This window comes from Ranitomeya variabilis, chromosome 4 (genome assembly GCF_051348905.1).
Source record: "Ranitomeya variabilis isolate aRanVar5 chromosome 4, aRanVar5.hap1, whole genome shotgun sequence".
Taxonomy (NCBI): Eukaryota; Metazoa; Chordata; class Amphibia; order Anura; family Dendrobatidae; genus Ranitomeya; species Ranitomeya variabilis.
The window spans coordinates 156,422,459-156,566,637 of record NC_135235.1 but is presented as its reverse complement, the minus strand read 5'-3'; the positions used below and the strand labels follow the sequence as shown (position 1 = coordinate 156,566,637).

The 144,179-nt window shown below is 42.8% G+C and overlaps 2 protein-coding genes across 2 annotated transcripts; one reads left to right on the top strand and one right to left on the bottom strand.

The window, feature by feature from the left end:
* The first annotated feature begins 9,392 nt into the window (after positions 1 to 9,392).
* Positions 9,393 to 14,000, top strand: LOC143768549 (meteorin-like protein). The gene is made up of 4 exons (XM_077257199.1): positions 9,393 to 9,504; positions 10,772 to 11,166; positions 11,893 to 11,952; positions 13,687 to 14,000. The coding sequence occupies exons 1-4, from the start codon at positions 9,404 to 9,406 to the stop codon at positions 13,998 to 14,000; spliced, it is 870 nt and encodes a 289-aa protein (XP_077113314.1). The 5' UTR covers positions 9,393 to 9,403.
* A 13,224-nt stretch (positions 14,001 to 27,224) lies between these two features.
* Positions 27,225 to 105,371, bottom strand: LRIT1 (leucine rich repeat, Ig-like and transmembrane domains 1). Its single transcript, XM_077259350.1, has 5 exons — positions 105,135 to 105,371; positions 91,558 to 92,024; positions 76,529 to 76,834; positions 46,540 to 46,716; positions 27,225 to 28,652 (listed from the first exon to the last, which is right to left on the bottom strand). The coding sequence occupies exons 1-5, from the start codon at positions 105,254 to 105,256 to the stop codon at positions 27,883 to 27,885; spliced, it is 1,842 nt and encodes a 613-aa protein (XP_077115465.1). The 5' UTR covers positions 105,257 to 105,371; the 3' UTR covers positions 27,225 to 27,882.
* Positions 105,372 to 144,179: the final 38,808 nt, after the last annotated feature.

The window sequence follows — 144,179 nt, the reverse complement described above, 5'->3', positions numbered from 1 at the left end:
CTCACCCTTACCATTCTATTTACTACAGCCCTGTGTTCATGGTCAGGACAGCGCTACCCGGGCTCGCTACTCACATTCCGCATCCAGTGCAGCACACAATTACTGCACAAGCACGTTGTTGCTCTCGCAAGACTACTGCGCCTCCTGTCCTTGTGAGTACTATTGCATACATCCAGCACCTACCCGGCAAAATGACTCCAGCGCCAGCATGTCCCATATTCTCACCCTGACTATTTTGCCCATTGTAGCTCAATTATCAAAATCAGGACAACACTCCTTTGGCTTGCCGCAAACCCCTCCTGGATCATCCACTAAACGGGTACACACATATATATGTATATATAAGCATAATTCTTTCCCCTCTTAATTTTTTCTCCCCGCTTGTTCCCACCCCCGGTCACGTCACATTATACCATACAAGAGACGCACTACTACAAACTACATCAAGGTCACTGTTCTTAATGTTACACTTCGCCAGCAATTTCTAGGCTATCTTCTTAACTATTCTTCCCCCTCTCCTCTCACCTTTAGGAAGTATATCATCAACTTGAGATATCCCAATAAACGGTGCCAATAACCTTTCGGTGACCTTAAAGGGTATGCTCCATATCTTTTTACTCTGTATTTAATCATTTACGTTCTATACCCAGCGTCGTTTTTTGATATTGCCAGCCTAGTTGCATCTGCATATTTGCACCCTCATCAACCCGGATAGACTAGCTCTCCTATATTTTGTAAATATCTTGTATATTTGTATATGAAGCATTCTGATTGTATATATTGTTTTATATTTTTTCCAGCGACTATGTGATAAAGGCCGGAGTTCGGCCGAAACGTCAAAAATACTGTCGCTTCATCCACTACCGTAAATAAAGTTTATTCACTTGAAAGCATACTTTCTCTATTGAGTGCAGTGATTCTATATCTATTTTTGGACTTTACGGAATCTTTGGTTCCTTTTCACTTGCACCTTGTTCTACATGGTCGAGTGCTAACCATCTATACTAAAATTGGACTGTTTTCTTGGTTATCAGCACCGACCTAACTATCCATGTCGTCAGAAACCTACATGTATGATGATGCACTAGGCTCTACAATCTTATCCAGAATTAGATCTGGCACAGACTTCCTCCACATCCCTAGCAGAGATATCAAGACGAAAGACTGGGAAAAAGAGAGAAAGAGACTGATAGCATACGATTTGCATTGTGCGACATTAGGGGAGTACCATAGACAGGGCAAGATACCTCGTGGACTAAGGTGTAATCTACGACCAACTCTGTTTTCTGATAATAACAAATATTGTGCTACCTTTCAGAAAATTCTGAACAAGTGCTCGTTCGATATTATTCTACTTACAATCGAATATCTTCAAGAAGCTATCAAAGAGACTGAGGAGAAAATCTCTACAATCGAAACACAACTTACTTCAACCTTGAGCACTACGGACTTTAATACCCTGAAAAGTAAGATCGATTCAGCGCTTATAACACATCAGAAGACCTTAGAAGACAGAAAGAGGTCCAAATTTCAACGCGACACGGAAGATTACCTCAACAATAGAGTGTACCGATGGGAGGACACAGCCCAGAAACGTTATCGCCAGAGACCCCGTTACCAACAGGGAGGATATACAGCTTCAGGGGGCTCCTCTCCTGCCGGGGGTTCATCTCCAGGATCCGGGAGCGACACTGGCAGAGCTCCCCCCTCCAGAACGGCTTTTTTAGGCCAAAACACGCACCAACGAGGCGGTCGAGGAGGAGGAGACGAGAATCGACAGATGGTCCTTCGCTCGCAGGTAGGAGTCCAAACATAGTTGTGAACATTTCTGACTATTCACTTTCTCCCCTAGAGCTGAAAGTTCTTAATCTCGGTCTCTCCTTTTGTCCAACACCTAAATGGAATGCCTTCCAACTGGAGAAAGATCTCCAGCAATTCTATCGTAATATTAGATTAAAGGTACACTTTGAAAACACCTCACCACACGTACCCAACTCCCTAGGTTCCATCTCTGATAGTGAACCAAGTCCGCCCATCACAATTAGCTCCTTGGGTCTAAGGAGTCCAAGTAACTTTATGCCCCCCAGATCCAATCATGCCGTTGAGACATTTGTTGACCTGGTAGATAGGGACATCAAACAAATCATCCATACCCAACGGTTGGGCCTACTTCCCATCCGCCATAACTTATCGACACTAGAGACACAAACATTGAAGTCCCTACAGGACAATACCAACATCATTATTAAGGCAGCGGACAAGGGTGGAGCTCTAGTAGTCATGAACAAAAGCCAGTACGTGGGTGAAATAAGGAGACAACTAGCTGACACCAAAACCTATAGAAAAGTCCAATCCGACCCTACATTTGCCATACGTAGGAAAATTGACAATATCCTTAACAAACATCTAGAAAACAAGACGATTGATAACAAAACAAAAACTTTTCTAATTAACCAACACCCAGTCACCCCGGTGCTGTACACCCTACCCAAGATCCACAAAGACTTACATAACCCACCTGGTCGTCCCATTGTTGCCTCAACAGATTCCATTCTGAATCCACTATCAATATTTCTCGAAAAAATATTAACACCATACACTTACAATACCAAATCCTTCATTCTGGACACAGGCGATTTATTGAACAAAATCCGCACTCTTGACACAGTCCCACCAACCAGTATCCTCTGCACTCTCGACGTGAACAGTCTGTACACATCTATCGCTCATGAAAAGGGTATACAAGCAGTTCTACAAACTCTTGAGGAAGCAAACACTGACATAAGGTTACGAGAATTGTGTCTCGACCTTCTCAACATAGTACTGAGAGACAATTTCTTTCGTTTTGAGGACGATTTTTTTGTCCAGACGTGCGGGACCGCCATGGGCTCAAATGTTGCGCCCGCCTACGCTAATCTATATATGGACAGATTCGAGCGTGACCACATCTACACTAATCCACTATTCCAGCAGCATGCCATCATATGGCTCCGCTATATCGATGACATTTTTTGTATCTGGCTTGGAGACCCCAGTAGCCTATCTACCTTCTTCAATACCCTCAATAGCGTCAGGGAAGAACTCAAATTTACACTTTCTCATGATTTGGAGACGATTACCTTTTTGGACACAAGGGTACAGAAGAACCCCCAGGGCAAATTGACCACCGACATTTACACCAAGCCCACTGACTGTAATAATCTCCTTCGCTATGACAGCTGCCACCCCAAGTCCACAAGAGATAGTCTTCCACGGTCACAATTCAAAAGGGTTACGAGAATTGTATCCGACAGTGACACTAGAAAATCCAGATTACAGGAAATGTCAGACAAATTCAAATCTAGGAATTATCCATCTACACTACTAGCCACGGAAATGTCCAGGGCCCTCGATGACACGGGAACCAACTCTTCCACCACGAAACCACCTAGGTTACCCTTCGTTCATGACCATCACCCATCCATGAACAAAGTCCACAATTTGATTCATAAACATTGGCCTCTCCTCACGAAATCATATCCCAATATCACCATATTCAGAAATCCACCATTAATGTGTCTCAGAAGACCCCAAAACATTAAAGACAGAGTGGTCAGAGCTGACTTAGGACATACCAACAAAACATCCACACGGACCCTCACAGGACTTCGCAGAACTGGCACCTTTCCGTGTCTAAGCTGTATGAGTTGTTCAAACATCATTAAGGGCAATGAAGTCGTACACCCCCGAACTGGCAGATCATACCCTATTAAAGATTTTTTCACATGCAAAACAAACTTTGTGGTATACATAATAAAATGCCCATGTGGACTGCTTTACGTGGGGGAGACCACCCAGGCCATACGTGACCGTATTTCCGCACACAAGTCCACGATCCGATGTGGTAAGACATGGCTACCCCTACCAGCACATTTCAAAGAGGCAAAACACAACATATCTCAACTAAGATACCAGATTATTGAAAAAGTGCCAAGACCAAAGAGAGGTGGTAACCACATCCGCTTATTAAAACAAATGGAGACGTACTGGATATACACCTTGGATACCCTACACCCCAGAGGGTTAAATCGAGAAATAGATTGGCTAATCTGATACTTTTCTTTCCTTAGACCCATTGAAAAATCATTTGAAAAATCGTATGTCTCAATCTCTTCATCCTTCTTCTGGGGCGGTAAGACCAACCTACATCCCTCTTTTCCTTCCCCCCCCCCCCCCCCCTCCCTTTTTTTATTTTTATTTTTTTTTTTTTTTTTTTTCCTTTAACCTCCCCTTTTTTGTTCATTTTCTTTTACTTCCCAATTTTGTTTTGTTTGGACTCCTACAAATGCTAATTACCATTATTCTATATTTTATTGACCAATTTATTTACTTATCTACTCATTTTTTTGTTTATTGGTTTCATTGTCTATTGTCTATCGCATTATTATACGGACCGCCTATTGTACTATATATACCGTCGATTGCACTATGTATGATCACCATATATACATTACTAACATCCCCTTTAGAAGGCTATTCCACTCTGGTCTTCATCTACTATTACCTCCCTCCTTCTCACATATCACTATAGCAGCTCAGTCGCAGACGCAGGCATGCCCTGCTGGTACAGTCCAGCGCATGCGCTATCCCCTCCGCAACCTGCCATGACAGAGAGCGGTGTTACACCACACACGCAGGCACAGGTCTCCATAGATACCAGGCTAGGGTCCGACGCAGGCGCAGTGGCGCCGCATTCACTTCCGGTCACATGACCGGACGGCACCGCATGAAAAGGATTCCCTCTCTGTTACAGAGAACTCACACGCTGCACCAGCACGCCGTTGTGCCCGCAGGACCACTGCGCCACCAATCCTAGTAAGTACGTCTCTACCACCCTTTTAAACTCTAGCGGTATTATATGCCACATTCTCACCCTTACCATTCTATTTACTACAGCCCTGTGTTCATGGTCAGGACAGCGCTACCCGGGCTCGCTACTCACATTCCGCATCCAGTGCAGCACACAATTACTGCACAAGCACGTTGTTGCTCTCGCAAGACTACTGCGCCTCCTGTCCTTGTGAGTACTATTGCATACATCCAGCACCTACCCGGCAAAATGACTCCAGCGCCAGCATGTCCCATATTCTCACCCTGACTATTTTGCCCATTGTAGCTCAATTATCAAAATCAGGACAACACTCCTTTGGCTTGCCGCAAACCCCTCCTGGATCATCCACTAAACGGGTACACACATATATATGTATATATAAGCATAATTCTTTCCCCTCTTAATTTTTTCTCCCCGCTTGTTCCCACCCCCGGTCACGTCACATTATACCATACAAGAGACGCACTACTACAAACTACATCAAGGTCACTGTTCTTAATGTTACACTTCGCCAGCAATTTCTAGGCTATCTTCTTAACTATTCTTCCCCCTCTCCTCTCACCTTTAGGAAGTATATCATCAACTTGAGATATCCCAATAAACGGTGCCAATAACCTTTCGGTGACCTTAAAGGGTATGCTCCATATCTTTTTACTCTGTATTTAATCATTTACGTTCTATACCCAGCGTCGTTTTTTGATATTGCCAGCCTAGTTGCATCTGCATATTTGCACCCTCATCAACCCGGATAGACTAGCTCTCCTATATTTTGTAAATATCTTGTATATTTGTATATGAAGCATTCTGATTGTATATATTGTTTTATATTTTTTCCAGCGACTATGTGATAAAGGCCGGAGTTCGGCCGAAACGTCAAAAATACTGTCGCTTCATCCACTACCGTAAATAAAGTTTATTCACTTGAAAGCATACTTTCTCTATTGAGTGCAGTGATTCTATATCTATTTTTGGACTTTACGGAATCTTTGGTTCCTTTTCACTTGCACCTTGTTCTACATGGTCGAGTGCTAACCATCTATACTAAAACTAAACTATAATATGGTGCTTTTCCCTTCTGAGCTTTGCACTGTGCCTGAAAAGTGTTTCCCATTTACATGTAGAGTATTGGCACACTCAGGAGATATTTTTACAAGAAACAGGTCAATTTTTTCCTATTAGCCCTTTGAAAAATTAAAAACATGGGGCTAAAACAACATTTTACTGGTAAAATTGTAATTATTCTTTCTTCACCGCCCAATAGTATAAATTTTGTGAGGCACATATGATCACTGTACCCCTAAATTAATTCACTAGGGAGAGTAGTTTTTAAAATTAGGGGGTTTTCTTCTGTTTTGGCACTTCAGGGGCTCTTCCAATATGACATGGCACCCTCAAACCATTCCAGCAAATTATGAACTCCAACATGGTGCTTCTTCCCTTCCGAGCTTTGCACTCTGCATCAAAAGTAGTTTTTGAGCACATATGGGGTATCAGTGTACTCAGGACAAATTGCACAACCAATATAAAGGGTCCATTTTCTCCTGCTATCCTTGTGAAAATGAAAAAATTGGTGCTAAAACAATAGTTTAGTCGTAAAATTTTTATTTTTCATTTTCACAGATAAATGTTGTAAAATTCTGTGAAGCACCTCGGGGTTCAAGTTGCTCACTAAATATGTATATAAATATCTCAAGGGTTTAGTTTCCAAAATATGGTAACTTGTGGGGGTGTGCTACTGACTAGGCACACCAGGAGCTCTCCTGTTACCCATGTGAAAATAAAAAAATGGGGCTAAAATAACATTTTTTGGAGAGGAAAAAAATCAGAGTTTTCATTTTCACAGCTTAACATTATAAACTTCTGTGAAGCACTTGGGGGTTTAAGCTGCTTACCACACATCTAGATACATTCCTTGCAGGGTCTAGTTTTCAAAAGGGGGTGATTTGTGGGGGGTTTCCACTGTTTAGGCACATGAGGGGCTCTCCAAATTGTACATGGAGTCCACTAATGATTCCAGCAAATTTTGCATTCAAAAAGTCAAATGGTGCTCCTTCCTTTCCGAGCCCTGCCATGCACGCAAACAGTAGTTTTTACACAATATTGGGCATCGCCATACTCAGGAGAAATCGCACAACAAATGTTATGGTGCAATTTCTCCTGTTATACTTGTGAAAATAAAAAACATAAGGCTAAAATAACATTTTTGTAAATGTGATTTTTTATTTTCACAGGTTAACGTTACAAGCTTCTGTGAGCACCCTGGGGGTTCAAGATGCTCAGCATACATCTGATACATTCCTTGAGGGGTCCAATTTTCAAAATTGCACTATGTGGTGGGGCTTCCATTGTTTAGGCACATCAATGGCTCTCCACGTGAGACATGGTGTCCACTAATAATTTCAGCAAATTTTGCGTTCAAAAGGTCAAATGGTGCTCCTTCCCTTCCAAGTACTTTTCCCCCACATATGGGGTATTGATGCGATGCCAACTAGGGCTGTGAGGTACTCAGTCTGGGTCAGGCAGTTCTTCATGGGGTTGTCATGAAAGCAGTGACCCAGTCCATGGCCCTGGGCTCGCAATAAAATATGGAGGGAAAGCTTATAGGTGAATTAACGTGATGCCACCTTTGGTGTTCAGCAATGGATGCCAACGCTGCTTAAGGGGACCGCTGGGGCCGATGGTGACACAGCTGGGAAGGTTCTGCTCCCCACAGGTGGAGCAAGGCCCCAGGGCTACCGGTACTGTTGCAAGGGATCTTGGATGTTGGGGTGCAGGACTGAGGGTGCAAGAAATGACTGCAGGACACAGGGGCTGTAGTTTTCTTTACCTTTACTCGATGGCTGAAGGTGCACTCCGGGGTGTGGGTAATAGATGGTAATGGAGATCCAGGCAGCCTGGAAGCAATTTAGGATCCACCTAGCTAGGTGGGTTTAGAGGTCTTCACACTGTGCTGTCCTGTTAGGTCCTTGCTGCTTTAAGCTCTGTTCAAGTTCCTCTCACTGTCTGGCAGCTAAAATAAAACAGTACCTGCATGGTAGGCCGCTTGAGCCTATTACAGGTGTCGCTCCTTTGTGTAGTGTTTGTTCCGGGCTCTGGTATGCTGCTGTGCCACTGGGTGTTAGATAGGCCAGGAGACCTGCAGTCTCCTGCCCTCTAGATTTAGCTGCTGGGACTATTGTACCTGCGCAACTATGGACTCAGGTGTCTGGTTTCTAGTGCTCAGCTCTGTGGTGAGCTTGGTTACAACTCCACTCCCCAGGCTCTCCTCAACTTCTCTATTCTCCTCTCTCAAACTCACTAACTCCTGGGGTGCCAGATCGGCGCACTCAGAAGAAATTTTCCAACAATTTTTTAATCCATTTTTTACTGATAGCCTTGTGAAAATAAAAAAAAATTGGGACTAAAAGTGCATTTTTGTGGAAAATAATGGGATTTTTAATTTTCATGGCTCAATATTATAAATTTCTGTGAAGCACCAGGGGGTTAAAGGTGCTCACCACATATCTAGATTAGTTCCTTGAGGGGTCTAGTTCCAAAAATGGAGTCACTTTTGCGGGGCTTCTACTGTTTAGGTACATCGGGGGCTCTCCAAAATGGACATGACATCTGCTTTCATACCAGACAATTTTGCATTGAAAAAGTCAAATGGTGACGCTTCCCTTCCAGGCCCTGCCATGCGCCCAAACACTACTATTCTCCCACTTATAGGGTATTGGCATGCTCAGCAGAATTTGAACAGCAAGTTTTGTGGTCAATTTTCTCCTGTTTCCTTTGTGAAAATAATAAATTTGGGTCTAAAGTAAATTTTTTTGTGAAAAAAAGTTAAATGTTATTTTTTTTTATTTCCATATTCCACTAATTCCTGTGAAGCACATGAAGGGTTAATACATTTCTTCATGTGGTTTTGAGCACCTTGAGGGGTGCAGTTTTTTGAATGTTGTCACTTTTGAGTATTTTCTGTCATATAGACCCCCTCAAAGTCACTTGTAATGTGATGTGGGCCCTAAAAATGGTTTTGGAAATTTTATTGAAAAAAATTAGACAACAACAACAACATGACTTGCAAAAAAATACATATTGCTACATAGATATAAAAGAAAAGTTAGTTCTATGCCGCCTGAAGGGTGAGTTGAAAAATCTAAAAAATTTGTGTGGCCTTGAATACGAAGAGTGTCCTGGTCCTGAAGGGTAAAAAGTAAAAGGTATGGCAATCACTTCTGCATATGGGATATATTAACTTATAAGTAAAAATAGTCAATTCATGCAATAAAATAAATTGTTCTATACTAAATAGTTGGCACTCATGTTATGATAAAACATATTTTACAATGTATCTTAATGTAGACAGACAATGAATATAGGAGCAACATAAAAAAAGATCTACCATATAGTCTGTTTCAATTTTATTCGGCACAATGAATGGAGAATGGTTTCTAATGAGGGTACTTACAAGGCGGTCTGTCAGCAGACAGATGCATCCACATAGTTGTCTCAGTCTTGACTATTCAGCAGATAACACAGTGGGGAAACAACATGCAGAAGTCATGGAGACTGCTGGCCCTGCTCCTATCAGCCCAATTATCCAGCAGGGGAATGTGGTGCATGGCTGGGGACTTCTGTAGCTGGAAGGGAAGGTATGTACAATTTTTCATATACAAATACTTGACATTTTATTAATCCACTCATGAGAAGTCTGACAAGACAGAAAGTACTGTATGTATGAAATGCTTCTCTGCCCACTTAGTATACTGTATAGTATCTATTTATGAGCACATAAGCTATTTCATTATTTTTTCTACACTTTATTTTGCATTGTTTATAAATAAGCCTACAAGCAAATGTGTTAATTTATAATAATATTTTACTATGTGTGGTTTGGCAATTTATAGCTTTGGTTTTACAAATGAACACTTCTTACATGGGTGCATAGCCTATAGATCTAGAACTGGTCCGTGGATGTCAAATCTAGCAACAATTGATTATGTGATGTTTCCTGTCATTACATTGTGCAATTTGTACTGTATTCTGGTGATAAGAGATTACTTAGGCCAGGATAAGGATTCTGCTGAGCAGCAGGACGTTATCACTCTCAGGAAAGCTGACCCTAGCGTCATAGTGAATACGACTTAGTTATTTGCTCCTGTGTGTAGAATTGGTATTGTTCTAAAATTAACAAACTAGAATTATAGAATTGTAAAGCCAATTATGGGGCTAGCAACTGCTAAAATAAGTAGGCCTGAAGGTTCTGTTATTGGGGCCAATAAATGATCAGAAATGAGTGATGGATGTTATATGAGTTGATTGATGCTCTTTTACTTTCAGGTAGATGGAACAATGATTGAGTTGATGGTTTGCACAAACGAATGTCCCCCCTTATGCCATACACTTACATAATTGTTGGCAGCAGGTTCTCGATTTACAGGTGATCAGTCACCATTTTTAAGCTCACATAAAGGAGTAGATTATGTGGCCAATACGTATTTTGTCAGTTGCTGCATCTTTTACTTTGGGCCATTGGAAATCAGGAATGAGCAGTCGTACATACCTTTGGGTGATCATCACCCCATGTAACGGCCCATTGGGCTGGTCATACTCTAGGGAATTTTCATCATACCTAGCAAAACTCCAACTATATTGATCAATAAGTGCACACGTACCACAAATGACCATATACACAATATATTTAGAGAATCTGTGGAAGTAACTCATAATATTTTGGAAAATCACTTCAATTGATGGTGCTTTCGGATAGAAATTATCATTGCAAGTGACTGTATGCTGTCGACTGTGAATATTGGAAGGAAATCAATTAAATTAAGCGGAATCAAGTAACTAATCACCTTTATATTATAATTAATGGATGTATTTTCAATCATTTAATATATTTAATTCATTTTGTAGTGGTCTTAGTTGGGAATCACGAGCTGTGGAACAAGTTCACCTGCGCTGTACAGAGGGTTCATTGGAATGGATGTACCCAGTTCGGGCCTTGAGCATCATTCTTGAACCCAACATTATCAACAGCAAGCATAACACTGTCTGCATAAAGCCTCGTTCACTATTCCAAGGCGCTAACCTTTATGTTGAGAGGAGACGAGAGCTACACCTGCTAGTTAGTGAGATAGATGGATCACGGAAGGTGCATTGCTTTGGCATGGACAGTTCTCATAGAGTAGCTCTATTCTTACAGGCCAGTCCACATGAGGATCTGAACAGGAGGACTGCAGGATTTCAGTATGAGCTTCTCAACAGCCAATCTTCAGGACCTATATTTCAAAAGTTTGCGTTAGTGGAAGGTAAGATTCTAGCTTTATGTTATCACATAGAATTTAGACTAAAAAAAAAAATTGCAAACGTGTGTAGGTGATTAGATGGGGCATGTGTTTGTAATTTATTTTAGCATCCTCATTACTGTGTATGCGCTAGTTTGTTATTGCAGAATGCATTTTTCCTTTCACCTAAACTAATCGCTTTTATGTAAAAGAGAGGTGCATTTGTATTTTGTGTATTTTTCGTTATTATTACTCATTTGTATTGAGGTAACATATTATTAAACTGATCTTTATTATAGGGGAACAGTGGTTTGTTTTGGTCACAGTTGAGTGACTTGTTTTAATAGTGACAGATGAGAATTTTATTGTAAAAAATGGGAGAAAAGTGCTAAGTGCTACCTGGTCATTTGATTTTGTTGATCCAATATAAGTGTTGAGCTATACTCTGGGCCGATTCTCTACTTTTTTTCCCATTTTTTACTTTTTTTTTTTTTTTAAATATATTCCTATGAGATGGCTAATCCATGTGCATGGGAACAGCAGCAGCTGGGATTGGAACGACAAAGCCTTAAAGTTTGTAGTAGCACATATCTTCTAGAAGAGCATACTACCATAAGAACTGCACTGTGAAGCACCCCAAGTTTTTTTTCTGTTCTTCTCTAGCTGAGGATTGAGAAATTGATATACTACTCCAGATTCACTGTGCTGGGATATTTGGTCAGACGTGGTTTCATTTCATTTTCTGTCTAGATGCTTGTCGACCTTGTGATGATGGCGACCTTCTCATGGCTGTTTGCACAAGTGACTTTGGTAAGCGTCCTAGCCTTCTAAGCACCATAATTCTCAAATTCTACTTACATTTCATTCCCCACAATGTATATATGAATGTAGTGCTGATCACTTTGCAAGTGGGGAAATTAGAAATGTCCTTCGACTGAAATTATACTGATATTACATCACGATTGTAGTTTTTTCTTACAGTTAATTATTAAAGTCACATTGTGATTATAATTTACCCATGCATCCGAAAGTGAAGTCATTATTTAGGTAGTTAATGTATTGTATTTTGTGATTATTTTCAATTAATCTGTGAGAAAACTTCTAGGACCCTAAAATATCTGGAAAAGAATGAACTGCTCAGCTCAGCCCCTTTTTCCTTGATTGGGTAAGAGCTGCAGGATCAGGCATTGTCCCACATCTTTGCATGGCACTGTGTCCTGACAAATAATCAAGGAGCTGAAGTGAACCCCACTGACCATACAATGAAGGCATAAAATTAGAAGAGTCAGTCAATTGCTAACCACGTGCACGAACTTCCTAAAATGCAGAACAAATGTACAATTTGGAAGGAATAATATACATTTTTATTGACTGCTAACTGCGGAAGGGGAACAATGCAGACAATTTGCATCTTTCAGAACAATTCCGACAAGAGTATTACTTTCCTTATGAGAAATCCTTAAACACAAAATGCTGGTGTTGCTGCTCTTGATTTAATATACTTAGTACATCATTTATCCAAATCACATAAATGTCCAGAAACTAAATTAGCCTCCAGAAGCCCCGCAGTGTTTAAAATAACCTCTTTGTTAAGAAATGAAGATGTAGTCAACGGGAGAAATTAGTTTTAGTTTCACTTAATCCAACCAATTTCATAACATATCAGAAAATGGAGAAACATTTTCTGCTTCTAAAACAGGAACATTATGAAAAAGAAAATGTGCAAGGTTAGATTCCAAAATCACATGAAGTTAGAAAATATTCTCTGGTACTGTTTGTATGAAAAAAAATAAGCCTGAGAGAAGAACGTGACAGTATAGAGCTATTCCATCAGAGAATATTAGGGTTAAGGTATGTGCGCACGTTCATGTTTTGCAGCAGAAAATTCTGCTATAAATCCTAATGTGATGGCAGGATAAACAATGTGTAAAATATGCACGTTTTTGCTGCATTTTTGACATGCATTTTTGCTGCGTATTTTTCCCCACTCATTAATATCAGTGAAATATGCTGCAAAAAACGCTGCAAGAATTAACATGCTGCAGATTTAAATCTGCCGCAAATCTTCAAGAAAAAAATAAGCAAAGTGTACATGAGATTTAAGAAATTTCATTCTGTTTGCTGACATTGTAAATTGCTGAGTATTTTCTATGCCAAACTCATACAGAAGAAAACGTGCCAAAAAATGCAACATTTGTACAAAACCTTAAAAATGCTACATTTTTTTCTCCATTTTGTCCATGTATGTGTTTCTAGGGCAGCATTACTCAGGGGGTATGTTGTGCATGGCATCTAGGTGTCACAAGGGTAGTTTCCCTTGGTTAGTATGTGTAAATTAAGATATAAGGAATTTTCCCCACGTGAAGGAAAGCCTAGATGTATCTGATGTAGGGTAGAGCTGTGCCCCTGGGGACGCGGAAGCTAAAACTTCTAATTCTGTAATAAGAAATGGAAAAATAAGCATCTAAAAGCATCTTAATTAGTATTAAATCTATTACAACTTTATGTTCTTATTGATATTATATTTTTGTTTTAATCCGTCAGTGGTAAGAGGCTCAATAATAAGTGTTACCCATGACCGGGAAACCCAGATTTCGCAAGTGGACATCGTTGCTTTAAAAGTCTATAGACAAAGAAACAGTGTTTTCCAGCTGGATGATCGCTCTGGTACATGGACTGGATTCCTTCGAACTTTGTTGCAATGCAGAGTCAAAAAAGGAGCTGGTGATTTTCTTTTCACTGGCAGTGAACATTTTGAGAATGCCTGGCTTGGATGTGCCCCTCGATATAAGGATTTTGTAGAAATTTACCTGAAAGCCAAAAGTCTGAGAAGTAACCCTTGTGATTTCCAGATATGAGCCTGACACTGTGAATTGACTATTGGTGCGATATGTTGGTATTTAATGTTTATTATTCATTGCTTATATTGATCATATAGTTATACTTGAAAGCCAGAACTGTTTACAATACTATCAGTACGTTCTCATGAGCCAGGCAATGCCACGGGCTAAGGTCTTCACCCTGGCACACAAAATCCCTGTGGTTCCCTAGTACCAAACCTTTCGGTGCCCAGACAGATTTTGGAAACAGTCATAATTTTGTATTCACTGGAGCTTGCCACAATTATAACAAAGGAGAAAAGCCATAGAGAAGGAGAAGAGGCATAGAGAAGTACAAAAGACACTATCTACTTGTGTGTACACTGTATTATACAGTTGTGGCCAAAAGTATTGACACCCCTGCAATTCTGTCAGATAATACTCAGTTTCTTCCTGAAAATGATTGCAATCACAAATTCTTTGGTATTATTATCTTCATTTAATTTGTCTTAAATGAAAAAACACAAAAGAGAATGAAGCAAAAAGCAAAACATTGATCATTTCACACAAAACTCCAAAAATGGGCCAGACAAAAGTATTGCCACCCTCAGCCTAATACTTAGTTGCACAACCTTTAGCCAAAATAACTGCGACCAACCGCTTCCGGTAACCATCAATGAGTTTGTTACAATGCTCTGCTGGAATTTTAGACCATTCTTCTTTGGCAAACTGCTCCAGGTCCATGATATTTGAAGGGTGCCTTCTCCAAACTGCCATTTTTAGATCTCTCCACAGGTGTTCTATGGGATTCAGGTCTGGACTCATTGCTGGCCACCTTAGAAGTCTCCAGCGCTTTCTCTCAAACCATTTTCTAGTGCTTTTTGAAGTGTGTTTTGGGTCATTGTCCTGCTGGAAGACCCATGACCTCTGAGGGAGACACAGCTTTCTCACACTGGGTCCTACATTATGCTGCAAAATTTGTTGGTAGTCTTCAGACTTCATAATGCCATGCACACTGTCAAGCAGTCCAGTGCCAGAGGCAGCAAAGCAACCCCAAAACATCAGGGAACCTCAGCCATGTTTGACTGTAGGGACCGTGTTCTTTTCTTTGAATGCCTCTTGATGACACTGCGCACAGTAGACACAGGAACATTCAGGTCTTTGGAGATGGACTTGTAGCCTTGAGATTGCTCATGCTTCCTTACAATTTGGTTTCTCAAGTCCTCAGACAGTTCTTTGGTCTTCTTTCTTTTCTCCATGCTCAATGTGGTACACACAAGGACACAGGACAGAGGTTGAGTCAACTTTAATCCATGTCAACTGGCTGCAAGTGTGATTTACTTATTGCCAACACCTGTTAGGTGCCACAGGTATGTTACAGGTGCTGTTAATTACACAAATTAGAGAAGCATCACATGATTTTTCGAACAGTGCCAATACTTTTGTCCACCCCCTTTTTTATGTTTGGTGTGGAATTATATCCAATTTGGCTTTAGGACAATTGTTTTTGTGTTTTTTTCATTTAAGACAAATTAAATGAAGATAATAATAACAAAGAATTTGTGTTTGCAATCATTTTCAGGAAGAAACTGAGTATTATCTGACAGAATTGCAGCTTTGTCAATACCTTTGGCCACAACTGTACCTGCTTAGATATGGAAATTTTACATATGACCCTGTGCTTAACTCTTACCATTCTTCAAAGTTGTGATTTTATTTAAATATCTCTTTCTGTGATTAAAATAAAAAGGTGCTGGGTGTATAGGCTGGGTGTATAGTACCCAGTATGATGAAATTTACAGAAATCCACATTTTCATAGTATGAATGTTGCATTAGGATCGTGAATTTCCAAAACATTTTCTTTCTTTCCCATTATATTTGTTATGACAAATATATAAATAATGACATAGTTGATTGCACTAGCAATGGAGGAAAAATAGTAAAATGCAATGAATTTATATATCACAGCAAGCCCATTCTATATTTTCTATTTTGTAGTTTGGTCACATTTTAGAAACGACTATAAGCCTTATAAGAATAATATGTAGAATTAAGCAAAAAGATTTTGTCTGTCTTGATCCGGCATTCAGTCAAGTTCTCCAGGGATGCTGAACTAGGGCAGGCTTCACTTCTGTAGCTGTCGTCCTCAGATCGGCATCCTGTGCATCTCTGGTGTTTACTAGGCCTTGTGACATCATGACATTGCGGGACCTAGTAAACACCAGAGGCGACCATGATACTGGGCTGGCGATGCCAGGCACAGAAGTGAAGACTGCCTTTATTTGGCTGGCGCAAAGGACGGGACTGGTCACCGAGACAGGGCAGAGTAAATCTTGTTCCTGGCCTCTAATAATATGCAATAGAAATTTAAGGGTCAGTTCACATGTTGCAGATTTGGTGTGGATTTTTCAACACATGCCTTCAGAATAATCTGTGCATGTTACGGGTGTTTTTTGTATTAGATTATGTTGTAGATTTGACCAACAGATTTCCCTATTTCCATTGGAAAGGGTGAGATCCATGCTAAATTCCACACAAAGAACTGTCATCCTACACATTTTAAAATCAGCACCTAATGTCAATTGCAACAAAAAAAATTCCACAACATGCTGATGAGATTTGTTGTAATTTCATCTACTGTACTTAGCTGATACTTTGCAGATATTCTGCATACCCGTGCAGGTATAGTTGCATATTTGCTGCAGATTACCCACACGAACATGTGGAAAATCTAAAGTGTAATTACCAGCTCTGTGAATGAGAAGTCAGCAAATGTGAACAGAGACTGACATGCAGTGAGGTTAAAATCTGCAGTATGTCAATTCATTGCAAAACAAAGAGTAACATCAGTGACAAATCTGACGTGCAATCTGAATGTTGCGTGTGTGGATTCTGCTGCAGAGAACTTGTGGAAAAATCCACCGCAAATACTTACAAATATACTCTTAAAATGATATGTTACTGCCATAGCACACGTCTCATGTCTAAGAAATCTAATGATGCCAACAAGATCTCCTGCCATGTCTTCTGCGTTACTTTTAAATCGCTGATCAAAGACATCACCATCAGCACAGCTGGAAGCATTTATAAGGCTAGGGCTACACATCAACTTTGGCTGCAATACCTGTTGGGAGAACAGTACAAGCAATTCACAAAAAAGTCCAACCACATGAGATTCTGTTTTCAACTTGCTTGTTGCAATTGCAATGCCCTCAGGCTCCTAGTGTTACTCCGCTCACTTATAATGTGCTGCGATGTAGCGGCGACACATAGAGAAGTTTGGCAAAAGTCACAAAGCAACCATAGCCTAAAGCCAATGCTGCCCTTTCCCTGAGATTTGTAACATGCCTTTATGCAAATTGTCTCTTCAGAGAGGAAGAAAACTAGAACTCTAGTGCCACCTATAGGAAGTAGCAATCCTAACAGTCAATGTCAACCCTTTAACGAGCCTTGTCACATGCCTTGGGATAAAAGCCAAAATCAGAATCTCAATTTGCAGACACTGTGTTTCGGGGCACTGCCCCTCATTATGTGACAAGGCTCCTTAAAGGGTCGACATTGACTTTTAGAATTGATACTTCCTATAGGTGGCACTAGAGTTCTAGTTTTCTTCCTCTCTGAAGAGACAATTTGCATATTTCCCAGAGGAGCATTGCGGCTTTAAGTCTCCTCATCTCGGCATGCTTAATATGTCACTCTCTCCAAGGAAAACCGTTACCCTTTGGATACCGGTCAGATGCCTCTCACACTGCCAAACCAGATCTCACTCTTTGCACTGATGAAGGGTAGTACCCTGAGACACAGTGTCTGCAAATTGAGATTCTGGTTTTGGCTTTTATGCTAAGTCATGTGGAAAGGATCTTTAAAGGGTCGACATTGACTTTTAGGATTGCTACTTCCAATAGGTGGCACAAGAGTTCTAGTTTTCTTCCTCTCTGAAGAGACAATTTGCATATTTCCCAGAGGAACATTGCAGCTTTAAGTCTCCTCATATCGGCATGCTTAAAATGTCACTCTCTGCAAGGAGAAATGTTACCCCTTGGATGGCATGTAAAATTCTGAGACATGCTTCCTTGGTTCTGCTCATAGCAATAGCAAATCTTCTGTACCCTGTGCATTCATCAATCAAATTCTCATGATGGTGTCCAGAAGGGCCTATCTTTGCACATTTTAGGAAAACACAGGGAGCATATACTAAAGATACAACATTATAAAGAAAAATTTAACCTTCTCTACTTGGATTCACTCTTCATAATAGTTAAAACTGAGAGCCAAAGAGAACACCAATGAAGCAGCAGACATTATAGTCTGTCCTGATATAGAATTCCGATATCTTATATACAGGGAAATTACCAAAGATAAACTTTAGACTTTTGTAGTAAAACAAGATCCGGAATCTGAGTAATACGTAAGTTATTTTCAATGTGTGCTTACATTTTAAAACTTTCAAAAAGTAGGAATTTCATGTTTTCAGCTTTCTAGTAAAATAATCTTAGACTGCAATATTATTTTATCCTAATCTGTGAAACTAGACAGATAGATAGATTGATTGATAGATGACAGATAGATATTGATAATCATTGTGGATTGATCGATATCGGTAGATGTAGGAATTCAGGATCACATGTCTGTTAAGTCTGGAAGGTCTTAATAAGACAATGCAATGTCTGGGCCTGTTAATACCTAAGGATATTGATGGTGGACAGCAGTGTGGCAGGACCATTAGAATGCAATAAAAGAGTAAAAATTACCATATCTCAATGGCTTTGTGTTGTGCTAGCTTGTGCAATTCACCGAAAGGATAATTGATATTCATGGCTAATTAGGCATGCATTCGCTGCTATTGTAACATAAGGAGGAAGACAAATGGCTCATGGGGTGTTGGAGTTTCTAGTGCCAGTTACTTTCTCAGTCTCATTCCCTTTTCATTTTGGATACCTTGCACTAGCAATAGAGTGAAACTGATATCCTGAGAGTAATTGTGTCCTCCTACCTCTGAATGGTATCTGTCACCTTAACACTCCCTCCATCTGCTGCCACCATATCTTGATAATAGTCTTTATTCTAAAGATTTCATTAGCAGAAAGGTTTCAACTTCATTCATCTTACAAAAAATGAGTTTTAAAAGACTGACTCATTTGAAAGTCATAGACCAAAAGATCTCCTCCTGCAGACTGAGGCTGTTGAAAACTATGATTTCTAAAATACTGTTACAGAAAACTACGATTTCACCCAGGAAGAAGCTTAAAACATAGAGCACTTGTTGCAGATTTTATAATTTCCTACCTTCCTGTCCAGCTCAATGTTTCTTAAAACTGAAAATGGGATTCTGCAAATCCAATAGATTGTAGATTTTAGACTGATGAGAAACTTGTCATTTATGGACTCATTTGAGAGGGTTATTTCTAAGAGGACAATGTCATGAGTTAAAAAGGCAAATTACCAATTATTCTGTCATAATCTGTGGCCTAGTGTTGGTAGCCATTGATTGGATACAGATCTGAGAATCAACATGAATTACTTTTCATCGACAGCTTTTAATAATGAGCAATAATATTTTACAGATCCACTTTTCAGTGGATTTCGTGATCACTTTACAATATTCCAAAATCATTATTGTTTTACCTGCTTAAATTATTTTAACTTTACCTTTAAATGATTTTTATTTTAGTGCAGAATCTGTACTGAAAATTATCAATAAGGTGACCAGAGATGAGCTAATCTGGCAAAATTCAATTTCAACAAATTATGCTGATTTTATCTGGAAAATAGTTTTACGGCTGGCACTGACACATTCAGTGCAGGAAGCTCTGAGCAGCAGCGCGGATGCCGGGGGACATGACAGACATCAGAGGGTGAGTATGTACTGGTTTTTTTTTTACTTTTACAAGTAAACCTGATATTTACCCTGGTTACCATTGTAAAACATTGCTGGCATCGTTGCTTTTGCTGTCAAACACAACGATACACGCCGATCTGACGACCAAATAAAGTTCTGGACTTCTAGCTCTGAACAACGATATCACAGCAGCATCCAGATCGCTGCTGCGTGTCAAACACAACGATATCGCTATCCAGGACGCTGCAACGTCACGGATCGCTATCGTTATCGTTGGAAAGTTGGTCAGTGTGAAGGTACCTTTAGTCTTTTAAGTTAAAGTCACATTGCGTCATGATATGGCTTTACCTCTTAGTAACCAAGCTAATTTTGACATTAGTGATCAGGCAAATTTTTAAAAATCTAACCAGTGTCACTTTACGTGGAATTAAAAAAAACAAACATTTAAGTTGTACCTCTAAACTGTTGCATTAGCCCCAATTTTTTCACATTTACAAGATGTAACACCAAAAAGTGAACTCCATAGTGATGATCGAATAGTGAAATATTCGGATTCGGGAAAATCGGCACTGATAATTTCTAATATCCTTGTATCCGTGGATTCGTATTCTAATAACGAATCCAATGCAAGTCAATGGGAAAGCCTCATATTTTTCTGCTGGACCCAACATACAGGTTTGGGGCATGAGAAAAAAACTGAAATGGATGGGAAAGAGCTAAAACTAAATGGTAACAGCATGGGGAAGATGCCTGCATGCCTTTCTTAATCACATATGTTATCTGGGAATAATGTTGTCAGACTATTGCGCCGTTTTATGGATTTCTAAAAAGACCTACCAAACCTAACTAAAAATATTTTTAAAAGGGAAAAATGCTAAGAAACATTTTTTTTCCATCATAGTTACATGTTTATAACGCAATTTTTTATTAAAAAAAAATTATACTTCCCCTTTAGCATATGTTCACACAGAGCATTTTGGCTTTAGTTTTAAAATGCTACAGGCTGCGTCCTATGCTGGTCGCCGCATCGTCGAAACGACGCATGCAGCAGCATCCGCATACAGCCGCACGACCTGCGTACCTAATGTTAAAGATAGGTACGGAGGCCGCATGCGGGCCGCATGCAGAAGTAGGCGGAGCTAGCGGCGGAGGTGCGGCCGAGGGCGGGGCTTCACGGAGGAAGTCCGCAGCCTGCCGCAGATCAGGTAAACGCTAGTGTGAACCTAGCCTAAGACATGCTTAAAATGTATAGAAACTGACCAATACCCTACCACTTTTTTTTGTAAGGAGCCAAATTTAGGGAAGCAACAGTTTAATGAAGAGACAGAAGTCTCATTTAGGATCCTGGAAAAGTCAGCAATGGTCTTTGTCCAGCACTGGACAATGTTCATTTCTAAAGAATATGTATGCTGTTTTTAACTAACAATTTGTGAACAGACATACTGAATATGAAGGGACAACTGAACGCTGCCCTGGGACAACGAACTGGACGTGGTTGCTGACTGTTGAGTTTGTGCAACTGCAGGTTCTGGACAGGAAGCAGCAGTGCCTCCTTCCTGGATAGCTGATTGTGAAGAGCATAACACAGGGGAAGGGCCAATGGTTTTACTGTCAGACACATATTTTGTACCCAGCCGTTTTGGGGTGCTGCTACTATATGGTGTATACTAACAGAGGTGTTATGTCGAATTTCCCTTTATAAAGGGATGTATGAGTAAGATTTTCTAACTAGCAGCATATTTTTAGAGCATTTTTCATTACTCATATTATTTTGTGTAAGGTTTAAACCTGAAGAAAGTGTGGCGGATATTAATGTATTCATGTTCCAAAAATTCCAAGTGCAGAGCCAAAAATCAACACCAGGCTACCAGATACACACTTAAAGAGACCGTAAGAAAGGCAACACAATAAAAAAATATAATAATGGAATATATCAAAATTGAGAATACAAATTTGACCTTTGCACAATGTACAAAGGTTACCAAAAATTACTCCAAGGGGTCTGTATCATACACACTGAAAGAGGCCATGATGGAGACCTCATAATACATTAAGCAGTTGTTAGAAGAGGTAGAGATAGGGATTACAAGTTTCACCATTGCACAATGTCCAAAGGTTTCCAAAAATTATCCCAAGGGTTCTGTATCATACACGCTGAAAGAGGCTGTGATGGGGACATCACAATACACTTCGCAGTTATTACTAGAGGCAGAGATAGGGAGTACAAGTTTGGCGATTGCACAACGTGCAAAGGTTTCAAAAAGCACAAAACATTCCCCACATGGGGTAAACATAAATTAACACCAAGTACTTGTTGCAGAAGCAGGAGGAGGAGGGGGAGGAGGAATTGATTTCCTGAACAAAATGGGTTTGAATGGTAAGGGATGGACATTAAGACAATTTCCAAAAAAACAAAACATTTGGGCTGCATTTACATTACGTTGCTTTCATCCGTAGGGCTTACAAAGTCGGAGGAAATTCACCCCTTGTTCAATTTTAGAAGAGGTAGCCAGTCCGCATTTTCCATTGACAAACGTGTGTGTGCAGTGCCCCACAGTCCTGGTCGTTGCAGTAATGTCATTCTTCCACCAGGGGGAGTGATATTACGTCTGATGGCAATAAAGGAGTTCTTCTGTCCAGGTATCACAACCACACACAACACACTTCACACTCCAGTCCACCAGGGGGAGCAAAGGTTCTATCTACTAGGCCACTCCTCACAGTTAGGTAAAACTGGTGGGTTGGTTAGAAAGTGAGGGAGAAGAGAGCTGGATTCCATCCAGTGAGCATCAGACAGAAGCTGACTGGGCTTCGCACAGACAGTCAGATCCCGACAGAGTTTGGCTGAAGCTGGCTGGAGTGGGTTCCAGCCAGATCCACACTGCGGTCTGAGGAGGACGAGGGTCCACGGAACTGCACCTGCCCCACGTGCGGCAGCATCCAAAGAAAGGGACATTGAAAGGAAGTGTATTGCAGTGAGTGGGAAATGAAGGCATAGCAACAAGTGGATACCAGAGAGGATAGTGACCGAAGAGAAACGGCATCCTTCTCGTGCATGATCCGGTAGCCAGAATACCGAGGGAGTAAAGTGCTCTACGCCTTGCTTCAGAGACTGGAAGGACAGTCAATTCCAAGTTGGCTGCCCGACCTTAACACCTAAGAAGACACGGTGGCAACTTGTGGGGGTCGGGGCATCTCTAGGGTCCCTATAAACAAGCCTCAGACCATCAGTCATACGGGTTTTGTTCTATCCGACCACGGGGAACAGTGAGAAGAGTAATAACAGTGAGGACCTCATTAGAGCTTATACAAGTGGAAACCTACTGTGTTACTGTGCGCATAGGAAGGCTATTGCATTCCACCTGGACAAGGAGACTCTGGATTTGCCTTCAGACCGGCCGGACTCTGCTTACCCTGTGATCCGGTGCCCTGGACTGCGGACACTGAAGCCTTCAGTAAAGGTAAAGAGACTGCAACCTTGTGTCCTCGTTATTCATGGCGCCTCACACCATCTACACTCTGGGAAGCCCTGGGGATACACTCCACCTGTGGGGAGGTATACCATCTAGCTGCCATAACATCACCCCAGCGAACCCCTAAGCAGCATCAGTCACCCTGACCGAATACGAAAGGTGGCATCATGAACATTCTCCCTTTAAAGACCATTTAAAGTGGACGCCCCCAGGGCCACGGACCGGGTCAGCCACCGTGACATCCCTGCTGAGAACCAAAGAGGCCCGGCTCCGAGTACCCCACTGCCCTGCTGGGGGCACTGCATGTGCTTATCTGTAATGATTGCACTGGCCGAACTATAAACCTGCTAAGACAACACACTTGCGTCAGGGCATGGCAGCACCTTCAATGCATACAAGGAGAGGTCGGGCCAAGTGTGCAGCTTGGACAACCCATAGTTAAAGGGGACTGAAGAATCAAGAAGGACACTGGTATGATCACTTAAGTAGTCCTTTACAATCTTGGTTAATTCCTCCCTCCTCGTCATAGTTACACCCACAGATAGCCCTTGCTGATATGACGGTCTCATGAAAATGGCCCAGTTGGTTGGTGGACATTTCCGCCCCCCTGAGTTGGACCAGGTGTGCGCTGGCCTCCCTTGTAATTATTGTGGGTGAAAAAAGCCGGTACCTTTGCCAGCAGCATTCCCTGAGGGTAATCTTTTTAGCAAGTCTTCCACAACAGCCCTCTGTCATGTATCCACTGAAAATGGCACGTCTGCCTTCGACAAGAGAGAATCTCCCTTGTACTGTGGGTCAAGAAAGGTGCACAGCCGGTATTTCACTTTGGACAAAATGTGTTTTATGTGACGGTCTTGGGAAAGGCATCTGGACATGAACTCTGCCATGTGTGGCAGGCTACAGAGAGTCAAACGTTCTGTGTCCTCACAAGGAATAAAACTGACCATCCTCTCCACCTCACAATGCATAGCCTCCTCCTCCTCCTCTAGAAGCCATCCATGCTGGACAGGCATGAAGCTGGGATTGGGAGTCCGCTCTGTAGTGCAGACCAAAAACTGCTGTTCTTCCTCCTCTTCCTCCTCCTGCTTTTCATCATCATCACTAGTGTTGAGCGATACCGTCCGATACTTGAAAGTATCGGTATCGGAAAGTATCGGCCGATACCGGCAAAGTATCGGATCTGATCCGATACCGATACCCGATACCAATACAAGTCAATGGGACTCAAGTATCAGAAGGTAATTCTAGGAATTTAGGACCTGAGAATTACGTCACGGCTTGTGATTGGTCGCGTGGCGGTCACATGGGCGGCCGCGACCAATCACAAGCTGTGACGTCATCTAAGGCCCTGAACGCGCTCATTCTTAGGAAGGAAGGCTGCCGGAAAGAAGCCGAGGGTGAGTATATTCCTATTAGGTATATACTCACCCTCGGACGCGCCCTGCTTCTTACCGGCAGCCTTCCTTCTTAAGAATGAGCGCGTTCAGGGCCTTAGATGACGTCACGGCATGTGATTGGTCGCGGCCGCCCATGTGACCGCTCACGCGACCAATCACAAGCCGTGACGTCATCCCTCAGGTCCTAAATTCCTAGAAGGGAATTTAGGACCTGAGGGATGACGTCGCGGCTTGTGATTGGTCGCGTGGCGGTCACATGAGCGGCACACGACCAATCAGGAGCCGTGACGTCATGGAAGGTGTTGAACGCGCTCATTTTAAACAAAGAAGGCTGCCGGCTACCAGCGGTGATGTCCAGGGGCCTCCGGAGAGGTGAGTATATCAATATTTTTTATTTTAATTCTTAATTTTACACATTAATATGGATCCCAGGGCATGAAGGAGAGTTTCCTCTCCTTCAGACCCTGGGAACCATACACTGGAAACTTCCGATTCCGATTCCCGATACCACAAAAGTATCGGATCTCGGTATCGGAATTCCGATACCGCAAGTATCGGCCGATACCCGATACTTGCGGTATCGGAATGCTCAACACTAATCATCACCCAATGTGGCATGAGAATATTGTGTGAGGCTGGGCTGGGTGGTATCAGCCACTATAAAATCTTGCTCCATAGCCACCTGCTCAGCATTCAAAGCTTCCTCTTTGAGATTCTGCAGTGAACATTTTAATAGACAGAGCAGAGGAATGGTTATGCTGATAATGGCATCATTAGCACTCACCATCTTGGTGTAGTTCTCAAAGGTTTGCAGAACCTCACATATGTCAGCGATCCACACCCAGTCGGCAGTTGTTATGTGTGGGAGCTGCGTGTTAATCTGAGGGGCATTGAGAAGCTGGAAATAAGACACTGACCTCTGCTGCACACTAAGCCTTGCCAACATATGAAAGGTCCTATTCCAGTGTGTGGGCAGGTCACAAATCAGTTGGTGTCGAGACAAATTAAAGGGAACCTGTCACCCCCAAAATTGATGATGAGGTAAGCCCACCGTTACCAGGGGCTTATCTACAGTATTCTGTAATGCTGTAGATTAGCCCCCGATGTAACCTGAAAGAGGAGAAAAAGAGGTTAGATTATACTCACCCAGGGGCGGTCCCACTGCGGTCCAGTCCGATGGGTGTCTCAGGTCCGCTCCGGCACCTCCTATCTTCATTCTATGACATCCTCTTCTGGTCTGCATGCCACGGCTCTGGCACAGGCATACTTTGTCTGCCCTGTTGAGGGCAGAGCAAAGTACTGTAGTGCGCAGGCTCCGGGCCTCTCTGACCTTTCTGGCGCTTGCGCACTGCAGTACTTTGCTCTGCCCTCAACAGGGCAGACAAAGTATGCCTGCGCCGCGGCGTGAAGACCAGAAGAGGACGTCATGGAATGAAGATGGGAGGCGCTGGAGCGGACCTGAGACGCCCATTGGAGCGGGACCGCCCCTGGGTGAGTATAATCTAATGTCTTTTTCTCCTCTTTCAGGTAACATCGGCGGCTTATCTACAGCATTACAGAATACTGTAGCAAAGCCCCTAATGACGGTGAGCTTACCTCACCATCGATTTTGGGGGTGACAGATGTTATAAAGTATTCTAATTTACTGAGATAATGACTTTTGGGTTTTTATTGGCTGTAAGCCATAATCATCAACATTAACAGAAATAAACACTAGAAATAGATCGCTCTGTTTGTAATGACTCTATACAGTATATGAGTTTTACTTTTTGTAGTGAAGAAGTGAAATAAATTAACTTTTTGATGATATTCTAATTTCTATAAAATAGTTTCTATTGTGAAAAAGCGGCAAAACGTAAAAAAAAATATAACTGTGGCATCACTCTAATCGTACTGACCCTACGAATAAAGCTGCCTTATTAATTTTACTACACACGGAACGTCATACAAAAAAAAAACAATTCCTGTATTCCTGGTGTTTGATCTTTCTGTCTTCCAAAAATCAGAATAGAAAGCGATCAAAAAATGTCATGTGCTCGAAAATGGTACCAATAAAAACGTCAGCTCGACCCACAAAAAACAAGCCATGACATGACTCTGTTGGACGAAATATGGAAAAATTATAGATCTCAAAATATAGTGATGCAAAAACTTATTGTAATATAAAGTGTCTTTTAGTGTGTAACAGCAGCCAAACATAAAAACCGATATAACTCTGTTATTTTTTCCATCTGAAAATAGTTTCCTTTATACTACCCCTACACTACACTAACCAATACCCTGCCCTTGTTTCAATCCACTACTGGAGAATTGCATGTGCAGATTCTATCCAAAAACATGTATTTAATTTTGGTTTCTATTTTTCATTTTTTTTTCTTTTTAGCTAATTTCCAGAATTTGGATGTTTACATGCCTAGAATTTATGTAGTGCATTATGACATATTAAATAAGAAGGTAAGCAAATAATGAACATATTTACCATAGTTTAGGAACAATATACACAATATAATATTGATATCAAAATTTATTGATACTTGTAAAACACCAAAAATTATTAGATTGTGTACACAACACAAAAAAATGAAGATAAACACAAAGAAACTGAAGCAGTCCATTTTCCCTAAAAGCATGACTGTATTTTAACAGTGCTAGTAGTGGTCAGCTTATTATACAGTACCTGTTCAGATTATTAAGAAAATGTTATGACCATGCTCCATTATAGGAAACCAGGTTACTTATTTTATACCCAGTCATTGCAGCAATGTGTAGTATGTAAATGACCTGGCATAGCACAAAAGTCTGCAGACCTGTCAATCACACATTGCTGACGCTCAAAAATTCCAGGTACTATAAACCTTAATAATAAAAAATCACTTTTAGATCAGAAACAGTGAGAATCTCAGAGGGCAACAGACAATGCAAGGGATCATTTTTTATATTTTCCCATTACTTTCTGAAGAGTTTTCTAATTTGTTGATCACTGTACCTACAATTTTCTTTGCATTCTTTAGCTGCTAATACCAAATGCAATGCAATCTCGTATTTTGTCTCTTCACTCAAGCTACTTTCATTAGTTCATTGATGCAGAGTTATGGCCCACATAATTTATAGAAATTATTTTCTTCATGCTTCCGGCACATGGTGGATATACTCTTCTGCATGTGAAAACATTTCATATATGTAAGTGGCAATGAATGTTAGTCATTTCATATCAGCAAAAAAACTCATTGGGCTGGCTTTCTGGCTTTGGAATTGCTTCAGAATCCACACTGGACCGTGCAGACAGCAACCTATTTGATTCATCTAGATTATGTCGAGTCAAATATTCTCCTTCCGTGCCCTTTGCTTTGGAATTGGGTGCAAGGCTTTCAAATGTCACATAGGAGTCTTGTATGTCTTTAGATTTCCGACCAAGCCCCTTTTTGAATCTTCTTTTCAAAGCTCCACAGCAGACCGTCAGGGTTAAAGGGACAGCAATGACACAGGCTACACTGATCACCACAACATTAATCAGTTTCTGCGTGCCACCAGCACTGACAGCTTCATCAGTGGAAAAAATGATGCATTGCTCTTTTTTAGGTACAAGACCTTTCACACAAACGCATGCAATATATTTTGTTTTGGGCATTAGACCATCTATGGTAATTTTGGTTTTTCCAGGCTCTACATTGATCCTTCGCATTTCTGGCTCTCCAAAGATTGCATAGAGAACACTGAATACTGTTACATTTTTGGCAAGAGGAGCTTTCCAAGCAAGAGATGCACTGTGGTCGGTGTCACCTATAACTTTAACCCCTCTAACCATCCTTTCTGTCACCGGTTCTTTTGTTGGAGAACTGAGCATGATATTGCCTGGATCCTTGATGTCTGGTTTCATAACAGAATTAGGATTTATATTCTGTAGCTCGCTTTCCTGCAGTCTATTACCATCGACTTTAAATTTTTGCATTCCAATGTTCTCTTCTGTAGACTGATATTTTCCTGAAAAAAGCAGATAATCATGGGAAATATCAATACAAATAACAAAGCAGAAGTATTTAAACATGTTCACCACCAAAATATAGATTTAAAAAAAATATGACTATCATCAAAGAATGAGATTGCTTACATCCTAACTGGACTTCCTTGCCTTCTCCAAGTTGATGCCAATCTTTCAGCTGGCTGCTAAAAAGACCCTCTGGTTCAGGGAGAAACTATATGTGATGGGCTCTAACATAGATTGTGACAACACATGTCCCCCCTGTGTTGTCACAATATAGACATGGCACTTCATATACATGATGGACACTGTGGTCAAAAATTCTGAAGCATCTTCTGATCTCAGTTTGCCGTGCAGCTGCTCACTATTGAGATCCACTGCAGAGGTGCATGAAATGTCACCTGGTAAAATGACTCCCTACATTATATTTTGTTCCTACAGCATAAAGCTACGATGCTTTTTAACATAGGAAAAAAATAGAAACCTATTGTTTAATGGCTTATTTCAGGTATCACTAATGAGTTCAACTCCATACTCTTGCCAAAGGGAAATGAACTTTAAAGGGTTTCAATATGGGTGGATCAGCAGTTTCCAACTGAAGCCGTTAGGCCGGCATCACACTAGGTGTATGAAAATACGGTCCGTTTTTTACGGCCGTAATACGCAGAAATGTTCCCAAAATAGTGATCCGTATGTCATCCGTAGGCAGGGTGTGGCAGCGTATTTTGCACATGTCATCCTCCGTATGTAATCCGTATGGCATCCGTACTGCGATATTTTCTCGCAGGCTTGCAAAACCGACATACAATGGATCCATGGGCTCAAATATTCGTTAAAACATATATACAGTCTACATATATATATATACACTCACCGGCCACTTTATTAGGTACACCTGTCCAACTTCTTGTTAACACTTAATTTCTAATCAGCCAATCACATGGCGGCAACTCAGTGCATTTAGGCATGTAGACATGGTCAAGACAATCTCCTGCAGTTCAAACCGAGCATCAGTATGGGGAAGAAAGGTGATTTGAGTGCCTTTGAACGTGGCATGGTTGTTGGTGCCAGAAGGGCTGGTCTGAGTATTTCAGAAACTGCTGATCTACTGGGATTTTCACGCACAACCATCTCTAGGGTTTACAGAGAATGGTCCGAAAAAGAAAAAAAATCCAGTGAGCGGCAGTTCTGTGGGCGGAAATGCCTTGTTGATGCCAGAGGTCAGAGGAGAATGGGCAGACTGGTTCGAGCTGATAGAAAGGCAACAGTGACTCAAATCGCCACCCGTTACAACCAAGGTAGGCCTAAGAGCATCTCTGAACGCACAGTGCGTCGAACTTTGAGGCAGATGGGCTACAGCAGCAGAAGACCACACCGGGTACCACTCCTTTCAGCTAAGAACAGGAAACTGAGGCTACAATTTGTACAAGCTCATCGAAATTGGACAGTAGAAGATTGGAAAAACGTTGCTTGGTCTGATGAGTCTCGATTTCTGCTGCGACATTCGGATGGTAGGGTCAGAATTTGGCGTAAACAACATGAAAGCATGGATCCATCCTGCCTTGTATGGAGCATCTTTGGGATGTGCAGCCGACAAATCTGCGGCAACTGTGTGATGCCATCATGTCAATATGGACCAAAATCTCTGAGGAATGCTTCCAGCACCTTGTTGAATCTATGCCACGAAGAATTGAGGCAGTTCTGAAGGCAAAAGGGGGTCCAACCCGTTACTAGCATGGTGTACCTAATAAAGTGGCCGGTGAGTGTATATCTCTATATATAGATATATATATATATGTCAGTGAGTATATATATATATATATATATATATATATATATATATATACTGTATTTATATTTAATTCAGCGCTAGGTAGCAGAAAAGCCGGTAATTCAGTTGCCGGCCTTTCCTCTCTCCTTCACAAACCCGACAGGATATGAGACATGGTTTACATACAGTAAACCATCTCATATCCCTTCTTTTATTACATATTCCTCTTTACTAATGTAAGAATTGTCTTGGTGTCAAATTTGGGGGCTCTAGCTATTAAATTAAAGGGTTAAATCGCGGAAAAAACTGGCGTGGGCTCCCGCGCAATTTTCTCCACCAGAGTGGGAAAGCCAGTGACTGAGGGCAGATATTAATAGCCTAGAGAGGGACCATGGTTATAGGAGCCCACCCCAGCTAAAAAACATATGCCCCAAGCCACCCCAGAAAAGTCACATCTGTAAGATGCGCCTATTCTGGCACTTAGCCTCTCTCTTCCCACTCCCGTGTAGTGGTGGGATATGGGGTAATGAAGGGTTAATGTCACCTTGCTATTGTAAGGTGACATTAAGCCAGGTTAATAATGGAGAGGCGTCAATTATGACACCTATCCATTATTAATCCAATAGTACGAAATGGTTATTAAAACACACACACATTATTAAAAAATTACAGCTTTATTGACATATATTTAAACAAACAATACATAAATATTAAAATAGTGCCTCCAAACCGCATAGATGCTATATATGCTAAATAATATATATATTATTTGTAGACTGTTATGACTGAAATTTTCCCTGGATTTATGTAGTTTTTACTCTTACCTATGATTATAGCATCTCTGCGGTTTAGAGACATTATTAAAAAGTATTTTAATGAAATAAAGACACATGTTGTTTTAATATTTTATTATACTCTTAATCCACCTGAAGACCCTTGTCACCTGAAATAAAGTTAAACAAAACAAACAACAATATTCCATACCTTCCATCGTTCAGTCTTGTCCCACGCTGTAAATCCATCTGAAGGGGTTAAATCATTTTACACCCAGGAGCTCTGCTAATGCAGCTGTGCTCCTGTCTGTAAAACTTGGTGAATGAATGGAATGCAGGGGAATGTACTGTTACTGTGTTACCTCAAGTCGCGGTGATGCTCCCTCTGCTGGATGAACTCATATGAACTAGAGCCTGGGAAAATATTCTGAAAAGTTCCCAAGCTCGAGTTCATATGAGTTCATCCAGCAGAGGGCGCATCACCGCGACTCAAGGTAACTACAGTACACTCCCCTGCACTCCATTCATTCACCAAGTTTTACAGACAGGAGCACAGCTGCATTAGCAGAGCTCCTGGGTGTAAAATGATTTAACCCCTTCAGATGGATTTACAGCGTGGGACAAGACTGAACGATGGAAGGTATGGAATATTGTTGTTTGTTTTGTTTAACTTTATTTCAGGTGACAAGGGTCTTCAGGTGGATTAAGAGTATAATAAAATATTAAAACAACATGTGTCTTTATTTCATTAAAATACTTTTTAATAATGTGTGTGTGTTTTATTAACCATTTCGTACTATTGGATTAATAATGGATAGGTGTCATAATTGACGCCTCTCCATTATTAACCTGGCTTAATGTCACCTTACAATAGCAAGGTGACATTAACCCTTCATTACCCCATATCCCACTGCTACACAGGAGTGGGAAGAGAGAGGCTAAGTGCCAGAATAGGTGCATTTTACAGATGTGTCTTTTCTGGGGTGGCTGGGGGCAGATGTTTTTAGCCAGGGGGGGTCCTATAACCATGGTCCCTCTCTAGGCTATTAATATCTGCCCTCAGACACTGGCTTTCCCACTCTGGCGGAGAAAATTGCGCGGGAGCCCACGCCAATTTTTTCCGGGATTTAACCCTTTAATTTAATAGCTAGAGCCCCCAAATTTTACACAGAGACACTTCTTACATTAGTAAAGAGGAATATGTAATAAAAGAAGGGATATGAGATGGTTTACTGTATGTAAACCATGTCTCATATCCTGTCGGGTTTGTGAAGGAGAGAGGAAAAGCCGGCAATTGAACTATTGGCTTTTCTGCTATCTAGCGCTGAATTAAATATATATATATATATATATATATGTGTGTCTCACTGACATATATATATATATATATATATATATATATATATATATATATATACCTATTCTATGTGTACACATTTATTCTACCTATTCTATTCTATTCTGTCAGTGTGATTTTACTGTACACCGCACTGAATTGCCGGCTTTTCTAGAGAACACCGGTGCGTATTTCTCGCAAGTCACACGCATGGTCCGTGTGTAATCCGTATTTTTCTCGCCCCATAGACTTTCATTGGCGTATGTTTTGCACAATACGCTGATAAACGCAGCATGCTGCAATTTTCTACAGCCGCAAAAGACCTTATAATACGGATCCGTAAAATACGGCAGATAGGAGCTGGGCCATAGAGAATCATTGTACCGTATGCAATCTGTATTTTCTGCACCTCTCATACGTCCGTATCATACGGCCTTATCCAGTTGACAGAGCTGTGTAATTCCGCTCTCCAGCTGACATCCAGTGACCGACAGCACCAAGAACAACTGACGGTGAGGGTGTCAGGTGTAGCACCCCGACCAATCTGATATTGATGACTTATCCTAAGGATAGGCCAACAACAAAAAGTACCGGAAAACCCCTTCAGATATTTGGATTGGCCTTGTCTTTCATCATCTTGCCACATGCACAGCTGAACAGTTTGTCAAAAGTAAGAAACTTGTGACATGAGGAAGCAGAACACCAAGCGAACATTGCAGCCATATGATCGAAGCCAGAGATTTCCAGTTTTGACTCTACTGTCTATAGAACATTACATTATCCATATAAACAACATTATAATAACAGGTTATAAAAGTGGATACACCTGGGTGGGCCATGTATATGGATACACCTAAATATAATGGGAATGGTTGGTGATATCAACTTCCTATTTGTGGCACATTAGTATATGGGAGGGGGAAAACTTTTCAAGATGGGTGGTGACCATGGCGGCCATTTTGAAGTCAGCCATTTTTTAATGCAACTTTATCAATGGCCCACCCAGGTGTACCCATATAAATGGCCCACCCTGTACTTTTATAGGAACCTGTCATGCTGTCCAGTCCTATCTGCAGACCTCATGGCATTAATCAAGAGGAGATAAGGAAATGATTGATATATACAGTAGGTCTGTGGGAAAGATTTTTTGTAAGTTGAGTAATAATTAGCAGTTGACAGCTATCTTTCAGTGCACATATATAAAAGCACATTATCAATGACTAACTAGGACTGCTCACTTGCCTCCTAACCACAAAAAAAGCAAAATTTATACTGCAAAACTATTAAATGATCTGTTCAGCCCTTTTTGCTGTATAACATTCTGCCTCCAGTTCAGACACTTTAGGCTCAATTCATCAAGACCAGAATTGTTCACTCTGGTCTTGGTGAGACATGCTGAAGTCAGACGCTCCTGATTCATGAACAGGTATACGCCTCTTCATAAATCGGGAACATTGGATGAGTAGCATACACCTCTGTGTACACTTCCCCTTAAATCCTACTCTAGTCCCTGCTAGATGAAGTGAAAAAACCCACCCAGAGAGATAAAACGGGAAATGGATCCGATAAGTGCAGATAAAACAAAAGTTACGTGCAAAAAATACTTTATATTAAAAACACTATGTATTATGACTGCATAAAGCCTTCTTTAGGTGCACATATGCATGCATGTAAAAATAAAGATAAAAATGCATGTAAAAAAGTACTCAAAAAACTTAATGAAAATAGCGCACATAGCTTTAATAGGTACAGAAAATTTTCAACATCAATAACTCACCAAAAGTTCATTGTGAGAAAGTAACCTAATAGTATAGATTAGATTAAATAAATGTGTCACATATTAAAACTGTCTAGTCTAAGTTTGCACTGTCTAAAATATATTCCAATAATTGTTGTTTAATGAAGTTTAAGATATTACTTTATAACAGTCTTCAAACTGTTATTCAAACTTTTTGGTGACTACTTTCATTGTTTACAATAATCTAACTACCATATTTTTTGGATTATAAGGCTATGTGCACACGTAGGAAATGTGGTGCAGAATTTTCTGCACTAAATCTGCATCTGCAGATTTGATGCAGTTTCTGTGCAGTTTCTATGCAGTTTCTGCGCAGATTCTATGCAGTTTCTGTGCAGTTTCTATGCAGATTCTATGCAGTTTCTGTGCAGTTTCTGTGCAGTTTCTGTGCAGTTTCTGTGCAGTACAATGTAAATCAATGGGGAAAAAAAAAAGCTGTGCACATGGTGCAGAAAAATCTGCAGCAGAAACGCTGCAGAACTGCACAAAAGAAGCGACGTGCACTTCTTTGAAATCTGCAGCGTTTCTGCGCAGATTTTTCTGCACCATGTGCACAGCTTTTTTTTTTTCCCATTGATTTACATTGTACTGTAAATCACAGTGCAGTTCTGCAGCGTTTCTGCAGCAGAAAAATCTGCTGCAGTTCTGCACCAATTCTGCACTAAATCTGCATCGTGTGCACATAACCTAAGACACACTTCCCCCCCAAAAAAAATTTTGGGTGAAAATGGGGGTGCGTCTTACAATACAAATATAGCTTACTGTGGGGCGGCTGCGTGGAGCGGAGACCGAAGAGGCAGGGTCTCTACTGCAGGAAGCTCCAATCTGTGCTACGCCGCCTTTGGTGACTACTTTCCCAAAATCCAGTGAAATTGATGGGAAATGAGGGGACTCCGCCCCTCAGTATTTTCTGAAAGCCCGAAGCCCGCCTCAGCCTCACACTACCGAGCACCCCATCCTTCCAGCCTGGGGCCCACAGCATCGCCCCACTACTGCCACCACCACCTGCTCCATGCAGCAAAGACCCTGCCTTCTAGGACCCAACTCCACCCCAGTCACCACCCTCTGGTAAGCGAACTATTAGGCTGGGGTCACACATGGCGTAAGACAATACGCCACGTATTATACGTCCGTACTACGGCCGTAATACGGAGAAATGTTCCCAAAATAGTGATCCGTAGGCAGGGTGTGTCAGCGTATTTTGCGCATGGCATCCTCCGTATGTAATCCGTATGGCATCCGTACTGCGAGATTTTCGCGCAGGCTTGCAAAACCGACATCTAATGGATTTATGTGCTCAAATGTTCGGGAAAACATATATACAGTATATATATATATATATATGTCATTGTGACACATATATATATATTCTGTATTTAGATTTCAATCAGCGCGATATCTGTGAACAGCCGGTAATTCAATTGCCGGCTTTTCATTTCTCCTGCACAAACCCGACAGGATATGAGACATGGTTTACATACAGTAAACCATCTCATATCCCCCTTTTTTTTGCATATTCCACACTACTAATGTTAGTAGTGTGTATGTGCAAAATTTCTGCGCTGTAGCTGCTAAAATAAAGGGTTAAATGGCGGAAAAAATTGGCGTGGGCTCCCGCGCAATTTTCTCCGCCAGAGCGGTAAAGCCAGTGACTGAGGGCAGATATTAATAGCCAGGAGAGGGTCCATGGTTATTGGCCCCCCCGTGGCTAAAACCATCTGCCCCCAGCCACCCCAGAAAAGGCACATCTGGAAGATGCGCCTATTCTGGCACTTGGCCACTCTCTTCCCACTCCCTGTAGCGGTGGGATATGGGGTAATGAAGGGTTAATGCCACCTTGCTATTGAAAGGTGACATTAAGCCAGATTAATAATGGAGAGGCGTCAATTATGACACCTCTCCATTATTAATCCAATTGTAGGAAAGGGTTAAAAAACACACACACATGATTGAAAAGTATTTTAATGAAATAAACACAGCGGTTGTTGTAATAATTTATTGTTCTCTCAAATCCATTTGCAGTCCCTCGCTTGGCAACATAATAAACGCACAAGATACATACCTTCTGATGTACTGTCAGGTCCAACGATGTAATCCATCTGAAGGGGTTAACTAATATTACAGGCAGGAGCCCTGCTAATGCAGCTGTGCTCCGTGCCTGTAATCCCCGGCGAATGAATGAAATGTAGGTCATTGACCTACATTTCATTCATTCGCGGTGAGGCGCCCTCTGGTGGATGTTCTCATGAACTGCAGCCTGGGAACTTTTTCCCACGCTCCAGGTCATATGAGGACATCCACCAGGGGGCGCATCACCGCGAATGAATGAAATGTAGGTCAATGACCTACATTTCATTCATTCGCCGGGGATTACAGGCACGGAGCACAGCTGCATTAGCAGGGCTCCTGCCTGTAATATTAGTTAACCCCTTCAGATGGATTACATCGTTGGACCTGACAGTACATCAGAAGGTATGTATCTTGTGCGTTTATTATGTTGCCAAGCGAGGGACTGCAAATGGATTTGAGAGAACAATAAATTATTACAACAACCGCTGTGTTTATTTCATTAAAATACTTTTCAATCATGTGTGTGTGTGTTTTTTAACCCTTTCCTACAATTGGATTAATAATGGATAGGTGTCATAATTGACGCCTCTCCATCATTAATCTGGCTTAATGTCACCTTCCAATAGCAAGGTGGCATTAACCCTTCATTACCCCATATCCCACCGCTACAGGGAGTGGGAAGAGAGTGGCCAAGTGCCAGAATAGGCGCATCTTCCAGATGTGCCTTTTCTGGGGTGGCTGGGGGCAGATGTTTTTAGCCACGGGGGGGCCAATAACCATGGACCCTCTCCTGGCAATTAATATCTGCCCTCAGTCACTGGCTTTACCACTCTGGCGGAGAAAATTGCGCGGGAGCCCACGCCAATTTTTTCCGCCATTTAACCCTTTATTTCAGCAGCTACATCTCTGAAATTTTGCACATACACACTACTAACATTAGTAGTGTGGAATATGCAAAAAAAAAGGGGATATGAGATGGTTTACTATATGTAAACCACGTCTCATATCCTGTCGGGTTTGTGCAGGAGAAATGAAAAGCCGGCAATTGAATTACCGACTTTTCACTAACAGCGCTGCGTATTTCTCGCAAGTCACACTGCTGGTCCGTGTGGAATCCGTATTTTTCTCGCCCCCATAGACTTTCATTGGCGTATTATTTGCGCAATACGCTGACAAACGCAGCATGCTGCGATTTTGTACGGCCGTAGAACGCCGTATAATACTGAACCGTAATATACGGCTAATAGGAGCAGCCCCATTGAGAAGCATTGTGCCGTATGTAATGCGAGTTTTACGTACGTAGTTTTTGCGCTCTTACGTACGTAAAACACGCATGTGTGACCCCAGCCTTAGACGCATGACTAGTGTTGAGCATTCCGATACCGCAAGTATCGGGTATCGGCCGATACTTGCGGGTATCGGAATTCCAATACCGAGATCCGATACTTTTGTGGTATCGGGTATCGGTATCGAAACAATATTAATGTGTAAAAGAAAGAATTAAAATAAAAAATATTGCTATACTGACCTCTCCGACGCAGCCTGGACCTCACCGAGGGAACCGGCAGCGCTGTTTGCTTAAAATGCGCGCTTTTCCTTCCTTCCGTGACGTCACGGCTTCTGATTGGTCGCTTGCCGCCCATGTGGCCGCGACGCGACCAATCACAGCAAGCCGTGACGTAATTTTCAGGTCCTTCTAGGCATTCAGTATTTTAAAATTACGTTCCGGCTTTGTGATTGGTCGCGTCGCGGTCACATGGGCGACGCGACCAATCACAAGCCGTGACGTCACGGGAGGCAGGAGACGCGCGCATTTTAAAATGCGCGCGTGTCCAGCCTCCCGTGACGTCACGGCTTGTGATTGGTCGCGTCGCCCATGTGACCGCGACGCGACCAATCACAAGCCAGAACGTAATTTTAAAATCCTGAAGGACCTGAAATTACGTCACGGCTTGCTGTGATTGGTTGCGTCGCGGCCACATGGGCGACGCGACCAATCACAAGCCGTGACGTCACGGGAGGCTGGACACGCGCGCATTTTAAAATGCGCGTGTCTCCTGCCTCCCGTGACGTCACGGCTTGTGATTGGTCGCGTCGCCCATGTGACCGCGACGCGACCAATCACAAAGCCGGAACGTAATTTTAAAATACTGAATGCCTAGAAGGACCTGAAAATTACGTCACGGCTTGCTGTGATTGGTCGCGTCGCGGCCACATGGGCGGCAAGCGACCAATCAGAAGCCGTGACGTCACGGAAGGAAGGAAAAGCGCGCATTTTAAGCAAACAGCGCTGCCGGTTCCCTCGGTGAGGTGAGTATAGCAATATTTTTTATTTTAATTCTTTATTTTACACATTAATATGGTTCCCAGGGCCTGAAGGAGAGTTTCCTCTCCTTCAGACCCTGGGAACCATCAGGAATACCGTCCGATACTTGAGTCCCATTGACTTATATTGGTATCGGGTATCGGTATCGGATTGGATCCGATACTTTGCCGGTATCGGCCGATACTTTCCGATACCGATACTTTCAAGTATCGGACGGTATCGCTCAACACTACGCATGACGCATGACCATTTTAGTAAAAAAAAATCCTATTTTCCTAACCAAAATTTGTGGTCCATCTTAATGTCTGGTGCGTCTTGTAATCTACAAAATACTGTATTTATCTGTAGTAGTATTCATGCAATTGTGCTGTTTGTGTGTCTTTGTCCATTTATAGTGACAAATATGCATTAAATGGGCTGCCTACTCCATTGTTATCAAAAAACTGTATAGCTCAAGTGTGATATAAAAAAAAATAGAAAAGTTCCTTGCCATTTCCAAAAGAAAAGAGAGCAAAGTAGGACGAGGCCAGCAGGACAGAGAAGTTGGGGAGAGAGTGTTTATTATAAGAAATGGGTAGAAAATCTCTAAGTACTTCCTAACATATGATGTACTAGTAAGTTATATAAAATAAAGAATAAAAATAATTTATAGATACTCTGCAGTAAGAAATAAGGAGCAAAATTATGTCTAAAAAAATAGGGTACCATATTTTTCAGATTATAATACACACTTTTTTCCCCAAAAATTTTGGGGGAAAATAGGGGTGCATCTTATAATGTGGATATACCTTATCGGCGCACCGCTGCTGGTGTCCAGTGTTGCTTCTACGGGTATCTGATGCTGCTGCGCTGTGTCCCGTACTGCTGCTGCGCTGTGTCTGACATTTTGTGAAAGGCCAAAGCCCCCGCAGTTCCATGGCTTCCTGTGTGGTGGACTATGGAAAAATGGCAGCTGGGGGCGGCGCATGTGCAGATGGAGCCTGCAGCATCAACCCACTCCCGCCTCCGCCAGCAGCGACCCTGGGACCCTGCTTCACCACAGCCACCACCCTCGGTAAGCAATAAGACACAAGGATTTTAACCCCTTCACCCCCAAGTGTGGTTTGCACGTTAATGACCAGGCCAATTTTTACAATTCTGACCACTGTCCCTTTATGAGGTTATAACTCTTGAACTCTTCAACGGATCATGGCGATTCTGACATTGTTTTCTCGTGACATATTTTACTTCATGTTAGTCATAAAATTTATTCGATATAACTTGTGTTTATTTGTGAAAAAAACGGAAATTTGGCGAAAATTTAGAAAATTTTGCAATTTTCAAACTTTGAATTTTTATGCCCTTAAATCACAGAGATATGTCACGTAAAATACTTAATAAGTAACATTCCCCACATGTCTACTTTACATCAGCACAATTTTGGAACCAAAATTTTTTTTTGTTAGGGAGTTATAAGGGTTAAATTTTGACCAGAAATTTCTCATTTTTACAACACCATTTTTTTTTAGGGACCACATCTCATTTGAAGTCATTTTGAGGGGTCTATATGATAGAAAATAACCAAGTGTGACACCATTCTAAAAACTGCACCCCTCAAGGTGCTCAAAACAACATTCAATAAATTTATTAACCCTTTACGTGCTTCACAGGAATTTTTGGAATGTTTAAATAAAAATGAACATTTAACTTTTTTTCACACAAAATTTATTTCAGCTCCAATTTGTTTTATTTTACCAAGGGTAACAGGAGAAAATGGACGCCAAAATTTGTTTTACAATTTGTCCTGAGTACGCCGATACCCCATATGTGGGGGTAAACCACTGTTTGGGCGCATGGCAGAGCTCAGAAGGAAAGGAGCGCCATTTTACTTTTCAATGCAAAATTGACTGGAATTGAGATGGGACGCCATGTTGCATTTGGAGAGCCCCTGATGTGCCTAAACATTGAAACCCCCGACAAGTGACATCATTTTGGAAAGTAGACCCCCGAAGGCACTTATCTAGATGTGTGGTGAGCACTTTGACCCACCAAGTGCTTCACAGAAGTTTATAATGCAGAGCCGTAAAAATAAAAAATCATATTTTTTCACAAAAATGATTTTTTCGCCCCCAATTTTTTTTTTTGACAAGGGTAACAGGATAAATTGGACCCTAAAAGTTGTTGTCCAATTTGTCCTGAGTACGCTGATACCCCAAATGTGGGTGTAAACCATTGTTTGGGCGCATGGCAGAGCTCGGAAGGGAAGGAGCGCCATTTGACTTTTCAATGCAAATTGACTGGAATTGAGATGGGACGCCATGTTGGGTTTGGAGAGCCCCTGTTGTGCCTAAACATTGAAACCCCTCACAAGTGACACCATTTTGGAAAGTAGAACCCTTAAGGAACTTATCTAGATGTGTGGTGAGCACTTTGACCCAACAAGTGCTTCACAGAAGTTTATAATGCAGAGCCGTAAAAATAAAAAATCATATTTTTTCACAAAAGTGATCTTTTTGCCCCCAATTTTTTATTTTCCCAAGGGTAAGAGAAGAAATTAGACCACAAAAGTTGTTGTGCAATTTGTCCTGAGTACGACGATACCCCATATGTGGGGGCAAACCACTGTTTGGGCGCATAGCAGAGCTTGGAAGGGAAGGAGCGCCATTTTACTTTTCAATGCAAAATTGACTGGAATTAAGATGGGACGCCATGTTGCGTTTGGAGAGCCCCTGATGTGCCTATACATTGAAACCCCCCACAAGTGACACCATTTTGGAAAGTAGACCCCCTAAGGAACTTATCTAGATGTGTTTTGAGAGCTTTGAACCCCAAAGTGTTTCACTACAGTTCATAACGCAGAGCCGTGAAAATAAAAATTCTTTTTTTTTTTCACAAAAATTATTTTTTAGCCCCCAGTTTTGTATTTTCACAAGGGTAACAGGATAAATTGGACCCTAAAAGTTGTTGTCCAATTTGTCCTGAGTACGCTGATACCCCATATGTGGGGGGGAACCACTGTTTGGGCGCCTGGCAGAGCTCGGAAAGGAAGCAGCGCCATTTGGAATGCAGACTTAGATGGATTGGTCTGCAGGCGTCACGTTGCATTTGCAGAGCCCCTGATGTACCCAAACAGTACAAACCCCCACAAGTGACCCCATATTGGAAAGTAGACCTCCCAAGGAACTTATCTAGATGTGTTTTGAGAGCTTTCAACCCCCAAGTGTTTCACTACAGTTTATAACGCAGAGCCGTGAAAATAAAAATTCTTTTTTTTTTTCACAAAAATTATTTTTTAGCCCCCAGTTTTGTATTTTCACAAGGGTAACAGGATAAATTGGACACCAAAAGTTGTTGTCCAATTTGTCCTGAGTACGCTGATACCCCATATGTGAGGGGGAACCACTGTTTGGGCGCATGGCAGAGCTCGGAAGGGAAGGAGCGCCATTTGGAATGCAGACTTAGATGGATTGGTCTGCAGGCGTCACGTTGCATTTGCAGAGCCCCTGATGTACCCAAACAGTACAAACCCCCCACAAGTGACCCCATATTGGAAACTAGACCTCTCAAGGAACTTATCTAGATGTGTTGTGAGAACTTTGAACCCCCAAGTGTTTCACTACAGTTTACAGCGCAGAGCCATGAAAATAAAAAATCTTTTTTTCCCACAAAAATGATTTTTAGCCCCCCAAATTTTTATTTTCCCAAGGATAACAAGAGAACTTGACCCCAAAAGTTGTTGTCCAATTTGTCCCGAGTACTCTGATACCCCATATGTTGGGGTAAACCCGTTTGGGCGCACAGGAGAGCTCGGAAGGGAAGGAGCACTGTTTTACTTTTTCAACGCAGAATTGGCTGGAATTGAGATCGGACGCCATGTCGCGTTTGGAGAGCCCCTGATGTGCCTAAACAGTGGAAACCCCCAATTCTACCTGAAACCCTAATCCAAACACACCCCTAACCCAAATCCCAACGGTAACCCCTAACCCTGACACACCCCTAACTCTAATCCCAACCCTAATCCCAACAGTAAATGTAATCCAAACCCTAACCCTAACTTTAGCCCCAACCCTAACCCTAACTTTAGCCCCAACCCTAGCCCCAACCCTAGCCCCAACCCTAGCCCTAACCCTAGCCCTAACCCTAGCCCTAACTCTAGCTCTAACCCTAACCCTAGCTCTAACCCTAACCCTAGCCCTAACTCTAGCTCTAACCCTAGCCCTAACTCTAGCTCTAACCCTAGCTCTAACCCTAACCCTAGCCCTAACCCTAACCCTAGCCCTAACCCTAACCCTAGCCCTAACCCCAACCCTAGCCCTAATGGGAAAATGGAAATAATTACTTTTTTTTTTTTTTCCCCGCTAACTAAGGGGGTGATGAAGGGGGGTTTGATTTACTTTTATAGCGTTTTTTTAGCGGATTTTTATGATTGGCAGCCGTCACACAATGAAAGACGCTTTTTATTGCAAAAAATATTTTTTGCGTTACCACATTTTGAGACCTATAATTTTTCCATATTTTGGTCCACAGAGTCATGTGAGGTCTTGTGTTTTGCGGGACGAGTTAACTTTTTATTGGCAACATTTTCGGACACGTGACAGTTTTTGATCACTTTTTATTTCTATTTTTGTGAGGCAGAATGACGAAAAACCAGCTATTCATGAAATTCTTTTGGGGGAGGCGTTTATACCGTTCCACGTTTGGTAAAATTGATAAAGCAGTTTTATTCTTCGGGTCAGTACGATTACAGCGATATCTCATTTATATCATTTTTTTATGTTTTGGCTCTTTTATACGATAAAAGCTATTTTATAGAAAAAATAATTATTTTGGCATCGCTTTATTCTGAGGACTATAACTTTTTTATTTTTTTGCTTATGATGCTGTATGGTGGCTCGTTTTTTGCAGGCAAGATGACGTTTTCAGCGGTACCATGGTTATTTATATCCGTCTTTTTGATCGCGTGTTATTCCACTTTTTGTTCGGCGGTATGATAATAAAGCGTTGTTTTTTGGCTCGTTTTTTTTTTTTTCTTACGGTGTTCACTGAAGGGGTTAACTAGTGGGACAGTTTTATAGGTTGGGTCATTACGGACGCGGCAATACTAAATATGTGTACTTTTATTTTTTTTATTTTTTTTTTTAGATAAAGAAATGTATTTATGGGAATAATATATATTTTTTTCTTTATTTTGGAATTATTTATTTATTTATTTATTTTTTTACACTTGTGGAAATTTTTTTTTTAACTTTTTTACTTTGTCCCAGGGGGGGACATCACAGATCGCCCATCTGACAGTTTGCACAGCACTCTGTCAGATGGGCGATCTTACTTTTATCGGAGCAGGCTGCTCTGCAGCCTGCTCCGGACCCTGACCCGGAAGTACTCCCTGCAGGACCCGGATGCAGCCCCGCGGCCATTTTGGATCCGGGGCCTGCAGGGAGAAGACGCTCGGTACAAGGTGAGTACATCACCTTGTACCGATCGTCTCAGGGAAGCCCGCAGGGAGCCCCCTCCCTGCGCGATGCTTCCCTGTACCGCCGGTACACCGCGATCATGTTTGATCGCGGTGTGCCGGGGGTTAATGTGCTGGGGGCTGTCCGTGACCACTCCTGGCACATAGTGCCGGATGTCAGCTGCGATAGGCAGCTGACACCCGGCCGCGATTGGCCGCGCTCCCCCCGTGAGCGCGGCCGATCGCATATGACGTACTATCCCGTCGGTGGTCATACGGGCCCACACCACCTCGACGGGATAGTACGTCAGATGTCAGAAAGGGGTTAAGAAGCAACACTAGTTTATAAAAAAAAATGTCCTATTTTTCTCCTCAAAATTTGGGGTGCGCCTTATAATCCGGAGTGCCTTATAATCCGAAAAATACAGTACTTAACTAATACTGTTTTCACAAAAAAAAGTAAAAGTCATCCAACCACGACAAGGTGCACCCAAGCAGGATTGCTCCTAATAGAGATGGGCGGACACCTAGATGTTAAAGTCCAGCTGAAAAGTTACAAAATTTTCGGGTTCGGGTACCAGAACAGTATCCAGACCTGAACCCAGACCCCATTCACTTGAATGGTGGGCCTTAACATCCAGTGTATGCCATGCTGTCATGTGCATGACAGTGCGGCAAACACCGCTTCTGCAGTGAAATCCTCCACGCCGGTCAGACAGCTGCGGTTTCCACACTGTCAAAAGACAGCGTGAGTGCGCATCTATTATCGGAAGTATAAAGTTTACCTCTGGTCACTGGTGTCAGCTGATGGGACTACCGCTCCCATCAGTGAACAACTGCTGCCGCTAATAACAGTGAGAGCAGGAGCGGTTGATGGGAGTATTCATCAGCCAGCTCCTGTGCTGTAAATAAATAACTAAAAAAAAAAAACTGTGTGGGTTCCCCTGTACTTTTGATAACCAGACAGACAAAACTCACAGATGGGGGCTGCAACCCTCAGCTGTCAGATTCAGCAAGTCTGGTCATCAAGAATAGAGGTGTCCCCACACTGTATTTTTTAATTATTTCAATAAATAATTTTAAAAGATGACGTGGGGTCCCATAAAGACACAGCCAGAATAAAGTCTTTAATTTGAAATAAAACAAAACACACTTTTACTTTTGTATTTTAAAATAGAAACACAGTTATACTCACGTAACACCTATTTCCACTGAATCCTTAGTCTCCTGTGATAAAACAAAAATAAAAAACAACAATATCCCTCACCTGCCCATCATTCTGTCCCACACAGTAATCCATGTCTGGGGGATTAGCAGTTTTTAACCTGGACGGTGCCAAGATGAGACTGTCCAGGCTGAGAACTGCTTGTGACTGAATTGCTGTGAGCGCAGCGTCAGTGACTGCTGGTGATGTCATCAAGGTTACCGCAGGTCACTAAGGCTGTGTTCCCAGCTGGGTTGAACTTCAGTGACCTCGGTGAGATCCCTGCTAGTCTCACCGGGATAGGAGACAATAAATGTTACTATATAATTCAATATTGTGGTATTTCGGTATGTAATATGTGATTTCATGATCACAGGTTCAAATCCCATAAGTAGACTCCAAAAATAAAGTAGAAAAAAAGTTTATAAAAAAACATAGAACTGAAAAAAGTATAGAAATTCACATCACCCTACCTTTTCCCGATTCAAAAAGGAAGAAAAATATATATAAATAAACATGTGGCGTTGCTGCCTCTGTAAAAGGTCAGTCTATGCAAATCTATAAAATCTATAAAATGAAATAACCTGATCAGTAAACGCAAATCATATCTACCCCAATTTATGTCAATAAAAACATCAGCTCACTTCAAAAAAAACTCTCCTACAGTTCCATTGACGGAAAAGTAAAAATGCTTTGGCTTTCTGAAAATGGTGACAGAAGTGAATTTTTTTTTATTTTACAAATTTCCATTTTTTTCACCATTTGAATAAAAAAACTATGAAAGGTTGTCATCCCTGCAATCATACTGATGTGAAAAATCATAATGCCAGGTCATTTTTAGAGCAAAATGAATTATGTACAAACGAAACTCAAAAACTGCTCAATTGCATTTTTTGCAAAATGTCACTGTACTTGGAAATTTTGCTTAATTTTCCAGCATGATAAAAGGCAAAATGAAAGAAATTTTTCAATATTACAACTTGTGATGCAAATAAGCAAGCTCTCATTCAACTATGTGGGATGAAAAATTAAAAAGTTATAGCTTTTGAGAAAAAGGGAGGAAAAAAATAAAGGGCAAAAAAAAAAAAGAAAATCACCTGGTCGGTAAGGGGTTAAATTGGGAAATTTTGAATTAGATAGAAAATGCTATAGCAACACATTACTTACATTGGCTACTTACCACTGTCATTTGGCTCATCAGTTGTTTTGGAGTCAGTGACTAAAACTGAAATGAAGGCTTCAGCCATTCCCATGTTATTTCTGGCTTTACAGATATATTCCCCAGAATCTTTGTAGGTAACAGTAGGTAAGTTAAGCATGGACCAACTCATACCGTCACTTGAAATTTCTTGATGCACTGAAAAACAAAAGAAAACAAGAGCGTTATATATCAATTTCAAATTATTATTAAGGATGTTGAGAGGGAAATAGGAATGTGAATTGTTATGTAAATGTGCTTTCGCTATCTGTAATTCCCATCAACAATGAATGGGGAAGGCGGTGGTTGAGATGGTTCAGAGGAAACAAATGTATTTTTTGAAAAGTGATCGGTGAAACGCATTATGAATCTTAAAAATTGGTGGCAGAACAAGGGCATCTATCTATCTATCTATCTATCTATCTATCTATCTATCTATCTATCTATCTATCTATCCAATATTCATGTACAAAAATAAACAGCAAACCTATTTAATTGTTATATATATTTTATGTAAACACATAATTAATAAACTGCACAGCCTTACAAGCTACACATCTTCTAGCAGCCCACTGTGATTTACAGTGCTAGACAGTAATGATGCTGGGAAACGTACTTTCTTGAGGATTCTCAAAAATGAAACAGCTCAGAAAATAGGGTTCCTTTTGGGATAATCTTGGTGCCAAGCCATTGCTTCATCACCCCATGAAAACAGCTGGATTGTTCTTCCTAAATAAAGGAATAATTTTTCGACTGCTTGATAAATATAATATGATGTTGCTTAATAATTATGCGAATATCAAACCTGTTGTGCATCCCAAAAGGTATATCTTTTTCAATCCTATTTGAGAAAGCATTCCTTCTTCACATTCAAAATAGTACAAGAGATAATTTTCCCATCCATATACACCTTGCTACATTAGAAGCTTAGGTCACTTGGACAGTAAAAAGACTGTAGTTGCATTACAGAGCTCAAAGAAGTGGTGGTAAAGATTTTTCAGAGGAAGCAATTTATTTTTTGAGAAGTGATTTGTGAAACACATGAATCTTAAGGGTATGTGCACACGTCCGGATTTCTTGCAGAAATTTCCTGAAGAAAACCGGACATTTTCTGCAAGAAATCCGCATTTTTTTTGCGTTTTTTTCCCATATTTTTTCGCTTTTTTTAGCATTCTGCAAGCGTAATAAGCTTGCAGAATGCTAAAGTTTTCCAAGCGATCTGTAGCATCGCTTGGAAAACTGACAAACTGACTGACAAGTTGGTCACACTTGTCAAACATACTGTTTGACAAGTGTGACCAACTTGTTACTATAGATGCTGCTTATGCAGCATCTATAGTAAAAGATAGAATGTTTAAAAATAATAAAAAAATAAAAAATGGTTATACTCACCCAGACGATCTCCTCAGCGGCGTCCGTTCCTATAGATGCCGGTGTGGTTCAGGACCTGTGATGACGTCGCGGCTTGTGATTGGTTGCGTGAGTCACATGAGCGGTCACGCGACCAATCACAAGACAGTGACGTCATCACAGGTCCTGAACCACACCATCTATAGGAACCGAAGAGAGAGCATGCACCGGAGAGGCGGGAAGACTCCGGAGGCCATCGAAGGTGAGTATATCACTATTTTTTATTTTAATTCTTTTTGACCAATTATATGGTGCCCAGTCCGTGGAGGAGAGTCTCCTCTCCTCCACCCTGGGTACCAACCGCACATAATCTGCTTACTTCCCGCATGGTGTGCACAGCCCTGTGCGGGAAGTAAGCAGATCGATGCACTCCTAGGTGTGCGGAATCCCCGCAATTCCGAATTTTTAATGAACATGTTGCTTTTTTTCCGCGATGCGATTTTTTCGCGGAAAAAATCGCAACATTTGCACAAAAAATGCGGAATACCCTGTAAATAATAGGAGGCATATGTAAGCATTTTTTTCGCGTTTTTATCATGTTTTTATAGCGAAAAAACGCGACAAAAACGCGTAAAATCCTGAACGTGTGCACATGGCCTAAAAGTGGGTGGCAGAGCAAGGCGAAGCATTACAAGATTAACGACGGCAACTATTTCATAGGGGCCGATGAACCTGAGTCTCAGTTTCAAAGAAGGAACCTTTTATTTAATAGTCTTTGAGGAAAACCACACCAAATCACCAACACACAGGTCCCGGCCCACCAAATGTCTCCAATTACCCATACTCTTATATTTGGACCCCATCTTTCTCAAAATATTAAGAACCCCTTGCCACACTGATGTAATGGACGAAGTAAAGTTTAATCCTCAGGTGCTCCTGAAGAACGATTCCTATTGAAGAAGCAGAATTGAGATTGAAAACCGTATGGCTCAAAGAACGTGGACTTGCCAGTAGATTCATGACAATGGTTATTCACAGTGAACTCAACTAGAGGTAAATAAGAAACTCAATCCGCCTTATTCTCAGACACAAAGCACCAAAGAGGTGGAAGAAAATGAAAGATGAATCACTAAGCAAGCACAAAACACTTTCCAAAATTTGGAAATAAATTGAACCCCCCGATTAGAAAAAATATCATATAGAATCACATGTAATTTCACAATTATTTAAATACAAATTTGCACCAAAGTTTTAGCCTTTTTAAAAGGCAGGTAGAGCTATAAAATGAGCCATTGTCACGAATTCATTTTTGGATTCGAGAAAGGTCTGGTTCTGCTATAATTTTAATGTTGTTTTTTCCTTTTGGGCCAGCAAGGGTTAATGTCAGTTTCCTTGCTGGCAGCTATTTTGTTGCTGGTCAGCTGATGTGGGTGGTGACTACTTCCACCATCCTTTAAATAACCACAAGATGCATCAGCTGACTGTTGGTAATAGAGTTATTTTATGAAGATCAGCCTGGAGATTGGTGCTCTCTGGTGCCAGCTGTGTATATGCTGCTTCTGTGGAGTTCGGGTTCCTTGGGCTGTATCCTCTGCTGTTTCGAGCTTTGCAGCAGAGGCAGTAGCTAAGTATCGTTTCCCTTTCCTTGTCTTTTGTGTTTGTCACTTCTCCTGTATTGATATCATCTGCAGTGGTGAGGATAGCCCCCTTGCCGGCCAGTGCACTAGCCAGGGAATAGTGAGGTGACAATGAGGGACTAGGCACGTGATGGCTATGGAGGGATTGACCCGCATAGGGCGTTAGGAAAGCTTAGGGATAGGCACAGGTTGGAGTCAGGATATGCCCCATCCCTCACATTCTACTGTTAGGGTCTTCCTCTCCTTATTCAATCCCATTGTTTGTGCATGTTGTGCCGTCTGCCGTACTTATCTGCACCGAGCATGACAGCCATCTTGCTGACTCTATTCACCACCACCAATTTTACAATGTTCCCTTCTGTTACAGGTAGATCAGTGATGAAATCTACAGACAAATGAGCCCATGGTATACAGGGAATCGCCAAAAGTTGAAGAGCCTGAGAAGGACGAGTATGTGGGGTCTTAGAATGCGCACAAGTGCTGCAGTCAGCTACATATTTCCAAACATAAAGAAAATACTCCTAATCAACGTCATGATGGTTTATGCATACAGTATTTATGCAACAAATTCCCATATGATATGTCTTCATAGCAACTCAATCAAATATCAAATATAAGGAGAACAATGAGTCACGCTATATCGTGATAAAACAATTTACATTTTATTAGAAAAAATGCTAAAAACAGATTATACATTCACAAGTACGTTGACAAAATATGAGCAAAAAAGTAACATAAGTGAGACCAGTGACATTAGAACCAAAGTGGATAATGCAAGCAGTGCTACGCATGCAAGTAGCCCTGGGTCAATGTCCACATAGTAATCAAAGTCCACGTGGCGTATTCCTTCAGGATTTGCTGCAGATTCGACGCTGCGTACAGCTGCAGCATCCAATCTGCAGCGTTCAGATGTTACAGCATAGTGGAGGGGATTTTATGAAATCCTGTCTCGACTATCCAGCGGCCCTGCATTTATGCACATGCGGCGCGTCTTTCTAGACCACAGCATGTCTATTTATCTTGCGGAGACGCTCCGTGTCCACAAGATAAATAACCCACTCTACGCATAGGATGCGGTGATTCCGCATGTGCTCAATGAACTCAGGTGGAATCACCGTGTGTACAAAGGGGGGCGGCGCTTTGGGCGGAGCAGGGTATCCTCTGCGCCCAAAGCGCTATGTTTCCTGACTGTGGAAACATACCCTCATAGTCAAGGTGACAATGCCCAAAGTAATAATGTTTGTACATATGTCATCTAAGTGAGGCAATCAAAGTGGACAGCAGCAATATATCGTATCAAGATAAAAGTAAATTCAAAGTATTGCTGCATATCCACATGAGAGTCTATACTAAGACAGACAGAGCAAGGTCAGCCGTGACATGTAATTACAGCACTGGACAGTCTAGTGGACTGGCAAAGACTTGTCTAGGTAAAACAAATAAGGTGGTCATTACCCATGTACAAAAATAGGCTAGCACTCCTGTGCTTTGCCTCTGATGCCCATTTTGCTAGGGCTAGGCAGTAGCTTCCACAGGGGGATGTATATCCAAACATCCTGGTGCACCCTAGATCACCAAAAACGAGTGGATGTCCAGCCAGGACTGAATCATGATGTTCACTTAGCATTTTAAAATGGAGGTTCACAGGGACGAACAGTTTATCTGAAGGACAGGCAGCAAGGGCATCCCCCTGAGCTTCTATGACCTCCTTATCCAGATCAGAACATATAGTAACAATACACCATTTGGTAATATAGGAACTGGCTCGCAATTACTACCTCCCCTGAAAAACAACAAAATAAAGCACCAGCCTTAATGTTCTTATTCCAAGTCACAAAAAGCTAAATCTTGTAAAGAACAATGACCATCTTACCTATCTAGGTGTCATACGTTTGGCAGATTACAAATATAAAAGATTTTTACGATTGGTGATTACCATGAGCGGATGAACTGCCCCATCCACTCTTCAAAGGCCTACTTTATTGCCAAAAGCTCCCATGTTACCAATGTCATAGTTTCTCTTGGAGGATGACGGATTCTTGGAGAAGTATGCAGACTGAAGCCAATATCTTTTAGACGAACCCTTAAACAATACAGCCCCAACACCCCACTTCTGATGTGTCAACCTCTACAATAAATGGCTGAGTGATGTCAGGCTGTATAAGGATTGGCGTAAAAGCAAAACATCTCTTTAAAGTAATAAATGCCTAACTGGTCGGACTGGACCATTTAGAAAAGTCCTTTCTCTTTTTGGTCAAATCCGTCAGTGGATTGGCCACTACTGAAAAGTTCTTGATGAATGTAACGTAAAAATTGGTGAACCCTAAAAACCTTTGTAAAGCTTTTAAGTGTCCAAGGCAATCCCAATCCAGTACTGCCTGGGCTTTTGCCGGATGCATGTGAAAACCGGTGGACAATAAGAAATATCCCATAGAAGGGATCTGCTGAACCGAAAACATACATTTCTCTTGCTTGATATATAATTTATTGTCACTGAGTGTTTGCAAGACCTACCTAATATGTACCTGATGTGACTCAGGGCCGAAGAATAAATAAATATGTCGACCCGATAGACTACCACAAATCTACTTGCCAGACAACAAAAAATGTGATTTTCAATGTTCTGAAAAACAGCCTAAGCATTAGTCAACCTAAATGGCATAACAAGGTTTTTGTAGTGTCCCTCTGGTGTATTAAAAGCAGTCTTCCACTCATACCCCTCCTTTATACCGAAGAGATTATATGCTCCCGGAGTTCCAGTTTAGAAAACCACTTAGCCCTGACAATCTGGTTAAAGTGGTCCGGAATGAGAGTGAAAGGATAAGGATTCCAAACAATAAACAGATTTAGTTAACGGAAATCTAGGCAGCGGCGTAAACCCCATCGTAAACACAAAAAAACCCTTCTGCAACGGGAGACGACAAAGGTATGATATGTCCCTTAGCCAGAGTTTCTGAGATAAAGTGCTTCATGCTCTGCCTTTCCAAACCTGAAATATTATATAGCCTGCTCTTGGGCAATTTGGCCTCAGATATTAAATTAATGGTGTAATCATAAGGATGATAAGGAGCAAGTTCTTGACACCCCTGTTCGGAGAACAATCCTCAAAATCAGACAGGTATTCCAGCAGGGACCAGGTGTCAACTCTGGCTAACTCGCTGCCCAAGCAGTGACTTTGACAATACTCACTCCACTTTGCTACGTCCTGAGTCTGCTAGTCCACGACGGCATTGTGCAACATCAGCCAAGGTAGTCCAAAAGCCACAGGAGAGGGCAAGCTCTCTAGCACATACAAATCGATTGATTCCAAGTGCATGACCCCCATCTGCAGACGTATCCCTTGAATGACCTAAGTGAAATACCCCCAGTGTAAGGGTGCAAAATCAATAGCGATTATTGATGTAGAGCTAGACAATTTGTGAGGATCAAGACCCTAGTCCTGGATGAACCGAGCATCAATCAGATTAAACCCCACCCCACTGTCCAAAAAGACTGAAATAAAAACCTTCCTTTGCCAAAATGGTCCTCTGCCATAAAAAGAATTGTAACTTACCAACAGAGGAAATGTGTACACACGGGTTGTTAACATCCCCTCAACCTGGGTCTCTTAGTTTTCTGATGGCCGTTTGTGGTTACTTGTAGATGGACAGTATCAACAATATTACCCTTCTTACCACAGAGTAAAAACACTCCCTTTGTGCCAAACTGCAGGAGGACTGGAAAAAGTCATCCCCCTAACTGAAGGGGTTACTCAATACAGTCAGCCCTAAGTTCCATTGATCCCTGATCCCCCCAAAAATAGAGCTGTCTCTTATGTAGATGGCGGTCCACTTGGATAGCTGGAAACAAGGCTGTCTCCAAGGAAACAGTTTTCACATAGAGCACTTCTCAGAAAGCCCCTGACAGAACTGACTATCAAGCATGGGTTCATTCCAGCTAGTATCCATAGACCACCTACGGAACTCAGGCTGGTCTCTTGCTGCAGCTGACATAGTTTGGGTTCAGCTAGCGAAACACTGTTGGGGTCATCATTGATAAGACCCAGAGTGATAAATAATTTCTTCGACGATTATGGACCTCACCAATTGCTCGTCAGTACCCGAGAAATGAGAATGTAATTTAAAATAAAGTTTGCAGGCCTCCCTGATAACCAAACACTTAGCCTGACCCCCAGAGATCCTATCTGGCAAAGTGATATTGGGCTCCACCAGGGGTTGCCCAGGAGCTGTGGGTCCTAGGCCTGGAGTTGATGGGTGCTGTAAAGCCACAGCTTTGCCACATCCAGGCAGAGTTGTGGTGGCTGCCCTGCCACAGCAGCCACAGAATTCATATTGGACCCAAAAAGGTTGGGCCAGTGATAATGTCATGTAATGACAAGGGACTTTGGGCACCTACCCGATCCCTTGAACTAGGTGCGCCACAGTCTATCCCTGTCCCCGGATTACTCCTGATGTTGGAGAAGCCGGGTTCTCATATCTATCTATGCTCCTAACTTACCCTTATCTGATCCCTCTCCCACCCAGGGAGGTGAGGGGCTGAGGTATGTAGGAAAATACTAACCAGACAGACAGGGTTAACTGACGATAAAAAAACTACAATCATACAAATATACTCACCAAAACAACAGAGTGGGAAACAGAGGAGGTATAGGTGATGGAAACCAAATGTGAGAGGATAAGTAAAAAAAAACAACTCCATGAAGTAATCGCGAGAAAAACTCTCCAAATGCCTACTCCAAACACTGAACTTTCTCCTTCGCCACCAAATTAAGAAGTAGAACTATCACTGGCAACTCCCAAGTAGGAATGACAAGCATATATATACCATATGGAGAGCTTCAGGAGATCAACTGAGCTGATTAACCCTTGACATGACAGCAAGGAAACCTTCTCTGTTTAATAGGACAGTGAAGGAGTTCATATAACCAGATGCTGTGATCCTCTGTCCCTTTTTGTCCCGGTATCCCCGTTACACCTATTTTTGGGGCACTGAGAGACTTTTCAGCACTGTAATCAAATTTTGGTAAAATTGGGAAATTTTAATTTCAAATATTCCGCTCATCTGTACTGCCTGATATTTTTATATAACAGCAGTAAAGGAGTTTGACAAAGAGAGAGGACTTTATATTAAAAACCAGACAATAAATCATATTCCATCAAAAATGTTACAAACATAAAACCTACATCTACAAGAGAATAAAAGCATTTTAGGTCTCAGTTTATAGAGACACAAAATAGAACAGTCTCAGGAATCAGATGCGTAATCATCATAAAACTGATTTTTTTTTCATGAAACATACTTTTATTTATCAAGATTCTAAAAAAAACCCTCAACAAATAATGTATACAATGTATAGTATGTTATTCATATTGAACAGCCAATGGTGAAAAAAAAATTAAAAAATGCCAAAGTCTTGATCAGAAAAGTTGCACTGGAAACAGTGCCACCCCTGACCATGGTATTTGTGTGATATTGCAGCTCAGCTCCATTTATTTCAATGGGACTGAGTTACAATACTAGACAAAACCCAATGTCAGGTGTAGCCCTGTTTCTGGAAGTAAGCACCATGTTTTTCTAATATTTTTCTAATTTTGGATAACCACTTTAACAGATTAACAATTCGCTGCATGAAACCATGACATGCTTTCTTCCTCTTAGGCCGGGGTCACACTAGCGCAGAATACGGACAAGTGCTATGCGAGAAAACATCACATTGCACTCGGACCATTGTTAATCTAAGGGGCAGCTCACATTACCGCATTTTTTCTCATGCGTATGTAAGGCAGGCAGGGTGGTAGTTGTGGCAACGGGCTGTACGGTTCCCACACCCTGGTGCCCCACAGATGAAATGTAAAGTCCTTTGTGCTGCATATGCAGCAACACACTCATGGTTATTGTCAGAGGTATCTCGGCTGCTGTCATGTCGGCTCCGCATTCATAAGCTCTGCAAATCACGTCTGAGACGTGGTTTTTTTCCATCAGCTTAACATATTCATCACATAGGCAGCACAGTTCAAACACAGAGACATCTTCTCATCTGCATTCTTCACACAGGAAGCACAAGTCAAACACAGAGACATCTTCTTATCTTTCCCTGCCTTCCGGGCAGTTCTTCCTGTCAACTCTGTCTATATCCTTGCAGCCTCTGCCTATATCCTTGCCGCCCATGTCTATATCCTTGCAGCCTCTGTCTCACTCTTGGTCAATCTCTGACCCACTATTGGACAATCCCTGTCTCTCTTCTGGACAATCTCTGTCCCACTTGTGATCCAGGCCCACCAGCTTCTTACCAATCCCAGGTCCGTCTCCAATTGGGAAACATGCTAGGATCAGCTAGGATGCTTGCGACAAATATGCACACATTTTCATAATTTCAGCCCATAGAGCCATTAAATTCAGTGGTGAAAATCAGTGAAAAATGTAAAGCCATGCGCATGTCATACGGATGTCATAGGGATACATAGGTGCGAGAAAATCGCATAATCGCATTGCAAACACATTACACACAGAGAACACTTGTGAGACTCTCAGCAGGGAGACTCGGACCGATTTTTCATACGTTAAGTGTGACCCTGGCCTAAAACAAAATGTCTGCGGTGCCGTTTCCCTCTTGCTTTTCCTTGACCAGCTTCCCTGCCCAGCTTAGCTTGGCTGACAGTTTACTCCCTATGTGCCAAGTAGACACTTTGTCAGGGAAGACAGTGAGATTCAAATTACTTATAAATGATCACCGCCTTACCTTTGTGCCAGTGATAAGAGGGATTCATAGGACCACCAGGGCTGTGTGCCCACGATCAGGAACTGCTGCGGGTTTGATGGTGCATACTTATGTGATAGCATAGTGGATGGGATATCTATGAACACTATGCCTGCATATAAATCACCCACGGACACTGACATGCGGCACGTGAGACGATAGTCTCCGCAACAGAAATGACATCAATAGAAATGTATAGAATGCAGTAAATCCGCATGGTTCTGTGAACTCATGCAGATTTACCTGCGTTCAATAGACGGCAGCAATTTGGACGCAGTGAACATACACTGCATTCAAAGGGCTGCTAGTTCCGTATCATGGGCACATAGCCTAACATGACAAATTCTGACAATGTTCTATATATCATTTTAAATATTATAGCTAAACTTTAAAAAAAATTCCTAATTTAGAGAAATGATGCTTTATTGTATGGTGGTTAACGTTTTTTACAAATTTTTGGGATACATTTTAGTTTATTTAACCACTTTTGTGTAGAATAGCCATGTATTTTATCTTCCTTAAACTTGCTTTAATAGATTTTACTTATTTAGGAAATGCATGCAATTTTCTTTGAAGTTATATGACTTAAAGGGGATGAGAATAAAAAAAGTAAAAGTTAGTAGTAAAGATGAATAAATATTTTGAATTTTAACTTCGCCAGCTCTATCAAACTTTTCCCGGAAATTCAATTTGAACTGCAATGCTGCAAAGCCTCCAATTGCCACAATTAACACATGTATAACATTCTGAGGTCTCCTACAACTGTATTGAAACCTTTTCAAGCTCTTTAATGCAAACACAGCTTTATTTTCCATGGCCTCAACATACATTATATTACGGTGTATTTCTGCTGACTAGACTGGCAATCAAAGTACCGAGTAGTTATTACAGTTTAGTAAGCAATAACTGTAACTGGTCCCTGTACTGCCCCCTAGGACTCAAAAAGACCAGCTGCAGGCAAGAGGATAAAAAATTTCATGAAGGAGTGTTTCTTTGATAATATTTTTTGATAATCAGATTATTTTTATTTTCCTCTTATAGATGAGACACACATCGGGTGATGGCATCTGCTTCAACTTAGGGTACCGTCTCACAGTGGCACTTTGGTCGCTACGACGGCACGATCCGTGACGTTCCAGCGATATACATACGATCTCGCTGTGTCTGACACGCTACTGCGATCAGGGACCCCGCTGAGAATCGTACGTCGTAGCAGATCGTTTGAAACTTTATTTCGTCGCTGGATCTCCCGCTGTCATCGTTGGATCGGTGTGTGTGACACCGATCCAGCGATGTGTTCGCTTGTAACCAGGGTAAACATTGGGTTACTAAGCGCAGGGCCGCGCCCCGATGTTTACCCTGGTTACCATTGTAAATGTAAAAAAACCCAAAACACTACATACTCACCTTCTGATGTCTGTCACGTCCCTCGCCGTCAGCTTCCCGCACTGACTGTGAGCGCCGGCCGTAAAGTAAAAGCAGAGCACAGCGGTGACGTCACCGCTGTGCTGTGCTTTACGGCCGGCGGGAAGCTGACGGCGAGGGACGTGACAGTCACCGGAATGTGAGTATGTAGTGTTTTTGTTTTTTTTACATTTACAATGGTAACCAGGGTAAACATCGGGTTACTAAGCGCGGCCGTGCGCTTAGTAACCCGATGTTTGCCCTGGTTACCCGGGGACTTTGGCATCGTTGGTCGCTGGAGAGCTGTCTGTGTGACAGCTCCCTAGCGACCACACAACGACTTACCAACAATCACGGCCAGGTCGTATCGCTGGTCGTGATCATTGGTAAATCGTTTAGTGTAACGGTACCCTTACACTAACCTTGGGTAATACATACAGGTGCTTCTCACAAAATTAGAATATCATCAAAAAGTTAATTTATTTCAGTTCTTCAATACAAAAAGTGATACCCATCTATATATATAATTGGCTAAGGGTCACTTCCGTCTGTCTGCCTGTCTGCCAGTTCTGTAACAGAAATCCCGCGTCGCTGATTGGTCGTGACCAGCAGGCTGCGACCAATCAGCGACAGGCTTAGTCCGGTCGCGAATTTGCCCCTCTCTATTCTCCTCAAGTCAGTGCCCTCTCCCTACTCTCCTCCAGTCAGCGCCAGTGTGTCGCCCCATCCTTGACCATCTTATTACTATTGATGCTGCCTATGCAGCATCAATAGTAAAAAGATATAATTAAAAATAATAATACAAAATAAAAATGTGCTATTCTCATCTTCCGACATCCACCGATGCGCGCGATGCGGCCGCCAGCTTCAGTTCCCAGAGACGCATTGCGGAATTACTCAGATGACTTAGCGGTCTCGCGAGACCTCTAAGTCATTTGGGTAATTTCGCAATGCATCTCTGGGAATGGAAGCTGGAGGCCGCATCGCGCGTGTCGGGACAGCTTCGGTAGACGACGGAGGGTGAATATATAACTATTTTTCATTTTAATTCTTTTTTTTGACAGGGATATGGTGCACACACTGCTATATACTACATTGGCTGTGTTATATACTGTGTGGGCTGTGTTATATAGTACGTGGGCTGTGTTATATACTACGTGGACTGTGTTATATACTGCATGGGCTGTGTTATATTCTACATGGGCTGTGTTATATACTATGTGGGCTGTGTTATATACTGCATGGGCTGTGTTATATACTACGTGGGCTGTGCTATATACTGCCTGGCTGCTATGTACTATGTGGGCAGTGTTATATACTGTGTGGGCTGTGTTATATACTGTGTGACCTGTGTTATATACTGTGTGGCCTGTGCTATATACTATGTGGGCTGTGCTATATATTACATGGGCTGTGTTATATACTGCCTGGCTGCTATATACTGTACTATGTGGGCAGTGTTATATACTGTGTGGCCTGTGTTATATACTACGTGGGCTGTGTTATATACTGCCTGGTTGCTATATACTGCATGGGCTGTGTTATATACTGCATGGCCTGTGTTATTTACTGCATTGGCTGTGCTATATATTACGTGGGCTGTGCTATATACTATGTGGCTGCTATATACTACATGGCTGTGCTATATACTATGTGGCTGCTATATACTATGTGGCTGTTATATATTATGTGACTGCTATATACTATGTAGCTGCTATATGCTATGTGGCTGCTATATACTATGTGGCTGCTATATACTACATGGATGTGCTATATACTACGTGGCTGTGCTATATACTACGTGGTTGTGCTATACATTAAGTGGCTGTGTTATATACTACGTGGCTGTGCTATATACTACGTGGCTGTGCTAAGCCGCGACGTACATACATACATATTCTATAATACCCGATGTGTGTTATATACTACGTGGGCTGTGTTACATACTGCCTGGCTGCTATATACTACGTGGGAATCACAAAATAGAGCTAGTGGCCTAGGTATATGACACTTCCATTAAATTAACATGTTTCAAAAAGAGGAAGAGGACGGAAGCAAATGTCATCTGATATTCAAATCTCAAACTTTATTAAATATAAAAAACCGAAACAGAAACAATTCTGAATATTTAAAAGTACATAAAAAATGGAGACCACATGCAAAAAGACCGCACAAAAACAGCAATGCAGCTAATTAAGTATACACAAATTTGTCTATATGTGCATGGGGTACCTATTACACTGATTAGCTTCTCTATAACTGTTAAGGTGTGTAGTATCAAATGTAGTATACATTCCCCCGGACGAAGCTAGACGCGCAACGCGCGTTGGGGCTCAGGACCGCACAATCAGGTTATGTAGCACTGTCACTTTATATTTATTTGTGTTTAAATCTGTCTAACTTCTGTATATGCACTGTTGTGAAATTGGATTTTGGGCTCCCCCGGTGGCCACTGGTGGAATTGAACTTGTGTGCATCATCCCCTCTGTTCACCTGTTCCCATCAGGATGTGGGAGTCGCTATTTAACCTTGCTCCTCTGTCACTTCCATGCCGGTCAACATTGTAATCAGAAGCCTTTCTGTGCATGTTCCTGCTACCAGACAACTTCCAGCTAAGTCGGACTTTTGTCCTTGTTTGTTTTTTGCATTTTGTTCCAGTTCACAGCTGCAGTTTCGTTTCTGTGTCTGGAAAGCTCTTGTGATCTGAAATTGCCACTCTGATGTTATGAGTTAATACTAGAGTCTTAAAGTAATTTCAGGATGGTGTATTGATAGGGTTTTCAGCTGACCATGAAAGTACCCTTTCTGTCTTCCTGCTATCTAGTAAGCGGACCTCGATTTTGCTAAACCTATTTTCATACTACGTTTGTCATTTTCATCTTAAATCACCGCCAATATATGTGGGGGCCTCTGTCTGCCTTTCGGGGAAATTTCTCTAGAGGTGAGCCAGGACTATATTTTCCTCTGCCAGGATTAGTTAGTCCTCCGGCCGGCGCTGGGCGTCTAGGGATAAAACGCAGGCTACGCTACCCGGCTACTGTTAGTTGTGCGGCAGGTTTAGTTCATGGTCAGTTTAAGTTTCCATCCTTCCAAGAGCTAGTTCCTATGTATGCTGGGCTATGTTCTCTTGCCATTGAGAACCATAACAGTTTGACCGGCCACAAAGGGTTAAATTAATTGGCAGAGAAAGGAGAGAAAAAAGAAGTCTGCTGAAAAATTTTTATTTTTATTTTTTCCTTCAGTTCTGAGTGTGCTTTCAATTGAATCACTTGCAAGTCTGCCTATATTGCAGCCTTCCTCTCTCTCTCTCCTTCTAATCCTGGAATGGCTCTGTGTTCACCTGTTTAAAATGGATATTCAGAGTTTAGCTGCAGGTTTGAATAATCTCACCACGAAAGTTCAAAATTTACAAGATTTTGTTGTTCATGTTCCTATATCTGAACCTAGAATTCCTTTGCCTGAATTTTTCTCGGGGAATAGATCTTGCTTTCAAAATTTCAAAAATAATTGCAAGTTGTTTTTGTCCCTGAAATCTCGCTCTGCTGGAGATCCTGCTCAGCAGGTCAGGATTGTGATTTCCTTGCTCCGGGGCGACCCTCAAGATTGGGCTTTTGCATTGGCTCCAGGGGATCCTGCGTTGCTCAATGTGGATGCGTTTTTTCTGGCCTTGGGGTTGCTTTATGAGGAACCTCATTTAGAGCTTCAGGCGGAAAAAGCCTTGATGTCCCTATCTCAGGGGCAAGATGAAGTTGAAATATACTGCCAAAAATTCCGTAAATGGTCTGTGCTTACTCAGTGGAATGAGTGCGCCCTGGCGGCGAATTTCAGAGAGGGTCTCTCTGATGCCGTTAAGGATGTTATGGTGGGGTTCCCTGTGCCTGCGGGTCTGAATGAGTCCATGACAATGGCTATCCAGATCAATAGACGTCTGCGGGAGCGCAAACCTGTGCACCATTTGGCGGTGTCTACTGAGAAGACGCCAGAGAATATGCAATGTGATAGAATTCTGTCCAGAAGCGAACGGCAGAATTTTAGACGAAAAAATGGGTTGTGCTTTTATTGTGGTGATTCAACTCATGTTATATCAGCATGCTCTAAGCGTACTAAGAAGCTTGATAAGTCAGTTTCAATTGGCACTTTTCAGTCTAAGTTTATTCTATCTGTGACCCTGATTTGTTCTTTATCATCTATTACCGCGGATGCCTATGTCGACTCTGGCGCCGCTTTGAGTCTTATGGATTGGTCCTTTGCCAAACGCTGTGGGTATGATTTAGAGCCTCTTGAAACTCCTATACCTCTGAAGGGGATTGACTCCACCCCATTGGCTAGTAATAAACCACAATACTGGACACAAGTAACTATGCGAATTAATCCGGATCATCAGGAGATTATTCGCTTTCTTGTGCTGTATAATCTACATGATGTGTTGGTGCTTGGATTGCCATGGCTGCAATCTCATAACCCAGTCCTCGACTGGAACGCTATGTCTGTGTTAAGCTGGGGATGTAAGGGGATGCATGGGGACGTACCTTTGGTTTCCATTTCGTCATCTATTCCCTCTGAGATTCCTGAATTCTTGTCTGACTATCGTGACGTTTTTGAAGAACCTAAGCTTGGTTCATTACCTCCGCACCGGGAGTGCGATTGTGCCATAGATTTGATTCCGGGTAGTAAATACCCTAAGGGTCGTTTATTTAATCTGTCTGTGCCTGAACATGCTGCTATGCGAGAATATATAAAGGAGTCCTTGGAAAAGGGACATATTCGTCCTTCGTCATCTCCCTTAGGAGCCGGTTTTTTCTTTGTGTCTAAGAAAGATGGCTCTTTGAGGCCGTGTATTGATTATCGGCTTTTGAATAAAATCACGGTTAAATATCAATATCCGTTGCCACTGCTGACTGATTTGTTTGCTCGCATAAAGGGGGCCAAGTGGTTCTCTAAGATAGATCTCCGTGGGGCGTATAATTTGGTGCGAATTAAGCAGGGGGATGAGTGGAAAACCGCATTTAATACGCCCGAGGGCCACTTTGAGTATTTGGTGATGCCTTTTGGCCTTTCAAATGCCCCTTCAGTCTTTCAGTCCTTTATGCATGACATTTTCCGTGATTATTTGGATAAATTTATGATCGTGTATCTGGATGATATTCTGATTTTTTCGGATGACTGGGACTCTCATGTCCAGCAGGTCAGGAGGGTTTTTCAGGTTTTGCGGTCTAATTCCTTGTGTGTGAAGGGTTCTAAGTGCGTTTTTGGGGTTCAAAAGATTTCCTTCTTGGGATACATTTTTTCCCCCTCTTCCATCGAGATGGATCCTGTCAAGGTTCGGGCTATTTGTGATTGGACGCAACCCTCTTCTCTTAAGAGTCTTCAGAAATTTTTGGGCTTTGCTAACTTTTATCGTCGATTTATTGCTGGTTTTTCTGATGTTGTTAAACCATTGACTGATTTGACTAAGAAGGGTGCTGATGTTGCTGATTGGTCCCCTGCTGCTGTGGAGGCCTTTCGGGAGCTTAAGCGCCGCTTTTCTTCCGCCCCTGTGTTGCGTCAGCCTGATGTTGCTCTTCCTTTTCAGGTTGAGGTCGACGCTTCTGAAATCGGAGCTGGGGCGGTTTTGTCGCAAAGAAGTTCCGACTGCTCCGTGATGAAACCTTGTGCTTTTTTTTCTCGTAAATTTTCGCCCGCCGAGCGGAATTATGATATTGGGAATCGGGAGCTTTTGGCCATGAAGTGGGCTTTTGAGTAGTGGCGTCATTGGCTTGAGGGGGCTAGACATCAGGTGGTGGTATTGACCGACCACAAAAATTTAATTTATCTTGAGTCCGCCAGACGCCTGAATCCTAGACAGGCGCGCTGGTCGTTGTTTTTCTCTCGGTTTAATTTTGTGGTGTCATACCTACCGGGTTCTAAGAATGTTAAGGCGGATGCCCTTTCTAGGAGTTTTGAGCCTGACTCCCCTGGTAATTCTGAACCTACAGGTATCCTTAAGGATGGAGTGATATTGTATGCCGTTTCTCCAGACCTGCGGCGGGCCTTGCAGGATTTTCAGGCGGATAGACCTGATCGTTGCCCACCTGGTAGACTGTTTGTTCCTGATGATTGGACCAGTAAAGTCATTTCTGAGGTTCATTCTTCTGCGTTGGCAGGTCATCCTGGAATCTTTGGTACCAGGGATTTGGTGGCAAGGTCCTTCTGGTGGCCTTCCCTGTCATGAGATGTACGAGGCTTTGTGCAGTCTTGTGACGTTTGTGCTCGGGCCAAGCCTTGTTGTTCTCGGGCTAGTGGATTGTTGTTGCCCTTGCCTATCCCGAAGAGGCCTTGGACGCACATCTCGATGGATTTTATTTCGGATCTTCCTGTTTCTCAGAAGATGTCTGTCATCTGGGTGGTGTGTGACCGTTTCTCTAAGATGGTCCATTTGGTTCCCCTGCCTAAGTTGCCTTCTTCTTCCGAGTTGGTTCCTCTGTTTTTTCAAAATGTGGTTCGTTTGCATGGTATTCCGGAGAATATCGTTTCTGACAGAGGAACCCAATTCGTGTCTAGATTTTGGCGGGCATTCTGTGCTAGGATGGGCATAGATTTGTCTTTCTCGTCTGCTTTCCATCCTCAGACTAATGGCCAGACCGAGCGGACGAATCAGACTTTGGAGACATATTTGAGGTGTTTTGTGTCTGCAGATCAGGATGATTGGGTTGCTTTTTTGCCTTTAGCGGAGTTTGCCCTCAATAATCGGGCCAGCTCTGCCACCTTGGTGTCTCCTTTTTTCTGTAATTCGGGGTTTCATCCTCGATTTTCCTCCGGTCAGGTGGAATCTTCGGATTGTCCTGGAGTGGATGCTGTGGTGGAGAGGTTGCATCAGATTTGGGGGCAGGTGGTGGACAATTTGAAGTTGTCCCAGGAGAAGACTCAGCTTTTTGCCAACCGCCGGCGTCGGGTTGGTCCTCGGCTTTGTGTCGGGGACTTGGTGTGGTTGTCTTCTCGTTTTGTCCCTATGAGGGTTTCTTCTCCTAAGTTTAAGCCTCGGTTCATCGGCCCGTACAAGATATTGGAGATTCTTAACCCTGTGTCCTTCCGTTTGGACCTCCCTGCATCTTTTTCTATTCATAATGTTTTTCATCGGTCATTGTTGCGCAGGTATGAGGTACCGGTTGTGCCTTCCGTTGAGCCTCCTGCTCCGGTGTTGGTTGAGGGTGAGTTGGAGTACGTTGTGGAAAAAATCTTGGACTCCCGTGTTTCCAGACGGAAACTCCAGTATCTGGTCAAATGGAAGGGATACGGTCAGGAGGATAATTCTTGGGTGACTGCCTCTGATGTTCATGCCTCCGATCTGGTCCGTGCCTTTCATAGGGCTCATCCTGATCGCCCTGGTGGTTCTGGTGAGGGTTCGGTGCCCCCTCCTTGAGGGGGGGGTACTGTTGTGAAATTGGATTTTGGGCTCCCCCGGTGGCCACTGGTGGAATTGAACTTGTGTGCATCATCCCCTCTGTTCACCTGTTCCCATCAGGATGTGGGAGTCGCTATTTAACCTTGCTCCTCTGTCACTTCCATGCCGGTCAACATTGTAATCAGAAGCCTTTCTGTGCATGTTCCTGCTACCAGACAACTTCCAGCTAAGTCGGACTTTTGTCCTTGTTTGTTTTTTGCATTTTGTTCCAGTTCACAGCTGCAGTTTCGTTTCTGTGTCTGGAAAGCTCTTGTGATCTGAAATTGCCACTCTGATGTTATGAGTTAATACTAGAGTCTTAAAGTAATTTCAGGATGGTGTATTGATAGGGTTTTCAGCTGACCATGAAAGTACCCTTTCTGTCTTCCTGCTATCTAGTAAGTGGACCTCGATTTTGCTAAACCTATTTTCATACTACGTTTGTCATTTTCATCTTAAATCACCGCCAATATATGTGGGGGCCTCTGTCTGCCTTTCGGGGAAATTTCTCTAGAGGTGAGCCAGGACTATATTTTCCTCTGCCAGGATTAGTTAGTCCTCCGGCCGGCGCTGGGCGTCTAGGGATAAAACGCAGGCTACGCTACCCGGCTACTGTTAGTTGTGCGGCAGGTTTAGTTCATGGTCAGTTTAAGTTTCCATCCTTCCAAGAGCTAGTTCCTATGTATGCTGGGCTATGTTCTCTTGCCATTGAGAACCATAACAATGCACTCAGAGTATATGGGGCCTAGGGACTGCTGACTAGGTGGATGCTCCATCAATTGCAGATGCACTTTTAACAGCTTGGTGGCTATATGGTAGCAAATAGCTAGATATATTGCACTATGCACTTTATCTCTTTATACTTAACCTTTATGCCTCCAAAGTAGTGGTGCAGCGCTGCTAAAATGCTGGGATAGCTTTATAATATTGATACTACACACCTTAACAGTTATAGAGAAGCTAATCAGTGTAATAGGTACCCCATGCACATATAGACAAATTTGTGTATACTTAATTAGCTGCATTGCTGTTTTTGTGCGGTCTTTTTGCATGTGGTCTCCATTTTTTATGTACTTTTAAATATTCAGAATTGTTTCTGTTTCGGTTTTTTATATTTAATAAAGTTTGAGATTTGAATATCAGATGACATTTGCTTCCATCCTCTTCCTCTTTTTGAAACATATATACTACGTGGGCAGTGTTATATACTGCGTGGGCTGTATTATATACTATGTGGCCTGTGTTATATACTGCGTGGGCTGTGCTATATATTACGTGGGCTGTGCTATATACTATGTGGCTGCTATATACTATGTGGCTGCTATATACTACGTGGCTGTGCTATATACTATGTGGCTGTGCTATACACTACGTGGCTGTGCTATATACTATGTGGCTGTGGTATATACTACGTGGCTGTCTGTGTTATATACTACGTGACTGTGCTATACACTACGTGGCTGTGCTAAGTGCAACATACATACATACATACATATTCTAAAATACCTGATGTGTTAGAGTCAGGCCACCATCTAGTATATTATATAGAGTCATTACAAACAGAGTAATGTATTTAAAGTGTTTATTTCTGTTAATGTTGATGATTATGGCTTACAGCCAATGAAAACCCCAAAGACATTATCTCAGTAAATTAGAATACTTTGTATTCTAATACTCTGATACTTCACACTAGTCCTTGGAAATCAAGGTCCCAGAGTCTGGAGGAAGAGTGGAGAGGCCACAATTCAAGCTGTCTGAGATCTAGTGTGAAGTTTCCACAATCAGTGATGGTTTGGAGCCATGTCATCTGCTGGTGTAGGTCCACTGTGTTTTATCAAGACCAAAGTCAGCACAGCCGTCTACCAGGAAGTTTTAGAGCACTTCATTCTTCTCTCTGCCGACAAGCTTATTGGAGATGGAAATTTCATTCTCCAGCAGGACTTGGCACCTGTCCACACTGCCAAAAGTACCAATACCTGGTTGAAACATTATAGTATCACTGTGCTTGACTGTCCTTATCCCCATAGAGAATTGTCAAGAGGAAGATGAGAGACATCAGACCCCACACTGCAGATGAGCTGAAGGCTGCTATCAAAGCAACCTGGGCTTCCATAACACCTCAGCAGTGCCACAGACTGATCGCCTCCATGTCATGCTGCATTGATGCAGTAATTGATACAAAAGGAGCCCCGACCAAGTATTGAGTGCATTTACTTTACATACATTTCAGTAGGCCAACATTTAGGATTTCAAAATCATTTTTCAAGCTGGCGCCGGGAACGCTAATAATGAAGGAAAAGGAGGCGGTGCCCGGCGCTCAGAGGCCATGAGTGACGGCTGTGAGGCATCTGGATTAGGGGGGAAAGACCTGCCCCCCTGGCGATTTCACGGTATGAGGGACAAATTTCAAAAACGATTATTTCAGCAGTGGCAGGAACAAGAACTAAAAGAGCCACCTTGTCAGAATGCAGCATTACTGCTGCACAAGTGGCTCTTTTAGTTACAAACGCCTGAGGGGTGACAGGTTCCCTTTAAGGAGGATGTGGAAAAGTTGTGGGTGAAGGTGGATGATCACCACCTGTTGGAAGAAGCATAGCTAATGCCTAACTGTGAAAGTTTGAACACCACAGTTTGCCATGAAAGACATACAGTATACTTCCCCTGTACTTAGTTGCTGCTCCAGTGTAATTTTGAACTTGATTTAGAATGGTCCATGTTCTCCTGCTTGTGTGATCTTACAAAAGGAGAGAAATTATGGTGTCTGTGTATCTTCCTAAATATTTAGAATTGAGAGTCCTCAGTGGTTGATACCTTTTAATGGCTAACTGAAAAGAAGGTAACAAATTGCAAGCTTTCCAGACTACTCAGGCTAACACGGTACAAAGATATATATATCTTTCCTGTATGTGTATCTTCCAGTAAGGCTAAGCACATGCCATAATTTCTCAAAAGTCAGAGAAGTTTACTAAGTGATTCAGCAGCGACTGCATCACCAGTAACTTGACTAGATACGGATTGCGTTGGCACACAGGCAGATAATTGGGAATATCATCTTATTTTATACAATCAGAGATAGATATTTGCTTTTCTAACAGAGTATAACAAATAGTAATTGTGGATTATGATGTAACTGACCAGGTGTATACTTAAGGATATGGCCTGATTGCCACAAATGCAAACAAAAGGAGAAGGGGCAGGATGACAACTTGAGCCTTGCTCATATTGCTGGCCTCGTTCCACACTCGTTCTTTGATAACAGAACCTTCTTGGCACCCTTATCTGTTTAACATGCCCTGTCCACCACATGCAGTGGCATGTAAAAGTTTGGCCACCCCTGGTCAAAATGATTGCTATTCTATATAGTTAAACAAGTTGAAAATGAAATGATCCTAAAAAGGCCTTAAGTTAAAGATAAAACACATCCTTTGTATTTGAGCCCAAACAATCCTTCAATATTATTTCAAAACACTCTTCTTCGGTCATTACTTTGTATCTCCGTTCATACTGCACCCACACACAAATTATGCACCATTTGAAAGGTAAACTTGCCCCCTTCAGAAAGAAAATAGCCAAACAAACCACACATCCACGATGTTATCACAAAACACATTTTAAACATTAATTTTCATAAAACTGCAATAAGGAAAAATGACCCGCAGGTGGCACCACACTACCCCAAAGCACAATACCACAAAGCTAAAACCAATCATTTGCCTTGGGAGCTTTCCAGCTTGCCAATCTCCTTGCCCAGCCAATTTCAGGCTGGTACATACAATATATTTGCTACATATGTGGAAGTAGAATCAAAGTAAAACTTTACCTGTTAAAGACTTCAGCTTTAAATCTGAAGATATCAATGAATGCAGCCTAAAAGGGACCGGACAGGTTCTGAGCCATCAGATTTTCCGTATTATTGGACAGTCATTGAAAAGTCTATCTTCCTTCTAAGGTTGCAGCTTATTGGTGACCTGGAGTCACCTCTGGTTCCAAGTAAAAAAAACTGCAGTGCTGACATAACTCAGACTGTACATTGCTTCCCGATGGGAGAGATTGGTGGAAACAACCTTGCAAAAATTGAAAAAAAAAAATCCAACCGTAGGGAAAAAAAAGGTAAAATAATCTGCAGATATTCCTTTTTTTTAAAGGGATATTCCCAGTTATTATACAATGGTGTAAATATGCTCAGTTATGGGGTCAATTCTCCTTCATCATTTTTACTGTCAAAGTGGCATTGCTGTACAGGGAGCTGCTCCGATCACATACATAGGGCTGTGTTGCACTTCCCTACACTGCAGATGGATGGCAGTGCTGCTGTGGAGGGGAAAAAGTGCTGCTGCCCTTGTTCTTTTGCAAGGTCCTGACAATCAGTAAGTAAAATACCATTATGTTTAATGTTGGGGGATCTCCTTTAGGCTGGAGTCACACACAACGTATAAAAAATTGGTCCTTTTACACGGACGAGAATCGCAGAAATGTTCCCTGAACACTGATCCGGATATCAGCCGTGCGCAGTGCGAGTATGCGATTTTCTCGCATGTAAGCATCCGTGTGACATCCGTATGGTGAGATTTTCTCGCCAGCTTGCCAAATGGACATATAATGGATCCATGGGCTCAAATATTCAGGAAAACACACACACACACACACATATATATATATATATATGTATGTGAGGAAATGTGACGAAAAAGGTGAACCCTCTGGACCGTGACGACGAACCTCTCACGGACGAGCTGACCAGATGGACCGCCCCCTATACAGGGAGTGTTAGGTGCAGGCCCGCGAGGGACTATCGCCACGGAAGCTGGAGGATCAAGACGGAAAATAACGAACTGGCGATGACGGCAGGAACACAGGATAGATGGGAACAGAAGAGACTAAGAATGGAAGGATATGACGAAGACAGAGGCCTGGTGGGAACAATACGGAGACACTGAGACTGACGGGAGCAAGGCAGGGGCACGGGAGCATAGAGGAGAACCGCAGAGAAACAGGAACTGATGGTAACACGGCAGGTACACAGGAAACAGACACGGCACTGTAAAGAAAAGCAGAGACCCAATGTCAGAGGACAAGGAACGCACAGAGACCACGGGCGGCCAGAAGCACTTGAAAACACAAATGATCATCAGGCACAGGGGGCAGGCGGAAGCAGTTTACATACCAGCGCGGCGCAGCACTTCCGGTTGAAGGTCCTCCAAGATGATAGAGAGGATGGGAAGAAGCGCAGACAAGAAGATTAGAAGTGCCCACTCGCAGTGCTGAACCTGGCGTGCGCACGCGCCCGACGACCAGCAGAGGGCGGAAGCGCACGCTGAGAAGAAGACGCTGCAGGAGGAGAGACGCGCTGGGACGCCGAGAACAGGTGTTTGACAGGGCGCAGGGAGCGGCGGCATGACATTACCCCCATCTTTAGACCCCTTCTTTTTAAGACTGGAAAGAAACCTAGACAAAATACGAGGAGCTAGAATATTCTCTCGAGGCTCCCAGGACCTCTACTCAGGGCCAAAACCCTTCCAGTCAACCAAAAACAAAGTTCTCCCTCTAAGTTTTTTCATGGCTAAAATGTCCTTAACTTCAAAGACATCATCCTCGGAAATAGGTGAAGGAGAACTAAGGGTAGAAGCATGGAACTGATTGAAAATTACCGGCTTGAGGAGAGACAAATGAAAAGAATTAGGTATACGAAGGGAGGCAGGTAAATTAAGTTTATAGGAAACATCATTAATTCGAGACAAAACCTCGAAAGGACCGATACAGCGAGGACCCAGCTTATGTGAAGGAATTTTGAGGCAAATAAATTTGGAGGAAACCCAAACCTTGTCCTCGGGATGGAATAAAGGAGAATCGAGACGCCTTTTATCCGCATGTCTCTTCATCCTAACTTGAGCCAACTCAAGGGTGGACTTGGTCTCCTGCCAGACCCTGGAGAACTCCCTAGACAGAAGATCAGCCGCTGGTACAGTAGAGACAGGAGGAACCGGTAGAGGAAGACCAGGATACAGAACGTAGACGAAAAATGGAGACTTGTTGGTAGCTTCGCTGGGATGGTTATTGTAGGAAAACTCAGCCCACGGTAGTAAGTCTGACCAATCATTCTGATGGGCATTGGAGAAATGGCGAAGATAGGATACCAAAGTCTGATTAGTATGTTCTACTTGGCCGTTGGACTGTGGATGGTAGGCCAAAGAAAAATCAAGCGAGATATCTATAGATTTACAGAGAGATCTCCAGAAGCGGGCGGTGAAGATGCAAAATACGATGAGCAAAGATCTTTGCCAATTCGGGAGCAGAAGGTAAACCTGGTAGTGCAATGAAATGAGCCATCTTGGAGAAACGATCCATGACCACGAAGATGATGGTACAACCAGATGAACGAGGCAGGACAGTGATGAAGTCCATTGATAAATGTTGCCACGGAGTGGAGGGTACCGGTAAAGGATGCAAAAGCCCAGAAGGTAGTTGCCTGGGAATCTTATTCTTGGCACAGGAAGGACAAGAGGCGACAAAACTTTGGACATCCTTAGACAACGTTGGCCACCAGTAATAGCGAGAGATCAAACGAAGGGTCTTTTTGAGACCAACATGTCCAGCCAATTTGGAGGCATGACCCCAAAGTAAGACGCGTTCTCTGATCCCATCAGCAACTAAGGTCTTACCTGGAGGCAAAGAGGAAAGAGAGACTGGAGCGACCGTGATGACTCTGGCAGGATCGATGATATGTACAGGCTCCTCCTCCAAATCCACTGCCTGGAACGACCTAGACAGGGCGACGGCTCTGGAGTTTTTATTTCCAGGTAGGAAGCGAAGTTCAAAGTCGAACCTGGCGAAAAACAAGGCCCACCTAGCCTGTCGAGGATTAAGTCTATGTGCAGAACGAATATACGCCAGATTCTTGTGATCCGTGTAGATTACAAAACGATGTAAAGCTCCCTCTAAGAGATACCGCCACTCTTCTAATGCCAACCTGATTGCCAAAAGCTCCTTATCCCCGATGGCATAATTCTTTTCTGAGGAGGAGAAAATCTTGGAAAAAAAACCACAGGGCACAAGATGACCAGAAGAGGATTTTTGAGAGAGCACTGCTCCAGCTCCAATAGCAGAAGCATCCACTTCAAGGATGAAGGGTTTATTGGCCACAGGATGGTGAAGTATAGGAGCGGAGGCAAAGGCTTGTTTGATGGATCGGAAAGCCTCTTCGGCCTCAGCCGGCCACTGACAAGGGTTGGCACCCTTCCGAATCATGGAGGAGATTGGAGCTGATAGAGAGGAAAAATGAGGGATAAACTGCCGATAGTAGTTAGCAAATCCAAGAAATCGCTGAATTGCTTTCACTCCCAGTGGAAGTTGCCAGTTGAGCACGGCTGAAACCTTTTCCGGATCCATAAGCAAACCAGCATCGGAAATGATGAAACCCAAGAAGGGTAGAGATGACTGTTCGAAGACATATTTTTTCAAGTTTTGCGTACAGCCGATTCTCTCTCAAACGCAGTAGTACTTGCCGTACATCTCTTCTGTGGGTAGACAGATCTGGAGAGAACACAAGGATATCGTCCAAGTACACCACTACACAGATGTAAAGTAGATCCCGAAAGGCATCATTTACGAACTCCTGGAAGACTGCTGGCGCATTGCATAATCTGAAGGGCATAACCAAGTATTCATAATGGCCGTCCCTGGTATTAAACGCTGTCTTCCACTCGTCACCGGACCGAATACGAACCAAATTATAAGCTCCTCTGAGACCCAATTTGGTGAAGATCCGTGCTCCACGTAGACGATCAAAAAGTTCCGGAATGAGGGGAAGTGGGCACTTGTTTTTGATCGTGATAGTATTGAGACCCCGGTAATCAATACACGGACGAAGAGAACCAACCTTCTTCTTAACGAAGAAAAATCCAGCTCCTGCAGGTGAGGAAGACTTTCAAATAAAGCCTCTGGCCAGATTCTCTTGAACATATTCGGACATGGCTTGAGTCTCGGTAGGAGACAGAGGGTAGATACGACCTCTAGGTGGAGTAGAGCCAGGAACAAGATCAATCGGGCAGTCATAAGAGCGGTGCGGTGGCAAGACCTCCGCCTCCTTCTTGTTAAAAACGTCCGAGAAAGCGCAATAGGCTGGAGGAATTCCGACGGATTCCGGAGCAGGCTGAGAGGAAGTTGCCAGTTTGACGGGAAGCAGGCACCTATTCAGACAAGACTGTCCCCACCGTAAAATGTCTCCAGTACGCCAGTCCAGAATGGGTTCGTGATTTCTTAACCAGGGAAGACCCAAAAGGAAAGAATGAGACAAAGAAGGTAAAACATGAAAAGCCAGTTTCTCTCGATGTAGAGCTCCAATCTGAAGTTCGACTTCCTCCGTAACCAAGTTGACGGTCTCCCGCAAAGGCTGACCATCGACAGAAGCTATTTGTCTAGGAGTCTCTAAGGGTATAACAGGTATTCAAAGCCTGTTAACAACCTCGAGTTGAACAAAGTTCCCAGCAGCTCCAGAATCAACATAAGCCTCCAGAGAAAAGTGACGGGAACCTAAATGTAGAATAACAGACAAAACTAGAGGCGGAGAGGAATCATAACCACCTAGGAAGGCCTGAGGACAGAAGTGTAAGAGATGCGAGGCGCTGCCACAATAAAAGCATAGACCTTGTGCGAGTCTTTCCTTGCGGTGTTGCTCAGAGGACTTGAGGCGATCGACCTGCATGGGTTCGGGAGAGGATGCAGAGGCAACCGATGCTGCTTGGGAAGCAGAAGAAGTCCCTAGTGTGGCAGAAGTCTGGTGAAGAGGTCTCCTCTCTCTGATGAGCTCACGAGAGCGCTCCTGAAAGCGCAAATCGATGCGTATAGCCAAGGAGATAAGATCATCCAAAGAGGTGGGAGTGTCCCGTCCTGCCAGCTCATCCTTAATCCGTGAAGACAAACCACGCCAAAACGCCCCAACCAAAGCCTCATTGTTCCAACCTAATCTGAGGATAAAGTCCGGAAACGGATGGCGCACTGGGCTACAGAGAGAGTACCCTGGTGAAGGTTGAAAAGGGATTCAGTAGTAGAGACCAGACGACCAGGTTCATCAAATACCTTACGAAAGGTATCTAGGAACAGATTGAGTTGGGAGACCAAAGGATCATCCCATTCCCAGAGGGGATTAACCCATGCCAAAGCCTCACCCTCCAAATGGGAAACTACAAAAGCCACCTTAGCTCAGTCGGTAGGGTAAAGTAGCGGGGATAATTCAAAATGCAGCTGACACTGATTAAGAAAGCCGCGGCATGATTTAGGATCCCCTCCATACCGAGGAGGTCTAGCAAGTCGGGGAGAAGGTTGTGGCGCAGAGGCTGGAGTAGGAACGGAGGCAACATTCTGGAGGGAGAGAAGCTGATCATTTACGGAGGCCATAAAATTCAAAATATGGGCCTGAGTGTCCCGTTGTTGGCCAAGCTCCTGCTGAAGGGTGGCCAACTGCGGGGCAATACCAGGATCTGCAGACTGTAGGGACGCTAGGTGAGACTCCATATTTTTTAGAAACGACATAATCCTAGTCTGGTTTCCTGCAAAAAAGTAACTCCTTTTGAGTGGGGGAGACACCAGCGGGGTCCATGACCTGATGATACTGTGAGGACTCATGACAAAAAATGAAAAAGGTGAACCCTCTGGACCGTGACGACGAACCCCTCACGGAGGAGCTGACCAGATGGACCGCCCCCTATACAGGGAGTGTTAGGGGCAGGCCCGCGAGTGACTATCGCCACGGAAGCTGGAGGATCAAGACGGAAAATAACGAACTGGCGATGACGGCAGGAACACAGGATAGATGGGAACAGAAGAGACTCAGCACTTCCGGGTGAAGGTCCTCCAAGATGATAGAGAGGATGGGAAGAAGTGCAGACAAGAAGATTAGAAGTGTGCACGCGCAGTGCTGAACCTGGCGTGCGCACGCGCCCGACGACCAGCAGAGGGCGGAAGCGCGCACTGAGAAAAAGACGCTGCAGGAGCAGAGACGCGCTGGGACGCCGAGAACAGGTAAGTATGACAGGGCGCAGGGAGCGGCGGCATGACAATGTATATGTCAGTGAGACACATACCTCTCTGTGTTCATCATCTCATTAAATACATTTACATTTGACCAGCTTGATTCTCCTGAAATTGCCTGCGCCCCCGACAACCAATGTGCAACAATTTTGCATGGGCCAACTAGTATATATTGTATTGTTTAACATTTTAAAAATGACAAACAGCAAAATAGACCAATGCAAACTTTTGGACACCCTTGGAGATTTGTGTGATCAGATAAGTTTGACTAAGATTTCAGACCTTAATTAGCCTGTTAGGGTTATGGCTTGTTCACTATCAATGATAGGAAAGACCAAGTGATACAAATTTCCCAGCTTTATAAAAACCCAAACTACTCTAAGCTTGTGAGAAAAAACAGCAGCCATAGGTTCTTTTAAGCAGCTGCCTAGCACTCTGAAAATGAAAATGGTGAAGGTTCACAAAGCAGGTGAAGGCCATAAGAAGATAGCAAAGGGTTTTCAAGTTGTTCTTTCCTCTGTTTGAAATGGAATCAAAGACGTAATAATAAATGTGTATGGATGATATCCGCACTGCTGTGGCAAAACAAATGCAGATATAGTTGTAATACACTCCGGTGGTTTATTCAGCGTATTTCAAAGCTTATGGCTTCTGCTTCAGGAAATTACCACAGAACTGTCCAAGAAATAATAGGTGAAAATCCCTCAAACAAGAACTGAAAGACTCTTGGATTGCTACAAAAAGCATATACAAGCTGTGGTACTTTCAAAAGTGCGTGCCACTTTGCACTAACCATACAGGGTGCCCAAACTTTTGCATTGGCCATTTTAATTTTTGTAATTTTTAAAATGTAAAAGATACAAAAATGTATATATATTTTGCCTGAAAAGACAAAGGAAATGTGTCATCTTTAACTTTAGGCCTTTTAGAGATCATTTCATCTTTGACTTGATTATTTATTTTGATCAGGGTACCCAAACGTTTACATGCCACTATAATCATTATTATTGTCATCATCACCATTCCTCACCCAGCTGAAAGTTGACTCAGTGTGGGAAATGTCCCGAGGTCCGTCCATCTTTTCTGACTCGCAATTCTAAATTTGTCCGGCCACAGAATGCCACTAACTCCTCGGCTACCACCACAACTAACAGAGCGTGCAACACGGCTAGGTAATTGACTTATCTTTTATCTAGGCATTGGATTTTCTGAGATTTATTAAGGGGCTTTATCATTTTACTAATAGTGTATTCACTTTTAATTGATCATTTAGATCAATGCAGATGTAGAAGTATTTTGAAATAATATTTATGATGAGTCTATTGGAAGTCATGAGCATCATAAAAAGAAGACAAGGTGGTTGGTAAACATTCGTACCTGTTCCATTAATTTGATTCCCATCAGCTCTTCTCCAGCTCAGTTCTGGGATTGGGATACCTATGGTGCCACATCGTAGTAAGACTGTGCTGCCAATCATTGTGTTGAGCTTTGCCACAGAAGTCTGAATTACCGGACTCTGACATTTCCTCAGCTCCACTTGATTGAATGGTACTCCAGCAAGGCTGCGTGGTGAATAGCACTTTAGGCGAGGCTCTATGAAAGCTACCGATGGAGATGGGAAGTTGAGAAAATGAACCATTTCATACAGGCTGCAATCACATAACCAAGGGTTGTCCTGCAGACCTGAAAGTCAAAGGACATTTTTATTTGTAGCAATTGTTTTACATCTTTTTCCTTACTGAATCACAAACGTTTCTTATTAATTAACTTCTTATGTAGTTTTATGAACTTGAGAATCTGTACACTCAAAAACAGGCACTGAATACTATCAAGGTAAAATTGCAATTTTATTAGATACTCTATCATAACAATTCCATAAAACAATCATAAATGAGCATATAAATGGTGGCTAGGGTTCAGATTGTAAGGAGCACAATATATACACCAAAAAGATGGAAAAAGATCTCCATCAGTTACATGTGAAGAATTGCACATTGGCTAGAGACCCAAGTAAGTACGCAAAAGCAAAGAGTCAAGTGTTCATACCAATAAATATGGAGTGCGAAACTAGCAAACCCTCTGCACACTGACGTTTGGGGAAATCACTATGCCAATATGCAATTTATTACATAAGCAATTTCAGCTGTAATATTTCTGTGCCTTGTCAGGCTGTTTGCTGTTGTTTACTTACAATGAAGGTTTCATCCTCAAGACATTATCCTTGCCTGTAATATAGTAGCTACAGCAGCATGTGCGTGCTAATCCAAATCTGCCCCCTCCTGTGATAAGTAGCTCACTGTCAATAGGCAATGTACATAAAGAGCCTGGTGTGGGCGGGTTCGACTTTCTCAGCTCTGCTGCAATGCTGAATCTAAGAACTCTGCTTGAGAACCAATGCCCCCAGTAAACTAAGTGATACATCATTGGATTCAGAGTCTCTTTGCCTACATCATGCTGTTCTAAGATGAGGTAGCAAAAACTTGGTGATAGATTCCCTTTAACAAAAATAATTTTAAATAAAGGTACACTCATGCTGAAATAAATAATAAATATAAATGCCACAACTATATTACCGCAGTTGCAGGTAATCAAACAAGTGGTCATGTGCCATAGACACAAAAAATCATTAAAAAAATGAAAGAATGCACTCAGGGTTAAATTACCTAAAAATAGTTTATGGTGTATACAAGAATATGCTAAGTAATGCACATACAAGAGTATCCAAGGTTAACCCCTGAACCCCTGAAGATTTTTTCAGTTTTGCGGTTTTGTGTTTTGCTCCCCTCCTTCCCAGAGCCATAACTTTTTAAATTTTCTGTCAATATGGCCATGTGAGGGCTTTTTTTTGGCGGGACAAGGCGTAATTTTGAACAACACTATTGGTTTTACCAAGTCGTGCACTAGAAAATGGGAAAAAAATTCAAAGTACGATGAAATTGCAAAAAAAGTGCAATCCCACACTTGTTTTTTGTTTGGCTTTTTTACTAGGCTCACTAAATGCTAAAACTGACCAGCCATTATGATTCTCCATGTCATTACGAGTTCATAGACACCAAACATGTCTAGGTTCTTTTTTATCTAGGTGGTGAAAAAAATTCCAAACTTTATTTAAAAAAAAAAAATTGCACCATTTTCCGATTCCCGCAGCGTCTCTATTTTTCATGATCTCAGGTTAGGTGAGGGCATATTTTTTGTGTGCTGAGCTGACGTTTTTAATGATACATTTTTGGTCCAGATACGATCTTTTGATCGCCCGTTATTGCATTTTAATGCAATGTCACGGCGACCAAAAACCCATAATTTCGGCGTTTTGGCTTTTTTTCTCGCTATGCCGTTTAGCAATCAGGTTAATCCTTTCTTTTATTGATAGATCGGGCAATTCTGGATGCGGTGATACCAAATATATGTAGGTTTGATTTTATTTTTATTGGTTTATTTTGAATGAGGTGAAAGGGGAGTGATTTGAACTTTTATATTTTTTTATTTTTTAAAAACATTTTTTTTTTACTTTTGACATGCTTCAATAGTCTCCATAGGAGACTTGAAGCTGCCATTTCCCAATCGCCTCTGCTACATAGAGGCGATGATCAGATCGCCTCTATGTACTAGAATTGCTGACTTGTAATGAGCGCGACCACTGGATGGCACTCACAGCAATCTGGCAGTGACAACCATAGAAGTCTCCAGGAGACCTCGGGTTGTCATGCTGACACACCGGTGACCCGCTATCATGTGACGCATGTCACCACTGTGCGTATCTCTGGTGCGATTGCCGGAAGCGCCATTTAAATGTTGCTGTCAGCATTTGACAGGGGCATTTAACTAGTTAATAGCCACGGGTGGATCGCGATTCCAACAGCAGCTATGAGGTCACATGTCAGCTGTTCAAAACAGCTGACATGTCCCGCGAAAGATGTGGGCTCACCGCTGGAGCCCACATCAAAGGGAGAGATACTGACATCAAAGTACTATTACGGCCAATGTCGATAAGGGATTAAACTAGTAAGTGGGGATCAACAATTTGTGTTTACTTATATAAATAGAGGAGAATCCTAACTTCTTGTGAGTGACGAGTATTACACAGATGTCTAATGATCGGAGATGGAAAATAGAAGAACTGTTGTGGCATATTTGAAGCATTCCCAGCAATGTGCCAAATAGTTCAGACACCAAAAACAAAGTCTGTCATGAGAATGCACTGTGGAATGGAACCAGGAGGTCCTGGGTCGTGGCATTCCTGGTAAAGACATATGCCTTCCTGGATCTGTCATGTGACATCACTAATTCAACTGTACCGTGGCCTGGAAGATGCACAACACAAATGTATTTAGGAAAAAAACTCTCTTACTTCGTCTGGGTATCTGATGAAAACCCTTTTTTACTTTGTCAGATGCCCTAATGAATGAAAGAGGAGTTTTCTCAAACACATTGATGTTTTGCCTCTTTTCTGCCACACTGCCATTGAGTCAATGATATCACATGTCGGATCCAGAAAGACGTGACGTGAGTTTTCCAGAAATGCCACCAGACGGGGCCTCCTGGTTCTATGCCACAGAGTGCACTCATGATAGACTTTGTTTTTGGGGACTGACATATTTGGTACATTGCTTGAAATGCTTAATTTACATCAGTGCGTCTTCCAGCTTCCATCTCCTATCATTGGACACATGTGTCATACCTAGTGTTGAGCGATACCGTCCGATACTTGAAAGTATCGGTATCGGAAAGTATCGGCCGATACCGGCAAAGTATCGGATCTGATCCGATACCGATACCCGATACCAATACAAGTCAATGGGACTCAAGTATCGGACGGTATCCCTGATGGTTCCCAGGGTCTGAAGAAGAGGAAACTCTCCTTCAGGCCCTGGGAACCATATTAATGTGTAAAATAAAGAATTAAAATAAAAAATATTGATATACTCACCTCTCCGACGCAGCCTGGACTTTACCGCCGTAACCGGGAGCCTTCTTTGCTTAAAATGCACGCGTTTAATGGTTTCCGTGACGTCACGGCTTCTGATTGGTCGCGTGCCGCCCATGTGACCGCGACGCGACCAATCACAACAAGCCGTGACGTAATTTTCAGGTCCTGAATGCCTAGAATTAGGCATCAGGACCTGAAAATTACGTCACGGCTTGTTGTGATTGGTCGCGTCGCGGTCACATGGGCGGCACGCGACCAATCAGAAGCCGTGACGTCACGGAAACCATTAAACGCGTGCATTTTAAGCAAAGAAGGCTCCCGGTTACGGCGGTAAAGTCCAGGGGCCTCTGGACAGGTGAGTATATCAATATTTTTTATTTTAATTCTTTATTTTACACATTTATATGGATCCCAGGGCCTGAAGGAGAGTTTCCTCTCCTTCAGACCCTGGGAACCATACACTGGAAACTTCCGATTCCGATTCCCGATACCACGAAAGTATCGGATCTCGGTATCGGAATTCCGATACCCGCAAGTATCGGCCGATACCCGATACTTGCGGTATTGGAATGCTCAACACTAGTCATACCTAGTATGACTAACTGCATTTAACTAGTTAACAGCCGCAGGGTGGTTCACAATTCCACCCACAGCTGTTAGAGGAACATGTCAGCTGTCCAAAAACAGCTGACATGGGATGGGAAAGCTGTAGGCTCAGCGCTGGAGCACACATCAAAGGAAAAGAGGAGTTCGACATTGGTGTACTATTACGCCCAATGTCGAAAAGGGGTTAACATACTGAGTGTGGTTCTGGCAACACATTCAAGTACTGATGGTGGTTCTGTTGATGTATTTGTTTACTGATGATGTTTCTGATGTTGGATTCATGTACTATTGATGGTGTTCTATTTATGTACTGATGATGATTATGGTTTTCATATTTATTTACTGATGATAGTTATGGTGATGAGTACATTTCTAAATTCATCATTACGTGGTACCACGTGCCACGCCAGAGAGGCAACGGGAGATTAGGGAGGTTAATAAGTGGCTTTTAATCCATAAAGTTCAAAATTTTACAGACAGATGCGGTATAGGCTGAGGCATGGGTGTGAAGAGGGAGTGGTGGAGACAAAACAGACGACGGCCGTTTCGCTCTTACGAGCTTCTACGGGTCCATGTGTGCTGTGCCGGTAACGTCATTTCCTTTATCAGGTAAGGGACGTACCACATGTGAAGTAAATACATACATAATTAAAATCAACAACACATTATTTACAATTTAATTCGGATTTAAATAAAGATGGCCATATCTAATTTGTCGTTTAACCCCCAAGGTCCTTGGGCATTGGTATTAAGGATCCACCTTGCTTCGCGTTGGAGGAGTAATTTATTATGGTCTCCTCCATGCTGTGGGAAGTTAACTACTTCCAGCCCCGCAAACATTAATTGGTTAGGATCCCCTCCATGCATTTCTTGGATATGTTTAATTAAACGGACACGTCCCTTCCCTGTGAGCACTGAGTTATAGTGCTCACGGAAGCGGACCATTAGTGGCCTGATAGTTTTCCCTATATAGAACTTATAGCAAGGGCAGAAAATCACATAAACGACAAATTTCGTTTTACATGTGATAAAATCTTTGACCAAATGACTTATAGTACCTATTTTTAGAGGATTTTTTGTGTTATGTAGATGGCACATGCTACAATTTCCGCATTTGAAATTTCCCTGTGGACGTGATTTTTGTATCCAATTGGTATTTTTGACCGTGATTTTGTTATGCACTATTATGTCGCCTATATTTTTTGTGCGTTTATAGGCAAATCGCGGGCGGCAATCAGGCAGGCCTCTGAAATCAGAATCGTTTTGTATGATATGCCAGTTTTTGCGTATTGTTGAATATATTTCGTTGTCTAGCGGGCTGTGTTTGAAAATAAAAGTGAATATTCCATCTTTCTTTCCATTATTATTTCCCCTTTTATTTTTTCCTTTTTTACCTTTTTTTAAAAGGTCTATTTGGGACAAATTTGCTGCCCGTAATTCAGCTTTTTGTAGAATATGTTTAGAATAACCTCTATCAATGAATCGGGATTTTAATGCCTGTACTTGATTAACGTAGCTTTCATCATTGCTATTCAGTTTTCGTAAGCGTACCATTTGACTGTACGGGATGCTACTTTTTGTGTGATGGGGATGTGCACTTTGGTAATGTAGCACATTATTTGTAGCTGTTTCTTTTCTATGGGCTTTGGTGGTAATTGTGCCATCCTGTACTTCAATTTTTACATCTAAGAATTCTAACGAATTGCCTCCATAAACGGCTGTAAATAGCATATTATCATCATTAGTATTATTTAGGAACATCACAAATTCGTGGAAGCTCGATTCAGTGCCATCCCACACCATAAATACATCGTCTGCGAATCGCAGGAACATACGTATATGGGACAAATATGGATTCTGGGGACCGGTGATGTGCCTCTCCTCGAACACTGCAAGGAACAGATTCGCGAAGACGCACGCCACCGGCGTACCCATAGCGGTACCAACCCGCTGAGCGTACCATTTATTTAAGAATTTGAAAGTGTTGTGGGTTAGCACGAAATCGAGCCCCTCCACAATGAATGAGATAAAATTTTCGTCCTTTTCTGTATTCATCAAGATGCATTTTATGGCATCTAAACCCTTTTGGTGTGGTATTCGAGTGTATAGGTTTACAATATCTATTGAAACCAATGCAAAGGTAGGTTGCCAGATTAATTCTTTAAGCGTCAGTAAAAAGTCCCCTGAATCTTTTATAAAGGAGGGAATCTCCATAAGCAATGGCTTTAAAAGCCAATCTAGGAACTGAGAGAGTGGTTCAGTGATGGAGTTTTTGCCGGATACTATTGGGCGGCCTGGGGGCTTTTTCGCGTTTTTGTGAATTTTTGGGATGCTATACCAGTTAGCATAGTGAGGAAATTCCGGGATCAATTTTTCTGCCTTTGCTTTTGTTAGTGTGCCCTTTTCTACATATCTGCGCAAGAACGTTCTCAGCTTTATTTTGATGTCGTTAGTAGGATTATGTTCCAACATTGTGTATGTGTTGGAATCATTAAGCTGGGATAAGGCTTCTTCTATATAATATTTTTTATCTAGAATCACGACGTTGCCACCTTTGTCCCTCCAATCAGGAGGAAGCAGATAAAGGCACGAATGTTAAGTCCCAATACATTTCGGGTCCTTTTACAGGGGGAGTAAAATCTAATTGGATGCCTCCAATATCCCCAGGGAACAATATAGACCTATTTTATGATATGGTCATAAAAGACATAGAAGCCTTAATATATGTGCAAGCCAACCAAAATATATCTCCGCAGGAACTTATAGCTTTAAAAAACATACAAAAATGGGACGACGTCGTCATCCGCAGAGCGGACAAAGGTGGCAACGTCGTGATTCTAGATAAAAAATATTATATGGAAGAAGCCTTATCCCAGCTTAATGATTCCAACACATACACAATGTTGGAACATAATCCTACTAACGACATCAAAATAAAGCTGAGAACGTTCTTGCGCAGATATGTAGAAAAGGGCACACTAACAAAAGCAAAGGCAGAAAAATTGATCCCGGAATTTCCTCACTATGCTAACTGGTATAGCATCCCAAAAATTCACAAAAACGCGAAAAAGCCCCCAGGCCGCCCAATAGTATCCGGCAAAAACTCCATCACTGAACCACTCTCTCAGTTCCTAGATTGGCTTTTAAAGCCATTGCTTATGGAGATTCCCTCCTTTATAAAAGATTCAGGGGACTTTTTACTGACGCTTAAAGAATTAATCTGGCAACCTACCTTTGCATTGGTTTCAATAGATATTGTAAACCTATACACTCGAATACCACACCAAAAGGGTTTAGATGCCATAAAATGCATCTTGATGAATACAGAAAAGGACGAAAATGTTATCTCATTCATTGTGGAGGGGCTCGATTTCGTGCTAACCCACAACACTTTCAAATTCTTAAATAAATGGTACGCTCAGCGGGTTGGTACCGCTATGGGTACGCCGGTGGCGTGCGTCTTCGCGAATCTGTTCCTTGCAGTGTTCGAGGAGAGGCACATCACCGGTCCCCAGAATCCATATTTGTCCCATATACGTATGTTCCTGCGATTCGCAGACGATGTATTTATGGTGTGGGATGGCACTGAATCGAGCTTCCACGAATTTGTGATGTTCCTAAATAATACTAATGATGATAATATGCTATTTACAGCCGTTTATGGAGGCAATTCGTTAGAATTCTTAGATGTAAAAATTGAAGTACAGGATGGCACAATTACCACCAAAGCCCATAGAAAAGAAACAGCTACAAATAATGTGCTACATTACCAAAGTGCACATCCCCATCACACAAAAAGTAGCATCCCGTACAGTCAAATGGTACGCTTACGAAAACTGAATAGCAATGATGAAAGCTACGTTAATCAAGTACAGGCATTAAAATCCCGATTCATTGATAGAGGTTATTCTAAACATATTCTACAAAAAGCTGAATTATGGGCAGCAAATTTGTCCCAAATAGACCTTTTAAAAAAAGGTAAAAAAGGAAAAAATAAAAGGGGAAATAATAATGGAAAGAAAGATGGAATATTCACTTTTATTTTCAAACACAGCCCGCTAGACAACGAAATATATTCAACAATACGCAAAAACTGGCATATCATACAAAACGATTCTGATTTCAGAGGCCTGCCTGATTGCCGCCCGCGATTTGCCTATAAACGCACAAAAAATATAGGCGACATAATAGTGCATAACAAAATCACGGTCAAAAATACCAATTGGATACAAAAATCACGTCCACAGGGAAATTTCAAATGCGGAAATTGTAGCATGTGCCATCTACATAACACAAAAAATCCTCTAAAAATAGGTACTATAAGTCATTTGGTCAAAGATTTTATCACATGTAAAACGAAATTTGTCGTTTATGTGATTTTCTGCCCTTGCTATAAGTTCTATATAGGGAAAACTATCAGGCCACTAATGGTCCGCTTCCGTGAGCACTATAACTCAGTGCTCACAGGGAAGGGACGTGTCCGTTTAATTAAACATATCCAAGAAATGCATGGAGGGGATCCTAACCAATTAATGTTTGCGGGGCTGGAAGTAGTTAACTTCCCACAGCATGGAGGAGACCATAATAAATTACTCCTCCAACGCGAAGCAAGGTGGATCCTTAATACCAATGCCCAAGGACCTTGGGGGTTAAACGACAAATTAGATATGGCCATCTTTATTTAAATCCGAATTAAATTGTAAATAATGTGTTGTTGATTTTAATTATGTATGTATTTACTTCACATGTGGTACGTCCCTTACCTGATAAAGGAAATGACGTTACCGGCACAGCACACATGGACCCGTAGAAGCTCGTAAGAGCGAAACGGCCGTCGTCTGTTTTGTCTCCACCACTCCCTCTTCACACCCATGCCTCAGCCTATACCGCATCTGTCTGTAAAATTTTGAACTTTATGGATTAAAAGCTACTCAATCAACAGAAGTCTCCATAGGTGAGTGCTGCCTTTTTCTTTTCTTCCATGGCGTTGCATTTTAAATGTATCATCTTCTAAGGCTGAGCACCACCGGAACTTCCAACGGAAGCATTATCCCCTAAGCATTACCACTCCGCAGACGTAGTAGCTGTATACGGACTATTATAGTACGTTCAGTGCCAACCACTTTTTTCTTTACACTGGTCACCGAGGTTAATAAGTGGCTCAAGAATTGGTGTAGGAAGGAGGGGTTTGGGTTCCTGCAGAACTGGGCCGACTTCTCAGTGGGCTACAGGCTCTACGCTAGGGACAGGCTGCACCTCAATGGCGAAGGGGCAGCTGTGCTGGGGGAGAAAATGGTTAGAAGGTTGGAGGAGTGTTTAAACTAGGGATTGGGGGGGAGGGTATTCATTTTATAGGAGGGGAAGATAGTGCAGATAGAGAGCTGGGCACAAATAAGGAAGTTGGGGGTGGCGGTGGCATGGGGGGTGGGGTTAGAACAGTTAATAATTTAAGAAAGAATAGAGGTACAGAGAGTAACATCAAGTGCATGTATACTAATGCCAGAAGCCTCGCCAACAAAATGGACGAATTAGAACTAATGTTGTTGGAGCATAATTATGACATGGTGGGGATATCTGAGACGTGGCTGGATGAGAGCCATGACTGGGCTGTTAACTTGCAGGGCTATAGCCTGTTCAGAAATGACCGTACAGATAAGCGAGGGGGAGGGGTGTGTCTATATGTAAAATCTTCCTTAAAACCCATCCTGCGTGATAATATAGGTGAATTTAATGAAAATGTGGAGTCCCTGTGGGTGGAGATAAGGGGAGGGGGAAAAAATAATAAATTACTGATAGGGGTTTGTTATAAATCTCCAAAAATAATGGAAGCAATGGAGAATATCCTCGTAAAGCAAATAGATGAAGCTGCGACTCAAGGAGAAGTCATTATTATGGGGGACTTCAACTACCCTGAAATAGATTGGGGAACAGAAACCTGCAGTTCCAGCAAAGGTAATCGGTTTTTGACAACTATGAGAGACAATTACCTTTCACAGCTGGTTCAGGACCCAACAAGGAGGGGGGCACTGCTAGACCTAATATTAACCAACAGGCCAGACCGCATATCAAATATAAGGGTTGGGGGTCACTTGGGGACTAGTGATCATAAAATAATAAGTTTTCATGTAACCTTTAATAAGATGGGTAGTAGGGGGGTGATAAGGACACTAAACTTCAGGAGGGCAAATTTCCAACGGATGAGAGAGGATCTTGGTGCAATTAACTGGGACGATATCCTGAGACACAAAAATACACAAAGAAAATGGGAGACGTTTATTAGCATCCTGGATAGGACCTGTGCACAGTATATACCGTATGGGAATAAACATACTAGAAATAGGAGGAAACCAATATGGCTAAATAGAGCTGTTAGGGGCGCAATAAGGAACAAAAAGAAAGCATTTAGAGAATAAAAGGAAGTAGGTAGTGATGATGAGGCATTAAATAAATACAGAAAATTAAATAAATTCTGTAAAAAGCAAATCAAGGCAGCAAAGATTGAGACAGAGAGACTCATTGCCAGAGAGAGTAAAAATAATCCCAAAATATTCTTTAACTATATAAATAGTAAGAAACTAAAAAATGACAGTGTTGGCCCCCTTAAAAATAGTCTGGGTGAAATGGTGGATGAGGATGAGGAAAAAGCCAATATGCTAAATGACTTTTTTTCATCAGTATTTACAAAAGAAAATCCCATGGCAGCCAATATGACTAGTGATAAAAATTCCCCATTAAATGTCAACTGCTTAACCCAGCAGGAAGTACAGCGGCGTCTAAAAATCACTAAAATTGACAAATCTCCGGGCCCGGATGGGATACACCCCCGAGTACTGCAGGAACTAAGTACAGTCATTGATAGACCATTATTTTTAATCTTTAAAGAGTCCATAATAACAGGGTCTGTACCACAGGAGTGGTGTATAGCAAATGTGGTGCCAATATTCAAAAAAGGGGCAAAAACTGAACTCGGTAATTATAGGCCAGTAAGTTTAACCTCTACTGTGGGTAAAATCCTGGAGGGCATTCTAAGGGATGCTATACTGGAGTATCTGAAGAGGAATAACCTCATGACCCAGTATCAGCACGGGTTTACTAGGGACCGCTCATGTCAGACTAATTTGATCAGCTTCTATGAAGAGGTAAGTTCCGGACTGGACCAAGGGAACCCAGTGGACGTAGTGTATATGGACTTTCCAAAGCTTTTGATACGGTGCCACACAAAAGGTTGATACATAAAATGAGAGTAATGGGGATAGGGGAAAATATGTGTAAGTGGGTTGAGAGCTGGCTCAGGGATAGGAAACAAAGGGTGGTTATTAATGGAGCACACTCGGACTGGGTCGCGGTTAGCAGTGGGGTACCACAGGGGTCAGTATTGGGCCCTCTTCTTTTTAACATATTTATTAATGACCTTGTAGGGGGCATTCAGAGTAGAATTTCAATATTTCCAGATGACACTAAACTCTGTAGGGTAATCAATACAGGGGAGGACAATTTTATATTACAGGATGATTTATGTAAACTAGAAGCTTGGGCTGATAAATGGCAAATGAGTTTTAATGGGGATAAATGTAAGGTCATGCACTTGGGTAGAAGTAATAAGATGTATAACTATGTGCTTAATTCTAAAACTCTGGGCAAAACCATCAATGAAAAAGACCTGGGTGTATGGGTGGATGACAGACTCATATTCAGTGGCCAGTGTCAGGCAGCTGCTACAAAGGCAAATAAAATAATGGGATGTATTAAAAGAGGAATAGATGCTCATGAGGAGAACATAATTTTACCTCTATACAAGTCACTAGTTCGACCACACTTAGAATACTGTGCACAGTTCTGGTCTCCGGTGTATAAGAAAGACATAGCTGAACTAGAGCGGGTGCAGAGAAGAGCGACCAAGGTTATTAGAGGACTGGGGGGTCTGCAATACCAAGATAGGTTATTACACTTGGGGCTATTTAGTTTGGAAAAACGAAGACTAAGGGGTGATCTTATTTTAATGTATAAATATATGAGGGGACAGTACAAAGACCTTTCTGATGATCTTTTTAATCATAGACCTGAGACAGGGACAAGGGGGCATCCTCTACGTCTGGAGGAAAGAAGGTTTAAGCATAATAACAGACGCGGATTCTTTACTGTAAGAGCAGTGAGACTATGGAACTCTCTGCCGTATGATGTTGTAATGAGTGATTCATTAATTAAATTTAAGAGGGGACTGGATACCTTTCTGGAAAAGTATAATGTTACAGGGTATATACACTAGATTCCTTGATAAGGCGTTGATCCAGGGAACTAGTCTGATTGCCGTATGTGGAGTCGGGAAGGAATTTTTTTCCCCATGGTGGAGTTACTCCTTGCCACATGGGGTTTTTTTGCCTTCCTCTGGATCAACATGTTAGGGCATGTTAGGTTAGGCTATGGGTTGAACTAGATGGACTTAAAGTCTTCCTTCAACCTCAATAACTATGTAACTATGTAACTATGTAACTCCATGAGTATATCATCAGTATTACCACCAGTACATGAATACGATCACAGAACCACCAAAAATCAGTTTTGTTGCTAGCGGTATTTGTCGCATGATGGACGTAAAAACCACCATATGCATCCCTTTATCTATGATGCAATTTGTTTAGTTTCCATTAGGCTATATGCCAAATGTTGAACACCTTAATTGAAACCAATTGGCCCCCATTATAGTTAAGCTATATTAGTTTCCATGACTGCCTTTCAGTCTAAAGGCCCCGTCTCACATAGCGATTTACCAACGATCACGACCAGCGATACGACCTGGCCGTGATCGTTGGTAAGTCGTTGTGTGGTCGCTGGGGAGCTGTCACACAGACCGCTCTCTCCAGCGACCAACGATCAGGGGAACGACTTCGGCATCGTTGAAACTGTCTTCAACTATGCCGAAGTCCCCCTGCAGCACCCGGGTAACCAGGGTAAACATCGGGTTACTAAGCGCAGGGCCGCGCTTAGTAACCCGATGTTTACCCTGGTTACCAAAAAAAACAAACAGTACATACTCGCCTTTCGGTGTCCGTCAGGTCCCTTGCCGTCTGCTTCCTGCTCTGACTGAGCCGCCGTACAGTGAGAGCAGAGCGCAGCGGTGACGTCACTGCTGCGCTCTGCTCTCACTGTACGGCCGGATCTCAGTCAGAGCAGGAAGCGGACGGCAAGGGACCTGACGGACATCAGATGGTGAGTATGTAGTGTTTGTTTTTTTTGGTAACCAGGGTAAACATCGGGTTACTAAGCGCGGCCCTGCGCTTAGTAACCCGATGTTTACCCTGGTTACCAGTGAAGACATCGCTGGATCGGTGTCACACACACCGATTCAGCGATGTCAGCGGGACCTCAACGACCAAAAAAAGGTCCAGGCCATTCCGACACGACCAGCGATCTCGCAGCAGGGGCCTGATCGCTGGTACGTGTCACACATAGCGAGATCGCTATGGAGGTCGCTGTTGCGTCACAAAACTAGTGACTCAGCAGCGATCTCGCTAGCGATCTCGCTATGTGAGACGGGGGCTTAACATTTACAATATAGGATGTAAGAGATGACTATCACTGTGTCCTTCGTGTTGTGTAAATGGTCCGCAAATAATGAACGATCCCATATCTTACTTTGAAATTGAAAAACATAACTATTCTAGTGGATGTGGTCATTGAAGCTTGTTACCTTACCCACGGGAGGGTGGATTAAGTGTCCTGTTATCTTTAGTCTGTGACCCATACCTTTGCTTGGGTGACGAGAGCGCTATTAACTTAATCTGCCTAGGGCACCAAAACACCTTGTCAAAGCCCTGCTTTGAAAGTACCATTGAATATAGTGAGACAAAAGGAGTAACTTTGGTTTCTGTCCGGCCTCCTGTGGTGTCCTGTCTTTTTGAGTATTCGTGAAACTGTGGTTCACCACACTTTATGATACAGCTGAAAAAGAGGCCAAATGGAGTCCAAAATAACTTTGCCTGCTTCATTTTACTAACTAGTTCTGTCAGGGGCTCAATCTGAACCATGTTTTCTGTGGATTTATATTTAAACCCTGACGTAAATGTTCAGCTTACAGCACAGGATAAATGTGAACTGTGAACCGAGTCCTATTTTGACTTTTGGGAGGCAGAATCAAGAAATAAACAGAAGATGAGGAATTTTATTTTAGATATTTTTGCCCCATTAAGCATTTAAAAACAATTTTAAGACAACTTTATTCTTCTGGCCTTTCCCCGATAGATTTATAATGTTGTTTTTTATGTTTTGCTACTTTTACATGGTAAACTCACTTTACGAAAAAAAAATTGTGTTTGCTCTGGCCCATTTTAAGAGAAAACTTGTTATTTCTTTTGCAGACAGAGCTCTATGAGAGCTTGTGTTTTTGTGCCAAGAGTTTTTATTTGTACCATTTTAGGATACATTACATATTTTTATTACTTTCAATTATGATTTTTTTCAGCTATTATAATCAAAAAACAGCAATTGAAGAATGATTTTTGATATATTTTTATTCCAATTACCATGTGGTAAAAGTGATATGCCAACTTTATTCTTTGGATTACAGTGATATCAGATTTTTTTTTTTTTTTGTGTAGTTACTTTTGCACACTTTTTTTAGAAATAAATTATTTGACTTTGCATTTCCATATTGCTTTCAGCATTACTTGCTACACTGTAGCCAATGCAGCAGGGTGTCACCTGTAATATAAGCTGACACCCGCTCAGACTGACTTAATCCTCAGCTCCATAAAAGCGCAGCAGTGAGGAATAAGAACTGCTGTAAAAGAGCATATCAGTGGTCATTAAGGTGTTTAATTTGTACTATAAAATGTTACAAATTGTCTTTAGCATAAATTATATTGCTGCTACTTACCGAGAATTAGAGTGGAATGATCATTTGAAAAATATGATCCAGAATGTAGATTTAGCCAAGAAGCAATAAGTTCTTGAGGAAGCGTCAGGAGTTTATTGCTGGACAAATCCAGGTAGGTTATATTTTTCATGTAGCGAGCTGCATCTTTAGGTATAGAAGATAGCTCATTATTGTGCAAGTCAAGCAGCCTTAGTTTGGGTGTGCTGGCAAGAGAATCCCAAGGAAAAGATGTGAGAACATTTCCATCCAATCTAAGTTCTTGAAGTTTACGGAGTCCTCGTAATGTCACCAGACTCAAGCTAAATACTGAATTATAGGGCATCCAAAGAAACTCAAGGTTAGAGAGTTTTTGGAAAGCTTCTCCTTGAACACGCCTGATAGAGGTCTTTTCTATACGAAGTTTAAAAGTGTCTGTAGGAATATTCACTGGTGTCAAGGTCATCTCAGGGTCATTGCAAAGTACTTCCCTGTAAAATGAAAAAAAAAAAAATATGGTCAATGCAATAAAAGAATAAATCTAATAAGACATCAAATCGGCAGATTGTAAGCAAATTCTTTGAAGCTAAGAAACGTGGTATGGAAGTTGGTTTCTAGTTGACAATTGACCATGAAAAATAGAATTATGATAATATAAAAGGTTACTACTATCATGGAGATTTTGTCAAGTGAAACAAATCCAATTACAGTTAAAGGCGTCTGGGACTTTTCCATTGATGACCTATCCTTAGGATTATTGTGGAGAAATGAGGGTCAGTGAGTGCTCTCATCAGCTCGCCCGACTGTCCTTAGAAAGCCCACATGGACCTGGGCTCATCCCACTGAACACCTGCACTCCTTTGCCATGGGTTGAAAACTACACACACAACACAGGGTGTGGGTAAAACAGTGTGGAAATACTTAATTGAACCACCAACAGACAATAGCACATAGTACAGTCCCAGCAAGAGAGGAGATAATGACAAGCTTAGGAAGCTGACAGAGTCCAATGAGGTATGTGACCAGATGACCTGATTGTCCCAACCTGGATGCTCCAAACATATTTGAGGGTTCAGTGATGCTCAATGGAGCAGATCTGTATTCCTCCAGTTGGGACCGTGGTACCTTGGCTACTGTTATGTAGCATCTTTCTGAGAACAGAGGCAGATCTCCAGTGTTATAGTTCACAACTGTTTCAGGCCATCATCCACAGGTCAAGAGGAAGGTGATGAGGTCATCTCTCATCTCTCAATCTGCACTTCTTGTCCTTTAATGTTTACAGGTCAACAAGTTGCATTGGCTGATAGAATGGGTAATCAACATATTAGCAAACATCAATTGTTCCATTACCCTGTGTAACTGTCCTACAAGGATATTAACACAATAAACTGCAACAAACATCAATTTAAGAGTCAACATTCAGGCTCATATGAACAATGGCTGAATAAATGCAGTCTTGTCACAGTTATCAATATTTGATTGGTGAAGGTATTACACTATGCATCCCTGTCCATTAGCTCTTTCAGGTGTCAGCCAGAAGTGCACAGCTCTGTCAGCTGCATAGTGGCCGTACCCAGGTACTGCATATGCACTGCACCATAGATGTGCAGTACCAGGCCATGGCCACTATACAGTTGACGTAGCCGTACTGTGTAGCACTGGATCTAAGCTGTGCTGTATCTGTTGTTTAATGGACAGTGGTGGTGCATCATTACATAAAAAAATAGCAGAGCATGCAGTACCTTTTTATCTTTCATTTATTATTGATTCTGTAAAGCAGCTATAAAATAAAAAAACACTGTGAACCAAAAGCTCAAGGGAGAATTTGTCATTATACCGGCTGCAATCCCATGCTATGTACCAGCCACTGAAGGGATAACATGGTAGCATACTAGCTGCAATCCCACATACTGCACCGTAAGCAAGATTGCATCTCTTGCTTGATGACCCCTATATCTAAAGGGAGAAACGTGTTAGAATGTTGTGAAGACTAAAGATAAGTCTTTTGGGGACCTTTTTAAATATGCAGGATAAAGTTCTTGATTTAGCCTTCTAGTCATATAAGAGCTACTGAGTCTTAGTACTCTATGTGTTACCATTTTGCTGTGCTATTCTAGGCGTGCACTATCATGGTGAATTTGCAGCATATTTATTAATACTACAAGGCCTAGTGGGTGACTCTTTATTACATTTGTTTCATTTCATAGTGTATATTGCTGCAGTGAGGGCTCTAACAGAGATATTATAGGCACAGTTGACCAGTTGATGACGAGTGGGGGCCCCATCTAGTCATCTAGGGAGCAAACTTCCATGGTCAGGTAAGGTCTTATTAGTAGGGATAAATCAGAGCTAGATAAACTAGAGATTCCTCCTTGCTCACATAACTTTATTTCTATCCGGATATTTTACCAGTTGCCCCCTGCCTATATCTGTATCTGTTTAGCATCTACATTCAGGTCATGTTTCTGCATATATACTTATCTCTTGTTCACAGATAGTGCCCTCCTTCCTATAGTGGCTTACCTTGTAGTTTTTGTCTTTATAAATGTACTTATATCCTGCATGTAAACAGTACATTCATTTATTGCATATACTTCATGTAATATGATCACTTTTGACATGTACACCACTTTCTTGTTGCCTCTATTTTGTCAATGTTTTGGATTTGTAGTCCTATAAAAGGATTTTTCAATTTATCTAATAAAAGTTAAGTTTTATTACTAGGGCTTTGTCTTCATGAATTTTATACAAATATGAAAATACTTGAAATAAGAGATTCTCCCCATCTTCATAATAAACATGTACTTTACCTTGCCTGAGCATACCGGTTTCATGATTTTATGTTAATTTTTTAAATATAAGACGATAAAAAGAAACTCAAAATTTTCTCATTTTTTTCTTATAGGAAAAAAAATTAAAGAGCAGTTTGAATAAGAACATACCTTAAAGGGAACCTGTCACCCCCAAAATCGAAGCTGAGCTAAGTCCATCAGCATCAGGGGCTTATCTACAGCATTCTGTAATGCTGTAGATCAGCCCCCAATGTATCCTGAAAGATGAAAAAAAAGAGGTTAGATTATACTCACCCAGGGGTGTTCCCGCTGCGGTGCGGTACGATGGGTGTTACGGTCCAGTCCGGGGCCTCCCATCTTCATAGGATGACTTCCTCTTCTTGTCTTCATGCTGCAGCTCCGGCGCAGGCATACTTTGTCTGCCCTGTTGAGGGCAGAGCAAAGTACTGCAGTGAGCACGCGCTGGGCCTCTCTGACCTTTCCTGGTGCCTGCGCACTGCAGTACTTTGCTCTGCCCACAACAGGGCAGACAAAGTATGCTTACGCTGGAGCCGCAGCATGAAGACAAGAAGAGGACGTCATCGTAAGAAGATGGGAGGCCCCGTAACGGACCGCGATGCCCATCAGATCGGACCGCCCCCCAGGTGAGTATAATCTAACCTTTATTTCTCATCTTTCAGGTTACACTGGGGGCTTATCTACAGCATTACAGAATGCTGTAGATAAGCCCCTGATGCCGGTGGGCTTAGCTCATCTTCGATTTTGGGGGTGACAGGTTCCCTTTAACAATATAACCCAAACATTTGCCATTGGTGGATAATAATTAGGCCACAATACACATTACTCAAAAGTACAGCCGACTTTTATCTATGTGTTTGGTCCAGATGAAATCTTAAAATCAGTTCCCCATCTTAAAGAATATGCTATGAATACACTCCTCAAAATTGAAATTGCATCACAAGGAAATCAAATTCAAAATTTGCATATTTATTCAATATCAAGTATGAGCGCTATGTGCAGAGATACACTTGCATACATGCCTTGACTGCTATCAAGGAGGTTATTATTGGCAGTCTGAGGAATGATGTGCCACACTTGGTCAATTTATCAAGATCTGCTTCTGGCAGTGCTTTTTGCAATTGCTGACCAATGTTTCCCAGATGTGCTCTATGGAAACAAGTCCAGGGATGATTTGGCTTTGATAGTACTTTTAGGCCACATAGGCTGCTCACAGTAAAACTAGCAACATGCAACCTAATGCTGTGGTGTTGAAAGATTGCTCCTGGGACACTTTGGAGAAATGGCCATTCCACTGGTTCCACAATTAATTCATTCTGTACTACAAGTGAAATGTCACATACCAAGCCTAATGTGTCAAACAGTATCTACACAAACCATCAGAAGGTGCTTGCATGATATTGGGCTTCTAGCCCGACACGCAATACACGTGTGTCATTGATATGTAGTAGATGCCAATTCTTATTAATATTTTTTTATTCCCAGGTATTAAAAGCAGCATTATCAGAGTTGGTGACATGCTGAAATATGAATTTGCATGATCAAATATTTTGTATAATAGCTTAAAAAGGTAAGCAAGCATCCCATGTTTAACCCCTTACTCACCACCAATTCGTCTTTTTACTAACCTTAGATATAAGAGAACAGCATCCCCTGACAGATGACTATCGAGCAGCTGTTGGCTGTACACTATAGCTGACAACTTGCTGCATCAGCCACGATCAGTGATGTTACCGACTTTAGTTGTTTAACCCCTTAAATGCTGCAGTCAATAATAACTACATCATCTAGATGGCTAACAGAGTGTGGGGGCTTTCTCTTTATCCCCATTGGCACACTGAGATCTTTATTGTGTTTCCTGATGTTTGTAAAGGCAATTCATGGCTAAATAATGGCCTTAAAGTCTGCCCACTAAAGCAGCCTATTCGGAAGTTATTAGCATTTAGATGGTAAAAATACATTTCTTTATTCCTCTTATGCCACTTTGCATTAATTCCTGAAAAGCACCTGAAAGGTTAATAAACTACTTGAAAGCAATTTTGAATACAGTGAGTGGTTCTGTTTTAAAATGGCATCCTTTTGGGGGGTTTCTGATATATCGGACCCCCAAAGTCAATTCAAAACTGAATTAGTCCCTAAAAAAAATTGTTTTGTAAATTTCCTTGAAAAAATAAAAAAATGACTGCTACATCGTTAAACCTTCTAAAATGCTTACAAACTAAAATAACATTTTATAAATGGTGCCGATGTAAAGCAGACATGAGAGAAATGTTATTTATTAATGTTTATTTGTGTGGTATGACGATCTGGATTAAAGGGATAATCGTTCACAATTTGAAAATTGCAAAATGTTTTATTTTTGTAAAATTTCTGATATTTTTATAAATAAAAGCAGAACATATGAACATAATTTTACCACTTTCATAAAATACAATGTGTGATGAAAAAAAACCCTCAAAATCAATGGGATCCGTTGAAGTATTCCAGAGTTATTACCACATAAAGAGGCACTGGTCAGATGTTAAAAATTTGGCTCGGTCACTAAGGGGTTAAAGCCAAGAGTAAGTTTGACCTACAAGCTTTAAAACTAATATCCAACTAATATCTTAGTACAAAATAAAGGTGGGGACTTAATCTACAGTATGAGATCTATTAGCATTAATACGGCAAATCTATAGTATTAATAGGGCACATGGTTATAATTATGATATGCAACCTCTTTAAAATACTATTAATTTAACAAAAAAGTAAAAAGTCATAAATAAAATTTAAATTTCATTACTTAGCGACACTTTATGATAACTTGGCACATGAAAAAAGGAAACTGAATCATAGTGACCCATAAACCATTACAACCAGAATATTTTATCAAGTAACCCTGTAAATGATAGTTCAGGTACAATAGGTAACAGAAGTTAGGCCAAAGACTAGAGGAGTTTTAAACTAGGGACCAGAGCTAGAGGAGAATTGCAGAATGAGTAGAAGATAGTAGAAATAGTGACCCGAGGCCAAGTAGTGAAATGTTTAACAAATTGGGAGAAGTAGGGATGAAGAGTGCATGTATACAGACAAAGCCTTTATTTATAAGGCTGGGAACCTCCACTGCTGACATTGTCCGCAACTAACCCTTTCACAATCTGCAGCACATCCACGTGATTTTACAATGGATTTGCAGTGGATTTCACCTCTCACAACAGAGGAGATTACATCTGCTACAAAACAGACTGTACTACAGATTTTAAAATCTATCATGTATGAGGAATTTCTAAATCCATTTCACGTGCATTGCATTGTATTTAATTTTCAGTACTAAATCTGAAGAAATATACCACCCAGGGAAATGGCCTAGAAGTACTCTGAAGCACTCAAATAATGATAGAAAAGAGAAATAGAAAGGGCTGGAGGGAGGCAACAGGATAGGCCAGAGGAGGACATCAACAAGCAACTACACCTTGCCGGGGTCAATAGAGGGCTAATGCAGTGAACTGAACCTGAATGAAAAAAGCCTACCTACTCCTCTGAAGATTTAAAAAAGTAAGGATAATCAAGACATGGCAAAATGACTATGAATATATGGAGTTAGAAGGAATACTGGAATGTTCATACTGCATATAGTAAGTCTCAAAGCAGAATAGAAGAATCAGGAAACCTAAAATGTGTAAGTCTAAAATTGAAAACTTTTTTGAAAATTTACCAACATGTCTGACATACAGATCACGGCCATGGTGATCACAGAAAGGAATGAATATTTTCTTTAGCTGAGCGATGTCCTTAATTTCATACACTAGAATTTTGTGGCATATTTATCAATGTATTTACACCCATTTATTATAAAAAAAATAACAATGATGATTGCACCTTTGTGCTTTTCTGCAGCAAAATCATGGAGATACAAAATTGCTCTAAGGTGGGACATGTATATGGATACAGCTAAATAAAATGGGAATGGTTGGTGATATCAACTTCCTGTTTGTGGCCCATTAGTATATGGGAGGGGGAAAACTTTGAATATGGGTGGTGACCATGGTGGCCATTTTGAAGTCGGCCATTTTGGATCCAACTTTATTTTTTCCAATGGGAAGAGGGTCATGTGACACATCAAACTTATTGAGAATTTCACAAGAAAAACAATGGTGTGCTTGGTTTTAACGTAACTTTATTCTTTTATGAGTTATTTACAAGTTACTCTTTATTTACAGCCATTGACATGTCGCAGAGGTTAACACATGAGGAGCTGATAGAAATTGTGTTGAATGCAGTACCCGGGTAATTGAAGCAGATGTCAATGCAAGACACCCTATGCAAGAAAACTGTCACCATTCCCATGTTATTTAGGTGTATCCATATAAATGGCCCACCCAAAAAAGTTTGCCTCATCACTGAACATAATGTTCTGTTTAAACTCAGGGTCCGGTTCCAATTTTTGTTTTGCCTATTCTGCAAATTCAGCGCATCGATCTGGGTCATCCTCGATGAGATGCTGCAGCAGCTGGATTTTGTAAGGGTGCCATTTGTGAGTAGCTAATATCCGCCGAAGGGATGTTCGACTAATTCCAGATCGATGCGCTGAATTTGCAGAATGGGAAAACAAAAATTGGAACAGGACCCTCATTTTACACAGAACGTTATGTTCAGTGATGAGGCAAACTTTTTTGGGTGGGCCATTTATATGGATACCATGGATGAATAACATGTGAATGGTGACTGTTTTCTTGCGTAGGGTGTCTTGCATTGAAATCTGTTGCAATGACCTGGGTACTGCGTTCATCAGACATCAACACAATTTCTATCCGCTCCTCACGTGTTTACCTCTGTGACATGTCAATGGCTGTAAACAAAGAGAAACTTGTAAATAACTCATGAAAGAATAACGTTACGTTAAAGCCAAGCACACATTGTTTTTCATGTGAAATTCTCAACCACTCTGTACTTTCCAACTTGGCATCCAAAGAGCATAATTAAAGGAATAGATGGATTGCAGTCCCAAGAATACCTATGAAACTAGGGAACAGAGGCATCACTATGTAGAAACATATGAGTTGAGAGTAGAGATTTTTTAATACCCAGGCCTGCTGCCAGGATATCTTTTTTTCTACATACAATGGAAAGATGACTTTACCCATCATAAATTGGATTACGCTTCTGTTCTTAAAAAAACAAAACAAAAAAAAAAACACAGGAGGACGAAATCTGCATCCAAAATAATATATTTGAATAAAAAGCTAATAAGCTATCAAATTGCCAAATTAAGTCTTCAATATACAGTAATTGCCTTATTACTTCCATATCTAAATATCAAAAGTACAAATATTATGCTGCATTAAGCCCTTTGGCACATTTTTATTGACATTCCAAGACTCCAAGTTGATAAACCCCAGTGATGACTTCAATCGACTACACAGAAAGAACCCAGTGACAAAAGATGGCAGCATACTTCTGATCATCAGGATGGGAATTACCGATGGGTTAGTCTATATAAAGGGTTGGTGGATTGTAACTGATATTCAAGAAGGGGCATTGCAACTGATAGGAACAAGGTGTCTGCCGCTCATGATGGGGTAATGTATATACTGTATGTATACAGAAATTTGATTTGAAATCTAAAAAAATGTATGTCAAAACTGCGAAATGATAGCAAAGCACTGAAGTCCTGAAATAAACTTCCGGATGAGTATTCTGACACAACGTTAAAAGCCGTAAGAAGTCCTAGTGCAGGTCCATGTGCTTATCGGATGGATCTAATCCAATTTGGTCATCTGCATACGTAACTAAATTGACCACAGGTCTTGTCACTTGGCGCTCATGCTGAGCCGTATCATTGGCATGAGTTGTTTCCAAGATTATTAGTCAAAGAGCTATTTTTAAACCTATCTACTTTAAAAACACATACAAATAAACCCACCTTTACCTATAAAAACCAATCATAATGTAACTTTATCTGATTATTCTAATAAAGGTTATAGCTTTCTTTACAAAAATGCACAAAAAATAAGAGAAAACAAAAGAGGATGTACTAGGGAATTGCCTGAACAACAGATTCTTATGATATATCTACACTGTGCACTCCCTTTACACATGGGGCATTCTGCTACTTGTATGTGGCAAGGATTTGTGGAGAATTCAGATCATTGTGGTATTCTTGCTAGATGTTAGTGGACTATAGGCTTTTTTTAAATAAAAAATTATGTAATCTGCTGTCTGTTAGTAACTTAATCTTGTCCTTTCTCCTTGGAAAATTTGGAAGGTTCCCTGAAAAAGGGCAGAACCCATATCGCAAATGAAAAGTTGGCAAATATCCAGAGAATCACTAATATTTCCTGAAACTGAACTGGAACCAGAGGGCTTCTTCTGTGTAGATAATACAGTGTACAGTAGGTTTAAAAGGGGCACAGTAAAGATGTTAAAAAAGATGGGGATGATCTGAAAAAGAGTGTGATAATATTGGGAAAGATTTTTGAAATTCACATACATTTACTACCTGAAAAGCAGAAATGTTATACAGTATGTTCAAGTATTAAATGCAGATTATATTTTATAGATAGATTTGTAAAGCAATGATAAAAAATCAGATTTCTTTCAGTCCTTCATATTTGTAAGGGGGGACATGTAAATATTTCTAGAAAATGCCAATTTATAATATATTATTAAAGACCTTTTATGAATCTTTGTTCTTCATTGCTATTCTCCATTACTTATGAGATACAGGTGCTTATCACAAAATTAGAATATCATCAAAAAGTTAATTTATTTCCTCCTTGACCCAGGTCAGTTTCTTCTGGTGTTGTCCTTTGGTCTTGAGTGACTTGACACAAGGAATGTGACACTTGTAGCCCATGTCCTGGATATGTCTGTGTGTGGTGACTCTTGAAGCAATGACTCCAGCAGCAGTCCACTCCTTGTGAATCTCCCCCCAATTTTTGAATGGCCTTTTCTTAACAATTCTTTCAAGGCTGCGGTTATCCTAGTTGCTTGTGTACTTTTTTCTACCACACTTTTTCCTTCCACTCAACTTTCCATTAATATGCTTGGATACAGCACTTTGTGAACAGCTAGCTTCTTTAGCAATTAATTTTTGTTGCTTACCCTCCTTGTGGAGTGTGTCAATGACTGCTTTCTGGACATCTGTCAAGTCAGCAGTCTTCCCCATGATTGTGGAGCCTACTGAAACAGATTAAGGGACCTTTTTAAACACTTAGGAAGACTTTCCTGGTGTTTTTTGTTAATTATTCTAATTTACTGAGATAATGACTTTTGGGTTTTGTTTGGATGTAAGCCATAGTCATCAACATTAACAGAAATAAACACATGAAATAAATCACTCTGTTTGTAATGACTCTATATAATATATGAATTTCACTTTATGTATTCAAAAACTGAAATAAATTAAACTTTTTGATGACATTCTAATTTTGTGAGATGCACTTGTATATTTATTTTTTACTGCCTTAAAAAATTAGAGCTTTCTAAATATAACTTAGGAGATCATATTCAATGATTGACAATCTTACCTGCTTGGGTATTTATGCGGAGATAGCAGTAAATCCCTGAGTAGGACCGCCTACTGGACTCACCAGGTCTTTTATTTTTTTGTAGTTCTGTACTGTAACAAAAACATGTTGTCACCTCAAGGACAACTCACCAGGAAAGATTTCACTTTGCAGACCCAGCCCAGTATCTAACACTTTGGCTAAAGCAAAGTGATGCCTTGAGCCCATTTCCCTACTCCATTTTCATGGAGCTTGTGAATTACACCTAGCGTTTGCAAATAAAAACTTATTTTCATAAGAAATATTTGAATAATATGCAAAGGAAATTGTTTTATTTGTAGATGTGATCACATTTGTCAGCAAAGAATACAATTTTTAATGTTAATCATTTTGCTCATTTACACAGCATAGGTCGACTGCACACATTTCTGTGACTGCCATTGCCTTCCATAAATCTCCATAATGCACAAGTATTTTTTACAGAGTCCATACATCTGAATGGGTTTTATGAACACGTGCACAATCTGCAGATGTATGGAGACCATGTGCAATCACAAAAGTTACTGCATCTAATGAGCATCGAGGGAGTGAATTTCCAATTGGATATAGCTATGAGATACAGCTTTTGCAAGAAATATATGGAAGAGACAATGACCAGAAATATATTAACAGGAAATGGGTCCTTAGCAAGATAGATATATCATGGTTAGTAAAATATATGTCTAAGACCAACTTCATATGTCCTAGAACCAATTTCATATGTCCTAAAGGCTGTTGAATACATGTACCGTCCATGTACTCAACAGACTCATAAAAATTCCTGAATCTGGTGAGTAAGGGCTAGGAGACCTGCAACCAGTCCAGAAATCTCAGTTGGTAAATGCACCATAAAACTCAAAACTTTCAATGTAGTAGTGGTATAATTTATAGTAAACCTAACACCTGGGCTCCCCATCAAGTTCTGGTGGACTCCATGCCCAGACTGGATATGCAGTACTGGTGGGCACAATGCCTAGCCTCACTAGTCATTATTGGTGTTCATAATTCCTAAACGCTATATAGTGCTAGTAAACCCAACACCTGGAATCTACATGCAGTGCTGATAGACCATATACCCGGACTGACTATGCAATGCTGGTATACTCAATGCCTGGGTTGGCTATGCAGCTCTGTTAGGCTCTACACGCAGACTGGCTATGAAGTGCTGGTGGACACAATGTCTGGCCTCACCATTCAGTGTTGGTATTCCTGATGCCTAAACTCCATATGCAGTGCTAGAAAACCCAACACCTGGACTCTCTAAGAAGTGCTCGTGTACGCCTTGCGTAATTCTACCCATTTCTAATACAAAATATGAGGAATGTGTCATCGCAAGGAGATTTAGCAAAATGCTGGAAAATCTACTTCTGTAATCAAGATCTACTTTTTATCAAATGCAGTCATCTTCTACATAGAGATTTGGGGCAAAATATCTTGCTTGGTTCCGCCAACTATCCCTCATGTTACCAGCCTTAGAAGGAATAAAAGTAAATTATAATAAAGATAATGCATACATTTATTATCCCTTTTATCTCATATATCCCTTATTATTTCAGACACTTTACGCAGATGATACCTGATATCACACTTTATTTTCTGTAGTGTTATGCAATCAGAATCAAGTACTCTACATGTTGTTGGGATCAAGGCCAAAACAGCCATAAACCATAATGCAGATGGGCTAACAGCAATTACAATTATTGGCCGCCTGAGCCGCAGTGACCTTCTCTCCTGTCGTCCCCACAGTAATTACAGTAAATGGACCGGTGACTTGTTTTCACTTGCAGTAAAGCACCTTTTGATTGAATTAATAGTTGTTTGGTGTACCCCTAATACAAATAGGTACAACAAACCCAATGACCCTAGCATAGTGTAGAGTCTTGTGGAATATCCAGCATTTACCTACCAAGCTAAATTACAGATACAGGACTGTTTCTTTGAAATCAGCCATGCCCACATTTTTAATGAAAATAGTCTGTGTTAAAAAAATCACTGGACCACAAAATAATCAGAGGAACAATCAATTAAAGTGGCAGGGATTCCGTCACAGACCAGGGTTCTTAACCCATTCCCCGCATTGTTCTTGCTAGCATTACAACACACTTTATAATAGACTTATCTAGACGCTAAATATGCTCTAAATTGTGACATACATTATATTGTAAATGGCCTTAAGTGGAGCCATAGCAGTATAATAATGCATTGTACACATAAAATCATTGCCAGAACTGATTTTCTATGTTTTCTTCCGATAATTATGTGTCCATACGATTAGAAATAAACAGGGGGAAAACATCAACACAAAGTAAAAAGTTTTCTGTTATATTTGCATTAAAAGATATGTCATTCACTGTGACCGTGGTTATAACCTCTGCCCTTTTTTCTGCCATAAATTAAAAAGAAAAATTGTGTGGCCTTTGAATGTAACATACTGCAACTGATTTATATTCTATTCAGCAATAAAAATTAAAAAAAATTAGCAGAGCCCCAATAATTTCTGCCCAAATTTGTAATTATTCTATTTCTTAATTATAAGAGGCATCATTTATAAAATACAATATGCACTCATGCACTTGTCAATACACACTGAGCCATGGGTCCTCGGCCCTAGCATGGAGTCCATGGTGAGAAAAGAGCAATACAAATGTTTTGTTGTTATTGTACCTCTTTATTCCTGTAATTTTGCATTTACAAAAAAATTTAACAAATTGAACAAAACAATTATCTTGTTCCACCGAACTCCTTGCTGCAAATGTAGTCATTTAGCATGTTTGTTTCTAAGGGAAAAACTGTATGGCACTGCATGGAAGCTGTGAGGCTCTAAGCTCCACATACAGGCACATACCTGTGTACATGAGCCCTATACATCATGCTGGAGACAGCTAGGAATAGTTATGTAAATAAAATGAATAAGTGAATGAAGAATATATGTAATATAGTTATCTAAAATTACAATTCTTAATCACTTGTTGAATACAGGTAGTAACATACGGTATTTCATTTACTGTTCATTTGTAATACTGTCCGCCTTATTCCAGATACCCATGATACAAATATACAGTCTCTATGTGCTACAGAAGGCATTCAATGCTTTCTTTTAAATCAGATTACAAACTGCTCAGAAGTTAATCCTTTGGCCACAGGAAGTGGCAGGACAAACTGAATAAGGAAAATAAAAACAGCATACAAGCAATATCTGCACAGGTTAGAAGCAAGTAGCTACATATTGGATAGATAAGTGAGCAGAAGACATGGGGTGACGTACCTTGATTTAGATCCATCACTGAGTGAGTGAAATGTGCAGCTGCACTGAGATGGACAGGACAAGCAAAAGAAAGGAAGGCTTCCAAACACCAGGCAACCAAAGATGACCAAAGAGACACACATGGTGAACTAACCATGAGGAGCACCTTGGGGAACCCAGAGATATTTGCAGGTGGCACCTGGTCACATTTTGTTGAGTGCCTTCAGCTTCCAGTCGGAGACTGATGCTTTAGCTGCAGCTCAGTCCATCAGATAAAATAGGATAGGGGATTAGTGAGAGGACTTGGTTATTTTCCTGTCGCTGCCTATTGCTTCCTGGAATATCATAGGAAAGCGTCTATCTAAGCTTATAGGAAAGCGTCTGTCTAAGCTGTTACATGAGAATGCCACACTGTTATGCACATTACAGATGAGATATCTACACAAAAGAATTATCTGACTTTTAGAGTCACTACAATTTCTTGTTTTATCTGTTGTTTCATCGAAAGCTGTAAAAATATTAAAAGGGTTACTATTGTTGCTATTGTTGATAATAATCTGTGAAAAAACACATACAGTATTTCAGTGGTTCCTAGAATCCTATAGGGCTTGGTGTAAAATTTGGACCTCAGCTCCCACCAGCATGTTGGTCAGGTGTATGGGCCCCTGTAGCATTCTAGATTCTAAGAAGACGTGTTCATGACTACAGATGAAATATTAGAAAATCTTAGAAAAACACAGTAATAAAATCATATTTTAAGTAATTGTGGCGCCCCTAGGGGTATTTGCCACAAAAAGTTATTGACACCAAATACAAATATTAAAATAGCAAGACTGCACTACCATCTCCGGCCAGAAGGGGGAGCTCCAGAGACTCCCCTTGATCTATTCTGGTCTGAGAAAAGGACTGGCAGTTGGGTTGAGGAGCTGAAAGTGAGAGGTCGTATAACTGAACTCCTAACAGCCCTATGACGGATTATAGGCCCGTAATACCCATAGTAGGAAAAGAGGAATAGAGAAAAAGGACATTGTGAGAACCGGGTAGCAATAATTTCTACCCAAAATAGGCGCAGAGACGGATACCGGATCCGTGGCTATATTCGTTATATATAATACAGCAACCGGAAGAAAGTGAGGTGATATCAGCTTCACCAGGGTAAGATGCAGCAACAGACACAGAGTTCAGCGGTACTCCCAAAGGGGGTAAGCCGACAAAAAGGACTCGGGTTGTCCGTCGAACCAGAGCACAGAAGAGACAGATTGGGTCGGCAGCCAGTTCACATACAGCAGCAGGGCCATACAGAAACTGCGCATAATAAGAGGTGGAAATCCTGACAGGGTCAAAGTAATTCAGAGTTCTTATACAGACTCCGGTGACAGTATTGGTTGCAAATCCCTTTTTGTTGAAGTAAACTGGTTAAACGTTTCAGCGCCTCAGTCTTTCATTTGGACAATAGCCATCGATCCAGGATCGGGGTCATCACAGCTGAGAGGACCTGCTGCTGATCAAGTAAGTGTCTGTTCCTTCATGATATCCCTTGCACTGTGCATCGCCTGAAGCCACAGCACCGGGTCAAGCCACTAGTGACATCCCCCTCAAGAGACGGACCTCTTTGATCTGGTGCTGGGTACCTCAGTCTCCCGGGCGTCACATAATACTTGTAAATAGTAGTCACACAGTTAGTGAACAAGTCCACTAAAACCACTACATCAATAATAATCCACTTAAAGGGGAACATACCACTACACAATGAGCATATATTATCGCTATATCAAGACCAAAATACCAATAATAACACACTGTGACCAGATCACATATTACCAGCATAAAGTACCTGAATACTATGACAATAATTATCATTATCAAAAACCACAGTACAAACTACTATCACCACCAGTGACATTATACACAGGAGCACTGTACATAGTGTAAGTGCATATAGTATAGGTAAATCCAGTGACTTATTTGTAAAAAATCCAAAAGAAGTCATTCATTTTCGGTTTTCGTCTTCATCTGGTACAGACCACAATGACTTCTTCCAGCTGGGACTCATCTTGGCAGAAAGTAAGACATCTATGACTGATCACTTCTACAGCACCTCAAAACTCATCCACCCCACTTCTACACTGCACCAGATAAAGAAAAGAATTGCAATAGTACCGCCCTGGTGCCCTGCACGGTAACAGTACCTCCATTTTGTTCCTTCCATTGAGAGAGTATCCACAAAAAAAACTAAAAAACTATATATTACAATAGTGATGTATCCCTGTATCCCAGTAGAAATGACCCCCTCTGTGGCCGCCATACAGAATGAATGCATATGTCCTCTTTTGTAGTCTCGATGCAATAGTAAAATTCCTCTTTGTGTCCCAACACATTAGTAATGTCAGCCTTTGTGCTCAACTATCATAATATTACCCCTTTCCTGATGGGAACCATACAGTAATAACACACGCCATGTCTGCCCCCTCCCCCTATACAGTAATCCACCTATTATATCTAGATACAGTGGGAATGTTACAATTTGTGGCTCCATAAATTAATAATTGATAATGTACAGGCCACAATGGGGAACATTATTAATGTCCTCCATTGGGGAGTAATGATTCCCCCTAATTGACCCTATTCATTAATAATAATGTCCTGCAATTGACACAATACAGTTATTATGACCCTTGCTACCATAACCTAATAATGTATGTTTTTTTCTCATTCTGACCCCCTGTCCTTGCCTGTATCCTATAACAATGTCTCCTATCCTGTAATAATGCCTCCCATCCTGGCCCCCATCATGTAATAATGTCCATTATCCTGGTCTCCATCCTGTAAGAATATTACCTGTCCTGCAATGTTGTCATCTCAGGGGACTAGTACCTGTGATCATTCAATCGCTTGTACTATATACTGGAATGCTGCAGTATTGCAATTTATAGTGTAAATCTCGGTCTCTTTTCAGAGGAGTGCTAAGCTAGCGACTGCTTTAGTAGCCCATTGTCACAGGCCACCGATGGGAACAGGTAATCATGAACAGAGTTACGAGTTTCATTTAAATGCTGGCATTTAAATAGTTAACAGCCACTGCCAGAGCTTATCTTTGGCCCCATCTGTTAAAGACAGGTTCTGGATATTTAATATAACCAGCGTTTGCTATATGAGGAGAGAGCTTATTAAGGGTTTAATAATATCCCCCATCCTGGCCCCCATCGTTTAATAATGTCCCCCATCCTGGCCCCTATCGCTTAATGATGTCCCCCATCCTGGCCTCTACCCTGTAATAATGAACGTCATCATGGTCTCCACTCTGTAATAATATCGGTTATCCTGTAATAATATCCCCCATCCTGGTCCCTCTTTATTAATGTTCCTCATCCTGACCCCCATCCTCTAATGATGTCCCCCATCCTGGCCTCTACCCTTTAATAATGACCTTCATCATAGTCTCCATTCTGTAATAATATCCCTCATTCTGGTCCCTATCTTTCAAAATGATCCCCCAGCTGTCCCCTTTCTTTAATAATATCCCCCATCCTGGCCCCTATCTTTAACCCCTTTCGACCTTAGATGTATCCATACGTTCAGGTGGCCTGGTACTTATCGAACTTGGATGTATGGATACGTCTAGGCGATTTTTTGCGCACAGACACTGTGCATGCACGATCATCGCCGGGTGTCAGCTGATTCTAACAGCTGACACCCAGCACTCAGTGCCACGACTGGTCCAGCAATGCTCCTGGCAGTTTAACACCCTAAATGCTGAGATTGAACTTGATCACAGCATTTCAAGAGCATGCAGAGCAAGAAAGCCCCTCTGCCTTTGGATCGGAGACCGCACAACATCATTTCAGGGTCCCGATCGTTGCCATGGTGACCCAATGTCGTTATGATGACATTTGGGATACCAGAGTTAAGAAAGTTGCTTGATCATGCTCAGAGCATGATGAAGCAAGTTTACCTGTCAGTGCAGTGCTGATATCTTGCATAGCAAAGGTGAAATAAAAAAATTGTAAAGTATATACTGTATATATATGCAGCGCCCCAGAGTCCTGGTCGTTGCAGTACTGTGGCTCCGCCACTATGGGGAGCTACGGTGCGTCCGATGGCACTGAAGGAGTTCATCTGATCAGGTATCACAGACACCAATACATTTCATAGCTGGGCCTCCGGGGGGAGCTAAGGGTGCTATTCATTAGGCCACTCCCCACCATAGTGGGTAAACTGGGGGTCAGGCAGGAAGTTAGTAGAGAAAGCTGACTGGATCGAACGAAGCAACACCTAGTGAGAGAGGGTGTTGTGGAGGAAGAGACAGTAGGGTCTCTGCCAGGGGTGGGATCCTGGCAGAGGCTTGGCATTGAAAGAACGTAACGGGACCGTGCCTGCTCAGAATAGCGGCGGTGCCCTAAGAAAGGATTAGAAGCGAGATAGATTGTGCTGAGTGAGAAACGAAATCAAGCAGAAGGAGAATACCAGCAGGGGTTTTGTTGAAAGAGGCAGCACCTTGCTGAGGCGCATTACCGGTGGCCGGAACGCCGAGGGAGTGGAATAATATACAGCTTTAAGCCATACTCCAAACAGCGGCAGGACAGTCAGTCTCAGGCGGGCTGTCTACCACATATCACCTATGAAGTCTTGGGGGGCAATTGCGGGAGAGGGGCGTCTCTAGGGTCCCGGAAGAACTCCAGGCCTACCTGACAAACGGGTGCCGTTCTTACTGTAACATCAGGAAGGGACGGAAGATTAGCAGAAGATCAGTTAATCGAGTTGTGAGGGAACTTAAGAAACAGACACAACAGTTGTGGGGTACTTTCCGTAAGCACAGCAGGGAAGGACTACAACACAAAGCGCTAAGAAGGAAGGCACTGATTTCCACCTGTGAGGAGAACTCTGGAAGTGCCATTGGACCGGCCGGACTTGCGCAGCCTGGTGGACCGGATTCCGGACTGAGGACCGAGAGATCTCCAGTAAAGAGGTAAAGAGACTGCAACCTGGTGTCCTCGTTATTTACCGCGACCTGCACCCCACAACTGCACCGCTACACCACCGTTAACAGCACCTATTTGCAACGGACGTCCCCCACTGACAGACAGGGCCACGGACCGGGTCTAGCCACCGTGACAACCCCAGGACTGAGATCCCAGAGGCCCGGCTCCGGGTACCCCTCGGCCCTGCGGCGGTGTGGGGGCGCTCCAAAACTTGGCGTCACGAACAGGATCTACTTAAGCCTGAAGAATCAGGTCATGTGTGCCTTGGAACTGTGATTTATTGTGCTTGGACTGTACTTTATTGCAAAGACTGTGGATTGCCACTTGCCGCCAAAAGTTCCCGCCAAAACCGCCGCCATTACAGCGCTAAGGAGAGCGCAGGAGAAGAAGAAGGGCGTGGAAGTGGGCGTGAACAAGCTGAAGAGCGCGAAAGACAATGGCCGCCCAGTCTAAATATCTCGGCCCCTTGAGGACGTGTCCGTCAGCAGCCGAGATCCGCCTCCTGATCCTTAATGGTGGGCAGAGACAGAGAAAACGAAACCGCCCACGAAGGAGAGAGCGGGAAAAGGACCAGGAAGAAGAAGCGAGCGACATGGAGGACGCCATGGCGAGCCGCCCGGAGCCGGAGCGTGGGGTCGGAGCAGAGGACTTCCCCAGCCACCCGGAGGGGCACCGCAACCAGGCCTCCACCGCTGATGCTGAATTCCTGCAGGCCGGAGTGGACGAGCTCAGCGACCAACCCCAGCGGACGCAGCTGAGCACTGAGGCCGGGTGGAAGAAGGCCATCATCAGGAGCCTCACCGGACATCTGTCGGCAGCCTCATCTGGTCCGGAGCAGGGAAGAAGTCCCAGCGCTCCGAAGCTGGAAAGCAAGGCCCTGCCGGAAAGGGGTATGCTGCAAGCAGAGATGACAATGTCGCAGCACAAGGCCCTGCAACCAGCGTTCCAGACCCCAGCGGAGGCAGAGCAGACCGGCACCGGAGGGACCGCGTCTGAAGCAGGTATGAAGGACGACCCTGCCCTGACGACCGACTCCATTCCAGTGACTGCTGGTGCCACAGCTGCTGACTCCGTTCCAGTGACTGATCTTGCAGCAGCCGCTGCCTCTGCTGCCGCAAATGCCCCTACTCAAGCTGCGCAGACCTCCATCGCTGTGCATGACCTAACCGTACATGAGAGACGGATTAACGGCGTTTGTCCAGCACTGGGTGTAACCCTGGACCTCACTTTTACCAGGCCGAGAAGGGTTAAGTGCCAGGTGCAGCCCTGGAAGCCGTCCAACTAAGCCTCGGAAACCTGAAACTGTAAATAGTTAACTGTTTATTTCCTTGCTGTTTTGCTGCTAAAACCCGTCCTGGGTTAACTCTTAAAGGGATCCCTTTGTTTACCCGGGATCCCTATTGCTTTTTATTTTTGCTTTCACTTTCATTTTTGCTTTTTTGTTCCACAATGTTATAAAAACTGCTGAATCATGAACAATGCATGATACAAACTTCTTGTAAATAGTTTGCACCTTCTTAAAGGTGCTATCTACTGGTTCTATATGAAGAAAGGACACTTTGCGAAGATATTGTTTTTTGAAAACATCACTGGAGTCCTTATTACAAACAGACTTGCAGCTTGAGGAGTTGCACTACCTCATAGAGACTTGGTCCCCTCTTAAAGGGGATGTTCACTGATGGTACTTAGAGAATGATGTTGCTCTAAAAAGAAAGTTAATGATGCTGCTGATATGTACAAGTTGTATGTAACTAAATTGTTGAAAGAAAGAAGTGTTTAATAATGTGTTCTGAGATAAAGTAATTATTGGAAAGATGCCGTAGACCCGTAGGGGTAGACATAGTGTCCTGCATAGTTGTTAGCAAGAAAGTAAAGATAGAAGTTAATGCTCTAAGAAAATGTTTGGTAATGTTGATAGAAAATGGGGATAGAAGGTAGACCCTGAGTCCTCCGTAGAAAGCCAGTTCATTGTAAAGAAAGAGTTAAAAATGTGTTGCATAGGACAGAAAGTGAACCCGTAGGGGTTAGGTAGTGAGTCCTCTTAGGAGCCATACGTAGATGGCTCAGTGCTTCTAAAACTGAAAGTATGTTATGTTCTATACTATGTATAGTAGTTGAAAAGGCAGTAGGCCCTGGCTGAACGGGGCGGTCCTGTAACAGAAAGGAGAGGCAGTAGGTCTGGTGCCGATAGGACAGGCGGTCCTGCAGATCCAAAGTAGGAGAATGAAAAAGTTAAAAATACCTTGTAATGTGATTATAGGAAGGTCTTTAGCGGACTAAGAGTGTATATCCTTAAAGGCAAAGTTAAATTATTGGTTAATAATGTTTGCACTTAGTAGAATACCCGGTTGGGTAAGAAAAGTTAATTATAGCATGTTGCTATGATATTTTACCATGTTTGTAACGTTCAAGTGTCCTTACCTCCCATAAAGGGAAGCCTGTTCAAGTATACTTATTGTCATTGCACTCAACAAAATTGTATGTCTTTTTGCTAACTTGTATTGTTGTTTTCTTCCCAGTCCCGGAGTACTGTGTTTAACCAGGGGGGAGTGCAGCGCCCCAGAGTCCTGGTCGTTACAGTACTGTGGCTCCGCCACTATGGGGAGCTACGGTGCGTCCGATGGCACTGAAGGAGTTCATCTGATCAGGTATCACAGACACCAATACATTTCATAGCTGGGCCTCCGGGGGGAGCTAAGGGTGCTATTCATTAGGCCACTCCCCACCATAGTGGGTAAACTGGGGGTCAGGCAGGAAGTTAGTAGAGAAAGCTGACTGGATCGAACGAAGCAACACCTAGTGAGAGAGGGTGTTGTGGAGGAAGAGACAGTAGGGTCTCTGCCAGGGGTGGGATCCTGGCAGAGGCTTGGCATTGAAAGAACGTAACGGGACCGTGCCTGCTCAGAATAGCGGCGGTGCCCTAAGAAAGGATTAGAAGCGAGATAGATTGTGCTGAGTGAGAAACGAAATCAAGCAGAAGGAGAATACCAGCAGGGGTTTTGTTGAAAGAGGCAGCACCTTGCTGAGGCGCATTACCGGTGGCCGGAACGCCGAGGGAGTGGAATAATATACAGCTTTAAGCCATACTCCAAACAGCGGCAGGACAGTCAGTCTCAGGCGGGCTGTCTACCACATATCACCTATGAAGTCTTGGGGGGCAATTGCGGGAGAGGGGCGTCTCTAGGGTCCCAGAAGAACTCCAGGCCTACCTGACAAACGGGTGCCGTTCTTACTGTAACATCAGGAAGGGACGGAAGATTAGCAGAAGATCAGTTAATCGAGTTGTGAGGGAACTTAAGAAACAGACACAACAGTTGTGGGGTACTTTCCGTAAGCACAGCAGGGAAGGACTACAACACAAAGCGCTAAGAAGGAAGGCACTGATTTCCACCTGTGAGGAGAACTCTGGAAGTGCCATTGGACCGGCCGGACTTGCGCAGCCTGGTGGACCGGATTCCGGACTGAGGACCGAGAGATCTCCAGTAAAGAGGTAAAGAGACTGCAACCTGGTGTCCTCGTTATTTACCGCGACCTGCACCCCACAACTGCACCGCTACACCACCGTTAACAGCACCTATTTGCAACGGACGTCCCCCACTGACAGACAGGGCCACGGACCGGGTCTAGCCACCGTGACAACCCCAGGACTGAGATCCCAGAGGCCCAGCTCCGGGTACCCCTCGGCCCTGCGGCGGTGTGGGGGCGCTCCATATATATATATATATATATATATATATATATATATATACAAAAAAACAATAAAAGTACACATACTTGATTGATACCGCCTTTTCCGGGAAGACCCGTTCTATAAAACTGTCCCACTAGTTAACCCCTTTAGTGAACATTGTGAAAAAACAAGCAAAAAATCCCAATACTTTATCATCATACTACTGAACAAAAAGTGAAATAAAACGTTATCAAAATACGAATATAAATAAACATGATACCGCAGAAAATTTCATCTTGTCCTTCAAAAAACAAGCCACCATACAGCCCATCAGTGGAAAAATAAAAAAGTTATAGCTCTCAAAATAAAGAGATGCAAAAATAATTATTATTTCCATAAAGTAGTTTTTATTCTGTAAAAGCTCCAAAACATAAATAAACGATATAAATGTGGTATCCCTGTAATCGTACTGACCCGAAGAATAAAGCTGCCTTATCAATTTTCTGACATGCGGAACAACAGTAACAAAAAACAACAATTCCTAAATTGCTGTTTTTTGTTCATTCTGCCTCCCAAAAATCGGAATAAAAAGCGATCAAAAACTGTTGTCATGTCCCTGAAAATGTCCCGCAAAAAACAAACCCCACATGACTTTGTCATTCGAAATATGTAAAAATTCTAGCTGTCTAAATATGGTGATGCAAAAACTAGTTTTTGAAAAACAAGCAGCTTTTAGTGTGTCACAGCAGCAAAACATTCAACGGAGGCACTGTGGATGTGTTCTGGCCTATGAGCCGGCGGTGTCCATCATTTTAGTCATGCATAAAAGTGCTGTCGGCCACAGTTTTGTGCACTTTTGAAAAGAAGGACACCGCTGAACATAGGCCAGACGGAGTCTAGAGTAACTCTGCTGCCTTATTATAGTGCATAAATCCCTCAGAGGCTTCATCTGAATCACCCCAAAGTAAATGCTCAACATAGAGCGAAGGATAAATGTGATCCCAAATGTTATATAAAATGCTCCCAATTAAAGCTTAAACTCAATCCACAAGAAAAGCAAGTGCCCACTCAGGTCCATTATCTATCAATGGAAATACAGTATAAGGGGGCTTCCATGTTACTGGTAGTACAAAGGTTCTGGAAAAGCTAAGTGGCTCCTCACCTGCCCAAAGAAAGTCAGCAAATTCTGCGCTCCCAAATCCAAATGCCCTCCTCCCTTCTGAGCCAAAGTGTGCATACCGAGCACAGAAGGTACCACTACAGACTCTGGTGGTGAAATGTCAGGCTTGCTTAAAGGTTAGCAAAGAAGGAAAGGAAAATGTCAGACCCGAGAGGATAACTAGCAGCGGTCGCAGCCACAGGTCCCATGATGCCCCCAGGCCCAGCGGTGGACGCAGCTGTAGGCCCCATGATGCCACCAGGCCCCGTGGTGCCCGCAGCTCCTGTAAACCGGCAGGACCCCACCGCAGTAACAGCTCCTATAATGCCGCTATCTATGCCCTATATGCCTGGCTGCCACAATATTCAGGAGAGTCCCATATGCTAAGTGAGTTTAAAGAAAGGCTCTGCAGCCTGTTTGAAGTATATCCCCTGACAGAACTTCAAAAAGTCAACATCTCAACTGGTCAATTAAGTGGCGCAGCACAAAGAGAAATTAAATCCTGGCCAGATATTGAAAAGAGAACTCTTAAGCAGATATTTGCTAAACTTAAAACTACTTTTGACACCCGCACCGCTGCAGAAATCAAAATGAGGTTTTTCGAGTGCAAACAAAGAGCACAGGATAGCATACGGGACTATGCCCTTAATCTCCAGGAAGCACTACGGGCCATCAAACAGGTTGACCCTAACAGCGTGCAGGATGGGACAAGCTATTAAAGGAGCAGTTCGTTGAGGGACTCTTGTCCAGCACACACAGGACACAGCTACGCATCCTGGCCTTGCAAAACCCTGACCTGGACTTTGCACAATTTAAAGACAGGGCCATCCGGGTGCTGCATGAACCTCAGCCCAGCCGCACAGTGCCCCCTAGGCGTCCAGCCCTCACACACCACCTGGAGGTACCACTCTTTCCTCAGATCCACATTGAGGCTGACGCACAGATCCTGGATGATGATCCCTCCATCGAATTGCGCCTCCAGGTCCAGGAACTGACTAAAAGCTGCACTTGCCAGGACTGTGCAGTCCCTGCAGAAGTCTCTGAAGGAAAAGATCCAGCTGGCTTCCAGACCAGATCACGTCCCCTGGCGATGACAGAAGAGGACCCCACCCATCAAAGGAAGAAAGAACGACTGCTATCATCAGGACAGACAACCCATCTGCCGCCGCTGCAATCAGGTGGGGCACATCGCAAGGTTCAAATCGCAAGGTGTAAACGAGTGACCCCTGGGGCAGAGGGCCAACTCCCAGGAGTAAAACAACCAGGCCCACAGAAGTGGCGAGCCAAGTACGTTGGAGGATGATCGGTCCTCCCCATTGTGATCGACGGCATCCCGATGAACGCTTTCCTGGATACCCTGCTCTCAGGTGACGACTATGCCTTACATTCTCTACAAACGGTACCGGGCTGACTCTGATATTACCCATTGCCCAGATAATGATTTGACAATAGTAGCCAGTAATGGTCAGCCTTTGCCACAGGTGGGGTACAGGGAGGTAACCATTAAGGTGGGGCAGGTAGAATTGAAGGCCCAAGGACTGGTAATTGTTGATATTGACTGACGAGAATGTAACCCTATGATGACCTTAGGTACTAATGTCATAGAAAACTGTCTTGATGAGGTTATTGTCTTGTTACAACAGGTGGCCAAAACTGCTGGTTTTAGTGAGCAACATGCCCTGCAAAAAGAAATCAGAGTCCTGGTGCAGAGACAACAGGTAGAATTGTCTAGTGGAGAAATTGGCTGCATCACAGTGAGTGATCCGATCCCCATTGCAATACCCCCCAGGAGTGAAATGTTAATATGGTGTCGGGCAGCAATAGGCCTCAGAGGTAAAGACTACCAGGCCCTGGTAGAACCTGTGTATTCAGATAGTAGGCCCACATTCCTGACAGCCAGAGGGGTGGTTGATGTCCTCAAGGGGAGGGTACCAGTACGTGTCCTTAACTGTGGAGAGAAAGAGGTCCACTTACCCAGATATGCCGCACTTGCTAAACTGTTTACTGTTAATAATAATGCAATACAGGCAACAGAACCCTTGGTCCCGCCCAACCAGGCAGAGGACAATGGCTCTGCAGGACAGTTGGAGGATTGGTGTCAGAAATTACACGTGGGCACTGACTCTACCCCATCACAACAAAAACAAAGGGCTTACCGGGTGGTCCATGAGTATGAGCTCATGAGTATGAGTGGGTATTCAGCAAGCACCTACTAGACTTTGGGCAGGTGAAAGGGGTCCAACATCGTATCCCCACTGGAGGTCATCTGCCCATTAAAGAGAGGTACCGACCTGCACCTCCAGCTCACTACCAATGTGCCAAGAAAATGTTGCGAGAGATGAAGGAGGCTGGGGTAATCAGAGATAGTTGTAGCCCCTGGGCTGCTGCATTAGTCCTCGTCAGAAAAAAGGATGGTACAATGAGGATGTGTGTGGACTACAGGCAGATAAACCACATTACACATAAGGATGCCTACCCATTACCCAGAATCGAAGAGTGATTAGCTGCTTTAAAATCTGCTAACTATTTCTCCACCATAGATCTCACTAGTGGGAATTGGCAGGTTCACGTGGCAGAGGCGGATAAGGAAAAGACTGCCTTCACGACACCAATAGGCCTCTCTGAATTCAACTGCATGCCGTTCAGACTGTGCAACCATCAGGAACATTCCAGAGGATGATGGAGTGATTTCTAGGGTACAAGAATTTTGAAACCGTCCTGTTCTACCTGGATGATGTCATCGTCTTCTCCAAGACATATGAAGACCACCTGAAGCACCTGGCCGAGGTGTTTGAAGCTCTGTCAAACTTTGGCCTGAAGTTAAAGCCATCCAAGTGCCACCTGTTAAAGCTCAAAGTGCAGTATCTGGGCCATGTGGTACGCACGGAAGGTGGGGCACCAGACCCTGACAAGGTCTTTGTGATCAGCGACTGGCCAAAACCCAGCAGCATCCACAAAGTCCGGTAGTTCCTTGGGTTGGTAGGCTACTACCGAAGGTTCATTAAAGACTTCACTAAGATAGCCGCACCACTGCAAGACCTGTTAGTGTGCCATTCCAAGAGGACCAAGATCAAGGGTCCTCTGTTTGATTGGAACGACAGGTTTTAGGGATCCTTTACTCGGTTGAAGTTGGCTCTCAGGGGAGATGAGGTACTAGCCTACCCTGACTATGCCCAACCATTTGTGCTTTACATGGATGCCAGCAATGTAGGAGCAGTGTTGTCCCAGGCGCAGAAAGGCAAAGAAAGAGTAATTGCCTACGCCAGCAGGAAGCTTCGTCCCACTGAAAGGAACCCCAAAAACTACAGTTTATTCAAGTTGGAGTTCCTCGACATAGTCTGGGCGGTAACAGAGCTGTTCAAACACTACCTGGCCTCAGCAAGATTCATGGTTTTCACAGACAATAATCCGCTGACCCACCTGAAAACTGCAAAACTAAGTGCATTGGAGCAGCGATGGATGCGTTGTCAAGGATGCCCCATTTACCAGAGGTGGGAAAAGATCCGGAAGCACTCGAAGAGATTGAGTTACCAGCTTTCCATTGCCCCGGGGCAACCCAATACTCCCATTATGTGAAGAACAAGCAGAAAGACAGGGAAGAAGCCACGCTGAACCCATTGCCCCACCATCGATGGGCAGAGACAAAGAATAGTGACCAAGCAGTCCATTTGGTAAAAGAGCTGCTGACACAAGCTGATTCACACCCTGGTCCAGATGCTCCACAAGAGACTCAACAACTGTGGAAGGAGAAGGGCAAACTGTTTATCTACGACGATAAGCTGTGTCAGAGGAATATTGACCCACGCACACACGAGCTAGTCTGGCAGGTGGTGGTCCCGAGATAAGATGCGCCAATGGTCTTGGAAGCGTACCATGATGGAGCAGGACACTTCAGATGGAAGAAGTTAGAGATCCTACTTCGTGGGAGGTTCTACTGGATTGGCATGAGAAAAGCCATTGAAAAGTGGTGCCAAGAGTGTGGCCCATGCAACCTGTGCAGAAAGGACCGAAATGGCTAAAGGTCTCCCCTACAACCTATAGTCACCAAACAGCCACTTGAACTTGTGGCCTTAGACCACATCAAGCTAACCCCAAGCCGGTCAGACTATGTCTATGCTCTGACCATTGTGGACCATTACTCCAGATTCCCGGTAGTCGTGCCTGTCAAGGACCAGACAATGAAAACGGCAGCCAAAGCCTTCCAACAACACTTTTGTTGACCACACAGATACCCTAAAAAGGTACTGACCGACCAAGGCCACGTCTTTCAAGCAGAAGTGTTCCAAGAGTTCTGTAACCTGTACGGATGCAAGAAGATTAGAAGATAAGAACAACGCTGTACCATCCACATATGAACAGTATGTGTGAGAAAATGAATCAAGTGGTAATTGACTTATTGAAAACCTTGCCTTTGGAAGAGAGAAACTTATGGCCAGAGAAGTTGCCAGATCTGGTAGATCTGTACAACCATATCCCAGTGAATTCCACCAACTGCACTCCAGCCTACTTAATGAGAGGAAGACCTAGCAAATTACCTGTTGACCTTGATATGTGAGTTCCAACACCAGAAACAACCTCACCAGATGCAGATTGGGATACTGAGCAACAACAGATATACCGCCAAGTACAAGAATGTGTGGAAAGAAGCTTGCTCAAGGCAAGACAAAGACAAGAAAGAAACTATAATCAACGTGCCCCTGCAAATCCCTTGTCACCAGGTGAACAAGTTCTAAAGCGGAAAAGGAAAATGCACAAACTTGATGACCAGTGGGAAGCAGAACCATATACCATCTTACCATGAAACGTTGATAACACCAAAGTGTGTCTAATAAGCAAAGACGTAGGAGAAACCTCGACTGCGATATCAAGGTATCATCTTAAAGTTTTCACTGAAAAACTGAGAGACAAGGAGAAAGACCCAGGTACAGAAGAAGAAGAAAAGAGAATCCATACCGTCCTTGGAGACTTTCCCCAGTCATAGACCCAAGTAAATCAAGCGATAGTGGTGCCTGTTTTGACTTTTCCCCAGTTGGAAATACCAGAACAAATTGTGACTCAAAATCATCCTGAACCAGAAGAGAGTTTACACCAGCGTGCTCAAGCAGCAGATGTCACACCAGCAGTGGAACCTGTTATGACCCCAGTGGACAGGGTCTCAGAGGAACGTGTAAGTCTGCAAGATACAAGAATCCAGCTCATAGGGCTGTGGTAACTGGATTGACCAAATAGCTACTCCTAACGCCAACACTAGAAGTAGCCGGGGATCATGCCTACGGTGATCGCTAGATGACTCGCGCCAGCCGGAGAATCTAACTACCCCTAGGAGAAGAAAACAAAGACCTCTCTTGCCTCCAGAGAAAGGGACCCCAAAGCAAGATACAAGCCCCCCACAAATAATAACGGTGAGGTAAGAGGAAATGACAAACACAGAAATGAACCAGGTTCAGCAAAGAGAGGCCAGCTTACTAATAGCAGAATATAGCAAGATAACTTATCTGGTCAACAAAAACCCTATAAAAATCCACGCTGGAGATTCAAGAACCCCCGAACCGTCTAACGGTCCGGGGGGAGAACACCAGCCCCCTAGAGCTTCCAGCAAAGGTCAGGATACAGATAGGAACAAGCTGGACAAAAATACCAAACAAAAACAAAAGCAAAAAGCAAAGAAGCAGACTTAGCTTGAAAAACAGGAACCAGGATCAGAGGACAAGAGCACAACAGATTAGCTCTGATTACAACGATGCCAGGCATTGAACTGAAGGTCCAGGGAGCTTATATAGCAACGCCCCTGAACTAACGGCCCAGGTGAGGATATAGGAACAGACAGACGCTCCAGAGTCAAATCACTAATGACCACTAGAGGGAGCAAAAAGCAAAATCACAACAGTACCCCCCCCTTAGTGAGGGGTCACCGAACCCTCACCACGACCACCAGGGCGATCAGGATGAGCGGCGTGAAAGGCACGAACTAAATCGGCCGCATGAACATCAGAGGCGACCACCCAGGAATTATCTTCCTGACCATAGCCCTTCCACTTGACCAGGTACTGAAGCCTCCGCCTGGAGAGACGAGAATCCAAGATCTTCTCCACCACGTACTCCAACTCGCCCTCAACCAACACCGGAGCAGGAGGCTCAGCAGAAGGAACCACAGGCACAACGTACCGCCGCAACAAGGACCTATGAAACACGTTGTGGATAGCAAACGACACAGGAAGATCCAGGCGAAAGGATACAGGATTAAGAATTTCCAATATCTTGTAAGGACCAATAAAACGAGGTTTAAATTTGGGAGAGGAAACCTTCATAGGAACAAAGCGGGAAGAAAGCCACACCAAATCCCCAACACGTAGTCGGGGACCCAAACCGCGGCGGCGGTTGGCAAAGCGCTGAGCCCTCTCCTGTGACAACTTCAAGTTGTCCACCACAAGATTCCAGATCCGCTGCAACCTATCCACCACAGAATCCACCCCAGGGCAGTCAGAAGGTTCCACATGACCCGAAGAAAAACGAGGGTGGAAACCAGAGTTGCAGAAAAACGGCGAAACCAAGGTGGCGGAACTAGCCCGATTATTAAGGGCAAACTCAGCTAACGGCAAGAAGGTCACCCAATCGTCCTGATCAGCAGAGACAAAACACCTCAAATAAGCCTCCAAAGTCTGATTAGTTCGCTCCGTCTGTCCATTAGTCTGAGGATGGAAAGCAGACGAAAACGACAAGTCAATGCCCATCCTACTACAAAAGGATCGCCAGAATCTGGAAACGAACTGGGATCCTCTGTCTGACACAATATTCTCAGGGATGCCGTGCAAACGAACCACGTTCTGGAAAAACACAGGAACCAGATCGGAAGAGGAAGGCAGTTTAGGCAAAGGAACCAAATGGACCATCTTGGAGAAGCGATCACATATCACCCAGATAACAGACATGCCCTGAGACACCGGAAGATCAGAAATGAAATCCATGGAGATATATGTCCAAGGTCTCTTAGGGACAGGCAAGGGCAAGAGCAACCCGCTGGCACGAGAACAGCAAGGCTTAGCTCGAGCACAAGTCCCACAGGACTGCACAAATGACCGCACATCCCTAGACAAGGAAGGCCACCAAAAGGATCTGGCCACCAGATCTCTGGTGCCAAAAATTCCTGGGTGACCTGCCAACACCGAGGAATGAACCTCGGAAATGACTCTGCTGGTCCACTTATCAGGCACAAACAGTCTGTCAGGTGGACAAGAATCAGGCCTATCAGCCTGAAATCTCTGCAACACATGTCGCAGATCAGGAGAAATAGCTGACAAGATAATACCATCCTTAAGAATACCAACAGGTTCAGCGACTCCAGGAGCATCAGGCACAAAGCTCCTGGAAAGAGCATCGGCCTTCACATTCTTTGAACCTGGTAAATACGAGACAACAAAGTCAAAACGGGAGAAAAACAATGACCAGCGGGCCTGTCTAGGATTCAGGCGTTTAGCAGACTCGAGATACATCAGATTTTTGTGATCAGTCAAGACCACCACACGATGCTTAGCACCCTCGAGCCAATGACGCCACTCCTCAAATGCCCATTTCATGGCCAACAACTCCCGATTGCCCACATCATAATTTCGCTCTGCAGGCGAAAACTTCCTAGAGAAAAAGGCGCAAGGTCTCATAACAGAGCAACCAGGGCCTCTCTGCGACAAAACGGCCCCTGCTCCAATCTCTGAAGCATCCACCTCAACTTGAAAGGGAAGCGAGACATCAGGCTGGCACAAAACAGGCGCCGAAGTAAACCGACGTTTCAACTCCTGGAAAGCCTCCACGGCAGCAGGAGCCCAATTAACCACATCGGAGCCCTTCTTGGTCATATCCGTCAAAGGTTTCACAATGCTAGAAAAGTTAGCGATAAAACGACGGTAGAAGTTAGCGAAACCCAAGAACTTCTGAAGACTCTTAACTGACGAGGGCTGAGTCCAATCAAGAATAGCTCGGACCTTGACTGGGTCCATCTCCACAGCAGAAGGGGAAAAAATGAACCCCAAAAAGGGAACCTTCTGTACACCAAAAAGACACTTTGAGCCCTTGACAAACAAAGAATTTTCACGCAAAATTTTAAAGACCATCCTGACCTGCTCCACATGCGAGTCCCAATTATCAGAAAAAACCAGAATATCATCCAGATAAACGATCAGAAATTTATCCAGATAGTTCCGGAAAATGTCATGCATAAAGGACTGAAAAACTGAAGGGGCATTAGAGAGACCAAAAGGCATCACCAAGTACTCAAAATGGCCTTCGGGCGTATTGAATGCGGTTTTCCATTCATCCCCTTGCTTAATGCGCACAAGGTTGTACGCACCACGAAGGTCTATCTTGGTAAACCACTTGGCACCTTTAATCCGGGCAAACAAGTCAGACAACAGCGGCAAAGGATACTGAAATTTGACAGTGATCTTATTTAAAAGCCGATAGTCAATACAAGGCCTCAAAGATCCGTCCTTCTTAGCCACAAAAAAGAATCCCGCACCAAGAGGGGAAGAAGACGGACGGATGTGTCCTTTCTCCAGAGACTCCTTGATATATGAACGCATAGCGGTATGTTCAGGTATCGACAGATTAAACAGTCTTCCCTTAGGAAATTTACTGCCTGGAATCAAATCTATTGCACAGTCACATTCCCTATGAGGAGGCAATGCACTGGACCTGGACTCGCTAAAGACATCCTGATAATCAGACAAGTACTCCGGAACTTCCGAAGGCGTAGAAGAAGCAATAGACACAGGCAGGGAATCCTCATGAATACCACGACAGCCCCAACTAGACACTGACATAGCCTTCCAGTCAAGGACTGGATTATGGGTCTGTAACCATGGCAGCCCCAAAACAACCAAATCATGCATTTTATGTAGAACGAGAAAACGTATCACCTCGCGGTGTTCAGGAGTCATGCACATGGTAACCTGTGTCCAATACTGCGGCTTATTTTCTGCCAATGGCGTAGCATCAATACCCCTAAGAGGGATAGGATTTTCTAATGGTTCAAGAATAAAACCACAGCGCTTAGCAAATGAGAGATCCATAAGACTCAGGGCAGCACCTGAATCTACAAACGCCATGACAGGATAAGATGACAGTGAGCAAATCAAAGTTACAGACAGAATAAACTTAGGATGCAAATTACCAACGGTGACAGGACTAACAACCTTAGATATACGTTTAGAGCATGCTGAGATAACATGTGTAGAATCACCACAGTAGTAGCACAAGCCATTCCGGCGTCTATGAATTTTCCTCTCATTTCTAGTCAGGATTCTATCACATTGCATCAAATCAGGTGTCCGTTCAGACAACACCATGAGGGAATTTGCGGTTTTTCTATCACATTGCATCACATCAGGTGTCTGTTCAGACAACAACATGAGGGAATTTGCGGTTTTGCGCTCCCGCAACCGCCGGTCAATTTGAATAGCCAGGGACATGGTATCATTCAGACCTGTGGGAATGGGAAAACCCACCATAACATTCTTAATGGCCTCAGAAAGGCCATTTCTAAAATTGGCGGCCAGTGCACACTCGTTCCAATGTGTCAGCACGGACCATTTCCGAAATTTTTGGCAATACACCTCAGCCTCGTCCTGGCCCTGAGACATAGCCAGCAAGGCTTTCTCTGCCTGAATCTCAAGATTGGGTTCCTCATAAAGTAAACCGAGCGCCAGAAAAAACGCATCAATATCAGCCAATGCCGGATCTCCTGGCGCCAACGAAAAAGCCCAATCCTGAGGGTCACCCCGTAAGAATGAAATAACAATTTTTACTTGTTGAGCAGAGTCTCCAGACGAACAAGGTTTCAGGGACAAAAATAATTTACAATTATTCCTGAAATTCCTAAACTTAAATCGGTCTCCTGAAAACAGTTCAGGAATCGGAATCTTGGGTTCAGACCTAGGATTTCTGGTAACATAATCTTGTATACCCTGCACACGAGCGGCAAGCTGGTCCACACTTGTAATCAAGGTCTGGACATTCATGTCTGCAGCAAGCTTAAGCCACTCTGAGGTAAAGGGGAAAAGAAAAAAAAAATGAGAGAGGGAAAAAAAAAACTCAAAATTTTCTCTCTTATAATCCCACTTCTGCAATGCATTAAACATTCAATACTGTCCTGGCATACTGTTATGACCCCAGTGGACAGGGTCTCAGAGGAACGTGTAAGTCTGCAAGATACAAGAATCCAGCTCATAGGGCTGTGGTAACTGGATTGACCAAATAGCTACTCCTAACGCCAACACTAGAAGTAGCCGGGGATCATGCCTACGGTGATCGCTAGATGACTCGCGCCAGCCGGAGAATCTAACTACCCCTAGGAGAAGAAAACAAAGACCTCTCTTGCCTCCAGAGAAAGGGACCCCAAAGCAAGATACAAGCCCCCCACAAATAATAACGGTGAGGTAAGAGGAAATGACAAACACAGAAATGAACCAGGTTCAGCAAAGAGAGGCCAGCTTACTAATAGCAGAATATAGCAAGATAACTTATCTGGTCAACAAAAACCCTATAAAAATCCACGCTGGAGATTCAAGAACCCCCGAACCGTCTAACGGTCCGGGGGGAGAACACCAGCCCCCTAGAGCTTCCAGCAAAGGTCAGGATACAGATAGGAACAAGCTGGACAAAAATACCAAACAAAAACAAAAGCAAAAAGCAAAGAAGCAGACTTAGCTTGAAAAACAGGAACCAGGATCAGAGGACAAGAGCACAACAGATTAGCTCTGATTACAACGATGCCAGGCATTGAACTGAAGGTCCAGGGAGCTTATATAGCAACGCCCCTGAACTAACGGCCCAGGTGAGGATATAGGAACAGACAGACGCTCCAGAGTCAAATCACTAATGACCACTAGAGGGAGCAAAAAGCAAAATCACAACAGGAACCAGAGAATCCACCCCCTGCTATCCGTGAATCTGTCATGCCCACAGGGAGCAACTCATAGGAGATCAAGTACACCTGTGCTACTCAGAATCCCCAGTAGCATAGCCATAAGAGAGCACATAACACCAGTGATAGCAAGCCTAGTGAATCTGGTCAGATCACCCTCAGTGCCTGTGCTGCATAGATCTACACCGTAGTAAAAGAGGCCAGATCCCAGCCTGTTACAGGGATTAGTAAACTGTCAATAATTGTTGTCATCTGTTTTAAAAAAAAATTAAAATTTTTTGAAAAAACTTTAAATGGACAATAGGGTAATAGACGGTGAATTGCCCAAAAACTGTTACTGTAAATAGTTGGCACCTCCTAGGCGCACCTTTGGTTCTACCCATATTGCCAGCGTGGGTAGGGCCTTTACATGTTACGCAGACCTGAAGAGACAAAGCTTCTGGTGCGGCTGAACACAGGGTCTAAATTTACGCCTTGTAGCTGTCATGTCGGACGCTGTTCAGACCAGGTCGTTCGACAGAAGCGGTAATTCCGCTTTTGACCACTATTTGCTCATTGGCGTCGGCTAGATGTTATCTAGCTGTTCCGGGGTTAATTTACCTGATCCTCGGATTGGAAGCTGGGCCATGCCCATTGCCTTTAAATAGTTCTCCTGATCATTGGGCGTCGCCGATTATAGCTTCTCTCTTGTGCGTTGTTATCTCGGTCTGGAATGGAGAGCTGGTTGTTGAAGATTTGTTGCTGGTGGTGTATTTTCCTTAGTCTTATTTACTCCTTCCTATATTTGTATTTATTTTGCCCTGCACATTTATAGTGTATTCCTGAGTGACTGCGGCGTGGTGTATATTTTACTACTGTCATGTCGGACGCTGTTCAGACCAGGTCGTTCGACAGACAGCGGTAATTCCGCTTTTGACCACTATTTGCTCATTGGCGTCGGCTAGATGGTATCTAGCTGTTCCGGGGTTAATTTAACCTGATCCTCGGATTGGAAGCTGGGCCATGCCCATTGCCTTTAAATAGTTCTCCTGATCATTGGGCGTCGCCGATTATAGCTTCTGTCTTGTGCGTTGTTATCTCGGTCCGGAGTGGAGAGCTGGTTGTTGGAGATTCGTTGCTGGTGGTGTATTTTCCTTAGTCTTATTTACTCCTTCCTATATTTGTATTTATTTTGCCCTGCACATTTATAGTGGATTCCTGAGTGACTGCGGCATGGTGTATATTTTACTTTATCCTTGTCTGTGCTTACTGTGTGTATTGGTGTATTACCTCTTCACTGGGTGGTGGGCGCTTGGTTTCAGCCTAGGGTTGAAACAGGAGACAGGGCGAGGGTCGAGGCCTGGACATGCACACCATCAGTGTAAACTCCAGTGTTGTGAATCCGCTTTTGGGCTCCCCTGGTGGTTGCTGGTGGTACTGGTGACTTGTGTGTCTTTGCTGTCTCAGTTCACCTGCTCCCATCAGTGTTTGGGAGTTTCCTATTTAGCCTTGCTCTCCAGTCATTTCCTTGCCGGTCATCATTGTAACCAGAGCCTTTGGTTGCATGTTCCTGCTACTAGTCTGCTGATCAGCTAAGTGGACTTTGTCCTTTTGTTTTGTATCTTTTGTCCAGTTTGCAGTTTTGTTATTCTCTGTAGCTGGAAGCTCTTGTGGGCTGAAATTGCCACTCCTGTGTCATGAGTTGACACAGGAGTCTTAAAGTAATTTCAGGATGGTTTTTTGATAGGGTTTTCAGTTGACCGTGAAGTCCTCTTTTGTATCCTTCTGCTATCTAGTAAGTGGACCTCTCTTTGCTAAATCTACCTTCATACTGTGTATGTCTTTTCCTCTAAACTCACCGTCATTACATGTGGGGGGCTGCTATCATCTTTTGGGGTATTTCCCTAGAGGTAAGCCAGGTCTGTTCCTTCCTCTACCAGGGGTAGTTAGTCCTCCGGCTGGCGCGTGGCATCTAGGGTTAATCAGGTATGCTCCCTGGCTACTATTAGTTGTGTGGTAGATTTAGCTCACGGTCAGCTCGAGATTCCATCACCCAGAGCTCGTCCGTTATCTTTGTGTTTTGATGTTTCCCTGCCATTGGGAATCATGACAGTATGACCGGCCAGTGTTAAAGTTACTGGCAGAAGAAAGGAGAGAAAAAGAAGTCTGTAGAGTTTTTTTTTTTTCCTATGTTTGCTCCATAGTTGGATCAGTTGTATTTCAGCTCTAATTACAGCCTTTGCCTTTCTCTCCTTCTAATCCTTGAATGGCTCTGATCTCACCTGTTTAAAGATGGATCCTCAGAGCTTGGCTGCAGGTTTAAATAATCTTGCTACTAAGGTTCAAAATTTACAAGAATTTGTTATACATACTCCGATGTCTGAACCTAAGATTCCTACACCAGAGGTGTTTTCCGGAGATAGATCTCGGTTTCTGAATTTCAAATATAATTGTAAATTATTCCTTTCTCTCAGACCTCACTCCTCTGGAGATCCTGTCCAGCAGGTTAAGATTGTGATTTCTTTGCTGCGAGGTGACCCTCAAAACTGGGCATTTTCATTGACACCAGGGGATCCTGCGTTGCTCAATGTGGATGCCTTTTCTGGCTTTAGGCTTGCTTTATGAGGAACCTAATTTGGAGATTCAAGCTGAAAAAGCTTTGATAGCCCTATCTCAAGGGCAAGATGAAGCTGAGATATACCACCAAAAATTTCGTAAATGGTCTGTGCTTACTCAGTGGAATGAGTGCGCCCTAGCGGCAAATTTCAGAGAGGGCCTCTCTGATGCCGTTAAGGATGTTATGGTCGGGTTCCCTGCGCCTACAGGTCTGAATGAGTCCATGACAATGGCTATTCAGATTGATCGGCGTTTGCGGGAGCGCAAGCCTGTGCACCATTTGGCGGTATCTTCTGAAAAGTCGCCAGAGAATATGCAATGTGACAGAACTCTGTCCAGAAGCGAGCGGCAGAATTACAGGCGTAAAAATGGGTTATGTTTCTATTGTGGTGATTCTGCTCATGTTATATCAGCATGCTCTAAACGCACAAAGAAGGCTGACAAGTCTATTTGCACTTTACAGTCTAAATTTATTCTGTCTGTAACCTTGATTTGTTCATTATCAGTTATTACTGTGGATGCCTATGTGGACTCTGGCGCCGCCCTGAGTCTTATGGATTGGTCCTTTGCCAGGCGCTGTGGGTTTGATTTAGAGCCACTGGAAGTCCCTATACCTCTGAAGGGTATTGATTCTACCCCTTTGGCTAGTAATAAACCACAATTCTGGACGCAAGTGACTATGCGTATGACTCCAGACCATCAGGAGGTGATTAGCTTCCTTGTGTTGTACAATTTACATGATGTTTTAGTGCTTGGATTACCATGGTTACAATCTCATAACCCAGTCCTTGACTGGAAAACAATGTCTGTGATAAACTGGGGATGTCGGGGGGCTCATGGGGATGTACCTTTGGTTTCCATTTCGTCATCTACTCCCTCTGAGATTCCAGCATTTTTGTCTGATTATCGTGATGTTTTTGAAGAGCCTAAGATTGGTTCTCTCCCTCCCCACAGAGATTGTGATTGCGCCATAGATCTGATTCCTGGCAGTAAATTTCCAAAGGGTCGTTTGTTTAATTTGTCTGTGCCTGAACATGCTGCTATGCGAGAGTATATTAAGGAGTCCCTGGAAAAGGGACATATTCGTCCTTCTTCATCTCCTTTAGGAGCTGTTTTTTTCTTTGTGTCTAAGAAGGATGGCTCTCTGAGGCCTTGTATTGATTATCGACTCCTGAATAAAATTACAGTCAAATATCAGTATCCGTTGCCTTTGTTGACTGATTTGTTTGCTTGCATAAGAGGGGCTGGACACTTCAGATGGAAGAAGTTAGAGATCCTACTTCGTGGGAGGTTCTACTGGATTGGCATGAGAAAAGCCATTGAAAAGTGGTGCCAAGAGTGTGGCCCATGCAACCTGTGCAGAAAGGACCGAAATGGCTAAAGGTCTCCCCTACAACCTATAGTCACCAAACAGCCACTTGAACTTGTGGCCTTAGACCACATCAAGCTAACCCCAAGCCGGTCAGACTATGTCTATGCTCTGACCATTGTGGGCCATTACTCCAGATTCCCGGTAGTCGTGCCTGTCAAGGACCAGACAATGAAAACGGCAGCCAAAGCCTTCCAACAACACTTTTGTTGACCACACAGATACCCTAAAAAGGTACTGACCGACCAAGGCCACGTCTTTCAAGCAGAAGTGTTCCCAGAGTTCTGTAACCTGTACGGATGCAAGAAGATTAGAAGATAAGAACAACGCTGTACCATCCACATATGAACAGTATGTGTGAGAAAATGAATCAAGTGGTAATTGACTTATTGAAAACCTTGCCTTTGGAAGAAAGAAACTTATGGCCAGAGAAGTTGCCAGATCTGGTAGATCTGTACAACCATATCCCAGTGAATTCCACCAACTGCACTCCAGCCTACTTAATGAGAGGAAGACCTAGCAAATTACCTGTTGACCTTGATATGTGAGTTCCAACACCAGAAACAACCTCACCAGATGCAGATTGGGATACTGAGCAACAACAGATATACCGCCAAGTACAAGAATGTGTGGAAAGAAGCTTGCTCAAGGCAAGACAAAGACAAGAAAGAAACTATAATCAACGTGCCCCTGCAATTCCCTTGTCACCAGGTGAACAAGTTCTAAAGCGGAAAAGGAAAATGCACAAACTTGATGACCAGTGGGAAGCAGAACCATATACCATCTTACCATGAAACGTTGATAACACCAAAGTGTGTCTAATAAGCAAAGACGTAGGAGAAACCTTGACTGCGATATCAAGGTATCATCTTAAAGTTTTCACTGAAAAACTGAGAGACAAGGAGAAAGACCCAGGTACAGAAGAAGAAGAAAAGAGAATCCATACCGTCCTTGGAGACTTTCCCCAGTCATAGACCCAAGTAAATCAAGCGATAGTGGTGCCTGTTTTGACTTTTCCCCAGTTGGAAATACCAGAACAAATTGTGACTCAAAATCATCCTGAACCAGAAGAGAGTTTACACCAGCATGCTCAAGCAGCAGACGTCACACCAGCAGTGGAACCAGAGAATCCACCCCCTGCTATCCGTGAATCTGTCATGCCCACAGGGAGCAACTCATAGGAGATCAAGTACACCTGTGCTACTCAGAATCCCCAGTAGCGTAGCCATAAGAGAGCACATAACACCAGTGATAGCAAGCCTAGTGAATCTGGTCAGATCACCCTCAGTGCCTGTGCTGCATAGATCTACACCGTAGTAAAAGAGGCCAGATCCCAGCCTGTTACAGGGACTAGTAAACTGTCAATAATTGTTGTCATCTGTTTTAAAAAAAAATTAAAATTTTTTGAAAAAACTTTAAATGGACAATAGGGTAATAGACGGTGAATTGTCCAAAAACTGTTACTGTAAATAGTTGGCACCTCCTAGACGCACCTTTGGTTCTACCCATATTGCCAGCGTGGGTAGGGCCTTTACATGTTACGCAGACCTGAAGAGACAAAGCTTCTGGTGCGGCTGAACACAGGGTCTAAATTTACGCCTTGTAGCTGTCATGTCGGACGCTGTTCAGACCAGGTCGTTCGACAGAAGCGGTAATTCCGCTTTTGACCACTATTTGCTCATTGGCGTCGGCTAGATGTTATCTAGCTGTTCCGGGGTTGATTTACCTGATCCTCGGATTGGAAGCTGGGCCATGCCCATTGCCTTTAAATAGTTCTCCTGATCATTGGGCGTCGCCGATTATAGCTTCTCTCTTGTGCGTTGTTATCTCGGTCTGGAGTGGAGAGCTGGTTGTTGAAGATTTGTTGCTGGTGGTGTATTTTCCTTAGTCTTATTTACTCCTTCCTATATTTGTATTTATTTTGCCCTGCACATTTATAGTGTATTCCTGAGTGACTGCGGCGTGGTGTATATTTTACTACTGTCATGTCGGACGCTGTTCAGACCAGGTCGTTCGACAGACAGCGGTAATTCCGCTTTTGACCACTATTTGCTCATTGGCGTCGGCTAGATGGTATCTAGCTGTTCCGGGGTTAATTTAACCTGATCCTCGGATTGGAAGCTGGGCCATGCCCATTGCCTTTAAATAGTTCTCCTGATCATTGGGCGTCGCCGATTATAGCTTCTGTCTTGTGCGTTGTTATCTCGGTCCGGAGTGGAGAGCTGGTTGTTGGAGATTCGTTGCTGGTGGTGTATTTTCCTTAGTCTTATTTACTCCTTCCTATATTTGTATTTATTTTGCCCTGCACATTTATAGTGGATTCCTGAGTGACTGCGGCATGGTGTATATTTTACTTTATCCTTGTCTGTGCTTACTGTGTGTATTGGTGTATTACCTCTTCACTGGGTGGTGGGCGCTTGGTTTCAGCCTAGGGTTGAAACAGGAGACAGGGCGAGGGTCGAGGCCTGGACATGCACACCATCAGTGTAAACTCCAGTGTTGTGAATCCGCTTTTGGGCTCCCCTGGTGGTTGCTGGTGGTACTGGTGACTTGTGTGTCTTTGCTGTCTCAGTTCACCTGCTCCCATCAGTGTTTGGGAGTTTCCTATTTAGCCTTGCTCTCCAGTCATTTCCTTGCCGGTCATCATTGTAACCAGAGCCTTCGGTTGCATGTTCCTGCTACTAGTCTGCTGATCAGCTAAGTGGACTTTGTCCTTTTGTTTTGTATCTTTTGTCCAGTTTGCAGTTTTGTTATTCTCTGTAGCTGGAAGCTCTTGTGGGCTGAAATTGCCACTCCTGTGTCATGAGTTGACACAGGAGTCTTAAAGTAATTTCAGGATGGTTTTTTGATAGGGTTTTCAGTTGACCGTGAAGTCCTCTTTTGTATCCTTCTGCTATCTAGTAAGTGGACCTCTCTTTGCTAAATCTACCTTCATACTGTGTATGTCTTTTCCTCTAAACTCACCGTCATTACATGTGGGGGGCTGCTATCATCTTTTGGGGTATTTCCCTAGAGGTAAGCCAGGTCTGTTCCTTCCTCTACCAGGGGTAGTTAGTCCTCCGGCTGGCGCGTGGCATCTAGGGTTAATCAGGTATGCTCCCTGGCTACTATTAGTTGTGTGGTAGATTTAGCTCACGGTCAGCTCGAGATTCCATCACCCAGAGCTCGTCCGTTATCTTTGTGTTTTGATGTTTCCCTGCCATTGGGAATCATGACAGTATGACCGGCCAGTGTTAAAGTTACTGGCAGAAGAAAGGAGAGAAAAAGAAGTCTGTAGAGTTGTTTTTTTTTTTTTTTTCCTATGTTTGCTCCATAGTTGGATCAGTTGTATTTCAGCTCTAATTACAGCCTTTGCCTTTCTCTCCTTCTAATCCTTGAATGGCTCTGATCTCACCTGTTTAAAGATGGATCCTCAGAGCTTGGCTGCAGGTTTAAATAATCTTGCTACTAAGGTTCAAAATTTACAAGAATTTGTTATACATACTCCGATGTCTGAACCTAAGATTCCTACACCAGAGGTGTTTTCCGGAGATAAATCTCGGTTTCTGAATTTCAAATATAATTGTAAATTATTCCTTTCTCTCAGACCTCACTCCTCTGGAGATCCTGTCCAGCAGGTTAAGATTGTGATTTCTTTGCTGCGAGGTGACCCTCAAAACTGGGCATTTTCATTGACACCAGGGGATCCTGCGTTGCTCAATGTGGATGCCTTTTTTCTGGCTTTAGGCTTGCTTTATGAGGAACCTAATTTGGAGATTCAAGCTGAAAAAGCTTTGATAGCCCTATCTCAAGGGCAAGATGAAGCTGAGATATACTGCCAAAAATTTCGTAAATGGTCTGTGCTTACTCAGTGGAATGAGTGCGCCCTAGCGGCAAATTTCAGAGAGGGCCTCTCTGATGCCGTTAAGGATGTTATGGTCGGGTTCCCTGCGCCTACAGGTCTGAATGAGTCCATGACAATGGCTATTCAGATTGATCGGCGTTTGCGGGAGCGCAAGCCTGTGCACCATTTGGCGGTATCTTCTGAAAAGTCGCCAGAGAATATGCAATGTGACAGAACTCTGTCCAGAAGCGAGCGGCAGAATTACAGGCATAAAAATGGGTTATGTTATGTTTCTATTGTGGTGATTCTGCTCATGTTATATCAGCATGCTCTAAACGCACAAAGAAGGCTGACAAGTCTATTTGCACTTTACAGTCTAAATTTATTCTGTCTGTAACCTTGATTTGTTCATTATCAGTTATTACTGTGGATGCCTATGTGGACTCTGGCTCCGCCCTGAGTCTTATGGATTGGTCCTTTGCCAGGCGCTGTGGGTTTGATTTAGAGCCACTGGAAGTCCCTATACCTCTGAAGGGTATTGATTCTACCCCTTTGGCTAGTAATAAACCACAATTCTGGACGCAAGTGACTATGCGTATGACTCCAGACCATCAGGAGGTGATTCGCTTCCTTGTGTTGTACAATTTACATGATGTTTTAGTGCTTGGATTACCATGGTTACAATCTCATAACCCAGTCCTTGACTGGAAAACAATGTCTGTGATAAACTGGGGATGTCGGGGGGCTCATGGGGATGTACCTTTGGTTTCCATTTCGTCATCTACTCCCTCTGAGATTCCAGCATTTTTGTCTGATTATCGTGATGTTTTTGAAGAGCCTAAGATTGGTTCTCTCCCTCCCCACAGAGATTGTGATTGCGCCATAGATCTGATTCCTGGCAGTAAATTTCCAAAGGGTCGTTTGTTTAATTTATCTGTGCTTGAACATGCTGCTATGCGAGAGTATATTAAGGAGTCCCTGGAAAAGGGACATATTCGTCCTTCTTCATCTCCTTTAGGAGCTGGTTTTTTCTTTGTGTCTAAGAAGGATGGCTCTCTGAGGCCTTGTATTGATTATCGACTCCTGAATAAAATTACAGTCAAATATCAGTATCCGTTGCCTTTGTTGACTGATTTGTTTGCTCGCATAAGAGGGGCTAAGTGGTTCTCTAAGATTGATCTTCGTGGGGCGTATAATTTGGTGCGAATTAAGCAGGGGAATGAGTGGAAAACCGCATTTAATACGCCTGAGGGCCATTTTGAGTATTTAGTAATGCCTTTCGGCCTTTCAAATGCACCTTCGGTCTTTCAGTCCTTTATGCATGATATTTTCCGTGAATATTTGGATAAATTTATGATTGTGTATTTGGACGATATTTTGATTTTTTCTGATGACTGGGAGTCTCATGTTCAACAGGTCAGGAGGGTTTTTCAGGTTTTGCGGACTAGTTCTTTGTGTGTAAAGGGTTCAAAGTGTGTTTTTGGGGTTCAAAAGATTTCTTTTTTGGGGTACATTTTTTCCCCTTCTTCTGTTGAGATGGACCCTGTTAAGGTTCGGGCTATTTGTGACTGGACGCAGCCTACTTCTCTTAAGAGTCTTCAGAAATTCTTGGGCTTTGCTAATTTCTATCGTCGATTTATAACTGGGTTTTCTGGCGTTGCTAAACCTTTGACTGATTTGACTAGAAAGGGTGCTGATGTTGCCGATTGGTCCTCTGCTGCTGTGGAGGCCTTTCGGGAGCTTAAGCGCCGCTTTTCGTCTGCTCCTGTGTTGCGCCAGCCTGATGTTTCTCTTCCCTTTCAGGTTGAGGTTGATGCTTCCGAGATCGGAGCAGGGGCGGTTTTGTCGCAGAAAAGTTCCGATTGCTCAGTGATGAGACCTTGTGCGTTCTTTTCTCGTAAATTTTCGGCCACCGAGCGAAACTATGATGTTGGTAATCGGGAGCTTTTGGCCATGAAGTGGGCGTTTGAGGAGTGGCGTCATTGGCTTGAGGGTGCCAGACATCAGGTGGTGGTTTTGACTGATCACAAGAATCTGATTTATCTGGAGTCTGCCAGGCGCCTGAATCCTAGACAGGCTCGCTGGTCGTTGTTTTTTTCTCGGTTTAATTTTGTGGTCTCATACTTACCGGGTTCTAAAAATGTGAAGGCAGATGCTCTTTCTAGGAGTTTTGAGCCTGACTCTCCTGGGGATTCTGAACCTGCTGGTATCCTTAAGGATGGGGTGGTTTTGTCTGCTGTCTCCCCAGACTTGCGACGTGCTTTGCAAGAATTTCAGGCAGATAGACCTGATCGTTGTCCACCTGGTAGACTGTTTGTTCCTGATGATTGGACCAGTAGAGTCATCTCGGAAGTTCATTCTTCTACTCTGGCAGGTCATCCTGGAATTTTTGGTACTAGAGATTTGGTGGCTAGGTCCTTCTGGTGGCCTTCCCTGTCTCGAGATGTGCGTGTTTTTGTGCAGTCTTGTGATGTTTGTGCTCGGGCCAAGCCTTGTTGTTCTAGGGCTAGTGGGTTATTGTTGCCCTTGCCTATTCCGAAGAGGCCTTGGACGCACATCTCTATGGACTTTATTTCTGATCTCCCTGTTTCTCAGAAGATGTCTGTCATCTGGGTGGTGTGTGACCGTTTTTCTAAAATGGTCCATTTGGTGCCATTGCCTAAGTTGCCTTCCTCATCTGAATTGGTCCCTCTGTTTTTTCAAAATGTGGTTCGCCTGCATGGGATTCCGGAAAACATCGTTTCTGACAGGGGAACCCAGTTCGTGTCTAGATTTTGGCGGACATTCTGTTCCAGGTTGGGAATTGATTTGTCTTTTTCGTCTGCATTCCATCCTCAGACTAATGGCCAGACGGAGCGAGCTAATCAAACTTTGGAGACTTATTTGAGGTGTTTTGTGTCTGCGGATCAGGATGACTGGGTTGCCTTTTTGCCGTTGGCAGAGTTTGCTCTTAATAATCGGGCTAGTTCTGCCACTTTGGTTTCCCCTTTCTTTTGCAATTCAGGGTTTCACCCTCGTTTTTCATCTGGTCAGGTGGAATCTTCGGATTGTCCGGGAGTTGATGCTGTGGTGGATCGGTTGCATCGGATTTGGGGACAAGTGGTGGACAATTTGAAGTTGTCCCAGGAGAGGACTCAGCAGTTTGCTAACCGCCGCCGTCGTGTTGGTCCTCGCCTTCGTGTTGGGGACTTGGTGTGGTTGTCTTCCCGTTTTGTCCCTATGAGGGTTTCTTCTCCTAAGTTTAAGCCCCGGTTTATCGGTCCTTATAGGATTTTGGAGATTCTTAACCCTGTGTCCTTTCGTTTGGACCTCCCGGCATCTTTCGCTATCCATAATGTATTCCATCGGTCGTTGTTGCGGAGGTATGAGGTACCGGTGGTTCCTTCTACTGAACCTCCTGCTCCTGTGCTGGTAGGGGGTGAATTGGAGTACGTTGTGGAGAAGATCCTGGACTCCCGTATTTCCAGACGGAGACTTCAGTATCTGGTTAAATGGAAGGGCTATGGTCAAGAAGATAATTCTTGGGTAACTGCCTCTGATGTGCATGCCTCGGATTTGGTTCGTGCCTTTCATAGGGCTCATCCAGATCGTCCTGGTGGTTCTCGTGAGGGTTCGGTGCCCCCTCCTTAAGGGGGGGTACTGTTGTGAATCCGCTTTTGGGCTCCCCTGGTGGTTGCTGGTGGTACTGGTGACTTGTGTGTCTTTGCTGTCTCAATTCACCTGCTCCCATCAGTGTTTGGGAGTTTCCTATTTAGCCTTGCTCTCCAGTCATTTCCTTGCCGGTCATCATTGTAACCAGAGCCTTCGGTTGCATGTTCCTGCTACTAGTCTGCTGATCAGCTAAGTGGACTTTGTCCTTTTGTTTTGTATCTTTTGTCCAGTTTGCAGTTTTGTTATTCTCTGTAGCTGGAAGCTCTTGTGGGCTGAAATTGCCACTCCTGTGTCATGAGTTGACACAGGAGTCTTAAAGTAATTTCAGGATGGTTTTTTGATAGGGTTTTCAGTTGACCATGAAGTCCTCTTTTGTATCCTTCTGCTATCTAGTAAGTGGACCTCTCTTTGCTAAATCTACCTTCATACTGTGTATGTCTTTTCCTCTAAACTCACCGTCATTACATGTGGGGGGCTGCTATCATCTTTTGGGGTATTTCCCTAGAGGTAAGCCAGGTCTGTTCCTTCCTCTACCAGGGGTAGTTAGTCCTCCGGCTGGCGCGTGGCATCTAGGGTTAATCAGGTATGCTCCCTGGCTACTATTAGTTGTGTGGTAGATTTAGCTCACGGTCAGCTCGAGATTCCATCACCCAGAGCTCGTCCGTTATCTTTGTGTTTTGATGTTTCCCTGCCATTGGGAATCATGACACTCCAGGTAGAGGGTCAGTCAGGATTTCCCTAGTCTGAGGGAAATTGCAGGGGCCCGGGTTATTAGCTCTTGCTCACCTAGTCTCCCCGTGACAGTAGCCCACCCAAGGACCTACGTTGAGGGGTTTATGATGGATCCCTGCATCAGTACTGTTGCTAATGAACAAGGACACTCTGGTATAAGACCAGTAAACATTTATAAATTCTATTTTTGCAATGTTGAAGCCAAATGTGCCTCCCATAAGGGTAGAAAGTTTGTACCTGTTTAACCTGTTGAAATGTTTTTCAAAATGTTTGCATCTTTCCTAACCTGTTTGTTTATGTTTTCTTTTCACAGTCAGGGAGTACTGGATTTAATGGGGGGGGAATGTGGCACCCCAGGAGTTCGAGTACCACAGTGGTGATGCCTTCCTCTCGTGGAGGGTAGTGCCATGCCTGGAGACAGGAGGAATCCCTTTGGCAGGTAACCTTACATGCAACACATTCTGACTCCAGGCCAGAAGGGGGAGCTCTAAACCCGGTTCAAAAGGAACTACCCTATAAACATCCTGGTCTGGAGGAGGAGTCAGTTAGTCTGGTGCAGACACACAGACAGATGATAGTTGGTAGCAGACAGTTAACGAGTACAGAAAAACTTAGGAGCTAGAAAAAGGCTGCTGCTGGGCCTCTCTAAGCTGAGCGCAGAAACTGGGCACCGGGAGCCCGAGGTCAGGAAGAACTATAGGTCCCACGGCAGAAACGGAGGGTAGGAAAAAAAAAGGGACTTGCCCACATAATACCTGAGGTACAGCAGCAATCAGAGTCTGGAGTCACTGTGGACAGAGACCCCAAAGAGACGGTTCAAGTTGCCTACCGTGCAGGTTACTGTCCCTGGACAGGGGAAGGAAGAGGACCTTGTTAGACAGCTACAGGCAGCAAGGGACTACAGACCAGCACATAGTGGAAGGCTCCCAAACTGACCAGTCAAGGGGATTTCTACTTGTCTTCAGGCTGCCTGGACTCCATCTACACCTGTTGCCGGTACCCTGGACTGAGGCTGCTTAACACCAGTAAACCAGGTAAAGACTGCAACACTGTGTCCTCCATTTATTTTCAGGCATTCACCATCCCTGCCAAATACACCGGGAGCCCTGGGGACACAGCTTCACCTGTGGGAAGTGATACCATCTTTGCTGCAGCACCATCACCCCCAGAGGACCCCTTTAAGCAGCGTTGATCACCTCTGACCGAGAACCGCAGGTGGCGTCACGAACTTTCATTATTTCCACAACCCCTTTAAAGACCTTTACTTGGGCGCCCAGGGCCACGAACGGGGTCACTGCCACTGGGACCAACCCTTTAACTGCGACCGGACCCGGTACCGAGTACAACACTGCCCTGACAGCTGACTCATAAGAAGTGGTGGACTCTTTATTGGCCCAAGTGGCAACTTTTAAAATCAATAACAGAACATTTCTCTGATATGGAACTGAAATGTTGCCACATGGGCTAATAAATAGTCCACTGCTTAAAGGGATCGTCTCCCACTAGGACAACCTCGCCTTAAACTAAATGTTCGGCCCCAATAAATTAATATAGTCTATACTCACCTCCTGTGCCAGTGTCGTTCCCACAGTGGCTGTGATGACCCCCCGGGGCTGCAATGCGGTGTTGTGACACGTGATGCCCGGTGCCAATCATTGCTGGTGTCACTGTCTCCACCTTCAGACAAACTGAATATGAAAAGGAAGTCCAGGATGAGCTGCTTGATCCCGGACTTCCTCTTCATGTTCAGTTTGTCCGAAGATTGAGACAGTGAACACCAGCGCTGATTGGTGCCGCGCATCACATGTCACAACACTGCATTGCAGCCACGGGGGGTCATCACAGCCACTGTGGGAATGGCGCCGGCACAGGAGGTGAATATAGGCTTTATTATTTTATCGGGCCACACTTTTAGGGATTGTCCTAGTAGTGGTCATAACTTTTTTATTTTTCCGTCAATATGCCCACGTGAGGGATTATTTTTTGCGGGCTAAGTTGTACTTTTGAACGACATCATTGGTTTTAGCATGTCGTGTACTAGAAAACGGGAAAAAATTCCAAGTGCGGTGAAATTGCAAAGAAAGTGCAATCTCACACTTGTTTTTTGTTTGTCTTTTTTGCTAGGTTTACTAAATGCTAAAACTGACCTGCCATTTTTATTCTCCAGGTCATTACGAGTCCATAGACACCAAACATGTCTAGGTTACTTTTTATCTAAGTGGTAAAAACAAAATCTAAACTTTGTTAAAAAAAAATATTGTGCAATATTCCGATACCCGTAGCGTCTCCATTTTTCGTGATCTGGGGTTGGGTGAGGGCTTATTTTTTGAGTGCCGAGCTGACGTTTTTAATGATACCATTTTGATGCAGATACATTCCTTTGATCGCCCGTTATTGCATTTTAATACAATGTTGCAGCGACCAAAAAACAAAATTCTGGCATTTTGAATTTTTTTTATCGCTATGCCGTTTAGCGATCAGGTTAATCCTTTTGTTTTTTTGATAGATTGGGCGATTCTGAATGCGGTGATACCACATATGTGTAGGTTTGATTTCTTTATATTGTTTTATTTTGAATGGGGCGAAAGGGGGGTGATTTAAACTTTTATATTTTTTTATTTTTTTCATAGTTTTTAAAATATTTTTTTTACTTTTGCCATGCTTCAATAACCTCCATGGGAGTCTAGAAGCTGGCATAGATTGATCGGCTCTGCTACATAGGAGCGATGCTCAGATCGCTCCTATGTAGTAGAATTGCTGCATTGCTATGAGCGCCGTCCACAGGGTGGCGCACACAGTAATCCGGTATCAACAACCATAGAGGTCTTCACTAGACCTCTGGTTGTCATGACGACGCATAGCTGGCCCCCGATCACGTGACGGGGTCAGCGATGTGCACATTTCCAGCCCGATAGCCGGATGCGCTAGTTAAATGCCACTTTCAGGGTTTGACAGGGGCATTTAACTAGTTAATAGCGGCGGGTCGATCGTAATTCCACCCGCCGCTATTGCGGGCACATGTCAGCTGTACAAAACAGCTGACATGTCCCGGCTTTATGGCAGGGCTTTTTCTTACCTGTCTACTGTCCATTGTGTCACACCATGTGTTTTATGGTCATCCAGGTATGACAAACTTTGGGGACGCCCATATTTTGTCATATTAAATTGGTCTTAGAAATTTTAATTCAATTATACATGTCTTTTGCACGTACAGTGCTTATCTGTGTATTTTTGTGGTTGTGACCTTTGCATCATATGACTATCTTGAATGTATATTCTTTTTGGTATAGTCTGCTGTATTCAGGTACATAGTATTATTTGTAGGAGGATTATTCTGTCATCCTTACATGGGGAAGGGTGTTTTCGTTACGGTTTTAAATGGTTTTATACTGGTGTTTGTGTCCTTTTTGATATAATACAGTTTGTATATTTTTCCATCATTTAGCAGGTGTGCACATTTCTATGCATTGGTCTTTTCTTCTTGTCCACCGGCTTTAATGCGGGCTCACTGCCGGTGCCCGCATTAAAGCGGGGGTTCTGACATCGGACATACTATCCAGTCCGTGGTTAGAATAGGGTTAAAGATTTGGTGCTGCTCAGTTATGATACATATATATATTGCCTGCGTGATGTATATCTAAGTATCTGTATATATACACTGCACAGTACCATTTCTGCTGTCCTGTATATATACACTGCATAGTACCACTCCTCCTGTCATGTACATATACACCGCACAGTACTACTCCTCCTGTCATGTTCATATATACCGCACAGTACCACTCCTCCTGCCCTGTCTATATACACTGCACAGTACAACTCCTCTTGTCCTGTATATACAGTATATATACTGCACAGTACCACTTCTCCTTTCCTGTATATATACACTGCACAGTACCACGCCTCCTGTCCTGTCTATATACACCACACAGTACCACTCCTCCTGTCCTGTATATATATACTGCACAATACCACTCCTCCTGTCCTGTATATATATATATATATATATATACACTGCACAGCACCACTTCTCCTGTCCTGTATATATACACTGCACAGTACCACTCCTCATGTACTGTATATATAAACTGCACAGTACCACTTCTCCTGTCCTGTACATATACACCGCAAAGTACCACTCCTCTTGTCCTGTACAGATACACCGCACAGTACCACTCCTCCTGTCCTGTATATATACACTGCACAGTATACAACGTCTCCTGTCCTGTGTATATACACTACACAGTACCACTTCTCCTGCACTATATATACACACTGCACAGTACCACTCCTCCTGTCCTGTATATATACACTGCACAGTACCACTTCTCCTGTCCTGTACATATACACCGAAAAGTACCACTCCTCCTGTCCTATACATATACACCGCATAGTACCACTCCTCCTGTCCTGTATATATACACTGCACAGTACCGCTCCTCCTGTCTTATACATATACACCGCATAGTACCACTCCTCCTGTCCTGTATATATACACTGCACAGTACCACTCCTCCTGTCCTGTATATATACACTGCACAGTACCACTCCTCCTGTCCTGCATATATACACTGCACAGTACCACTCCTCCTGTCCTGTATATATACACTGCACAGTACCACTCCTCCTGTCCTGTATATATATATATATATATATATATATATATATATATATATATACTGCACAGTACCACTTCTCCTGTCCTGTATACAGTATATACACTGCACAGTACCACTCCTCATGTCCTGTATATATAAAATGCACAGTACCACTTCTCCTGTCCTGTATATATACACTGCACAGTACCACTCCTCCTGTCCTGTATATATACACTGCACAGTACCACTTCTCCTGTCCTGTATATATACACTGCACAGTACCACTCCTCATGTCCTGTATATATAAACTGCACAGTACCACTCCTCCTGTCCTGTATATATACACTGCACACTTCTACTTCTCCTGTACTGTATATACTGTATACACTGCACAGTACTATTTCTCCTGTCCTGAATATATACACTGCACAGTACCACTTCTCCTGTCCTGCTGTCGGAGAGGCGACATTGGTCTTTGGGAGGGTTAATATTGGTTTATCATTTTCAGGAATACTGTTGAAAAAAAAAATATATATGCAGCCCACATCCCCACATTGACTATTTACAGTGGGCAACTAAAGTGTAAACAGCAGTTCCTTATGAATAGTAAGGTCAGTGGGTAAATAAATGTCTACCTCTTTTACAGTGGTATGGCCCAAATGTAGGCTAAGGGGGACCAACCTTTCTTCTCTCTAGCCTCTGACATTTCCATACACAGGCACTAATTCCCTCGCACTTCTGCCAGTATGTGCAGCCATGTGTGTGGCAGTAGTTTTTCTAATAGTCTTATCACACCTGTCTGCCATACTTCCTTGAGGCTGGATGTGAACCATAGTTCACATGTTCTAGTATTGAACTTCCATTTCTCAGCTCTGGAAATGCACAACTTATGGTTGGGTATTATTACTTGTCAGTATGTGACTTTCCCCACCAGGTGATTACAGGGTTTAGAGGGGCACACTTCCATTTAGAAGGGGTCGTCCCTGTCAGGCTGGGTTTACAGGAACGTATTGCCATAGACACACGAGGGTATGAGTTCGGATCGGGATAGCCTCCGCGAGGTCGGAGGTTGTGGTCTGTATACAGACCATGTACTTCACTCTTGTGTACCCAGCTTGCAACTAATTCTGTAAAGGTGCATGTATTACTAATAGTGTTGAGCATTCCGATACCGCAAGTATCGGGTATCGGCCGATACTTGCGGTATCGGAATTCCGATACCGGGATTCCGATACTTGCCGCGTATCGGATACCGGAATCGGAAGTTCCAAGATTCAAAATGCAGAAATTCAGCCAATGAGAATGATTCCAAGTGTGGGCACATCCTGTTTAGCATGGAGGGCATGAAACTACTGGCAAGGCTGTGATTGGCTGCTGAAATGATGTCATGATGCAGTTTAAAAGTCGCTGGCGCCATTTTGCGATCACTCTGCTGTGAATTCAGTTAGTGACAGGACGCTGTTTGCTGACTGAGGGACAGTTTAGAGATAGCGATTTGCTTCTTTGTGCTTTCCAAAGGCTAATTTAGCAACCGCTGTGTTCACCTACTATTCACCTTGCTTTTGCCTTGTAGCG

What these genes read in the sequence shown, in the direction of transcription:
- LOC143768549 (XM_077257199.1), top strand. Translation starts at nt 9,404, where the DNA reads ATGCAGAAGTCATGGAGACTGCTGGCCCTGCTCCTATCAGCCCAATTA. An exon ending in TTCTGTAGCTGGAAGGGAAG is followed by an intron (nt 9,505 to 10,771) that starts GTATGTACAATT and finishes TTCATTTTGTAG; the next exon opens with TGGTCTTAGTTGGGAATCAC. An exon ending in AAAGTTTGCGTTAGTGGAAG is followed by an intron (nt 11,167 to 11,892) that starts GTAAGATTCTAG and finishes TTTTCTGTCTAG; the next exon opens with ATGCTTGTCGACCTTGTGAT.
- LRIT1 (XM_077259350.1), bottom strand. Translation starts at nt 105,256, where the DNA reads ATGTGTGTCTCTTTGGTCATCTTTGGTTGCCTGGTGTTTGGAAGCCTT. An exon ending in TCATTCCACTCTAATTCTCG is followed by an intron (nt 76,835 to 91,557) that starts GTAAGTAGCAGC and finishes TTTGACTTTCAG; the next exon opens with GTCTGCAGGACAACCCTTGG. An exon ending in TGATGAGCCAAATGACAGTG is followed by an intron (nt 28,653 to 46,539) that starts GTAAGTAGCCAA and finishes TGCTTTTTTCAG; the next exon opens with GAAAATATCAGTCTACAGAA.